We start from the raw sequence: 144179 nt of genomic DNA, 5'->3' as shown, positions 1-144179 counted from the left end.
ATTTTGGGTGGATTTCTCGGTATGTAGGGAATAGAGCGCTTGATTAAAATAGCATTTGTTAAAATAGCGTTTTCAAAAGCGCGTTTTTCAAAACAGCATTTTGTTGAAACGGCGCTTTGTTAAAACAGCGGTTGTTGAAATAGTATTTCTCATTACAGCGGTTTGTCGAAGGATCGTTTTGTTAAGTCGGAGTTTCTTGGTTAAGAGTTTCTCAGAAGATCGGTTTGCTTCTTCCATAAACAGCGTTTCTAAAGTTAGCGTTTCCCAAGTTAGCGATTTTGAAACAGCGGTTTTGGTCAAGACGGCGGTTTCTTAAAATATATATGAATTGACGATGGAAAATGTATAACATACATATGAACTTCCGGGGTTATAGGTTAGGTTAGGTAAGGTTAGGTTAGTTTGCAATACTAACTATCGGCAAAAACCATTAGGTAATGAAATTTTGCCGAAATTCCAGAAAAATATGTATTACAATAGGCCTATATTATTAGTGCTATAGAAAGCAGCGCCGTTTTGGGAAACGCTGTTTCGACAAAATACGGTTTTGAGAACCGCCGCTGTGACCAAGTGCCGTTTGAACAATTTGTTGTTTTGGGAAACGCTGTATAAAGAAACGCTGTTATGATAAAGCGCTATTTTGACAAAACGCTGATTCGAAAAACGCTGTTTTGGAAAATGCTGATTAAACAAATGCTGTTTAGGAAAACGCTGTGGTCCCTACAAATCGGATTTCTCGATACCTTAAAGGATAACCAATTTCAAACTGGCATATACGAATTTCCATAGTGAAAAGCTTTAAAATGAATAATCATTTGATTACCTTTTGTCCGTGAGTTCAAGTAATGGCAGGTCATCAGCGCCATCTCGCGTATGTTTCAAATACTCGTCGAACGCTGAAAACAATGATACTATTTGCGTTAAAGTCAGACCAAACCCAAAAGAGTTGTAGGAAAATATATATGAAAAAGTTGATCTTTTGACTTCTGTAAGTATAGGTTAAGGCGAGGAATAATAGCCGCAAATTTCAGTATATAGTTGGCATTATGCATACGCCATTCCTAAACCAAATATTTCAACTGTCAAACAACCCTCGTAATATTGTTATCTAGCAAGAATATAAGTTATCACTAGTTTCCACCAGATGTCTCGCTTTAGAATTAAAATTGTAATCTTTAATCAGTGATTTGTATATATTGCATTAAAGTGTTGTCCACAAAGATACCAGCCTATTCAATATAAATAAAATGAAAAATTTGAAAATTATGATGAACGATAACAAGCTAACATAGAAGTGCCTGCCTTATGGTGAACTGTTATTGCTAAAGATATGTACAAATAATGAGATGGAAGTCATAGGTTTGAATATACAGTTATAACAAAGTAAATTTATTATTATTCGTTTATGAAATTCAAAAAATTTATTCAAATTGGGAGGATGTTGTCAGAAATAATGGTCGATTACGAAAACTTTCATTGCCACAATGTTAAACCTAATTAAAATCTTTGTGTATTTAATTATATTAGATAAAAATTAATATACTACTAGCGGGTGTCTTTCTATTCAAGGTATTTAAGTATTGACAGGAATTCATACCTCTACTTGGAATGCTTATCGCGGCAGATTTTCATCTCGATGTGGCTGACGGTTGTTTGGACGTCATTATGTTAATTTAACAAACCACTACGTGAGAGGGGAGCGCGTCAGAATGATCTTGCCATACGCGATACGGTATTGAATAATGCATTTTTAAAAATAATAACAATTTATTAATCACTAGTTTCAAATGATTTACAGAAAAACCAAACCATAAATTCAAACGACTTACAGTAAATCTCATAAAATTTACACTCCTAAATACCATCTAAGAATTAAATATTAGATTGACTAAAATGAAACACTCGTTGAAACTCTTTTCAAAAGTACTCATTGAATTTGAGCATTTAACGAAGGCGACACTTGGTAAAGAATAACGGTGGAACTAAAAGTGAGGGTCAAAATGGAAATGGCCGAACGAATGTCCACCACCGTTAAGTCCCACGAGTTCATTTTAGTCCTCGCTTTGCTGAAAAACGTGTTGTATTTGTGTAATAACTTCAAGCACGGGAAATTGGTTCCCTTCTTACTAATCATTGTAGAGAGACAATCACGAATGTCGTGTTGTATGTTGGCCGACCTTTGAGAGGCACTAGCGAAGAACCAGAACAGGATGGAACAGAAAATCATGTGGACCACGTATGGCGCACCGTAGAACGACAACTGCTTCTGCGACGCGAAGAAAAGCGCGGGAACGGTAATGCCGCTGCTGAAGGTCACTCGGAACAGAAAGACGTGCAGCGAGAAGTGCTTGTTGAAGATTTTGAATTTACGCACGCAACGTATTAGGGGTAGTTTCAACGACGATGAAATTGTTCTTAACTTCACCGTTTGACGCGAGGACACTCGAACAGTGGTGCATTTCAGTTCGTTGAGACACTTCATGGTTGTGTTGTACTGATGTAAAAACCAATTGAAATTTACGAAGAAAGCCAATGTCGATGATGGTACGCAAGTTATCAAAGTGAGATGACACACCTTCATGAAGTTGACGACTTGCTTTTGCTCGCTCGTCAAATTAACCCTACTTGGTCCATACACCGTTGAATCTGTCTTCATTAGCCTCTGATAGACCACTAACGCCGTCGCGATGAAGAAGAAGGTCAAACTAAATACACAGACCCAAATATTCAGTCCAACATTTTCCCGTTTTGGCCTTACTCGTGGTAGAAATGGTTGATTTCGGGAGTTGGTTTTTCTCATCCTAAACGACAAACAGCAGGTCAGCAACAAAAGAACAGAGAAAAACGCGAAGAAACAACGGTTCAGAAAGTAATGAAAAGTAGACTTGTAATTAATGGCTGTTATTAACAAAATTATCTGAATTGCTAAATTCAAGATAGTACAAACGATTGAGTAATATTCCAGCACTCTAATGACGATGCGATACCGAAAGGCCATTACGGGCAGTTCAAATAACGATCTTCCATTGCCAGGTAGTTAAAGGGCGAGTTATCGACCAATTCGAGTTTGCCCGATCAATGTGTGTATCCGCTCTTCAATCAAAAAGGTGTTTCCTCGACACAGATACAAACAAAGACCTGCTATCTCGGATACGTACACATTCCCGATATTTTAAGGCGGAAAAATCATGTCATGGCGGATCAATAAAGTTTTAATCGAGCGAGCCGTAAATGGAGATCAGGAAACCGAAACATCATGTTATCGGGCTTGAAACGTCACTTTTCAGGGTTTTTTTATTTAGATTAAATGTTTGCAGTTTTTCAAGTGAGATATGGATAAACGACAAATTGTGGAAATTAAAGGGGTACAGAATCGTTTGAATATTGAGAGTGGAGCTACCGAATCACGAGTTTGAGAAGCGGGAAAGGTACATGTATGTTTCAGTCACGTTACGGAAGGGGAGTAGCTGTCTGAAATCCGTCCCAAAGTTATCAAAGATTTCTGTGGGCCTTTAATATCTATTTTAAAATGTGTATGCGTGCTTTGATATGGTTCATGTTTATTCTTATGTTTTCTGTGTGAAATATCTTTTAAATAATTTTAAGATGCTTATGACTTAGGTAAAATATAAATTAAATTCAAATTTGTAATTAAATTTTGCCAGATTTTCCAATAAAATAAGCAGAAATACCAAATGTGCACGCACGAAAAAGTATAATACTCGTAGACATGGTTCATTTTCTATGTTATGTTTTTAAATAAAGTTAAATATGTCTTATCGTTCTTCTATGAACGTTACTAAACTTATTTATACATTTAACCAGAAGCATATGATATGTAACTTCGATAAGGTATTGGTATTTTGCCTGAAACATGTATATTCATAAGCTCACGCTGATTTTACAATATACATGGAATCATCACAATCTACCACTTTAATGAGACTATCAAAATTTGCTTTTCATATAACTAAATTTTACGTCGTTAAACGAAGTAATTTAGGCGGTAAATTTTTGCCGTGATGCGGTTTAAAATCCGCGATTTGTCGGAAATCGAAGAATGTATTGTGATACTTCTATCTGAAGATATATATATCATATAATTCTAGTATTAAGGATAGGAAAGCATTATGCAGGCCTATCAGCTTTCGTTTCACTCGTTTATTAATTTAAAATAATTCAATAAAAAGTGCTTAAAATATTTTAAAATTAGGAAGGAAGCTCGAAACAAATGAGGCTCTTACAAGAAAATGAAGAATTGGTATTAGACAAGCGGTTTGCAAACGTGGTAATGCTGGCGGGCTTTGATGCATTCGATAGGCAAGTGCTACAAAATAGGTGTCCGCAGTCGATGGCTTTAGTCAATGTCCTCGGTATCTTCTGATAGCTGTCCAAACCAACTGGGCAAACAACCCACACCGGGCATTTGTCCATCATTGACGAGCTATACTGCTTGGGTCCGTCAGAAGGCGAAAGACTCGCCAAAAAATGGGACAAAGGCGTCGACATCAGTAGTAGACACTTTTTGTTTCTGGGAAATTCGTTGCTTTGCCCACTGACAAGGAGACGACCCGAGGTGATAATCACTGATTTGTTCAAACTCGGGTATAGTGTACACCTCCATGTACTTTAAAAAACCTGCAAGGGAAAAGTTGCGACGGGCTTTCGTTTAGCCATGGCAACCGAAAACGTTTTTGACAATATCATTTCGGATTTTTCCATTGAAAATAACGTAGGAATCTGAAGGATTTTAAGGGTCCCCCCTGTGAAACCTTTTAAAAAATGAAAAATTTCGAAAATTTCAAAACCGTTAAAAATACATTTAAATTGTGTGAGTGACCTGACGCTGAAGAAAACCTTTGGATGCTCCTAAAATCTTCTATCATGGAATCATCGATTCTGTAATTGGGACCGAACTGTAAAGACGTAAGGATGTAATGATAGTCTAAATATTTGAAAACTTACTCGTTATAATCCAAAATCGATTGTCAATTTCGATCCTGTAGAATTAGCGAAGATTTAAATTAAGTTACACGAAGAAAGCAAAATTTACTTATAAAACACGAGATTGCTGCCCACTTCACATGTCGATTTATTTGTATAGAATACTAAAAATATCTTTACCTAATCTTTAACGCGCTTTCTTTCTCTCATCTCAAAGATGGGCCGCATTATGTAATTTTAATGGTACTTCTTTATAGCAAATTGTGAGACTCATTACCTCATTTGCAGAACGAACAAAACTATATTCTAGTTATATACCGAAATCATAATGCGATAGGTTATCCGTTTTTGGTGCGATTTTAAAACAATTTCGTGTTTAGGTACAGCTGGGCACAGGAAGTGGCTAGACAAAACGATGGTTACATAGAAGTATCAAATATGTTTCGGAGATGGAACCCTCAATGCACTACACTCACTTTTTCTCTAAAGACTTACAACGTGGTGTTTGACCGCCTGCTAAATGTAATAACTCTTGAATACCACGTTAATTAGTGTGGTTTATTCAGTAGTGACTAGAGCCAAGGAATTCTTGACACAACCTACTAACGAACAAAGTGCTATGTCGGTCATTTTGTTTTATCACGCTAGACGTGGCTAGCTGAGTACCTTAACCACTCAATCGGAACGCCTTAAAAATTCCGCTTAGTTATCGATACTTAAGCACGCTGATATTTAGAAAAATGGTCATTTCCCTTTAAAAATTCCTTTAATGATACAAAGCAATTGATTAAAATTATAATTTCATGTGTAAAATTATATCTTAAGTTCGTTGTTCAAGGGAGGTGAGACCTGGTAGAGAATGACTGCCATGCTAAGAATAAAAGACAGCTGTAGGACAGTCGAACGGCTATCCACCTCTGTAATATCCCAGGAATTCATTTTCACTTTCAAATTGGATAAACAACTGTTGTACTTGTACAGTGTCTTAGAAACGCTCGGATCACAGCTCTGTCTGCCCATGATTTCACCAATAGAATCGAAGATACTTTTTTGAACACAATAACCGTTCTGCGACGTTTTGGAGAAGACCACCAAAAGGGTACCACTGTAGACCATGTGGACGACGAAAGGTATTCCGTAGAATGTCATTTCTTTCTGAGACGCGACGTAGAGAGCTGGAGCGCCCACTCCGATGCCAAATGAAAGTTGGAACAGGAAAACGTGCAACGAATACCGTTTGTTCATCTCGCAAAAATTCCGTATACAACGCAAAAGTGGCCGTTTTAACATTACTGTTGTTGCGACAGAACTAATGTAGATACGAGACGATAACAGATCCACAGTGCTTTTCAAATCCATCAAACGAATTACATTTTCGTTATAAATGTTCAGATACCAAAGAAAATTGGACAAGAAAGTCAGAGACGATACAGAGAAGAAAAAAACCATTGAAAAATGGCACTTTCTCATCACCCTGACAATTTTCTGCTGTTCTGAAGACAGATTTTTCACTTCATCTCCAAACACAGTGTAGTCCGTCGCTGCGATTCTTCTGTATGTTAAAACCGCCGCCATTAAGTAGAAAATAACACTCAATACGGATAAAACAATATTTTTACGGAATGTAATCAGCTTCGGGTGTGCTCGATCGCTAAGTCTTGTCTGTCGTCTGCTCCAGTACGACCTACCGCACGTTAACAGAATAGTCAGCGAGTACGTCGTGAAGAAAATACGGTTTACGAGATAATTCAAAGTAGATTTGTGTATTATTGATAATGATACCGATAACACTTGGATAGTTATGTTCGAGATCAAACAAACTAATCCAAACATTTCTAGTAACAAAATTAAAATTTTAAGTTTACGAGCCATGCTTAGAAAGGTTACTGAAATTTTGTTTGAGGCAACTATCGTAGCAAATGTATATCTGTCAAAAATTGCTCATTTAAACAAAACAATGTTTTTATTTGACACTGACTCACTTTTAGGGACTAGGGTTATTGAATAATCGATCTACATTATCAAATGTATTATATTTTTGCATTATCTAAACTCGAATCAAAGGCCTATTTTTCACTATGAACTATCACCACAAATAACATAATATCAATAAATATGACTATTATCAAACATTATTACCGATCTGATTTTCAGAGTGATCAAAGGTTAGTTCAACACAGAGACCCCTAGTGTCTAAATACACACCCTAAATATATACTCTAGGGTAAGGAAATTAGTATTAAAACCTGTCACTTATGTTACTACGAGTTTAATAATTTACTTCAAAGTTTTACTTTCTTCAAAGCATTTTGGCAACCAGGTTTATAAGAAACTTTACGATATTGATTCCCCTAATTTAGTGTCAGATTTCGACTTACCTCTTCGATATAATTATTTTTTTACTAGTGTAGTTCTCTATTACATTTTAAAATTTAAATTTGTAGTTTTAGCACATTATTTGCAATATGGTCTAATTTGACATTATTAGTAACTTTTACTATTTTCTAGTATTTTTAATTGGCTTGGGAAATTGATGACTTTTTGTTAACAGTTACCTTAATATTGACATTAATACACATTACCAATAGTTTTTAAAGACTTAATTCACGATAAAAGTAGACCAGATGGGGGTCATAGCTCGTAGCCATAAGGCAGCTCGCAAAGGCCAAAAATGGAAGACACTAGTCTCGATCTATGGCGATGATGACGTTAAGAGAATATACCCTCGGTAAAAGTATAATTTGTCCTTCCCAGAAGCAACACAAATTTAAATTAAATAAAGGCACGGTTTTCGGTTTTATTAAAATAAAATAAATTTGGGGAAAAAGTCAAAATACTTAGAATTAACAAATTCTAATTTATTAATGGATTTTCAATTTATTAAAAAAAAAGTTCTTGGAGGCTACCTTAGCGACCAGCTAAGAAGTTGCTCAATAAAGATTTTACATCAAGGGCCAAAGCTTAAGCACTAGCTCTTTTCATATCGAACTACAAGAATGCGATTGCATAATTCATAATTGTTTTCTTTTTAAATTAAAAAAGAACGAAGATAAAATATTGCAAGAATTTTTTTCATTCTATGAAGGTTGATTGCGACAAATGAAAGTTTATGCGACTTTAAATCCCTTAATTCCCCAACCACAGATAGGAAATTATTTTGCGGACTGGGCCACTATCTAAGTGTACAATTTCGGTAATACAAAAAAGGATTTGAGAAAGACTATTGTCATCGATGTTCGTTGATATATTCAAATGTACAGTTCTTTGATATAAAACAGAACGAATCACAGAAAAGGAGACAGCGCGTTACTTAATCTATCTTAAGCCAATTTAAACCAGGGATTTCGGATGAACAATGTCTATTCAGATAAAAAGGTTTTTAACTGTCCTCTGAATACGAACGGATTTTGTTTGGCATTTTATGTTTGACCTTAAACGAAACTGCAACATGTTATCCTTCAATAGCGCTTTATTAATATTAAAACGTCTGGTTTTAACAGCCACAATAGGGTCTTCTATTCCTATTCTTGTCTTTTATAATACCGAGGTAAGGCTTTATTTTCACAACGGTTTGTTTTGGACAGGTTTTCGATTCAATCAAGGATTACATTAGGGACGAATCTAGACTAATAACGAAAAACATGTTAATCTCAATTAAAGTATATTCTGAACTGTCCACGGATATTTTTAAATTGATAAAACTTTGATTTTTGTTGAAGGAACTTATCATTGTAAGCAGTGCTCAAAATGGAGTTATTAGCAAACCGGAATGTATTTCCATTTAAAGCTTCCGATTATTCTGAAAAACGGGAGCTGTGCAATAAAAAATAATCCTTACGAACCTGAACGATATGAGGAAACTTTTACGAAACGGAACGGCGTTCAGGTGCGTTCCGGTCCATTTCGAGCACTGATTGTAAGAAACCCTAATCAAGACGCATATGTCGATAATCCACTTTTATTTCCAAAATTTAAACGTTAGCTTGCAAACCAAATAATTTATAATCGATATAATCATGAATGTATTCATTTCAACCATGAATATCGAACTGCATTAGGTAGTCTGGCGTCAGTCGCCAGGATGGGAGGAGCTTAGTTATTATGACGTTGGGAACGTCAAAAACTGTATCGAAGGGCAACGATTTGAAACTTGACTAGCTTTCAGTGCCAAGGCTTAGCGATAAATTTAGTTTAAAAAAATCTTAATAAACATCTTTCTGATTGTACGAAAATAGGTAAGAATATTAATAATAAATTCCTTTAATTATGATTATCAAGAAATTTTGTTAAAGTACAGGTATTGTTCTAAGAATCAAGAGTCATTTTCTTCGCCGGTTAAGTCGCGCAATACCGGAAACGTTTTGTGGATTGAGTCAACGACAATCGCCTGACTCCTGATTGGCTCCAGTGATTACGTAAGACGCAATATGCACCGCCCATTTTAGCCCCAGATGGTAGAAAGGGTAATGATATAGTTTGATATTCGTGGTTGAAATGAATACATTCATGATATAATTAGATAAGACACGGTTTAAAATGTATTCTTTAATTGTTCAATTTAAGAAGTACAATAAACTAAACCCAATGGTTTCCAAAATATCATTACTTACGAAATTTAATTGCATATTAAATTTTGAAACCAATGGTGTTGTGTTAATTCTAGATCTAAATTTTTGCCCTTTGTACACATTCACAACGAGTACAGACGGAAAGAGTTGGTTGATGTTGAAAATGAAGTTCCAACAAAAATAGACTTTTGGCTTAAGCGTTTACCTATTTGCTTGAGATTGACAGACGCTGTAAATTTATGGGGACATGGTGATTATCTTCCAGGGGACGAAGAGTTTGTACATTCTCTTTTTGTTGGTAACACTATGGACGACCGAAGTCATCCCAATGGCAGTGACCTCTCTGCTTCCCGTGGTGATCCTTCCCCTCTTCAATATCATGGGCACGGCTGAAGTGTGTTCTTACTACTTGAACGTAAGTCGCTTAAAGTACATTTGTACGATCACGATTTATATATTCTCGATGGGTCGGACATTTGCGAAGCTGATGTTTTTGTGAAGTGCTGATCTTGATTTTGAGATTTTGGGCATCAAAAGGGGTTTGAAGAAACCTAAGTGGCAGAACGTACTCGCATCGCACCGTGGCAGTGAACTAGATCACGCCATTTTCACCCCCCCCCCTCGCCAGTGTCATTGCGCAGTTTGAACAGATTATGTCAGTTTGTTGGCCTTGAAATATTCATGATATGATTACCATGATGCAATTTTGAGTGTGGTTCAATCAGTTCAATGTAGCCTCGAGTACATACCTCAATAATTACACCTCAAACAGTTTTGACCCCGTCATTGTGATATAGAATCATTAACTTTATGATTATATTGCTTAAGCCTGTTTAATATTGTTTAGCCTAAGTCTAAAAAATACTAAAAAATGCTATAACTAATTAGGGATGATTATATTGATCGTATATTTTATGTTGTTTAACCTCATGAATACTAAAGCATTCAATGAAATATAAATACGCTAAAGGATTAGCCAACAACTATCTAAATGATAAACCTACTTTAAGCTCGGTATTATCTATTTAGAGGCCTTTTTCAAGTGCAGCATTAAATATCAGTTTGTATAGATAGCCTCGAATTACGGCACCGAAGATCACTCTGTATAGAGCCGTGAACTAGTTTAAGAAATACATTAAACAGTTCAAGGTGAAGCAATATATTATTCCGGTTTGCAGCAGAGAGCAAAGCCAATTTTTCTAGTAAAACGTATAATAATAATAATATAATAATAACCGTTAACAATAACTATAACGTATTTACATCGCTAAGTTGACAATGCTAGGCCATGATTTTCCACTTTTCTGTATTATAAAACTTGGATGCCTCGGGTGAACCATTTTTTAATAAATATCTTTTTAAACTAACGTTTTTCACAACACTTCTAACAGGGTAAATAGGGTATACTTATAACATTGCTTAAATAAACCCCCTCTTACGTTGCGTTACGTAACGTAAGGAAGACACTAATTCGCGACCGAAAGTTATCGCTACGCCCTCTTTTGGTAGCCGTCGAAAACTGTACAGGTAGCGTATTAGCAGTAGCGTAAGGACATTTTATAGTACGAAATTAAGCGTATTAGAGGGTTTTGATGGATGAAACAGAAGCTCTAAAAGGTTCTTATTTGCATTTCATTATAATTTTACACAGTTTTGCGTTTACATTTTGGTAACAGAGCAATTACGTTGCCCAAATTTAGGCATTTTTAATTAATTAGACAATAGCAGAAACTAGACTTGTAGAGGTTAACGTTAATAGTAAGTGTAGGGAGCTGTTGGCTCACGTGGCATGAGGGGTTTGCCACCACCCTCCTTCGCATGGTAACCCGGCCACCTGTTTAAAGGCATTAAAAGTAGCTAGATGACTTGGGCCTAAGGTGGTGCCTTGGATATTAGCCTAGCTGATTATTATTACTATAGATCATAGGTGATATCTCGTAGCGTGGCACCAAAGCGCCACCTAGATTCGGTTTCGTCGTGAATAGTAAACACAATGATAACTTTAAAGACCCATTTATCATTCATTGGTAGGAAATAGGAATGTTGTTGTTTTCCGGTTGGATAATGGCAGCCGCATTTCAGCAGAGTGGTTTGAGTCAAAGAATAGCCAACGCAGTCATACGATTCTCCGGGTGCAGTCCCTTCAGGTAAAGAACGTTTATAAATAATACAGTGCCATGTTAATTTGTCAAAATATTTTCAACTTCGCAGGTTGATATTTAGTTACACTACAACAACTGCTCTTATGACGATGTGGTTTTCGAATGTGGTCATCACGACAATGATGGTCACGATAGCAAAAGCCCAACTGGTCGAGTTGAAGAGAAACGCTTCGTCCCACGATCTTATTAACAGTGAAATATCAACGATATCTGGAAGTTCATCTAGTCTTAAAGATAAGAAGTAAGATTTATCTCGTACTAACGAAATTTAATTTTTTAGTCGGTACAAAGAAATGTTTTATTTGAACATTTGAGGCTTCAAAGTTAGATTCGTAAAAATGTTTAAAGCACTATAAAGTTGGTTAATGCTATACGAGTTGGTCTCCGGTTTAGAGGGAAAACGTTTGGGGTGAGATGAAACGTATTCTGGACGTCATAAGCTGCCAAGGGAAAAGATAATATCTACGTAGTTCCGTCAGACGTACATGAAAAGAGGGGAGAAAGAAAACGTTATATCTTGTGAAGTAGAACGCATATATGGGCAATTCTGGTTTTTGAAATAAGCCCAGGAAGAGGTGTGGTACCGCGAATGGCCCGTTTTGGGAACATTTTCTTTTTCATAAACTATTTTCCTGGCGGAACATTTTAATATCTGCAGAAACACAAACGAATTTCAAATTTAATTGTATTTATTTCATGAACGATTTTGTTGACAAATGAAAACAACGAAATTTACTAATGAAATATCACTTTGAAGGAAAACTGATGATGAAGAAGTGCCTCCAAAGAACTTGAATCTTTTGTACAAAGCAATGCTTCTGGGAATAGCGTACGGCGGAAACATAGGAGGAACCACAACGCCAATAGGAACCATTGCCAATATTATTTTGGTTCAAAAGGTTCAAGAGTAAGTAATAACAATCAGCTAGGCTTATACCTAAGGCATCACCATAGGCACCAGTCAGCCATTGAGCCAGCCTACTTTTTGAACTAATTCATCTTCCTTCATTTTCGTTTGAAACCTGTACTAACTTAATTACTCGAATAGCAGTTTATTAGTGAGGTAGTGCGAAAATCACTAAACACTGACTCAACGTTTCATAATTTAACAATGCCAACCTAAAACAGGAAGTGTTATAGTTGGCAACACTAGATTATTATTTAAAATTTGTCAGATTGGTAGAGTTACAGTTGGAAATTATGTTATACCGGTAAACGCAACTACCTGGTTTGGCAATTTTGCAGTTAAAATAGTGTCTTTCAGAGCTCGAGGATTATCGGTAATTTATTAGCTATCACAAAATATTTCTCTTAAGTGAACAGTAACTTGGTAACAGATCATTCAGTCGCCTTGTTTGGGTAAAAGAACAAGAAAGGTATCCGTGTCAGACCTAAATTTACAACACCACTTGGACGCGCTCTTCCATTTTACATAGTACATCTAATAATAATCAACTACGCTAAAACTCAAGGCACCACCTTAGGCCCAAGTCATCTAGCGACGTTTTAATGCCTTTAAATCTGGTGGTTGGGTTACAATGCGTAGGAGGGTGGTGGCAACCCTTTAATTCCACACGAGTCACCAGCTCTAAGTCTCTAACTACTACGTTTAACCTCAACACTTTGACGATTATCTGGCTACGATACTGTTACGATTCCAGAGGTACAATTTCAAATTAAGTACCTATGTTTGGCACTAAAGATAGAAATTTTTGTTATTAAATAAATGATATAAATGTAATATTTACCTTGTAACGCTGTCCCCCACCATTTTTTGAGTCGATTGCTTCTCGGGGGTACTATTGATACAAATACACCACTCCATTTTTTACATGATTCTCAAATATTTTTAGTATACCATTGATTAACAATGACTTACCGTAGGATGTATCCGGAATTAGCAGAGACTCTTTCGTTTCCGAATTTTACACTTTACGGTTTGGCGTGCGTCATTCTTGATCTCATCGTGGCCGTATTAATCCTTTGGTTCGTTTTCATTAAAATAAGGTAAGCGAAAACACCAGTACTTACAAAATTAAGGTGAAATTATTATAGTCGACTTTTGACAGCACTCTGAAATACTAAGAATGTATTTAGATGAACTGAGAATAGGCGGTTAGCTACCTGATCGCGGCTCTCCGTGACCTTGTAGGCGGAGAATATCTGCCACTTGAATCATGAAAACAGAGCCTATAGTTGTGTTTTCAAATTATTTGTTAACTTTAATACATTCTTGGAAATAGTAAAATAAAATAAAAATCAAAATTAGGGAATTAGTTCAAAAGTTCTGCCCGAATTTCAGGTAGCTCCTGGGTCCTGCCCTTCCATATCTCCTGATAGCAGATCCAACGAATGATAATTTGCCATTTTCAAGCCCTATATTCGAAATTCAAAAGATTCCTTTATGAAAATTTAATGGAAACATCAAAAAGCTTTAAGAACACTTACAAGTGCTAAATTAAGTTCTCGACGAATCGTCTGTTAAGAACTGTGGAAACCTGTACGTTCCCTTTCTTATCTTCGCATTGTTTAACATTTTATTATTTGAAAATCATTTGAACAAACAATAAAATACTTAAGTTACGCAAAAATGTAGAAATGTCCATAGTGAAAAGGGGCAAAAAAAGCTAAACCCTAACAAATTTACAGTAATGTTAAAACTTACGAAATAATGATCGAACCAATAGGTCTTCGACAATAAAATTAAACGCGAAACTCGGACCAAATAGATCTTCGAGTCAAAAACCTATTTAAATGGAATTAAAATAGCCCGAATTTCCAGCGTAAGACCGTAAAACACTTACTCGAGAACAGGTCGCTGGTCCTGAACACTAATCGTAGATTAAGTCTATCGATATCTTCTTATGCGTGTTAAAAATCTGTTTTCAATCCTCTTAGGTCGGGAAAATTCTCTCATTTGTTGAAATCCACTAACCCTCTCTCTAACAAATCCAGTTCGGTCAGGTAAGATGTATAACTAGGATATTTCTGTAAGCGTTTCGAATTGTGATGCATAATAGATTGGTCCTTCGGACAACTACAACAAACAGGGCTATTCTGAGAAGAAATGATAAAATATCTCAAGAATATATCTAATTTTATCGTTGCCCTTTTTGATTTTACTTGTCTCATTTTCCTGAATTTCTATTTGTTCTAGTTACAAAGAATGGTGCACCGCCTTAGTCGGATTATTGGTAGTCCTTCTGTTCCTTTTCAAATCGTCTTCGTTCGTGAAAGGATGGGCAGACGCCTTAGGAAATAAAGTGTTAGTACTATGTCATTATATTTCTATCTTCTCTATTTTCCAACTTAAAGGGACTTTCAAGGGAGGTGTGAGGGATCAGAAGTCGATTTGAAAAAACTTTACTGAACGTCATCAGAGTGTAACTTTGTAAAGGCATTATACATGTAAGTCGCTAGATGACTTGGGCCTAAGGTGGTGCCTTTGGTATTAGCCTAGCTGATTATTATTATTAATTATTGCGACAAACGGTGACCGAATGACGTATTTCAAATGGACTTCTACCTCCACAGCTTTCCCTTGAAAGTCCTTTAAAATCCTTTCGCATTAAATTGAAGTATTTTGAGGAGAAATGATAATCCTTCAAATACCAAATCTAAAGAACGATTTACTTATGCCTACTTCCTGTGGTTTTCCAGATGCAAGCCCTCATCAAAATTTCATTTTTGTTCTCTGTTCCATGGTTTAATTTCCCTTTCATTATCTGTTAAACAGGGTTATAACGGAAGCAACTCCAATCGTTCTGGGTGTGTTGTTACTTTTCATTTTACCGGCGAACCCGAGGAAACCGATCGGTAAAAGGCTGTACACGTGGAATGACATGGAAGGGCAAGTTCCATTCGGAATAATACTGGTCATCAGCGGGATCTTAACGTTATCCGGATTAATGGACGTAAGGATCAATTCAAATCAATAATTCAGTAGTGTCCCTAAATAACCCGCGTAGCTTGCACGCTTATGATTAACAATGCACAGATCATTAAAAATCCATTTCAAAACATATCCGTATACACAAAATGAAGAGAAACCTTTAATTTAAAAAAAACAGGGTGTTTTCTACGATGAGTTAAAAGAGCGCCAGAGAGCTTCAAAGTGTGGCCTACTAGCCCCTGGAAGTACGCTGCAACAAGCACAAAACCAAGCAGCAGGAACTTTAAATACTGTTTAAGTTTATTTTTTTACGCTGGTTACCTCGATTTCTTTACTAAAGTCCTTTTTTACCTATCACACGAACCCAAACCTTAATGGTCGAATTTCCCTGCTGCTTGGTTTTAACTCATCGTAGGAAAATGGGGAAAAAAAACCGGCATACTTCTCAACTCACCTCTACAACTCCTTAAAAGTTTTGCATAACCTTTTGAAAGACCAGGGCTGTATATTTATTTTAAAAATAGTTTCATAACCTACCAGAGCATTTGTGACCACCTTTGTAGGTTTTGTGGGAAGCAGCATGCTATTACTACATATCGATTTAAAAATTTTCAAACACAAATGGCACAAACTGATACAATTTTTCAGTTGGGTTTAGTTCCAAACCGTTGGAATATTCGGGATCAAACAAAGAGTGCTCTTAGGGTTCGTACAAAATTGACGGAATTAATTTCCCGGACCAATTTTTCAAATTTTCCTTGACCATTTTTGTAGAACAAATGAATGGTTTGAAGTAAAATCTTGCAAAATATTTAATATTATTTTTAATAGATCTTTAAAAAATTTACTGGCCTTAATTTTTTTGGGTCTTTTTCAAATTGTGTGACTTTTCCCTGACTTTTTGGAACCATATTCAAATTACCTGACTTTTCAGGTTTTCCAGGTCGTGTACAAAGCCTGGATCTAAAATTTAAAGCTTTAGCACTTAAATAGAATCGCATCAAAATCCGTATTTTTATATTACAGAAAACTGGATTAACAGTATTCATGGAGCACGTGTTCGAAAGTACGAAAACATTGGAACCTGGTATTATTCTAGTAATACTGTGCATAGCGTGTACATTCGTCACAGAAGTAGCTAGTAATCTTCTCATTGCACTTATTTTCTTGCCAATGATCGGAAGACTAGTAAGTTTTGAGCTATATCAGAAGTATATAAAATAACATCTCAGAGAGTTAGTACTGCTGATATCATTTATTATCATAAAACATGTACCTTCGCACGCTCGTGGTGGTTTTCCAAAATACGTCATATAATTGTTTTCTAAACTTGTTCCGTCGGTAAAATATGGCTGATGAATAGAAAAATATTTATATGCGGTGTAATCAATAATGTATTTATTTATACTTAGGGAACATGAACATGACTATGTTGAGACGATCTGCGGGCATCATTTACCTCTGGCACGAGAGAAGGAAAAACAAAGTTTTTGGGAACCAACCAGATATCGGGGATGATTTGATTTTCCAAGAGGGAAGGAGCCCAATTTTCGAGCATTTGGGGGATTGAGAGCCACGCTAAGAATCGTCTCAACACAGTCCTTTTCCCTAAGTAGAAATAATTACATTATTGGGATAATATTTACATTGAACATTGTTTGTTTGTTGGAAAGTTTGCACCCATAAAGAACAGCCTCGAGCATGTTTCAATTGTACGTCTCTCATAAGATAAATATTATATACTTGTGGATATATTTAAATCGAATATAAAGATTACCAAGATCCTATGTATTTGTACGTTTAGGCGGAGTCTGCCATGGTGAATCCACTGTATCTGATGGTACCGTCCGCCTTCGTGTGCTCGTACGCCTTTATGCTACCGATGGCCACTGTACCAAACACAATTGTCGCTCAAGAAGGTCACATATCTTTATTCGAAATGGTAATATTCGTCATTTTAATTGGTTCTGGAAATCACCATTTAGGCGATCTGGAAATTAACCATAGCAATCTATTTCCAGTAAAGTTTAAGTATTAACTTATCCCAAGGAACGTAGCCAGGATTTTGGTTTGGGGGCACATAATTGAAACAAAAATGTACATTAACCCATACATTTCAGGTTAAGCCACTGTTATATGTTAGGCATTATTGGTAACACTTTCTGTCATGAGTAGACTATTTTGGGAACACTTGAGATGAGCGTTTAGAGTGAAAATGAGTGGGATATTTTCAAATAATCGAAAGGATTACAAAAATAGTAGAGCTGCCTCTGTTTTTCGCTATTTATGAAGGAGATGAACGAGATTTCAAATATTATAACTATAGGTTTAATGAGCAAAAGAGAGATGAGCGCTTAGTAGTAGATTGAGCCAGAGAAGGGCGGTGCTGTCATTGAACGATCATAAGCCTTAAACGGGGTTTTCTGGGATATTTTCAGAATCTTATTTTATTTTGGTAATTCTACAATTTATTTTGTTGCTGAAATTGGTCATTTTTCGGTACTTTTAAAGAACGGTAATAGATGTCTCTATAAAATAAATTGAACAAAAAACAGATATACAAAATGTTTCTTTTACGTCACAAGACAGAGCTTTATTAGCACAATCGTAGCACGCGTGCTAGAAAATCCGAAATTCCTCGCGACTCCATCAGCTGTAATCAGATTTTCAAATATAAGTGAAAGTGATGAGCTTATCAGTTGAATGGGTAAGAGAGAGTAAAATTATCTGAACCGCTCTCAAGAAGAGCGTGAAAGACAAAGATGTCAGGTTAACATGAGTTGTAGTTGGATTGTGAGTTATTTTGAAAAACAAGTATAAATTCGACCCCCGAAACTCGATCACCATTATATACTTTTTAAATTTTAGGTAACCTAAATTTAATGCCAATGAGAAAGCAATAGGCTTCGAGCTTAGAAAAGATAGCGCCATCTACTTTAATACCTGTCAACTTAATGTGTGAAGAAATAGCCGACGACTTTTGAATTTGAATGTTCTTTAACTGAAACGTTCAGCTTTTGTATCGATATAATTTTGAATGAGCAGACAGCTTTCACACATTCGGTTTAAAACTCAGTCGGTAGGCGCCGATACTTCTGACCAAAGTTTAAACTACGCACGAAGCCTATATACCTTGATATTTCTTTGATAATGTATAAGGGAAATTTAATGATCAGCCATTATCCCCAGCGTTATGAATGTATTAATTTCAAGCATTAATGTCTAACTACATTAATCGCTGGGATTATAACATATTAGTCACGCGTCGTCACCCGAAAATTGTTACGAGTTATTTTAAATATTGGCCAATTTTCATTGCCAAGGCTTAGAGCAAAATTTAATTTGTAAACATTTAAACTGCATATTTGCCATGTAACGAAAATAGAACAAAAATACTTTATTTGTGAATATCCACTGTTTTTGTTGTATTACATGTATTTTTCTGACTTTCTGAGGATTGCCAATAATTTTCGTGCCGGTTCAAACGCACATTTCCGAAAACAAATTTGTATCGGATCAACGAAAAACTCAGATCTATTGATTGGCTAAAGTTATTATGTAAAACGAAAAGGGGCACCGCGTATCCTAGCCCCAGATGGTAGAAAGGGTAATGATGTAGTTCGATGCTAACGTTTGTTACATAACTTGAGCGTTATTACAAAAAATCTGGCTTGTCATAAAACTACATAACCTTGAAAAATTTTAAAGGGTACATGAACGTCGGAAAAATCTGGGTGAAAATTGAGTACCTCCTCCTTTTCCGTACCCCCTGAGACAGATCCGAGTGGTAAGACAGTCTCAGATAATCTGTACACCGAGTTCGTGCATTTAGCACTGTAAAAGGTACATATTTTCCAGAGTTCGCGAGTTCCATTTAGCACTGTCAAAGGTACGGCAGTGTACACCGAGTTCGGTGAGTTTCTTACCCCTCGGACAGATCTAGCCAACCATATTAAGGAATTTTTTCAGTCCTATTTCCGGACATAGCGCGGGAAAGTAGTAAAATTCAAAGTTCGGTGTGGCCGTTTAAATGATGCAGCTATAACAATTAATACCACAAGTGTATAATATAAATACATAAGTGTGACACTTCCTATTCTTCAAAAGTTTTACTGGGAGCTATTCACAAGACAGACTGCATTACCGGCTTCTCGCCGTTTTGCGTCCGCTTGCTAACGCATCACACGTATAGCCTTGACAGCGCCTCGCCAGCGTGAGATTTTCTTCTTGTGATTACGCCAGCTCTCAGTAAAATATTCCCCAAAGTGACAAACTTATGGAACAATATTATATCGATGGTTTCAAATTCATACCTGATTTTTGAAATATTCGTATAAATAACGAAATCTTTAAAGTAGACAATTGATACTATCAAAAGTGACATAATTACCAAAAGTGTGACAATCCCTGTACTTTCGTATGCTAAACGTTTAATGAATGCTCGACTCGAGATCGACCACATAAAAGACTATTTATTATCGCCTTTCTGGGAAAATTTTAGTCTATGGTATCCACAGAACGACGAAAAAAAATACACTAACTTTGACCAGTGCTACTTACAACGTTAGTTCCTACATTCCTCACTAGGAGGCGTTAATTGTTGGTTTTAACTTCCTTCCCTCCCCAAGGCATACTTTCCCTTCTCCCCTCCCAACTTGTATTTCGCTAGAAATAGGTCCAATTGTCACACTTTTGGTAATTATGTCACTTTTGATACTATTAACTTTTAATTTCTCACTATTAAATTTTTATGTCCTACGGGGTTTATCTAAAGTTGACCATAAATGCATTTTTAACAAGTGCGAAGCAAATACCCGTTTTGGTATAGGTGGACAGAAATTGAGTAATAATATTATTTAATTTTAATAGATGGTACCAGGATTTTTCTTGAACGTCGTTTGTCTTTCTATCCAGTTGGGAATGGCAAACACGCTAGGAGTTGTAATGTTCAAGTTTGATGAGTTACCCAAGTTTATGTTATCGGCGAATATAACCAATTCCACAACATGAGATCTGCTAGTGTTTTTTTTTTAGATATAACAGAATATGAACTATAAGGTGCCGCTGTACATGATACAATTATATATACAATTGTATGCTGAATGCTATTAAATCATTCTGTAACAACTTTTCAAGATAAATGTTACTGTCAAAAATAAAGTTTTTAAACACGTCCAATAGTCCTTTAAATAAAAGATCATACATAGCCGATTATAGAGTTTCTGCTGCTGCGACTGGACATATAACTGGTTTGTCTATGATTTCTCTTTATACTGCCAAAGCTGAGAATTTTCAACGCATAGATCTGGCAGAATTTTTCAACAGGGGGGGGGGGGGGGGGAGACAGTCAGAGAGGGGTTTATTTAACCGCCTATATCTCATCCTGCTACGATGTGTAACAGAAATACCATTAGGAAATACACTCCCCGCATGATTTTCTACTATGATCAAGAGTGTCGTGCCACGAAGAAGTATTGACGGAAGCTTTACCTTTCCTGCTAGTGCTATACTCCCTGTATGTCTGGTCTTCCAGAAGTAAATATTATCACTTAAAGTCTATAAATATCATTCCATTAGCTTGTCAATAAATCGAAAAAATTACCGATAGCTAGTTACGTGTGTCTTGATTTTTGGTTTTCGAGTCGAGTCTCATGTGTCCAATATACGAGCAAAGATGGTCGGACATTAGCCTCTGGGGTTAACGGATTTTGGATATTTAAAGGGGCTCCAAAGTTCGGTGGCAAAATGTGTGTAAAGTCAGTAAAGTGCGAAATTTACGGTTGACTCTGCCCGCCTCTGCCAAGGCCGAGTGAGGGGTTGGGCATGGGTTGGGGGAATGAAAAGCATGCTCAATTTTATTTTTTTTTGCCACCGAACTTCGGAGCCCCTTTAACAAAATCCGGGATTTTCTCTATAAAGGAAGGAAATTCTTGGATTTTAGATTTGTGGACTTTGACCCTAATGTTCTACGGGATTTTAGCCAATGTCCGATCCCTCGGCATACACACACGTATTGTAGTATTTAAGCTTTGTTTTGAAAACTTTCCGATTGTTATTAGGTTTAGTTAAAAAGGGTTTTTTCGAGGTGTCTGACATTCAAACAAATCCAGTGCCCTCTAGCGAAAAAGGATTTTTGAAATATGGAAATCAACTTGAAAATCAGTTCCAAAATCTCGAAATCCGCCTAAACCAACAGAAATCAACGCGAAAATCAGTTTCTGATTTCTGAAATCACCTAGAGTTTCAAAGTCAGTTTCTGATTTCTGAAATCACCTTGAGTTTCAAAGTCAGTTTCTAATTTCTGAAATCACCTAGTTTCAAAATCAGTTTCTGATTTCTGAAATCACCTAGAGTTTCAAAATCAGTTTCTGATTTCTGAAATCACCTTGAGTTTCAAAGTCAGTTTCTGATTTCTGAAATCATCACCTAGATGATCAGTTTCAAAATCAGTTTCTGATTTCTGAAATCACCTAGAGTTTCAAAATCAGTTTCTGATTTCTGAAATCACCTAGAGTTTAAAAATCAGTTTCTGATTTCTGAAATCACCTTGAGTTTCAAAATCAGTTTCTGATTTCTGAAATCACCTAGAGTTTCAAAGTCAGTTTCTGATTTCTGAAATTACCTAGAGTTTCAAAGTCAGTTTCTAATTTCTGAAATCACCTAGAGTTTCAAAATCAGTTTCTGATTTCTGAAATCACCTTGAGTTTCAAAGTCAGTTTCTAATTTCTAAAATCACCTAGTTTCAAAATGAGTTTCTGATTTCTGAAATCACCTAGAGTTTCAAAATCAGTTTCTGATTTCTGAAATCACCTAGAGTTTCAAAATCAGTTTCTGATTTCTGAAATCACCTTGAGTTTCAAAATCAGTTTCTGATTTCTGAAATCATCACCAAGATGATCAGTTTCAAAACCAGTTTCTTATTTCTGAAATCACCTATAGTTTCAAAATCAGTTTCTGATTTCTGAAATCACCTAGAGTTTCAAAGTCAGTTTCTGATTTCTGAAATTACCTAGAGTTTCAAAGTCAGTTTCTAATTTCTGAAATCACCTAGTTTCAAAATCAGTTTCTGATTTCTGAAATCACCTTGAGTTTCAAAGTCAGTTTCTAATTTTCAAAATCACCTAGTTTCAAAATCAGTTTCTGATTTCTGAAATCACCTAGTTTCAAAATCAGTTTCTGATTTCTGAAATCACCTCGAGTTTCAAAGTCAGTTTCTAATTTCTGAAATCACCTAGTTTCAAAATCAGTTTCTGATTTCTGAAATCACCTAGAGTTTCAAAATCAGTTTCTGATTTCTGAAATCACCTTGAGTTTCAAAGTCAGTTTCTAATTTCTAAAATCACCTAGTTTCAAAATCAGTTTCTGATTTCTGAAATCAACTAGAGTTTCAAAATCAGTTTCTGATTTCTGAAATCACCTAGAGTTTCAAAATCAGTTTCTGATTTCTGAAATCATCACCTAGATGATCAGTTTCAAAATCAGTTTCTTATTTCTGAAATCACCTAGTTTCAAAATCAGTTTCTGATTTCTGAAATCATCACCTAGATGATCAGTTTCAAAATCAGTTTCTTATTTCTGAAATCACCTAGAGTTTCAAAGTCAGTTTCTAATTTCTAAAATCACCTAGTTTCAAAATGAGTTTCTGATTTCTGAAATCACCTAGAGTTTCAAAATCAGTTTCTGATTTCTGAAATCACCTAGAGTTTCAAAATCAGTTTCTGATTTCTGAAATCACCTTGAGTTTCAAAATCAGTTTCTGATTTCTGAAATCACCTAGAGTTTCAAAATCAGTTTCTGATTTCTGAAATCACCTAGAGTTTAAAAATCAGTTTCTGATTTCTGAAATCACCTTGAGTTTCAAAATCAGTTTCTGATTTCTGAAATCACCTAGAGTTTCAAAGTCAGTTTCTGATTTCTGAAATTACCTAGAGTTTCAAAGTCAGTTTCTAATTTCTGAAATCACCTAGAGTTTCAAAATCAGTTTCTGATTTCTGAAATCACCTTGAGTTTCAAAGTCAGTTTCTAATTTCTAAAATCACCTAGTTTCAAAATGAGTTTCTGATTTCTGAAATCACCTAGAGTTTCAAAATCAGTTTCTGATTTCTGAAATCACCTAGAGTTTCAAAATCAGTTCCTGATTTCTGAAATGACCTAGTTTCAAAATCAGTTTCTGATTTCTGAAATCATCACCTAGATGATCAGTTTCAAAACCAGTTTCTTATTTCTGAAATCACCTATAGTTTCAAAATCAGTTTCTGATTTCTGAAATCACCTAGAGTTTCAAAGTCAGTTTCTGATTTCTGAAATTACCTAGAGTTTCAAAGTCAGTTTCTAATTTCTGAAATCACCTAGTTTCAAAATCAGTTTCTGATTTCTGAAATCACCTTGAGTTTCAAAGACAGTTTCTAATTTTCAAAATCACCTAGTTTCAAAATCAGTTTCTGATTTCTGAAATCACCTAGTTTCAAAATCAGTTTCTGATTTCTGAAATCACCTCGAGTTTCAAAGTCAGTTTCTAATTTCTGAAATCACCTAGTTTCAAAATCAGTTTCTGATTTCTGAAATCACCTAGAGTTTCAAAATCAGTTTCTGATTTCTGAAATCACCTTGAGTTTCAAAGTCAGTTTCTAATTTCTAAAATCACCTAGTTTCAAAATCAGTTTCTGATTTCTGAAATCAACTAGAGTTTCAAAATCAGTTTCTGATTTCTGAAATCACCTAGAGTTTCAAAATCAGTTTCTGATTTCTGAAATCATCACCTAGATGATCAGTTTCAAAATCAGTTTCTTATTTCTGAAATCACCTAGAGTTTCAAAATCAGTTTCTGATTTCTGAAATCATCACCTAGATGATCAGTTTCAAAATCAGTTTCTTATTTCTGAAATCACCTAGAGTTTCAAAATCAGTTTCTGATTTCTGAAATTACCTAGAGTTTCAAAATCAGTTTCTGATTTCTGAAATCACCTAGAGTTTCAAAATCAGTTTCTGATTTCTGAAATCACCCAGAGTTTAAAAATCAGTTTCTGATTTCTGAAATCACCCAGAGTTTCAAAATCAGTTTGATTTCTGAAATCACCCAGAGTTTCAAAATCAGTTTCTGATTTCTGAAATCACCTAGAGTTTCAAAATCAGTTTGATTTCTGAAATCACCTAGAGTTTCAAAATAAGTTTCTGATTTTTGAAATCACCTAGAGTTTCAAAATCAGTTTCTGATTTCTGAAATGACCTAGTTTCAAAATCAGTTTCTGATTTCTGAAATCATCACCTAGATGATCAGTTTTGTGAAGGTTTATCTCCTTATTAATCTACATTCCATGATTAGCCCAAATAAAACTTGTGATAGCGAATGCTTTTCATTTCTTATCTATTGATGTGTCATTGATATTTCTCACCTTGAAGGTCGAAATTGAAGGGTCCGCAAGGGCCCAAACGATATAGCGACCGAAAGAGATTGTTAACCGTTGCATCAACGTATCGTTTATAAAAGTCACCTCATTGGATTCTGAGAAGTTAAGGGCACATATTGATGGGCCCCCGAAGGTAGTAGGGTATTATGTTCCTTTGACATACAAGGCGCAATTTTCTCATAAGGCGCTTTTAAAGGGGCTCCAAAGTTCGGTGGAAAAATGTGTGTAAAGTCAGTAAAGTGCGAAATTTACGGTTGACTCTGCCGGCCTTTGCCAAGGCCGAGTGAGGGGTTGGGGGGAATGAAAATCATGCTCAATTTTCTTTTTTTTTTGCCACCGAACTTTGGAGCATGGACTAATTAATAATAATAATTCGCCAGAGCCCGAGCACCCAAATGGGTTTCGCGATTGATAAAAAATTTCATGTACTAGGGTTTAAGGGTACCATGGAATTATTTTAAAAAAGTCACGTTGAGCTAGCGCCATCTCTTATGCTGTCACAACTTACTATTACTAATAATACTACATTTTTGGTCAGAACAAAAATCCCACTCCAAATATATTTTGATGTGGAACCAAAATCGTATCTTTATACTTCAATCAGAGATACTGGCAATATAGAGATATGAAACTCCGCCTGAAAAGCGACCCCGGAATTTTAAAAAAAATCCTGAGCGGAGCGATGCCTAACGGCCGGAAGAAAGCGCTTTTTTCGAAATCCCAAAACGTGGATTTCAGACGCAAAAATATATCTACGCGTTTCGTATCATAAATTATTATCTTGAGTGTTTGTAGCAATAAAGAAATATACCTGGAAGTAATTGTTCTGCAAAATTATGTAATAGTTCTAAAGAAAAGCCAAGGATCACCTTGTTTAAGTTGGTTTCCAAAAGAGAAAGAACGGTGGGAAAATTAATTACTAGCTTTTGTTAGGCCTATCTTTAATACGTGGTTTTTCTGGTAAATGGCTGATTGATATCAGAAGAAGCGATCAGCATCTTTCACGTGTTGATTACTTGAAATAAATAATAATTTTTTGTTCAACTTTCCATTCGTAGCAGATTGGAAAAACATAATTTAAACCACAAGTATATGACAAAGCCCAGAAGCGTATAGATTACTTTATGAACTTTACTAAAATAAATCGTTAAATATAATTAAATAAAAACTTACTTTGTATCTTATCTTAATAAATTATATTTAAAATACTCTAAGCAACCGTATTTCTTTATTAAAGCTGCACATCTGATTCATTGGATTTCATTCAAAACCTAAACCAACTAGTCGACGAATAAACCCGTTAAGAAACAGCTTTCTTCCGGCCGATAGAAGGCGCCGGCGTCAACGAATAACATAAGCCTATCATAACCAAAGGTCTAGGCCAAATTTTTGACGATCACATACCCGTTATTAAGAGGTAGGTATTCAAAATCTGCACCTAATTGTGGTTATGTTCTTAACAAGGCATTTCTGAAATAAACGTTATTAAACCTAAACCACGCGAGAGAAATCTCCGCCGCTAGCCCTTAGCACGGGCTTATTCACAATTTTATCGCTGTTAAAATTAAAATTAACACTTATCTTTGCAAAATTATTCATCCGAACCTAAAACTGGCAATTTAAAATAAGAGTTTCTGAAGGTATTTATTTTTCAAATGTGAGGTTTAGACGCGTTTTGTGTGGAATTTATCAACACGAGCGTGGCTGCTCTACCAAGTAAGATAGTATTTTAGATGTAGAAATCTTGAAAAGAAGATGTCGCTACTCCCCTATCGTCGTACTTTAATTTTCTTCTCGCATTGATAATGCTGTAAACATGGGGCTCTATACTAAACATGATTATGATAATAATAATAATCAGCTAGACTAATACAAAAGGCACCACCTTAGGCCCAAGTCATCGAGCGGATTTAATGCTTCTTCAAACATTGTTCCCAGAAATTGGCCAGTAGGGTCTTTGTCAAAATAGACGCTTTGAGTACTCGAAAAATTATTTATAGAGTGAAATTTTCTCATGTCATACCGAAAACGGATAAGCGTCTCTAGCGAGGAAAAACTATACAAAAATACTAGATTGACCATAGCAAACCAAAAGAAGTGCTTCAATACAGAATCCACAGGTCTAAAGTTCAGATTTAGAAATTAATTTTGTAAAAATTAATGTGTTATAAATGCACATAAACATACTCATAACACATCACCATAAGTTTGTTCTAAAAAAAATTCCCAAGCACCGATCAGCATAAGTTTGTTATCAAAATTAAATTAAAATACCCAAGCACATTGGGGTAGTATCACATGTAAAGATCTGACTTTTGTTTTATATATTTATAAAAAATTTAATGTTAATTTAAAACTTATTATTGAAATGATGGTGATTTAATATAAATATATACATTTTTCAATTACAATTTATCTTCATGTATTTTATTAGATAATTTTAATACCTTGTAAATTTTCTTTTAAATTCTTTAAAACCTTCGTTTGTCGTAAATGTTCATTTTTAAATGCTTCCTTATTAGCTTTCTTTTCTAGTCTTCGTTCCTAAAGTGAATAAATGATAAGTATAAAATTCCAGATTGAGCCTTAATTATAATACCAGAAACTTACTTTCCGGAGCTCTTTAACTGCACACTTTCTCTCTTTCTTTTGTTCTGTGCTTTCACATTTATCTCTTACCGATAGAGCGGTACTTCGTTTGCTAAAAACACTTCGCACATCATCAGGGCATGGAAATTCATCCAGTTCTTTAGAGAGGATCTTTAATGTCTGTTTCGTGAGCTCTTTTTTACCACCATTTAGAACATTTTCTGGGATTCCAGTTCGATGGTTAATTTTTAAAGGTTTTGGCTATTAAAAATTAATTACATTCAAAAAGATAAATTACAATATGCAAAACATGTAAAAAAATCTTACTGCGCTTTCCTCTTTTATTAATTTTGGTCTGTTGTAAAGATTTGAATATGTAGCTAAAAGGGAAAGAAATTATTCATAAATTTTATATATTTATTTAATCCTAATGTTTTATCCTGTTTATTAAAAATTATGTTTTCTGAAATTACAAATAATCCAAATTAAAAATACTTTATGTTGAATAAATGTAATGTAGTTACTAAACAACAAAAAATTATAAATAACTGAAAAACGTTTTTTATTTTAAATTTCTATGGAACATTCCTCGTACAGGCATAGATAAATAAATTTATTTCTCGATGGTACAGGGGGACTTTTAATAGTGTAAAATCGAATGACCTTGAACCATGTTGGCAGAATTGGTTCCAATTAGAAAGTTGTTGCTCGCCATGATATTCATTCAAATAACTTTGATTCAACCAAATTTGATCAATCACAAGCTGAAAAATTGGGGGTTAATGAATTCAGTGATTGATGATAAAATTATCTGATTAGTTTTAATGTGACGAAATCAAATAAATACTGAATAGTTTACAATGGTTCAATTTTTCTACCGTCTGCTATGGTACATGTTTGAGCTCGTTTAACGACGGAGTTTATAGTGTTTTTTCAACATTTTAAAAGAAATGTCACCGAGGGTATTAATTATTCTTTCTCGGAAAACTTCAATTACTCACCCGATTGGTCAAATCAAAGTTATTTGAACTTATAATATGGCTAGCAACAACTTTTTAATTGGAACCAAATCCGTAAACTCAACTGTTCTCGGTATAATTTTAGAATGACCCTGAAGACATGGTTCAAGGTCATTCAATGTTACAGAAGTAAACGTCCCGTGAGGAATGTTCCATAGAAATTTTAAATAAAAAAGTTTATGTTATTTATCATTTTTTGTGGACATATCGAAAGGAATAATCGATTTCTAAAACCATAAAGGTAACAGTTGTAATGTTCAAAATTAACCACTATTAGTACATGTCATCAAAAACATTTCTTACACAATATAGATTCACAGTCCCATTTATTTTCATCATTCCTCCCAGGTTTTTCTGTTACTTCCATTTCCATTAAATCATCACCTTCATTCCCTAGGGGATATTTTTCGGAAACAAAGTCTCTATCATCTAACACCTCACCCAAGGTTCTCCTGGAAAAAACAAATTCGCCAAGAAAGCTATAATATAATTTCGTGCCCGTATTCCATTTAAGCAGGTAGCAGAAAATATAGAATTGGTAATAAATAGTGTTGTTAATTTTCCGGAAAAATAAAATGTGAAAAAATTTCCAGAAAAGTTTCCGGGAAATTTTCCGAATTGCGGAAAATTTTCCGCAAATCGGAAAAATTAAAAATTCAAACATATATTACTTTTTAAGGGTTTTTAATGTTTTTAACTTTTTATCGATTTAAAATGTCTAATATCAGTAAAGATACTACAAAACAAATAGTGTTACATTGTTAATCAGTTTAAGCTAGTCTAGAGGTTTAGTTTTACTTTCAGATTCGAAAAATGAAGCGAAAATGCCACTTTATCTAAATTTTCAAACAATATATTAGACTAATCTAGGAATGAAAACTTTTTTTATTTTATTCGGGAAAAATTTCCGAGCGGGATATTTTCCGCGGAAAATTTTCCAACTTACAACACTAGTAATAAACCTTAAATTTGAATAATATATTACTTCTGGCTTTACACAACTTCGATAAGAAAGTGCCACACTTATTTATTACTTCTGGCCGAACATGGCTTCGATCAGCAACGGTAATACTTAGTGTAGGGAGCTGTTGGCACGCGTGGCATGAAGAGCTTGCCACCACCCTCCTACGCATTATAACCCGGCCACCTGAATTAATGGCTTTAAAAGTCGCCCCTTACAAAAATTTCACACAACCAATTGACAATATTTTGTCAACTATAGAGAAACTTCGACTTTTTGGGGCAACTAATAGGCAACCAAACACAACTTTATTTGTTGAGACTTTCTAGTACTTATAAAGAAAATTAATGGTTTAAAGGTTGCTATAATGTTTGTCAAAAATCACCTCAACTGTTGTCTCCTAAAGATTGCCTTAAAGTTGCTGTTAAAACATTGCAGGCTGAATATTCAGCAAAAAATATAGTAAATGATAAAAAGGTATAGGATATGCAAAAGGACTACTCAGGGTGACACAAGACGAGTTTCAAAAATTGCCACAGAATTATCAAAACGTTGCCAAAGACTATTAATATAAGAAATCAGTGGCTTCGCGCGCAATAGATGGCGTTTGAATTTCGTCAGTTTCCCGCGCGAATTGAAGACATAGAGAAAGCTACAACGCGTCATCCACTACCTGATTTTCTGGGTGAATTTTCCAAACACCGGTGGGGCTCTTTCACTTATATCATGGAGAACGATGCCATTTTGGACGATTTGAAAAGGAAATACGAAAGTAATTATCATAAATTACATAATTTACTTATTTTTCTCGAATCAAACATGTAATTTTCGCATGTGATTAGTTTTAGAAAGCAATAATGAACGGTTAGAGATGGAAAACAAACTTCTCCGAGAAGCTTTATTTGGAACCACAGAGGCAAAGTAAGTAATATCAGATATTTATATTACCAATAATGTATTTATTTATTTATACTCAGGGAGAATGAACATGTCGAGACTATCGACGGACACGTTGAGCCCCTAACCCCGTCACGCTAAGGGGGGGGGGGAGGAGGCGTTCTTATTTTTTGCGTCCTCGCAGCGGCAGCGTTAATCGCGTCGAAAAACGTAATTTATAAGAACCAATGAGATTGCAGTATTATTTGATTTTATTAAAGTGGAGGAGCATACCGGGGGGCCCAACGGGTGGAATTGGAGAAACGCTAAAAATAATCTCGACATATTCATTCTCCCTGAGTATAAATAAATACATTCTTGATATTACATCTCATACGAGAAAAGTACTTAACTTTAGTTGGCACGAGGTAGTTTGAGGAGTTGTTTACAGGGCCGCGCCTGGGCAATATAGGCATTTGCTAGAGATGAGTCGGGCCGACTATTTTTAAAGATCGACCCGACCCGATTAAAAATTACAAATTTTAAACCCGACCCGACCCGCAAATTTGTTTTATTTTGCCACCTGAATTAAAGGCTTCAAAAGTCGCTTGATGACTTAGGCCTAAGGTGGTGCCTTGGGTATTAGCCTAGCTGATTATTATTATTATTATTATTAAACCCGGCCCGCAAAAGTTTTTTTTTATTTTGAATATTTAAAAGTTTTAGAATACTATTGTGGCTGTGCCGTCTTGTTCCTAATAATTTTTAATTAAACAGTAGCCAAAAAAATCTCGATTTCGAAGAAGATAACGCTCAAAAAGAAGCAGAGACCAAGAAAAGGAAGGCCGAAGTTGAGAAAAAGCGAAAAATTAAAAAAAAAATGTTAAAAAACAAGCTGTTTGCTAGATAAATGATACAAAATGTAAATAAATTTTTGGAATCAAATTAATATTTCATGGTTTATTCGCAACATTAGGTTGCATAGGGTGTAGTTGGAAAAGAGTAATATGTAGGCACGTGCCCACTTGTGCCTATTGCTGGCGGCGCCACCGGTAGCCAGCCATAAATAGAAGTCGACAATGATTTTGAATAATATATCGTACGAGCAGTGGCGTAAATAGGGCCCCCGCACCCCCGCAGCGCGGGGGGCCCCGGAGTTCCAACGGCCTCTTTTTAGTTCGTTTTATAACCTTGCTTTTATTCATAAGAGGGCCCCAAAAAACGTTTCGCGAGGGGGCCCCGAGGTCCTTAGTTACGCCAATGCGTAAGAGATCGTACATAAGAGAAAGATGTACGACGGTAAGAGTTGTTATAAGTAGCGCTTTCTTAACGCCGTAAGTACATAAAACGAAGTAATAATTTTGAAAAAAATTATCGTATGAGATCGTGCGTAGGAGAACGTTGTACGGCGGTAAGAGTTATAAGTGGCACTTTCTTAACGCCAAAAGTACATAAAATGAAGTAAATGACACAGCTGGTGTGAGACTATTATTCGGGACTGCCAGGCCCACTTGTTATTATTCATTGTCAATTTTATTGGCCGGTGTACAAATGTATCGAACTTGATTAACATTAAAAGAAAAACAAGGTGAAATAATATCGTTAAAATCCAAGGCTATAAATTCTCTCTCTTCTTTAAATAGATGTATGTGAGCTACGGTTAAATTATTTATTTTTAAATTTGAAACATTTAGTTTCCTTACTATGGCTGCATATTTTCCTATGCAGTTGCAATTTTCAATTCCACAGTAGCAAGGCTTATGTTTCAAAAACCAGTGAATATCTCCAAAACAAATAATTCCATCCCGCTTGTAGGTTATACAGGAAGATTGACGTTTTCCTTGCCGCGAGTAAGATTTTGAAACGTACAACAATTGTTTTACCTTTAATCTATGAAAAAACCATATATTGTTGCCTAATTCGCCATGCAGTTGCAATAATGGCAATCTTAAAACTAACGGGACGTTTTCAAATTTTTTTATTTTTCCCACCACTAAATGACCGTCACTAGTGGTTTCGGAAACTTTAAAACGTTTTCCGACCGTGGACAACTTGGAGCAAAAATCAAACGCTTTAGATGTATCATCTAATTTGTAAATTAGTTTCGGTAAGTTCAAGATGGTTGAGGTGGTGTTAATGATCTGCAGTTGGGGATATTGGGTACCATGTACCATTTTCAGTAGTGATCCATTCAAATTTTCGAACGGGAAACAAGAAGTTGCCCATAACGGGCCAAGTTGGTTAACGCATTTTGCAGCATGGACATGCGCGTGAAGGTTGGCAGTCATGTGTCTCTTTCCATATAAATTTTCAAATCGCGACACATATTCCCAAAGCATTTCTTCCGCCGTTTTAACGTCTGCTGTGGTTATGAATTCTTTGTTTAACAAATATATACCCGATACCAAAAGGACATGGTGGCGCATAAATTGAGCATCTAAAAGGCCGGTTAAAATTGGGATTGAGTAATACAATAGCCAATATTTGTATTCTGAAGCTTTCCAATATTTTAAGTCTTTCAAAGGTCGCGGTATTCTTTGGACAAAGTATGGAACACTAAGATTTGAAATTCTTTGATTAACAAGGTCAACTGATTTTGACAACGAAAAATTGTAATTGCTGAATTGGCTGTCGAACCATAATGAACACAGTTTTCGGGCTAGTCCTAGATAAGTCGCATGCATCACGTCAAAAGATGTAGAATTTATAACATCTTTTACCAAGGATGTTAAAATAGTTGGCCCTTTAATGCCAAATAAGCAATTCCCGGTGTTGAGAGCTGCTTGGCCCAGTTCAATTAATTCTGCGTTCGTCCTTAAAGGACCGTCACCATTTCTTTCTTGGAATGGGTACACTCGCGGTCCTTGACCATTAGGCCCACGGTAAATTTCACCTTTTTGTTTACATATTGGGCATCCAAATTCTCCGTTGAATTGCTTCATATTTAAGCAAAGGCACTTCGCAGGCATGTCACACGTACCGCAAAGAAGGGTCGCTTTCATTAAAACTGTCTCTTGACTGCCATAAAACTTGAAATTAAAGCCATCTGACAAGTCACTCAAACTGTCGTATAAAGTTCGTTTAAAAAATTGGTTCATGGCTGGCTTTGCCTTTCCAAACCACAATCCGGCCAAAAGTACATTTTCCTTTTTAACTCGTTCAACATAGGGCAGCTCATTAATTAGTAAATATAGGGGCCAAATGCTCGACGATGAACTTTCGAATAAAGGTACACCGTCAGTGTTCCACATCAGAGAGATTGAATTTGGGTTTTTACTGTCCATATATTCATTTTTGTAAATATTTCCATCGTAAATATCCGATAAAACCTCTACAGTTTCAACTCGATTAAATCGGCTTAAAAGCAAATCTTTAAAACCTTTCCTTGAAAATAAACTTTTCAGTTGTTCTTTTATGTCCAACGAAATAAAATAGTTTGAGTCTTTCTCGGTAAACTCCTTACCACAGTTGGTACAACTTCGTTCGTTTTCGTCCATTGAACCGAAACAAGCTGCGCAGTACCTGTGGTATGTCCGTTTAATGTTATTTCTAAATATTTTTCTAAACAAATATAGTGACTTTGGCAAAACATTTCCGTATGGTAAATGAAGGTTTATCAACTGCAGAAGTGCATTTATAGCTTCACTAGTTAAACAATAGCGTAATGAAAAACATAAAATAGCTAACGCGCTTTCAAGGATTTTGATGGGAGCATTTAAATACAACGGTTTATCAGGGTCATCAGGAAAAACATTCTCATCATCATTGGGATCGCCATTCTCGTCATCATTGGGATCGCCATTCTCGTCATCATTGGGATCGCCATTCTCGTCATCATTGGGATCGCCATTCTCGTCATCATTGGGATCGCCATTCTCGTCATCATTGGGATCGCCATTCTCGTCATCATTGGGATCGCCATTCTCGTCATCATTGGGATCGCCATTCTCGTCATCATTGGGATCGCCATTCTCGTCATCATTGGCATCGGCAATATAATTTTCACCATGATCATCATCACTATAAGCGTTGGACTGATGGTCGTCATCAGATTCTGGAAATTTGTTAGTAAAATTTTAAAACAAATGTAAAATAACATTTAAGGATTTTTTTATTATCCCATCATAAGTAACATAATAACTATAAGTAAGACACTTCCTATTTCCTCAACGATAAATATTTTGATAATAGTCTGTCTCGGCAATGACCTTTTGAATCATTATATCCTAAGGACTGAAAACCAGTGGCGGCTAGGCGGCGCTTAAAGGGATACTGAAATCGGAAAATACAGTACCTTCAAGCTATTCAGCTTCCAAAACTACATCTTTTTCCAATTTACAGTCATTAGAAAAGATGTAAACTCAAATTTAAAAAAAAGCAGACGCCGCCAAACGCGAAATCGCCGAGTGTTTTTGAGAATCCTGCAAAAGGCCCCACGCCCAATGATAGGCGACCTTTTTGAAATTTAATTTAAAATTCAAATTAAAGTCGCCTCTCATCGGCGATTTCGCGTTTGGCGGCGTCTGCTTTTTTGGGCATAGTTTTTTTTTTTTAAATTTGAGTTTACATCTTTTCTAATGACTGTAAATTGGAAAAAGCTGTAGTTTTGGAAGCTGAGTAGCTTGAAGGTACTGTATTTTCCGATTTCAGTATCCCTTTAAAAGAGTTTTTCCAAAAAAAGTTCGTCAAAGACTAAACTTTCGAGGTTTGCCCCTTTTTTCCGGAAAATTTTCCGTATTTTTCCGAAAAATATTAAAAACGTTTTCATTCCATGATTTGTCTAGTATATTGTTTGCAAATTTAAATAAAGTGGCATTTTCACCTCATTTTTTCTAATCTAAAAGCAAAACTAAACCTATAGACTAGTTTAAACTGGTTGAAATGTAACACTATTAATGTTTTGTAGTATGTTTACTGATATTAGTCATTTTAAATCGATAAAAAGTTTAAAACATTAAAAACCCTTGAAAAGTAATTTATGTTTAAATTTTTTATTTTTCCGATTTGCTGGAAATTTTTCCGCATTTTATTTTTCCGGAAAATTAACAACCCTAGTTTACAATGTATTCTGATCCCACTCGCGGAAAGTGGTCAGTCCTTAAGATGCAATGATGCATATGGCCATTGCCGAGACAGACTATCATTAAAAAATGTATCGTTGAAGAAGTAAATGAACCGCAGTTATCAGAAATCTATGCCCAAAAAAAAGCAGACGACGCCAAACGCGAAATTGCCTTGTGTTTTTGAGAATCCCACTATAAGTCTCGACTTTAATTTGTTTTTTAAAATTGAATTTCAAAAAAGTCGCCCCTCATTGGGCTTCGAAACTTAAAGCGGGATTCTCAAAAACACACGGCGATTTCGCGTTTGGCGGCGTCTGCTTTTTTTGGGCATAGATCTCATTTTTTAAAAATTTGAGTTTACATTTTTTAATGACTGTAAATTGGAAAAAGATGTAGTTTTGGAAGCTGAATAGCTTGAAGGTTTTGTATTTTCCTATTTCACTATCCCTTTAAGCTTCGTCTCCACCAATTTTTTTTTACGCGCGACAAAAACTAACATTTTGGCGCGCGCCAGTGGAAACAGTTATAGCGTCTCTCGTACGAGAGAGAATATCATCACGCCAGAAAAGAGACGTGGAAAGCCGTAGCAAATTTCCCGGGCCGGTAGAGTTTTCGGGGCCCAGCTTTAAATCGTTTTTTAAACTCTTATCGCGAAACAAAGATATTTCCAGAAATAAATATATCTTGGGACCTAAAAATATAATTTTCCTGGGGCCCGGGCATGCTCTTTATTGCTATTCGATAACTTGGGTATAGTAGACCATGTAAATTATGGTTGTTTGAAATCGCGAAAAAGTAGAAAGGTCCATCACACAAGGGTGAAAAATATAAAAAAAAAACCCTAACAAAAATTAACACAGTTAAAAACAACGCGCAACTCGCACCGATAGGTCTTCGAGATCAAAATAAAGACGCGAAACTCGGACCGCATAGGTTGTTAGAGATGTAGACTCTGAAAGACTATCGGTGCGAGTTTCGCGTCTTTATTTTGATCTCGAAGACCTATGCGTTCCGAGTTTCACGTCTTTATTTTGATCTTGAAGACCTATCGGTCCAAGTTGCGCGTTGTTTTTAACTGTTTTAATTTTTGTTAGGGTTTTTTATATTTTTCACCCTTGTGTGATGGACCTTTCTACTTTTTCGCGATTTCAAACAGTCTTTGAACGCACTTTACCAATGTAAATTATGGAACGACTTTATCATAAAAATACATACCATAATCCTGATTCCTATCGCCTTGGCTTTGATTTGAAGTTTCACTTCTTTCTTCACTAATAACTTCGCTACTTGATTCTTCAAATCCTCTATCAGTATCACTGTCAGTGATTTCATTGCCACTGGAATTCGACATTGCGTTGAGGTTTCGACAATCCGATACATTTCCATCACTACTTAAACCTTCACTGGAATCAGACAATTCTGATCCTGAATGTTTTCGTTTCCGATTAAATGACATCTTGATTTTGCGTGGTTAACTTAAAACCCTTTTCAAATTTCCCGGCTACTTTTAATCGGGGAGAGAATATATAGCCTATCAAGTTTTTTTTATAATTTTGTCTTAAACATCTTGTTTTTACCCCCGCTCTCGTAAAAACGTTGTCACGCGCCTGCGCTCTATACGTTACTACGCTTAGGCTAGGCGTGCACCAACTCTCCGTATTGTATCCGTCCTGCCTTCTACAAGCCATTGCCTCCGTAAGAAGGAAGGCAGGATGTAGACGTTACGGAAACCAGAGGCCGCCTAGCGTGGATGTCAGACGCGAAAGCTGCGCAAGTTCACCCACGGCCAACTTTGATTTCTCGCGCATCTCTCGCGCTACAGCGGCCATCTCATTCGTTGACGTTCCTGTGTTAACCTATGAGCAAAAGATGTGTATGACGTCAGCGCCCATAGCGGATTATTATTTTTAGTATAGTTTTTACATTGGGGACAATATAACCACCGAGCGTGGCGCTGAACTCCTACACATTATAGTACAGTTTATATGGGGAAAATCCTTGCTCGCGGAATTTCGACGAATGTGTTGGCCGTAGTAGCGCGAAAAGCGCGTGATCAAAGTTGGCCGTGGTTCACCAAAAGGTCGGACCTATCAGAGCGAGGTACGCGGCCGTTCGACAATTCTCATTTCCCGCCGTCTTTTTAACATCGTGCTTTTGAAATGTCGGACGAGTTAGTTAGAGATTTACTAACATCTCACTGCGAGGACAAAATAAAAGAAACAAAGAAACTGTCAAACATGAAAAAATCCAAAAAAATGGCTTTAGTTTATTGGATAAAAGAAAACAAAGTCAGTATAGTAAATGAAAAACAATTTGTAAATTGTGAAGACATGGTTGAAAAACGGAAAGCGCTAGTTAAATGGAAGAATAAAAGTTTTGAAACCGAGGTTATTCATGTTCACAAAGGTAAGATTTTGGCTAGTCCCCATTTCTCTAATATCTTTCTTCAAAAAAAGGCTTTTAGTTCGAATGGTACATTTTTATTGAAATAATATACCTTTTTCAAATGCGCGAAACAAGAGTTAGCACTTAGATACAATAAGCCTTGGTTTTCACTAGCGCGCGCGAAACGACGCGTTTTTCCACTTTGGCCCATACAAACGCGCGTTAAGAAAAAATACTTCGACGCTTTCTAGTGTAAACTACGTTTAAAGGGAAGTTTTGTTTAAATTATTTGCGAAACTTTGAAAACGCTTTCCTCCCCATTCTCATGGGTTGTTTTCCTTTACATAATTAATCCTAAAATGTTGCATTCTATAGATAAAACATTTTTGGAAAGGAAACAGAAAACTATTATTGAAAATTTGAGTAAAGAAACAAAAAAAGTTGTGGAAGGGGTAGACACAGAAGTAAAACCAACTGAAGAATTAAGACCACAAAAAAGTGAAGGAAAAAGTGTTAAAGCAAAGAAGAAACAACTAAAAAATGATTTGATTAAATCAAAAAGGATATATGAGTTAGAGCTATCAGGGTTAAAATCTCTAACTACAAAAGCAACAAATATAACCCATCCCTCCTCCTCAGTTATGATTCCCTGTAAGGAACCGCCGCCCATACCAAACTATCGTGAACCGCTGCCCGTAATGAACAATCCAGATCCGCTGCCCATAGTGAACAATCCAGATCCGTCGCACAAAACGAACTATCCGGATCCGTCGCCCAGAATGAACTATCCGGATCCGTCGCCCAGAATGAACTATCCGGATCCGTCGCCCAGAATGAACTATCCGGATCCGTCGCCCAGAATGAACTATCCGGATCCGTCGCCCAAAACGAACTATCCGGATCCATTGCCCAGAACGAACTATCCGGATCCGTCGCCCAGAACGAACTTTCCGGATCCGTCGCCCAGAATGAACTTTCCGGATCCGTCGCCCAGAACGAACTATCCGGATCCGTCGCCCAGAACGAACTTTCCGGATCCGTCGCCCAGAATGAACTTTCCGGATCCGTCGCCCAGAATGAACTTTCCGGATCCGTCGCCCAGAATGAACTTTCCGGATCCGTCGCCCAGAATGAACTTTCCGGATCCGTCGCCCAGAATGAACTTTCCGGATCCGTCGCCCAGAACGAACTATCCGGATCCGTCGCCGAGAATGAACTTTCCGGATCCGCCGCCGAGAACGAACTATCCGGATCCGTCGCCCAGAACGAACTATCCGGATCCGTCGCACATAATGAACTATCCGGATACGTCGCCCATAATTAACTATCCGGATACGTCGCCCAAAGTTAACCATCCGGAATCAACATTAAGAGTGAACTATCAGGAACTCTCCCCTAGGATTCCCTATCAAGAAGCGTCGCAAACAATGACGTATCCGGAAGCTACAACAGGGGTTTTTCATCTTGACGCTACAAGTATACCATCTCAGAGGTCACTATCAGGAGTTATAAGAGAGGGAATAGAAGCTGGTGATTTGGATAGTTACGGTATGTTTTATTCAATAGGTGTTATTCCTATTCTTCCCTATAAGCAGTTGTTAAAGATATAAGCTTTCACAAGTGCTGCTTGAAGAAAGTAGGAATAACACAAATTAATAAATTAGTTCTGTTTAAATTTAAACCAACGGAAATATCTCTTAGATTTCCTGGATGGTTCCAACAATTTGCCAAGTACTTCCAACAACAACATTGGTACTTTTAATAGCATATAAAATTACGTTTAAAATAAATAAAAAATTATATTTAATTTTAAAGAGCAACTTAAGAAAGTAATTTTCCAACAAAGTCAAGAGATTGAAAAACTAAAAAACCAGGAAAAGGCATGCCACAGATGTTCCTTTTTGGCAGAGAAAGGCTCGTAGATTGACTCTTTGTAAATTACTATTAACAAGAAACTATAGATAAACCGCAAACAATGGGCCTCTCTTCTTTGAAAGGGAAAGTACAAATAGATTCTAGCTGCCTTAAATAGTGTATCATTAGTTTCTTGTTATTAACAAATGAAAGACGCTCGTAATTATTTTTTTTTTGGTATAGTTCCTCAAGAAGAAATGAAAAAAATTATATGTTTTCTGCAAACACTTGTCACATTAGCGCCAGTAAGAACATTTTCAGTAAGTAATTAGAATTGAGGCAGATATGTTATTCCTATTTTGTCCAAAAATATGTAACCACAATCCTTATTTCCATGTACCATATAATGGTGCAAAGTTTAATTTCTACAATTAATTTTTATAGGGACCAATAGAAGTACCAATGCAAACCGAAAGCAAGCTTGTAAGTCTGATTGTTTTTGAAATGATATTTTGTCATTTAGTCATTTACATTATCAATACAGGTAGAATTAGTTGAGGGGTGTGGTTACTATGTTAAACCCCAAGATCTGGCCAAAATTAAACTGCAAGCCTCAAAAAGTGCATCAGCCGCAATTGGTGCGATTTTAAGATCGAAGTACACCACCGGGGAATTGGCGAAACTTAGTGCTAAAGGAAAAGGGGCAAAAAAAGGGATAGAGCCGGTTGTTTGGGATGCAATCACTGGTGTGTATGGTTTTTATGATGGTTTTAAAATATTAAACTAATTATTTTTAAAGAAAAATTTGCGAATTCCTTAAATTGATCTTATCTTTTGTAAACATTTTAATATATTATTAATATAAATTTGATATGAGATATATTGCATTTTAAAACTATAATTTTCCAGAACATGTTTATTTAGGTTTTTTTTTCTGAAGGACTTATTAGTGTAGACTAATTATATCGCTCAGTCCTGTTGGCTGGTCATGTCCAAACCCAGTTTTAATTTAATTACATGTAAAATGTAATGGAAAATATATATCTACTCCTGAAATTTAATATTTTAAGATCCTTATTTAAATAAGGGATTAATTTATTTTAAAGATCAAAATTAAGTTTGCTGTTACTATACATTTATATCTTTTAGCATTCATTGGAAAGTATTTCAAGACTTCTAAATTTAAGGAGAACTATTTAGTGAAAAAGATTAACAACAAAGTGACTGTGGCCGTGAGGCAAATGAGGAAGATAAAAGCCAAGGAAAAGTGTGGTGGTGAAATGAACCCATTGCAAGGAGAAAAAACTAGTGACAGTGACATGTCCGAATATTCTAGTCTCTTGTAAAGTTTGTTTAATTTTAATTAAAGTTAATTTTGGTTGTATATCATTTTTTAATTATTTTACTACAATTACTACTAATTAGTGGTTCAATACGCACAATGGTTGAGCAACGTTTTGACAATATACGCACAACGGTTGGGCAACTTTTTGACATTCATAAGCAATTTCCCATTGATTTTAACGCTATTTTCAAGCTACTTTTGGAAACAATTTTTACACAACTTAAAATCAGGCAACCGTTGGGCCTCAGTTGCGCAACCGTTGGGTCTCGGTTGCGCAACCGTTGCGCAACTGTGGAGCAATATTTCGGTAACTTTTTAACAACCTTTGAAGGCAATTTTTGGAAGATTTAATGCAACAACTTTTTAACGATTATTAGGCTAACGTTTTTCGGTAAGGGGCTTGATGACTTAGGCCTAAGGTGGTGCACTATTGGATCTTGGGGTCACTTTTCGTACTACTGAGCATAAACAAAAGTGTAATGACAAACGTCCAAAGAACACAAAATTTACCAATAGTTCTGTGATGTAGTGTTATAATGGCAAGCAAATAATTTTATTCTATTAATTTATCACAGCACAAAGTTAAACACATTTTGTTTCCCTTATTTTTTCCTCTATGAACTGCCCCAAATGAGTTTTAGTTCCAAAATAAGTACGTATTTAAGCAAATAATAATAATAATAATAATATACTGAAATTTATGATAAAATAAAATAAAAATTTCTTTGTATTTAAAAATAATATATGGTTTTAACATCTGTCTATATATTATTTATCTACATTCTTAAACGTACATAGTTGTGTTACAGGGTAAAACATTTAACCTATTTTAAGGACATTGCTGACAATTAAAACCCTGTACTTTAACAATTGAACTAATTTGAAATGACGTTTGTGCACATGAGATTACCAGTACGTGTCTTGGGAAAACAGAGTTTTGATGTACAATTTTAACTGCCAATTATAATAAATAATTATTCCTTACTTTGTTGACCAATTTCTTTGGTGATCCTCCAGCAGCTGTTTCATTACATCACTTTCAGGATCTAAAAATCCTGTTATTTCCTCCCCATCTAATGCCCCAATTTCCTCTTCATCATATTGCTCATATATCTTTTCAAATCTATCATCAAGTGTTTGTAATATTTCACTTCGTGGCATGACAGATGAAGACATAGAATAGTTCGTAAATCGAGATTTTTCCCCAACACTTCCAGTATCACTGGAAAGAAAAAAATAATTTTATAGCGTTTTCCATTGGATTGCTCGAGATAAGCTCCGAATCTGTCTCTGACATCATAGATCTCTCCCCGGTTATATGGAACATTCCATAAACATATTCCTAAGCTTTTTTGTTATTAGTCTTCTAGTAATTTGAGTTTTCGCGTCTTAGTCTGCATTTTGCATTCTAAAAGGAAAACTCAAAAATTTTCTCCAATCTCAATCACAATCCGTTGATCTGTCAAAATCGGCAGATTGGTTTCGGGCGATCTCCGAGCACCCAAGAGCAGGAAATGGAACACCAAAATGTTGATCAGAGCGATCTAGAGCAGTCAAATGGAAAACGTTATGACTAAGCTAAGCATATTAAAATTGGGGTGAAATATCAATCAACATTTCCACTTATTTCCCTCAAATTCCTCCAAAAAATGAATGCCTGAAAATGTTCATCTGGAGCTTATGTCTTAATTGGAGACATGAGAAAGACTCTTGGTGGAAAAGATCAAGATTTTGCGCAGATAGGCATGAACCAAAGAAGGCCAATTAAGATAAGCAATTCTTTTGCCTAAGGGTAAAAATCATTTTTGATCTATGAGCCTGAGCACTGTCTAACAAAGGATTGGACATTTTGGTAGAAATTTCTGGCAAAGGGAGTTCTCACTATCTAACACTTAGGAAACTTCACTTAAGCATAGTGATAAAAAATCGACATTAATCAAGCAGCCTCAAGGAAAATGTTTTAACTTCCCTCGATGTATACTTCCATGCCCAGAGACATAATAATGTTAAAAACCTGTTATCTTCTTCATCATTATCATCCGATTCTTCTGATGTGCTATCACCGTCATTAGCCAGCTCCATAAAGTCATCTTCTAATTCATTTTCGGGATTCTCAAAATCAAAATCATCATCCAAAGCAGCAACTACGTCAGGGTCCAAATCTGGTCTTGGTCCTTCAAAAATGATAGAAAAACAGTGGGATAATTAATTTCTAGTTATTCCTCAAATTTAACCAAAATGCGTTGCTGTTTTATTTAAATTTCAATATAATTTTATAATATGATCAATGAAACACACTGACATGTCAAAGAAATGTTTAAGAAAACAGGAAGTTGATTATTTGTTTGAGTCAGTCAAATGCAACTAGACCACAATGAACTATAATAACTACAATTTAGTTAAATCTATGAAGTATTTTGCTGAGTACGCAATTAGTTTCGTCATAAGTGTATAATAATCTTACATAAGTGTGACACTTCATATTCTTCACATGCAAAAGTTTTACTGAGAACTATTCACAAGACAACTGCATTACAGGCTTCGTTGACGTTTTGCGTCCGCTTGCTAACGGGCCACAGTACGTAGCCTTTGAAAGCACCTCGCTAGCGGGAGATTTTCTTCTGGTGATGACACTAGCTCTCAGTAAAATATTCCCCAAAGTGACAAAATAATGGAACAATATTATAGACTTATTTGTTTTGAATCGCAAATCATACCTCATAGTTTCAAAAACTACTTTTAAAATGTTAATATGAGCAGGGTTGTCACAAAATTTTAAGGCCAAAAGTTTTATTTTATACTTTACTTTTTTCAGTTAATAAACTTAAATGGACTTATATTTCAGTAAAAAGGTTATTGCAATGTTGAAAAAATTAACTAAACTTCTAAGGAAATAAATGATAATCATAGAATTTGTCAAAATCTCACCCTTAACAGTTGCAGCTTTATTGAGAAGACCTTCCTTCTCTTCAACGTTAGACTGAAAAATTGATGATGGTAGCTGAAAAACCTAATAAAATCATAAAAAATTAAGTATATGCATAATTTTAATACCTGCAAAACCAATCTAATAACTGCACATACTTGATTCACTTTTTCAATGGATTCTGAAGCCTCACTGGCTGATAGCCTCGTCCTACTGACAATAGGTTCCCACGCTGATACTTGATTAACATCTTTTATATGTTGTAGGTAATCATAATCATCATCAAAATATATTCCATATTTTTGCTCTTCGGATTTCTAAAGCAAAACAGCACGCATTAAGAGACGTGACGAAAATAGAGAAGTAGAATGATTTTCCTGTCCAATGCAAGTGGTTTCCAGTTTTCGATATTAATATAATTTATACTATTTCTACTTACTAACAATACTACATATTTAAAGCAAGTGGGGGATAGTAAGAGGGATCTAGTGTACTAGGTTTGAATGGTTGAGATTTACAAATCTTACGCATGGGGACTAACTAACAGTCATATTTTTAAAGGGGCATGTGGAGCCTTCAAGTCCTTTCTTGAAGTCTAATGGCTGAGGCTTAGTATAAAATTTTAATCGCAAAACCTAATAAGCATTAGGGATGCACCAATAACATCGGCCTATGATAACAAAGTTATCTATCAAAACAGTAGCTCCAAGACTCACTCAGGGGTGAGAGCTGGAGTTTACTCTGAGATTAAGAAGTTTGGCTTCTTTGAGAGCCTCGGCGTTTTTGCTAGTTTTTCGGGCTGAGATTTCAGCCATCTGCTTCTGTGTAGACCAGCTGTTCCCAAAAGGTGTTCCGCGGAACCCTGGGGTTCCGTAAAAGGGTCACAGGGGTTCCGAGAATTTGCAGCGCGGCCATCTTTGTTTGTGTCAAGAGTTTAAGATGAGTAAAAAAAATGAGTTGGGGTTCCGCTAGAATTAGGTGGATAATTTAGGGTTCCATAGCAAATAAAATTGGGAACCGCTGGTGTAGACTTCTGTCTTAAGTAGTAGTATCGGGGCAAGACTGTTCAGATTTTCTCGGACAGCCAGGCTGCCCTTAAGGCTCTTAATCAGTTTAGTATCACTTCTAAGCTCTATCTTTACTGTTTGGATCTCGTTTCAGAACTGGACACCCATAATAGGGTTCAACTATATTGGGTGCCTTGTCATAGAGGTCATCATGGTAATGAGAAGGCCGACACTTTGGCCAAGGAGGGTGCGGAGGCTAGGTTCTTAGGTGCTGAACTTGCTATTCCGATACCCAATGGCCTGGTTCACAGCCATGTGAATGGCGCTATCAGTAGCGGCGCTAAAGATTTTTCACAGGTGGGCTAATTATTTTGTGGCCCCTAAGAATTTTGTGACCCTTAGCGGGAACCTTGGATTGACCATATTTCGCCAAAGTGGTGAAATCGAAAAAACCCAAAATTTTCCAGGAAGCGAGAAGCGCAAGGTCGTTTTATTGCTGCGGCTCTCGTCGCATTTTCTGGACCCCCTACTGACCTTGTATCTGACCTGGAGGGGACACGTGCATGCCTGGGATAGTTCCCTAAATTCCCATATGCCCCTTTCTTTTCAACTTTCAATTTCCGCTACCTTCCTCCCGAATCTTTATGTTTATGGTCTACTACATTTTTGAGTAAACAAATTGATTTTGAAAGATTTTTTCCAGAAAAACGTTTCTTCGCAATAAAACAAATTTCTAGAGATAATGAAAATTCATAAATTAAAATATGTGGCCTCTTAATTATGAATATGTGGCCCTTTTAATATAAATATGTGGCCCCACTCAGAAATGGAGCGGGGCTAAAGTCCACTTCAGCCCACCCTTAGCGCCGCTACTGGGCGCTATGGCTGAGAGACGGGTTAGGCTTTGGCTTGAGACGGATGGTCAAAGGCAGGTCAAGGAGTTTATCCCTGAGCCTTCTAAGAATAGAACTGAGTTGCTCTCACTCTCTAAGAGAAGTATCAGGGTGGTTACGGGCCTACTTTTAGGTCACTGCCAGCTTAATAGACATCTGCATTTGATTGGCATCAGTGTGAGTCCTATGTGCAGGGCATGTCTTGCAGAGGAGGAAACTTCCTATCATGTCCTTTATGTCTGTGATTTTTATGCCGCTCAAAGGTTTGAGCATCTTGGTATGCATAGGCAGGAAATGAGTGCTCTTTCCAGCGTATCCGTGAAGCAAATTTTGCGCTTTGTTTCGGAGATTGGGCTTTTCCATGTTTAAAAGGCTGGGGCTGCACAATGGACCTCTGGTCGAAGTGCTAGGTTGGGCTTGACCCAACCACATGACTCGTAGAACAGTAGTGATATGATAAAATCATTGTAAAAGATGGTTCAGTGCACTGTCATATAATTTTATTATTATTTTTCATTATAAAACGTTTGCAAAAGCATATCCTAATGTTTCTTTTAATTTTACTTGATACTTATTTCCTATCACGAATTGAATATCGTTGTTTTTATTTATTTACACTCTTAAAAAAAGGTATGATCTAGCTTCTGGCATACGTACGTGGCGCTGGCCATCAAATAAAATATTAAAAATAAAAATAATCAAGAATTCTTATTTTGAAAAGTTTTTCCTGAAAATATTTTTAAGCCAATGTTATGATATTAGAAAAATAGGTTGATATATTGGTGCATCCCTAAAAAACATCTTTTTGATTGAACTACAATAAGTTAAAATATGAAAGGTACATTATGTTTATCAACAGATATTGTAGTAGGTTATATATTTTTAAAGAATTATGAGTAATTTTCTGGACCAGTTAAATTGACCAATTGCCTGAGTTTTTCGTTCAGTATTTCTCGATGAGGCAACGTTAGGGGTGATACGTTATGGGGTATTTTTGATGTAATACAGAAAACCATCAACTTGCTTTAAAACTTTTCTTTAACATTATCACCACTTAAGAGTAAATAGAAATCCCAAAAGGTCTTGCAAAATAAATTATCAATCCAGGAATAATAGTTCAAATAGCAAAACTCAGAAAACCTATGGTCAAAAAACGTTTCTGCTTAATTCGAATTTCATTCAATCCAAAATTTAATTTTCACTAAAACTTATGAGAAGTTAAACATTCATCGAGAAACTACCAATTTTATGGTCCATGTGTAAATGACTACTAGCGCGCCACTACTGCGTATTAAATTTGCCTTAAACAAAAAGAACACCCAGTTTTGGGGCCTCATTTACTTTCAGGTGCCTTTTTCATACAGCCGCCTCTTTTAATACTTTAAAAGTAAATTATAACTACAATATAAAGACCAGATGATGCCCCTGAGGAGCCTACACCGTTATGATACACAAGCATTCTACCTGTTTGGTTACAGAAGGAAGAAGAATTCTTTGAGGTGCTGTTTCATCTGCTGCTAAGGGATCTCTTTGACTTCGATGAACCAAATGAAATGTCACTGCATTTTTCTTATCAATAAATTTCTTTTTCTTTGAAGGCTGAAAAAATTTAGACATTAAAAGATAAAATATTGGCTACTGATAACCAAACAATTGCATTTGTGTTTTAAAAAAATTACTTATTTATCAGATGTATGTTGGTATTCAAAATCTCTAAACAAATTTCATAAAATAGAATCATGGTCATATAGAGACGAGCCACTAAAGTCATACCATTATGACTTGACACCTAACCCATGCATTTTTCTAAAGAGAAAAACCTGCCCAAGAAAGACGGTCACAGCCAAAGCGACAGGGCGGTACTACTCTATAGTGATCACGAGTTCTATCTCCGAAAGAGTTGTGCACACAGAAATGGTATAAAAAGGGTTGCCACAATTTACAAATTCTTCAATTCCCTGACTTTTTATGCCCATTTTTTAATTCCCTAACTTTTCCCTGACGTGTGGCAATCCTGTATAATCAGTTCCAAGTTATTTACAACTTATTTTATTATTTTCTCATGCATGAAACAACAGTACCAAAAATATTCACAGACTTGCACTGATTAAATTTAATACTATATTAATTTAAAATTTTAAATGAAAGTAATTTAATAGTACTAGTTAATTGAAATATGGTAAAACCACTTAGTAAGGTTGTAATCAATAACACTCAAAAAAATAATTGTTGAGGCTTTTGTATTTCAAGCATTGACATCACAATGAAGTAACTGCCTTTAAGAGAAGGTTTCTTCTTGGCTCAATTGACTTCAGTCATTTGACAGCTGAGAGAAGATGCCAAGTGGTATAATTTAAAAGCAAGGTCGGAGATAGTAAAAAGTGAACGAGGTAAAATTTTTAAACCTTTTTTAATGAAAAAAATGGGAAAAATTCCCACCCCACATTACCCAAACAGTCCAACATACCAATTTCATTTATAAACAATTGGTGGATCCTAAAATTCTTTCTAGGGTATAAACGCAGGTAAAGAAGCCTGCTATACCTCATGATGTAAAGGTAGTGTTGCCCTCAAAAACCTAATTTCGAAATTGGTCAATTAAATATTTTCTCTGAGTTTATTAAAATCCTAGCAATGATAAATAACCACAAAATGTAGAATTGGGTATACTGTCAGCCAACATTACACAAACCTTTTAAATAAAATGCCAATTTGTGTTGGCCACCAACCATTTTTGAACCAATAACAGACCAGCCCATACTACTGGAGAACCTCCTTACTTAGTTTATTTTCATAATCAACTCAATATAATTTTTTCAAATTTTTCTTCATATTATCTTACAATTTCTACATTTCTTACACAAATAGTTGAAAGGATAAAGTTTAGGTTGCACCAGCCGTGTAAATCAAGGACCACAAACACAGCACCCCACGCACGGAGAACCACAACCTGTCAAAAGTTGTGCATTTTCAGGTGTAGAGTTATCATAAGTTCGACACTAACACCTGCTGCCGTCTGAAGGGGAAAATTTTGAAATTATCTTCCCCTTTTCCGTAAAACGATCAGGGTAAAAGCTAAGTCATTGAAAGATGTAAATAACACTGCATTAGCATGTTTAAAGGGTAGCTGCGTTCTCCTTGTGTGGGGTGGTGTTTTGGTTGCTCCTAGCTGTCAGCCACCAATCCAAGTTTTAGTTTCAACAAGTCCTAATTAGGGGAAAGCACCACAGTCTAGGTTAAATTGGGCAGGCTCAGGAGAGGTGCACATGTTTCTGCCTTTACAAAGCTAATGGAAAGTGCCACTTGATAACTTCAAAAGAGACGAACACCATCAATTAGGGCTTTAAGAGTTACAGGTCCAGGAACTACATTTGATTAACATGTGAGCATCTCTGAACCCAGTAAACTAATTACTATAATACTAATTTTTAGGACCCTTCCTTAACCACACAGTGATAATCTATAAATTGCTTACCATTTTATGGTTTTAATGATTTAGACTCAAGTTTCTTTATTGTCACTAAAGTAAATAAAATTTAATTAATAAGCAAGCACGTGCCAAGGCAGAGGGGCCAAAGTCCCAAATTACGCTAGAAAAATGCAGACGATACACTTTCTTTTTTACTTAAAAAATAAAAAGACAAAATGGTGTGCCCTTTCGTATCAAAACGACAAAATGTGGCACAACAAGCCTTAGGTACCTTCGAGCTAGGAGGATGGTCATTCATATTCCTAGCTTCGAGAACATCATTCTCAGGCCCCATTTTGTTGGGCTAGGCTAGCTGAAAAAAAAACCGGAAGCCACGATTATTTCCTTAGGTACTACCATGTGGAGGTAGCCAACATTTTAAAACAACGTGAGACACAAAAGAAATAGAACTAGGACTGACATTTTTATTATACCGAAACGTGTGTATTGATCAAAATATAACCGAATGTCATTCCCAAGCCCAATATACCGAAGCTTAAGGAATTTGCTCTAGCTGCTAATCAAATTCTTGGTCCCCGATAGAGTATTTTCTTTGTAGTTGAAAATCCCGGAAAATCCTGACATGATGATTTTTAAAACCAATCTGCTAAAAGCTTATAGCATATAGTCTGACTTTGAATTGTTACTTTTCTGCCTAGATTATTTTTTGTTTTTAAGTAATTCTAGCCTTTTTAATAGTGTTCACTAATACAGAAACATTTCTAGGCCTTGGTGTCTAAGGTCTAACGCTTGCACCATATTGTAACTCCTTAAAAAATTGATATTGCTTATAGTACACAAAGGTGTCGAAAATAATTTTTTATCGGGAAACCATTAAAAAATTGTAAGTTTGAAAACAATTTTTCCATAGGTATTTATTTGCTAAAACATTATTATTATCTTTTATTTATCATAAATATAACTGTGACCAAGAAGTAGAGTTGTTCTCGCGCACCCATATCATAAAGCTATAATTTCCAATCCTTCATGAAATGGTGCTAGATTTTCCTTTTTATGATCTGGCAACTCTGGTTCCCTTATTGCTTTTAGCCTTTTAGGCCAGTTAGCTTTTACCACGTTGCCTGTTCTGGTAAATTCCAACGGAACTAGTTTTGCAAGGCTTTATTTCTTAAGCAAATTTAAAGAAAATGGTAAGAATAATTAATTTGTATTTCTATATCTTAAAAGGTTTCATTATATTTCAGTTATTGATTAGCATTTCTTCGATTTCGTAAGAAATCACGTCTAGTTTCGCCGAGGCTTAAGGTTCCCATTGAGTTGGTGTTCATGTAATTTTAGGCCTTGTTTAATCACATGGTGTGTTATTTGCCGCTTTAGGGGACATATGTAACATCAGTGGTTTTATTACCCCATTACAGTATTTTTCTAATGGTATAAGAAATTTGGCCTTTTAAAAATGTTTGGGTCAGGTCCAGGTCCAGGGCCAGTGATAAAGGCTGCTGTTAGTGATATGATCCATGCTGTGAATGGTTTAAAGTTACATACTGGCCGCATGTAAATGTAAGCGCAGGTTTTAAAGTATAACACTCTTCGGGCGTGTATTCCCCTAGCCCTTTCCACAATATTAACTATAGGCGGCTGTGGTAATTGTGAAGAACAAGCCCCCCTCTTTTTTATGTTTTTTAAATGAAAGCCCAGTTTGTAAGAAGTACGATGGTATTTTTTTTGGTACCGCAAATGATTATTAGTTAAGTGAACGAATTTTGAAAATTGCCAATTTCAATGCATTTTAGTAACTAGTGAAATCAAAAACTAAATATTGGTGCCTAATGGAGCTGCACATTCGTTTTGCTCAAGCGCTGGGGGTGCTCAGTGGCACCCCAACCCCTATCTTGCTATCACGATGGTCCGTCTATAACGCAACCTAGAGGACAGTACCTAGCCTTAACGAACCAAGTATTGTCCAACTTAACCTATTGTAGCCCAAAAATGGCCCGACCACGTGACACCCAGCGAACCACTTTTCCTCTACTATCGTCAGCGCACAGCGCTACAACTATACATTCTCAAATTCCCAATAACTTGAATAATGTGGTGTTGGAACAACTGAATAAATCTAGAAACCCAATTTTGGGAATCTGCTCAATGAAGATAGGGTTTAAAGAATGTGGTGCAAATTTCAATTAACCTAACAAATAAGAACATTACAAAATTTTTAGATTTTCCTTTAAAATACATGATAACGCGTTTGTCTGTCCTGAAATTAAGGCAGGGTTCGTACACGACCTGGAAAACCCAGGGAATTTGAAAATGTTTCCAAAAGGTCAGGGAAAAGTCAGGGAATTTGAAAAGGATTCCCAATGGTCAGGGAATAGCCAGGGAAATTTAAAATGACCCCCAAAACAAACCCGGCAAATAAATTTTGGAAAAATGTATTAAAAATACACAATTGACATTTTTCAAGATTTTACCTCAAAACATAAATTTATTCCACAAAAATGGTCAGGGAAATTTGGCAATTTAGTCGGGGAAAACCTGGAAATGTCAGGGAATTTAATTGCGGAAATTTTGTACGAACCCTGTAAGGCTTCTGTTATCATTAAGTTATTATTTTACAAGATCGTTTGTTGTTTTGCCACATGGTCTGTGACCTGAAATTATGTCATGGCAGGCAAATTGATGACAATATCGATTTTTTCAGACTTCGAAACGTAGAAATAATGGACGCAGTAAACATGGTCGTGGACATGTTAAGCCAGTGAGATGCACCAACTGTGCTCGTTGTGTGCCTAAAGACAAAGCAATTAAAAAGTTTGTTATTCGTAACATTGTTGAAGCCGCAGCAGTGAGAGACATCACAGATGCCAGTGTATATGAATGTAAGTTATTATTTTTGGTGAAGAGCTATTTGCTTTTTACAGTAGTCAGGTTTACCAATCATACCTGTAGTTCTTATGAGAACTGTTCAAAATCTTGACAGACAAGAGTGGGTTAGGTTACAATATTCCATCTAATATCCAGGCAAAATATCTGGGTAGCATAAAATTGATTTATAGTTCTCACAATACTGTTGCATTTCAAATAGCAATTTAATCTTTGTACCTAAAACCGGCCCGGGCATTTTAGAAACGTCGGCCCCTACTTCCCACAAAAACACTACATTGTCATGCTGGCTAGATGGCCTCACGGCCCTTTGACCACACCGGCCCATCGGGCATTTGCCCGATCTGCCCTATGGCCAGTCCGGGCCTGGTTCTTTTATTTAATCATTTTTTTATTTTCCAACATTTTAAATTGCCTCTTGCAAAATAATTATGTAAACTAACATTTAAAATAATCAATTAAATTATTAATTGTAATTAGCAGTTGTAGGAAAACAAAAGCCCATTGCAACTTTTCCGTTTGAAAATTTTCATACTACCATAAGGTCTACTTAACCCTCGAGTTTCAACAAAATCAGTGATAACCACCTTGGGTTAGTCTCCTTGTTAGAATTATTGTTGCTACAGAAAGTACTTAGCAATGAGAATTTATAACAAACTAAACTAGTATTATACATTTTTCCAAATACTATAAAGTGGCAGAGGTGACTTAAAATTCAATTGATTTACATTATCAAATCATTGCCCTTCCCTTCCCTTCATTATCTCGCAATAAAGAATTAATAAATCAAAAGGTTAAAGCTTAACTTTTGGGTGTTATACCACTGCTAATAGTTAATTTTATTTTCCTTTTAATTTTCAGCATATGCATTGCCTAAACTTTATGCGAAACTGCATTATTGTGTATCTTGCGCTATCCACTCAAAGATTGTAAGGAATAGGTCTAAAGAGGCGAGGAAAGATAGAACTCCACCACCAAGGTTTCAAAGGCCTATGAATGTTGGACCTAAAACAAACTAAAGTGAGTTGTAGATAGTATTTCCCTTAAAGCTCAGTGGTATGATGTGTAAAAATATAATTTTGGTCTAAGTTAATAGTTAAATATTGCCAGCTAAATCCATAACAATTTAAATGGGAAAAATTAGCCTTAAAGGGACTCCCAAGTTCGGTAGCAAAAAAAATTGGGCAAAATTGGCCTTTCTATAAATTCATCTACGCTTGCCGAACGTGTTTTTACGTAGCTCTTACGTCATGATGTCATCGCGGTTTTCACACGCACGTGAAAATCCGAGGTTTCTCGCGCCTTAAGCGCGCGCTCTTAATATTACCGAAGTTAAAGCAGTGGAGTAGTAGCTAAGTTAAAACAAGAGGGCCACGTTAATTTATAGAAACATCTATTGAACAGTTTTTGAACTACAGCGGCGTCATGTAATTTTGTTTTTTTTTGGCGGAGAATGTAGCACTTGACGCGTAGATTACCAAACTATTTATTTTTTTTGCCCCCAAATGATTTATTTAATTGAATTAATTTTAAAAAAGTAATTTTAGGGGATTACAGTTTTTTTGTTTTTTTTTGGTGGAGAATGTAGAGAATGACGCGTAGATTACGAAGTTATTTTTTTCCGGCCGCAAATGATAATTTTTTTAATTAACTTAATTTAAAAAAAGTCATTTCAGGGGATTAGTAACGTTTTTCTAAAAATAGTTCCGTCAACGCAACTTTTCTGACGCGCCCCAGCCCCATTCCGAGCATTGACGGTGGCCGGGGCCTTCTATAATCGTACCTAGTGGCATCATAATTAGTGAAATCGTATCAACTTAAATAGTAATTCCCCGTATTGGCGCCTGACGCACTTTCGAGATTCGCCGTATTGGCGTCTGACTGCGCCGCGCACTCACTTCGCTCAAGCGCTGGAGGACAGTACCAAGCCTTACGCATCAAGTATATTTTTCACCGAAGGGAGGGGCCTATGGTCTCCAAGGAAACTGGGAGGGCGATCCAAAATTCAAACCATTTCGCGCGTAGCTACTAAATAGGTAGCCATTTTGTTGGTAATCTCGTCAAAGCTACAAAACGTATTAGATTTTTGCTTTAAAATTTTAAATGGGCCCTAAACAAAGCCAGATAAGATTCTAAGGCCGGGTTATTTAAATAAAATATCAAATTACGACAGAAATATCTACGAAAAGAAGTTAACAAAGCTTATCAAAGTTAGGCCTTTGCGGTCATACCTTCACTATCGAATAAAATAAACAATTTTCGTTCTCCGTTGGTAATTGAACTACTCGAACAATTTTTAACCAGGCAGATAACCATTTTTAACGTGAAAATAATTAAGATCCGCAAACAGACGATTGAAACTGTTAACCCTCCCGTTTTACTAAGAAATCTACACCTTCAAAATGGCGGCAAAGAACCGTTCATTCTTGCTCAAATTAAATATTTATTCTTGGTTCTTATATCTATACGTGGAACTGCGTCATTGATGACGTAGGGATGCAAACTATAAGCGTTTGTGGCCCAAAAATACAAATAACCTAGAAAATAACAAAAACTGTAATGGATTTTATAAAGTACGGGAATATTACGTGGAAATTATTAGGACACCGAAACTGTGGTGTCGGCGAACACACGACGGAAATAAGTACAACGAAACACGTTAAAATTCCCAAAAATGTGAAATTTTTAAAATTACATTAAAAAAATAATCATTCGAGGCCAAAATAAAAAAATACACGCGGCATCTACGTGACAAGGTCTATCATTCGCAACCAAAATTAATGTAAAATTCAATGAAAACGAGAAATTTTTAAAATTCCAAAAATTAAATGTTTTGTTTCAAAAATAAAAAATTACCCTCGGCATCTACGTGCTAGGTCTATCAGGCGCAACCAAAATTAATATAAAATTTAATGAGGCCGCTGTAGTTCACTTAACCCGAAAATTGAGCATGCTTTTCCTTCCCCCCAACCCCTTCATTCCGCCTAGGCAAGTTGGCAGAGTCAACCGTAAATTTCGCACTTTACACACATTTTGCCACCGAACGTTGGAGCCCCTTTAAAATTATGCTTAATGGATAAATTTACAATTATATTTGCTCAGATGCCATTGGTCTTTAAGTTTTCATTTCTGTGTGTGGTACTTTTTAGATTCTAATAATGTTTTCTTTCAGGTTTAGGATAACATTATTGTATCAATAAAAAAATTCAAAAGATTTGGTTTTTTATTTGTAAAACATCGAAAACTAAATTGATCATCTAGGAATTATTTTTCCAACTTATTACTTTTAAGGCTTATCTTGGTTTATAGCCACAGACTTAAAATATTAATTTGAAACCTACACTGTATTACTACAATATTACCACAGCTTGGGTATGTTCAGTTGCTGTAAAATGTAAGAAAACTATGCAAAAAAAACTGATAGCAATTTTTCCAATGAGCATTGTAACGTTGGTACCAGTTATATGGAATTTTTTTTTAAATAAAGCTAATACCCAAGGCACCACCTTCGACCACATAAGCAATGTTGCTTGTGCGTGATCAAGTAACAGGTGGCGTAGGAGGGTGGTGGCAAGCCCTTCATGCCATGCGAGCCAACAGCTCCCTACACTATTACCGTTAACCTCAGCAAGTTTTTATGAGAAGGGGAAACCGAAGATCTCGGTGGAAACCTCTTTAACCAGTGGGGAGAGAACTTACAAACTCTACGCAGAAGGAGTGGTTCCGGATTTTCACCCAGTGCCACTAGCTGGGATCGAACCCGGCTCCTCTTGCTGCGAGGCTAAAGTGCTAACCACTCAGCCATAATTATTCAATATTCTCCATGTGCTTCGTGACAGTGTGCTTGTGAAAAACAACAATGGGCATTGTGATAACAAATAGAAACTCGTATGGACACTTCGAATTTTCTGATGCGCATCCATGGCTTTTATTAGAGCAACTGTTCGTCCCTTATGTGTTTGGCTATCATGCAGACTATTTTCTAAAATTGAAAGACCGCTTTTGCACAATTACAAGCATTTATAAACACTCCAGCTGTTTCATGACAACCTGAGCATCTTCTCATCATAATGAACCATCAAAATCAACATTTCTTATGCTTTTAAAGGGAATATAACCTTTGGTATTTCTGTCACCCTCCAATGGTGCCAATATTGTCCGCTGCCACTCATGGCTTTTCACATCTGCGGCACTGATAATTGCTGAAAGCACGCGTTGGAGGTTCTTTTCCCTTTAAAGGGAATAGAACCTGCAAAACAATCTTTAAGGAAAAAACCTGCAATTTTTCAAATTAGCATGTACAGTGGGGCCAAACATTTCTAAATACCTGAAGTTATATTCCCTTTAATAGGGTTCTACAAAGATTATGCATCTAACCCTGAACCTACACTAATTTTGCATATGAAATTAGAATTCGAATAACCAATTTAAACTTTTAGATTAAATAGTTCAAATTAACTATAAGAAGAAATTTTCAGGATTGGCACGTTGTTCTATCTGGAAAACCAAAACTTTTTTGCATTTTTTTTTCACCTGGTTATTATTGGGTTAAAAATGGGTGGAAAATTAATTTTGCCGCGGCTTTTCCACTATTAATTTATGGAGTAAAATTTTTGGTAATCACTCAAATCTAGGGGTTTAATCTGTCAAAAGCTGAGGGATCACCCCCTCTTCCTCCTAAAATGGTAAAACAAACTTTTAAGTTTCATCTCAGGCCGTCTCTTGATATTGGCTGCTCTCTGGACTGCTCACGTCAAAATCAAAGGAGTTAGTGCCCTTGAATGGATTCTTGGAATGTTTATCAAAAAAGAAGGTAACCCAGTGGAGCAAAGATTTTTCACACTTTTTGGCTGTTTCTGGGCATCCCTCATTTTCACCTTGTAAGCTGTGGGAAGGGGACATGGGTGTTATGCAATTGCAGATCCTCTAGCAATTAAGGGCCAAAACCTTCTTTCTTATGCTTAAATGATTTCCCCGCTGTTTTCCTCTTCAAGCCTTTGATTGTTAGCATAAATAAGTTAAGAGCGATACACTTTTCAAATATAACATAACTTGCGTCTTCCACAAGTTTCATGCTATAGTATCTTATAGTTTTTAAATCTAAAATGAAACGGCATCAGTCGAAGATTAGGTCACATATTGAATGATTTTTATAGAGTTGAAATTGATGGAAAATTTAAAGAAAAGTGTAAATAACGCGGGAATATTCAAAGGAATAAAGTGGGAAGGATGAAAAACAACGTGTCAAAGCTCTGGTCAGAATCTAACATCCCAAATTCCTAATTTATATTCTAATTACGGCATGCTACCCTTGAATAAGATGCCAGTTTAACCATGTGTCCCAGGAAAAAATGCTTTTTGCTAACCCTGGAAAAATTCCATTGTCAGCTAGAAACCTTTTGGAAGGATTTAAATTTCTCATGATGCCATGACACCCTGAAATTCTACAACTGAGCCTTCCTATTACTGAACTGATAAAAGTAATTATACCTGATTAACATTTCCTTTTCCAATTGAGTGTTCAAATGCATTTTTGTGTAACACTTACTTCTCTCAAGTGTTTCAAGATTGCTCAAAACATGTTTTGACAGATTCAGGTTGTTCTTTGAGCAAGTTTTGTGCAGGTTAGCATGTGCGTCGAACAATGATGTTTGAAGGAAGATCTCAAGGGGTTAAATTCAAAATAGTGAAAAGTTTTAAGTTAGTGGCCACCTATTAAGTTTTTTTGTGATTTGTTGATGAATAATAATTAGCTACGCTAAATAATTATAACTTATTACGTGATGGTGCCATTTTGTCTCATGGCTAACTTTTTAGAAAGGACCAAAATGAAGTTTTGTATAGTTCAAATGAAGATATAATCTTTCTTTCACATTGGGCTGTATTTGGAAAAATTGCCTGTTTCCCGAAATATTTTTAGATTTTGATATGAGCCTTGAAGTAGTGAACACATTTCTTAAAAAAATTGAAATCAGCTCTATCATGTGAAAAAAAAATCTACTTAAAAATAGTACTTGGCGTAGCTTGCCTTGGTCAGAGGCAAAATTAAGGCTTTCAGTAAAAAATCAGTAAATGGTGCTGTGATAGTTATTATTCCTCCATTGCCATCTGGGCTACTATATTCTTAACTCCTTCAACTTGTCCGTAAGCAAACAGCTGAATTAACTGGCCCGCAGTGGCATTTAGGGTTAAGAGCTACTATATAACGAAACAAAAACCTTGTACTAAATTGCAGAGCAACTTGTGTCCCATCTTTGCCTAGAGTACCAAGCCATTCTCTGTTGGTGGGATTTATCAAACTAAAATTCATATTGGATGAAAGTGCATGTGTTTTTCTCCTGGTGGCATCATTTAACTTTGACAATATCTCTTAAGTATCTGTTTACAATTTAAAATAATAGCGTTTATTAGTTCAAACATTTTAAATATGGAACACTTCAGATGCTAATAAATCTTCCAGGCTTCTAAAATAACAGGGCAAATATGGAAAAAATTTATTTAATATCAAATATTTCCTTTTCAATCTCTAGGAAATGGTTATTATGTCTATTACAATAGTTTAAATTTATATTTTCTTACCAATTATACTAAAACGCAATGCATTACATTGTAAACATCTATCAGAGTTCAAATTACTAAAAATTAGCTCACAATTTTTTGAATGGAATCCTTTTGTTATCCAATTGAACTCTCCATATATTCCAAATTCAGTAATATGAAGTTCAATATTTCCCTGACACAACTTCCAAGAATTCACTAAAGACAATAAGTCCAATATGTTCCATACATACTCTACAGAATTCCATTCAATTTCTTCAAAAATATCATGATCTGGTGGGACTATTTTCTGACAAACATATAGTTTAACATTAAACTTTTGATTGATTCTTATACTCAATGAAACATTTCCATTTTGTTCCATTTTTGAAAATGTTATACTATCAGCAGCGTTCATTATTGACCAAGATGAAAATCTCTGCTTATCAAGCAGTTGATATTCTAATACTTGATTTTGCAACATTTCTAAACTTGGTCCCTCTGGTTCTTCGTCCTTTATATCATCAAGTGAAACACTATGTGTTGATTCAGGTGAAGAAGGTTCTGTTTTAATTTTAAAAACTTCATTCGAAAATACTTCACTTTCATTATCACTCTCCGATATAGGCTCTAATTTAACATTTTCTAACTCAATATTTTCAGAGCAAACTTTGTCTTCCTCATTACAAAGATTACTCGTCTCCAACAAATAGTTACTTGTACTGGAAAACTAAAATATACCATGTTGAAAAACCACAATTTAAATCTCAATGCACAAGTTCACTTACACTTGAAGTTGTATTTGACTGATCAAGGTCTAACTGGAATGGATCTTCAGTAGATTCTACTGCCCCTTGAGCATTTAATATTTCATCCCCGCTGTTTTCTCTAGCTAATGTTGAATTGACACTACTGGTTATCTATAGTATAAATGTAAAATTTTTAAGTGTTTACTAAAATAGAATTAAGAATAGATATTTCGTATAAAAGTCTCAGATTACAACTTACTACAAAACTTTACTCATCAACAAGCAAAATTTGGTCAGTAATATTGTTTTTCTTGTAGTAAAATAATGATAAGGTAATAAACTCGAAAATTAAAAACATTAGGTATTATTATTATTTTCAAAAATTAACACTTCCATAATTCAAAGCACAAAGTACTCCAAAAGATACGACAATAATAAGTATTTCTCCCATAATTTGCTTTTGGCATTTTTCATTCATATTGGCCTCGGTAAAATAAAAGGGAACTTGTTGTGAAATATCATTTAAACCTCTACAGACGTAAATCTGAGACTTTTGTAAGACATTTTTTTTAAATATACATGTATAAAATTTATTACAACAACAAAACTGGTCAATCCTGAGTCATCTAAAAATTTTGATTCTTTCAAAGTTACATCTTGAAATGATGGATGTTCAATACTAACTCCATTTTCTGTAAATGGAAATTTAAAGTCGTTTCAAATTTATATATTAATTAAAAAAAATTTATGGATCATTTTTAAATATTTTTCCAGTGTTTTTGCTATTAGCTAAGGGCATCTATTTGTAACTGAAGTCTACCACTAGGCCCTCTTTCATTGTCTGTAGAAAAAGTGTTCAATAAGTAGACAATATTAGCCATCAAAGAGTGGCGTCTTAGTAAACAAAGACTTTCGTGCAATAGCACTATCTATATTTTACTCACAATTTTTCAATTTGTTTCACTGGTCATCACATTATTAAAAATTGGTATTATTATTTTATGAAAAGTACAGAAAACATCGTTTTTTGGAGAACTTATAAGACCAAGCATTGCATAAAAGTTGTTGACATTAAAAGCTTGTAAATTACTTATTTTTAACATTGTTTCTGCAGAACGCAATATCTGATGTTATGTTTAAAGTAAACCTCAATTGCTGTTATTATCAAAGTCTAGCAGAGCTGGGCTGCCAAGAAAAATAAGTTTCCCCTTACCAAAAAATAAGCTGGTTTAAATAGCTCTTTATATGTACTAGGTTAGTACCTAGTTTTAACCTTGGATATGTCTCAAGTACCATAATAATACTATGTAAATACTACCTTTCATAACCAGCTTCATACCATATTGACAAAATAGTTTGGTTTAAAACTAGGTCAATACCTATTTGATAACCTTTACATTACAAGGTCGCTACCCAGTTAAACTAGGTCAATACTAGTCTTAAACCAGGTTGATACCAAATTTATACTAGGCTTATACTCATCATTAATTAGTTTGATACCCAGTTTATTCCAGGCCTATACCCAGTTCATTCCAGGCCTATACCCTACCTAAACCAGGTTGATACGCAGTTTATTCCAGGCCTATACCCTACCAAAACCAGGTTGATACCCAGTTCATTCCAGGCCTATTCCCTACCTAAACCAGGTTGATACCCAGTTCATTCCAGGCCTATACTATACCTAAACCAGGTTGATAACCATGTAATATACCAGGTTGATACCAATTTCATACTAGGCCTGTTACAATGTTTGTCATCAAATGGACCTATCCATACAACATCAACTTAGAGCAATGCTTGAAAGACCAAACTTTTATAATATGCTGCAGAATCGATTTCGGGAGGATGACAATGGAAATATTTCTGCTATTTACAATGGTTCTTTATATCAAAAGTATTACGTAAATAATGGAATACTCTCAAACCCAAACAATATCTCCTTTACTTGGAATACAGACGGGGTTCAATTGTTCAACTCTTCAAAGAAAACTATGTGGCCAATATACCTTGCTATCAATGAACTCCCCTATAAGGAGAGAATTAGGCAAGAAAATGTTATTGTTGCAGGTGTATGGATTGGGGTTACAAAACCAGTTATTAACAGTTTTTTTAAACCAATGCACCATTCTTTCAAGAAGCTTTCTGATGGTTTTGAAGTCAGATCACCAGATCAAAATGAACCATTCATAATGCAAGGTTTTGTGCTATGTGGAACTTGTGACTTGCCAGCAAAAGCTATGGCATTAAATATGGTTCAATATAATGGAGCATTTGGTTGCTCTACATGTACACAAGAAGGTGAAACATATTTCATCACAGAAACCTCCCATGTGCACATTTATCCATATCAACATGCTACAAATCTAAGGACTCATGACGATACTGTAGCTTTGGGTATAGAAACAAACGTTTTGGGAAGGTCTCTATTAGGGGTTAAAGGTCCCACAATTTTAAACAAAATGGTTCCCGATATTATTAAATCAACATCAGTAGATGCCATGCACGCTGTATTTTTAGGTGTTACCAAGAAAGTTCTTTTACTATTGCTAGACAGTCAGTATTCTGCACAACCATACTCTTTACATAATATAAGGCCATTAATTGACGAAAGATTGCTTTGCATTCATCCACCTTCATTTGTTCAACGTCTTCCTCGGTCCACCCAAGATATTCCATACTGGAAAGCTTCCGAATTTATGTTATTTTTGTTATACTATTCTGTGCCTGTCTTGCACGATGTATGGCCACCAGTTTATTTTAATCATCATTTACTTCTAGTGTTTTCAATGTATATTTTATGGAAGTCCGGAGCCTCAATCGATGAATTGCAAATAGCCAAATCACTACTGATAGAATATGTTTCAGACTTTGAACAGCTATATGGTAGACGACATATGTCAGCCAACATTCATGGGCTGCTTCATTTGTCCGAAACATATTCTACCTTAGGTCCACTTTTAGAAACTTCATGTTTCCAATTTGAGAATTTAAATGGAAAATTAAGCAAAATGTTTCATGGAACGCAGTCTATCCACAAGCAGATTGCATCTTCTGTATCTGCTTTTGTCAGCATACCAATTTGGTATGAAACATTAACTATTGGCTCAGATTCCCAGTATTTTTGCAAAAAGATGTTAGCAAAAGGAAAAAGACACAAATTATCTGATCAAATTAAAGAATGTGTTTCAGTTGTAGGTGTAGCTAAAATTGTTAATGATATACCATTTTATGTTCGCCAAGCACTACTTGCTCATTTGGATCAAATAAATATTTTTCAGGTTTTCAAACGACTAAAAATTAACAATGTGGTGCTTGAAAGCGAACAATATGTAAGATCCAAAAAACGCAACACAATGTACGTAAAGTGTAGTAGTCCAAATGAAATTGTGTTTGGTAAAATTAAATATTTTGTAAAACACATTCCCAAGTGTACATGTCGTGCAAATTGCATATGTGTTATTGCATATTATGCAATAATCCAACTACTAAAAATGTCAACACCTTTCCAAAATGGTCCAAATAGGGAAAGATATTTTGTAAATCACATAAGAAAGATTGATAGCGAATTGACAATACAAGCAATCAATATTGCTGGTAATTGGAATTTTTTACCATGTTTTTTTATAATTCCTGAAAAAGAGGGAACAATGTTTTTGGTTGAGCCTGCCAATTTAATTGAAGCAAATTAATTGTATTTAGTTATCCACCAATAAAATATGAACTTCCTTTAAATCAAATGCATATAATTATAATTATTAAAATTTTAATAAATTAAAATTTTATTTTTCATATTCCCAAATTGTATTTATGTTAAGAAACTAATTTTCTATAAAAATGCAATTAATACGTACACTTTGAATAAAATTCATTAAATTAAGCTAGAGCAATATTAATTAATATGGCTCTAGATTAATTTAATTTATTTTAATCCATCAATCAAGTGTATATGTATAAATTAATTATGTCATGCTTTTTTTATTAGAAAATTAGTTATTTTTTAACATTATACGATTTGGGAATATTTATTATTAAATAACATTTTAAATTTAGTTAATTATATACGCATTTTTTAAAATAAAATTTTAATTTGCAATATGCTTATACCTTCTTGCAATCAGCATGCATAAAATATTTTTAAATTACCAGGTGCAAATACTACGTAAAAACTAGTTTCATACAGTAATTTTCTGACCTAAAATCATTAACCAATTGAAAAACGTTATTACCATGTCGAAATCTATCAACTTGATGGGATGGTTTTTAAACCAGGTTAAAACCATTAATGTTCCACCTAATAAATTTAAAGATTTATCTGGCTAGGTAAGGATGATTTTAGTTCTAGGTATAAGCCAGGTTGATTTTGTGGAAAAATCAAAATTCAGCTTCATACCATTTCAATACCAATTAACAAATAGTTCAAAAAGTATGAAGTTAGGTTGTGCCAGGTGAATACTATATAATAACCTTCTTATTTAAGGAAAACCAGGTTAAAACCTTAATAAAACCAACTTATTTTTTGGTAAGGGTCAGGCCCTAAGAAAGCCGCTACTACTGCAGATAGCAATACTTTTTTGGAAAGAACCCCGGGAGAAGAATTCCTTGTTTGTTTGAACCTGGGCGCCGGTAATTTGTACCTGCTTCCCCTCTCTCGTCAGGCCTGGGTACATGTTTGTTTTAAATCCGTGTAATGTTGATTTCTAGAGTAGCATATAATAGCGTTTTTCACTGGGGACCATCGTATTCTAATGGGTCAAAAAGAGCAACTCCATTGACCTTGTTGCCCCCTCGTGGAGTGCTCCGAGCTGCCCCAGCTTGATGGACAAAGGCACCAAAAAAGTGTCCTTTATAGGGGCTTTATAAATGGCCGCTAATGAAATGCAAGCTGCGTATCTAAAGCGTTGTAACCATACGGTATTGTAAAGCGTACTGCTAATTAAATGAGCTTCGTATCTAAAATGCGCCCAAAAGTGTGCTTCTTAAAATTTTTGTATTTCATTCACTCTGAGCAAGTGATGATGTAAGAAGGAATGATCTAGCTTCTGAAGTCTGGCATACATGGCGCGGCCAATCAAATATATTATCAATAGATAGTTAATTGAGGATTTTCTTATAATGTTTTTCGGAATTTTTTATTTGCCAATACCAATATTAGAAAAATAGGCTGATAGATCGGTGCATCCCAAGGGTGGCATTTCTCTTCCAAAAAATAAAAAAAAAAAACTCAAACATATCCTGCTTTTCTTTTTATTTAATTAGTAATAAAAGATATTTCATCAAATGGCATGTTGCATATGTTTTTCGGGCTTTTACATCTAGAAATTGCTTTTAATTTCCATAATGACATTTCACCTTTATACTAACATTCTGGGTGTGCATGGAACTGGTAAATTTGCAACATTTAATAGGCTTTAAGTCTAGGCAAATTTTTCCTCATTATTCCAATTTGGTCTTTTGCATCTTTATTCTTTATTAAAGTACACCTTTCTGTAGGTTTAATCTTAAAAAATATTTCATCAACTGCTGTCAGAAGTAAATGAACCGAAGTTATCGGATTGCTATACTCCCCATGTTGGAGGCGTTTTCCTTATGAAGTTACATTTTGACCTCAAATTTGAAATTTTGCGCACTCCTAAGTGGAAAAAAAACTCAAGTTTTTATTAAACCATTTTTTATACATAGAGATAGCTATACCCACAATTCCCAAGTGCAATTTATCGCATCAAAAGACCGGGATGGAAATTAGCTTTTATTTGACTCGATTTTCTCATCATTTTCATAAGCAAAACGCCCTCCGATTCTGAGTGCTATTTCGATAACTTCGGATCATTTACTTCTGCTGCTGCTCCATGACTTTAACATTATTAATACCCCATGGAGATAGTGTACAGCTGATAAATTCTTGGTTTCATTTAAGAGGACTTCACTGATATCATTTTTGTGATTGAAATATGGGTATAGCAAAACTTTATTACTGGTTATTAAAGATTTAACTGGTTGTAGCTGGATAAATTGGTTTCTTTATTTTATACTAATATATAATAAAGTATTAGATATTAATGCCTAATATTTAATCATTTGAATTTTGGAAATAAGGCTTGAAAAATACCAAAATTTTATTGGTCATATTTGTTTTCAAGAGGTATGGAAGGGGAGGAGTTAGCTGAAATTTGGGCCCAATTTTTAAAATTTTTCAGAGGTCCTTTAAAAGGTTCCAACATTTTGCACTCGAAAGAATTTTATAAATATGCATTGTACTGTCCCAAAAACGTGAAATTTTGTGATCCATCAAAAATGTATTATTTTATATTATAGGATAAATAAGCAAAATTTATTTATGATCACCGGACCCATGGTGTTATTATAGTATGCTCAGATTTGGCAATTTTTATCCCCCCCCCCCCCATTGAAATACATTTTAGGATTTGATTTAAATCAGCCAACCCTCGTTAAAATACAGGGTTCATACAAAATTTCTGGAATGAAATTCCCTGACATTTCCAGGTTTTCCCTGACCAAATTGCCAATTTTTCCCTCACCATTTTTTTAGAATGGTTCGAGGAAAAGGTCTTGAAAATTGTTTTACAGTTCTATTAAAATTCCCTTACTTTTTAGGACCATTTTAAAATTCCTTGACTTTTCCATGACATTTTGGAATCATTTCCAAATTCCCTGACCTTTTGGAAACATTTTAAAATTCCTTGACTTTCCCAGGTTGTGTACGAACCCTGGAATGGCATCCCTTATAAGGAGTAAGCTGTTGAATTTTTAATATTATGAGGAACATTCTTATAGCATGTCAATTACAACCTACCGAGGGTTTCGAGACAGAATCTAATCCCTTTCAAAATGACTAATGTTCACCAAATTAATACCCCTTTCCATTTAGATTGCGTTATTTTCCAATTAAATCTATTCTGCCACATATTTGGATTCATATCAAGCATCTGCAAAGGCAATAGCAATCTATGGCTTAGGTGCACTTCCTATTTCTTGCTTACAAATTTTAAATGTTATTACCTTTTTTCCTCTTTTGGAAATCAAAAAAATATATTATATTACTATGTTAAAAAACTTTCAAAAAATGCCTCAAAAGTCTGGGTACCTGTAGATAATTCACAGCTTGAAATGTTTAAGTTAAACTAGTGCCAGAATCATCTGACATGATATTACTACTCAACTACGCTTTTCTATATTGAGAAAAAATTCACCTCTGTATAATTTCCATATGACGCCATGGCAAATTCTACGGAGCTGTACTATTCTATAGACACTGTCTTCAGAGTCATGATGGCTAATAACATCTACCACGTTTTAAATTGATGCCGAAAGAGGGCATAGTGATTTATTTCCATCACGAATAAATACCAGATATTTCTTTGCTAGCAATATCTTCCAGTTTTAAACTGGGTACAGCGTTGAATTTTAGTCTTCTCATTAGAACTTTCACATCTCCTAAAAATGATTTAAATAAATTTAGTATGTGACTTTAAGGGAAGCACTCAAACTCACCATTAGCTCTTCTGTAAAAGTCCTTTTCACTGAAATGATCACTGCAAACTCTAGACCACTTTGATGGCCTTTTACTAGAATTTGGCCAAACCACTGACAGCCAACGTTTTAAATAACATTCATTTAACGGAAACTTATGAAAAGATATTCCTTTTTCTTTGGAGTTAATTGAGCTATTTTTACAATGAAATAAGGCGCAGTAACGACCACCTCCAGATTTTGGCATATTTCAAAAGCAACTAGTCTTGTTACAAAAAAAAAAAGGCTTATGTTCATTGCAGAGTATTGTGACGGAAAATCAGTCTTAAGGATAGGCATGGGATAAGCAAGGGATAAGCAACTCTACGCGAATTGACGGGTTTAAAATATCGTCTGCGTTGCTAGCGCTATCTGCCACCGTGAGCATGGTTCTTAAGTTCTTTATTAGCTCAACAAAAGGTCAGAGACCCATCACGTCAAGACAGTGAGAAATGAGATATGTACAGTCAATAAGCAAAAACAATATACATACAACGAAAAAGGGTAATACAATTGTAAAATAAAATAGCTTGAGAGATTATGAACACTTAGTCATAGAGTTCGAGATAGTTCGCCAACTCCTTCCGGAATAGAGTTTGCACGGGAATGCCCTTAAGATGGTCTGGCAAGAAATTCCGGTCCCGAATGGACGAGGGAAGGAATGAGTGCTTGCGGCACGCAATACGGAATCCCGGAGGCACCACAGACACCGTGCGGAGACCGCGGGGTTTACGAAACCACTGAGAGGCCACCGCGGAAAGAGGCGCAAGGGCACCTCCGTGGCGGTGAACGACAGAGTTTACCAGAACTAGGCGGCTAAAACGGCGGCGCGAAGTTAGTTAGAACGTTTGTCATACAAGTGTCCCACGAAAAGCCAACGCTCGCCGCGAAACGAAGAGCACGACGCTGGATAGACTCAATAGAATGGATCCCGCTTGCCGAGTTGGGGGCCCAGACCGCCGAGCAGTACTCCAGGATAGGAAGGACATAAGTTTTTATACCCAGGGTCTTAGTGGCAAAAGAGCAATGGGCCAGATGGCGCTTAACGAATTAAAAAGATGTGTATTATTTAGAAATTAAATTTCGCGCTAAGCCTTGGCACTGAAAGCTAGTAAAGTACTAAACTTGGATCTTAGTGCGAAATTTAAAGTGGCGTCACGTGACCAACGTCATAATAATAATAATAAGAAAGCATATGTAATTACTCATAAGTATGCCACTGTACCTTTATTCCATTCAAAAATCTTCACTAACGGTTTTTTTCATGAAACAAACCGTAGTCTAGATTATCTTTGGTTTCATCACGAACCAGTAAAAAGGTGTACTACGTTAGATTTTAACCATTTTATTAATCCTAGTAATTTTGGGAGTCACACTATTGGCTACTAACATATTTATTTAAGCCAATGGAAAACCTCTAAATTGAGAAGGAAAAGGTTGGGGGTAATGACCCATATGGTTCGGGTCATAGAGCCTTTCTTCATCTGAGATACTTTTCCTAAAACGTGTATTTTGTTTTTGCAACTCGTTTTTAACCAAGTTCAAAAGAAAATCAAATTGTTTTGGGGTAATACGACAATATTCAATATATAAAGGGTCTTCATACAACCCACCGTGTCTGTCTGTGTGTCTGTCCTGCGAACGCGTTCGCATTTTCCGTGCAAAGGTTAATCATTGCGTACGCAGTTTCTCGAAATCTCTGCGTTCGCAGTTTCTACGACTGTCGAAGGGTTGGCAGAACCACCGAACGACGGTGAGCGTTAACGGATTAATTTGCGGTTGGGTTGGGTTTGGATGGTATTTTTTCGTCGCGAGAGTTTTAACTCAGTTTGATTGGATATTTCGTTATTGTAATGTTTATGTGTACGGTGTGATCGTTTAGTTTGTGTTATGACGGTTGTGGGTGTTTAGTTTGTTGTGTTTGTGTTTTGACGGTTGTGGGTGTTGAGTCTGTTGTGTTTGTGTTTGTTGAGTCTGTGGTGTTTGTATGGGCATTTTCTCTTCAACTTCCTCTTATTGATTTTTGGGACGGACCGAGTGCCGAGTGTTATGCAACCTCTCAACGTCCAATGGCAGGGTTTCCACCAATTGTTCACGGTATTCGTCTTAGTATCAATTTGCGATTTATTGGCGCAGGCCGGGAAACGAACCCGGGTTTGCTGCGGGCAAGAGATTTACTCTAACCACTCAGCCACCAACGCTTGTTAAACTACGGTGGTTTTTCTAAAAACCAGCTTTGGCGAATGTCCTTTACAAAGTTATAACGTTAGGTACTATAATTTATTCTACATAAAATTAAATATTTATAAATTATAATAATCTTATATTTAGATTATTGCCTAACCATTCTTGAGTTTGATTTTTTTGTATACTGCCAGGTGGATTTGATTTGAATCGACGATTTTTTTCCATCGCAATAGATACAATTACAGTATCCGCGTCAGACGGCGCGCGAATAACTTTAAAATTAGCATTTCGTAGTGTAATTGCGAGCTCATTTATAAATGACTGTTTGTTTTGTGTATTTGTCAAATAATCGTTTTGAGGAACGGTGCACGATAAACTAGGCTGAACAATTACGTCGGGAGCTGGCCTTGTTTGACGCCTGTGCTCTTCACTTTTAGTGCTGAGTTTTTTCGTTTTGTATCCGTCAAATCATAAGCCTATCATATAGTCCGTGAGCCAGGTGCCCAAAATCGACCATTCGACAATAAATCTTCCGACCAAAGGAAAATATAATTTATGTGTACAGTAGTGTATCAGGAGTCAGGAACCGTTTGCCGGCACCCTCTTGCGCCCAGCTGATAAAAATGGCGCCCCATTAAAGATGGGGTCAGAAACATATCTTCAACATATTTCTAAAGGTTGCCATAACGTTTTCTCGGATCCCCGACTTACAGCCCAAAATTAAAAATACAGATTATTATGAATACAGAGATGATGCGAAATAATAATTCTTTGCCTAACAAGGTGTAAATTAATTATTGACTTTAATTATGTCCGCTCAGTATGTCGCCATTGTCGCTATAGCTTAGCAGTGATTGTTTTAGTACGTAGAGGCGAAGGATTCGGCAGATTTGAAAAATAATATTTAATTTACCGGTGACCGTTTAAAACAAACTTTTGTTCAAATATTGTAATATTTTATAATATTCCTTAAGTCAACTAAGCTATCTTCTGACTGGCAATTTAGAAAATGCAATTAAATGATACTTTTAATGCTGTTGCAAGGTGCAGATAAATTTAATTAAATTTAAGGCGGTTTCCAGGTGCAGGTAAATTTAATTAAATTAAATGCTGTTGCCAGGTGCAGGTAAATTTAATTAAATTTAATGCTGTTGCCAGGTGCAGGTAAATTTAATTAATTTTAATGCTGTTTGCTAGGTGCAAGTAAATTTAATTAAGTTTAATGATCTTGCTAGTTACAGGTAAAGTTAATTAAATTTAATGCTGTAGCAAGGTGCAGGTAAATTTAATTAAGTTTAATGCTGTTGCTAGGTGCAGGTAAAAATAATTAAATTTAATGCTGTAGCTAGGTGCAGGTAAATTTAATTAAGTTTAATGCTGTTTGCTAGGTGCAGGTAAAGTTAATTTAATTTAATGCAGTTTGCTAGGTGCAGGTAAATTTAATTAAGTTTAATGCTGTTGCTAAGTGCAGGTAAAGTTAATTAAATTTAATGTTGTAGCTAGGTGCAGGTAAATTTTATTAAGTTTAATGCTGTTGCTAGGTGCAGGTAAAGTTAATTAAATTTAATGATGTTGCTAGGTGCAGGTAAATTTAATTAAGTTTAATGCTCTTGCTAGGTGCAGGTAAATTTAATTAAGTTTAATGCTGTTGCTAGGTGCAGGTAAATTTAATTAAATTTAATGCTGTTGCTAGGTGCAGGTAAATTATACTGCCAACCTATAAACAATCTTAATGAGCAAGACTTGTACAAAATGTCTGCGCCCAACTTTTGGAGGGGGGGGGGAATTTATAAATTAAAAAAAACACACACACACACACTTCTGTGTAAATTTAATTTGAAATAAAACTTTGGGAGTGGTACTACATGTTGAAAACATTGTCCAAATTAACTAATTTTTTATTTATTCGGAAACATTTTTAGCTTAAATATAATGAAAAGTAAAAATGCTGAAATAATGTTCATCGCGGCAATTAGATAAAACATGAGGGCATAGCTCTGACCTTCGTCTCGAACGGCACCTGAAAAAAAGGACAAAACTAAATTGACACCAAACTAAAAAACCCAATAACTACGTATCAACAGTGATATAATTACTAAAAGTGTGTTAATGCATGGACGAATTATAATTCGTCCATGGTTAATGGAAGCGCTATTGAAAAGAATGTTACTCGCGAAGTAAAAGTTGTAAAGAGTAGAGCAACGTTGCCAGTTCCTGAAACTAAAACTATCGTAACAGAGCTATAAAATTATCGATTTCAAAAATACATTATCGTACGCCTGAAAACTGGCGGTAGATTGGAATTTTCTGTGAAATACTGACGTTAAACTTGTTAAATAATCCTTTGTAATAACTTACGTTTAAGATTCTCATTTTTTCAGCCAAATTTAAAATTATATTACATTATCGTACGCGCAAGCTGAATTATCGAAAAATGCGTACTATATAGTATGTCATTGAAAATATCGTACGTCCCAAAAATTATTGACGTGTACGATAATTATCGTACGTCTGGCAACGCTGGAGTAAAGGGAGGGAATGAAGTTCAAGACTCTACAAGTCAGTTCTAAATCTTAAAGTCTGCTTAAAGGGATCCCTCACTCACAACAGGGGAAGGCATAGGGGTCACAAAACAAATGGTTTTGAAGCACACTGCAAGTCTTGATTTTATTTTACCCCTATGCCTCCCCCTGTTGTGAGTGAGGGATCAATTTAACCCTTACGGGATTAGCAAAGGCGATGCACAGGGCTTTATCTTCATAAATCTTAAGTTTTAAATACTATAAATAATTAATGGAAAAACATTATCTAAAATATTTATCATTTTTATACCATAACGTTATTTACCATTGTATACCCCATTATTTACCACTATACAGGGTGTTTTTAGTTGCTTGAAAAAGTAATTTTTTTCAAAAAGTATGTTTTCTAGAAATTTGGAATTTTGTACTGTACATTATACGTGCCGGGGGACACTTTCTACCAAAATTGCATCTAAATCGAAAAATATTTTCACGTTTTTTGAAAATTTAAATTTTAACCGTTAGGTGCTATAAGAAAATTGACAATGATAAAATTTTAGAGAGTCACCAAAAACGTACAAACAGCGTTGGCGCTAAAAAAATAGAAGTCTGTTTCACTGAAAAAATACGACTTGAAAATGTGACAAGTTGGGCAAGCTAAAATAACGTTTTTTGTATTCCATTGGGAGAGTAGTGTAACTTTATGATAGTCAGAAATTTGTTAATCTGGTGTTTAATGCAATAAACACCGCTGAAAAATCGAGGAGACAATGGCGAAGAAGGTATTACACGATTTAATTTCGTCGGATGAAAAATGCGATTTTTTTTAAAAAACAAAGAGACATTTTATTTATCTACTTACAAACAAAATTTATAAGTACGTTACGAAAATAAAACCTTCGAATGCGATGCAGGCTTGGGCACGAACAATCATATTGTTGAAGGCGGCTTGAATCATTTCCGGGGTTACTTCCCGGCAAGCGCTTACAATACGTTGACGCAGCTCTTCAAGGGTCTTAACCGGAGTGGCGTACACCTTGTCCTTGACGAAGCCCCAAAGAAAGAAATCCAACGGAGTCAGATCGGGCGACCTTGCTGGCCAGTGTACGGGACCGTTTCTCCCTATCCATCGTTGTGTAAATTAGTTGTTAAGGTAATCGCTCTGTGGTAATGAGGCGGTGCACCGTCTTTGCTAAAACCACAGTATTGCTCGTTGCGCCAACGGCAGTTCGTCAAGTTGTTATTCTAGCTCATTTCTCAAGAAATCTAAATAACTCTGGCCATTTAGATTTTGCGGTAAGAATACTGGACCAATTAACCGGTTTCCAACAAGACCAATCCAAACATTCAAGCGCCCAAATTGAAATTGGTGACGGTGTTCATATCCCCAGTGTGGATTTGTGTCTTTCCAAACATGATTATTTTGGTGATTGTAAGGGCCGTCTCTTGCAAACGAGGATTCATCTGAGAATAGCATGTTGCGAAGGAATTGTGGGTCGTCGTGCACGGAATTTAGCAGCCAGTTGCAAAAATCCAGCCGTTGTTGAGCGTCTCCATCTCGTTAACCGTGGTGAAGCGTTGCTCTGTAAGGATGGTACTTATGCCTATTTAAAATTTCCCAAGTGCTTACTGTTAGCCAAATCCTTACTCACCGCGGTACAACTACTACGTGGGTATACGGCAAAATACTCTAAAACGGTGTTTTCAAAGTCCAAATCCCGCTGACCAGGCCCACGAAATCGAGGTTGTACGTTACCATACTGGTGAAAGTCATTTACAGCTCGCCTTACAGTAGCTATGGATGGTCTTCTATCTGGATGTCGTTGCTCAAAGATCTCACTCACTCGTCGTAGATTTCTTCTACCTTCCGCGTAGTAAATGACCACTAGTTCCGTACGATCAGCATGATTGTTAAGATTGATTACGACAACAATGTTACACAGTTAGTATTACAGTTATTTAAATACTAAATAAATTTAAGGTTGTTACTGACCTTTAAACCTGTGGTCTATTTATCTTCTCGCCTATCAGGGTGAAAATAGGTTTCGAATACGACTAGATGCAAACACAGGCCTATTAGATTAAAAAACTAATAGGAAAAGTCAATAGCTAAATGAGCCAGATTGTGGTTTCAAAAAGAGTGCCACGCCTCATGACCCCCGAAATGTGAAATACTGTATTTCAAAACGATGCATAGGGTGAAAATGTTCGGCACATTGGCCAGCAAGGTAGCCAGATCTTACGTAATTTAAATAGCCATTAATAATTTAATTAATTTAATTTCTTCGCCATTGTCTCCTCGATTTTTCATCGGTGTTTATTGCATTAAACACCAGATTAACAAATTTCTGACTTTCATAAAGTTGCACTACTCCACCAAGGGAATTCAAAAAAAGTTATTTTAGCTTGCCCAACTTGTCACTTTTTCAAGTCGTATTTTTTCAGTGAAAAAGACCTCAATTTTTTTCGCGCCAACGCTATTTTCACGTTTTCGGTGACGCTCTACAATTTTCTCATTTACAATTTTCTTATAGCACCTAGCGGTTAAAATTTAAATTATCAAAAAACGTGAAAATATTTTTCGATTTAGATGCAATTTAGGTAGAAAGTGTCCCCCGGCACGTATAATGTACAGAAAAAAATCACTTTTTCGATAAAAAAAACTCCTTTATATCATAACGTTATATACAATAACGTTATTTATCATTTTATACGACATTATTTACCATTATATACCACTTTATTTACCATCACCCTCCTACGCATCGTAACCTGGCCACCTGAATTAATGGCTTTAAAAGTCGCTTGATGACTTAGGCCTAAGGTGGTGCTTTGGTTATTAGCCTAGCTGATTATTATTGTGATGTACCATATTATTTACCAATTTGTATCATATTATTTACCAATTTGTACCATATTATTTACCAATTTGTACCATATTATTTACCAATTTGTACCATATTATTTACCATTATGTACCATATTATTTACCGTTATGTACCATATTATTTACCGTTATGTACCATATTATTTACCGTTATGTACCATATTATTAACTATGTGATAAATACCACTTCGGAACCCTGCCTTTACGATATTATTCGATCAAAAATGTTAAAAAAAATCGTACCAATTAGCCTTGACAGTCCAAGAAACATGATTCCAGATGCACATTGTGCAAGGCCAGTTACGGTTGTAGTTAAATTGGATCCATATGCCGTTAGCATAGGATTGCTCACTACTACCGCGGCTCCCATACTCAGGCCTAAAACGAAGGATGCCGTCACGAATGATAATTTCGACAACAAAGTCAGAACGTAACACGTCAAGGAGATTATGACGCTAATGAATGCCAAACACAAGTACTTATCCACAAGATTTCTGTCCAGGAATATCGGCACCAAAATTTTCGCGGTAATGGCGCCTAGCGAGATGACACCGACTAGACTATTACACCAATAAGTGTCCAAATCATTGTCTCGGCCATAGTCTATTATAACTGTTCTGACAGCCCAGTTGTTAAAGTATATATTGCAACAAACAAGAAGAATTAAGTAAAACCTTATTTGCCTAAAAAGACTTAAATTCATCGTTAGAAATGATTCTTTCATTGGCTTTACATTGCTATCCTCGAGGACTCGTAGTTCTCGACTTTGACTGGAATCTTTCGGCGATATTATTCTTCTTTCGTGAATCAAAAGAGAGAAAGCGAATGATTGGGCGGTAACGGAGGACAAAATCAGAAAACAGCCTCGGAATCCGTATTTTTCGTAGCTGTAAGCCACTAAGTAAGGATAGATCATTCCACTTATATCAGCTCCCAGGGTGAAAAGGCTGAGTGCTTTGGATTTGTGAATGACGAATAGTGAACTTATTGCTTGAAACAACACGGGGAAAACGAGGCACATTCCTCCTCCTATTAGAAATGAAAAACCAATAAGTGTACGTAATAAACGCAATACGTTTGAAGAAGAATTAGGGAGAAAAAGAGGGGAAGAAAACCAATGGGAAAAGAAACATCAAATGCATGCAAAGCAACCCGTACCCAACGACCAAAAAACCACCCGCTCGAAAGAGACGGAAATCAAGCAATGTCGAACGTATATAGGCGGGAACAACACCAAGTCAGAATGACAGCACTAGCTAAAACTATATTTTCATTTAAACCCGCCGGAAACCTAGTGCCGAGATTGTCGTAGTGCCGAGATTGTAGATCAATCTGTTTTCTTCTGTTCGGTGGCCTAGTTTACATTGGAAAGTTGGTGGTTTTCTTGACGCGGATTGATATGGTGAAAGTTACTGAAATTTTTAGTTGGAGTCTTTAAAGATCCTCCGAGATTTTGCTATCGTTGCTATAAAACATATGCTCTATCCTCGTTTCTAGCTCCTTGTCGGATCCAGATGCTCACGCCACCTACGAGGGTACCAAGAAATGTGATCGCTCACGGTGCAGCACTTGCACAGTTGTGTCCGGTGACCTTTTGGTGCGTGATACGAAGCGGGATTTTCAAATTAAATCGTCGTTCAGCTGTACAACTTCCAATATCGTCTAAGCTCTTAGTTGTAAAGTCTGCTCTATGCTCTACATTGGTGAGACTCCGAGGCGGCTCACCAACAGATTCACGGAGCCTCTTTGAATGATATAAGAAAAACTCCAACTAAAATCACGTAACCCATCATTTCACTCACGTTCACCACATCCATGACGTCTCCATCCGCGTCATGAAGACCACCTACTTTGCAATGAAAGGCTGCCGAATTCCCACTCCAACGGTGGTTTCGGTCATTTATCTAGAATATATAGATCGTAAGGGAAACATCTGTGAACGTTACTTTTTCTACCACCAGGTGGGGTACAGACTCCATCCGCATAGCTCTGAATCGTTACAGAAAGGATCAATAAAATTATCAAATTTAAGAACCGGAACCGAGATAGTCTGAAAACATGGCACCGTTGCATCCCTAATATCTATATATCTATATATATCTATATATATATATATATATAGATATATATATATAGATCTACATATATATCTATATCTATATTTCTATATATCTATATATCTATATCTATATTTCTATATATCTATATTTCTATATATCTATATATCTATATCTATATTTCTATATATCTATATATCTATATATATATATATATATATATATATATATATATATATATATATATAGAAAGGGGCGCAAAATCTTACGCGGCGTGGGGGCGCTACTAACCCAAGCTCCGCCACTGATTCCGGTTCACCCCTTATTTCCACCCCTCAGATATAGGGAGGCCGTTTTTTTAGAGAGGTGAAAGCGTTTGTACGCTCTAGCATAGAGGAGTCCTGTCCTGGATGAAATCTTTTATTGGCCCATGATTAGGTGCAAGTTTCTGAAATTCCAGCTGTAACTCTTCTAATAATAGCTTGATTTGCTTAATAGTTTATAACATGCATACTATTTGATGAAAATTATTTACCTCTGATGGCAAGACTGATACACAACCAAATGCGTATCCTATTGGGACTGTCCATTTGAATGTAAGGCATAAAAGTTCCAATTAATGATAAACAAGCCGCCAGAAGTAACGTTTTTCTGGTTTTAAGCTTAAAATGAACAGCTCCAGCATAAAAGGCTATAAATGTCAATGAAAAACAATAACAGTTAATATTCCCTTTTCATACAATTTCATTATTTTAATTAATTTAAATAATATTAAACATAAGAAAAATTGGCCAATTTTGGTGCCAAACTATCAAATTCTATTAATTTTATGTCAAAGTTGTGACAGACTATTTAAAACTAATCTCAAAGCGCCATTTGTCTAATCAACTAAATTAGTCTAGGTATTATATTTGTTTGGTATACATGTTGCATAAATATGCAAAATACTCATTCGTGAGTCATAAGTCAGCTTCTGTGCAACCTCCATAGAAAAAAAATTAACTAAAACCTTGTTTCCCAAAACAACAGATAATATACGTGAGTGTTCAAAAACTGGAAATCACAATTATTAAATGAGAGAGAAAATCATAAATTCGGTCCGCTTAAAGGTAACGGTCAAGCTTTAAGCAGTTAGATAGCCCTATAGCCCATTAAAAACTAAAATTTATGGCGAGAACCGCATCAAAAAATATTGAGTGGTTAATTTTTAATAAAATAAAGAAAGTTCGGGAAATTGAAAAGCGCGCGTCCGCCGCGACACCTGGTGAGAAGTCGGCGAGACGGAAAAACAACGTAAAAGCGCAAGCTGCTGAAGACGCAAAAAATAGATTTTACATGCGCGGCGCGTTCCAGTCATAAGATACCTAAGCCTAAATTACACGATTTTAAAAGTAAAGATAGTTGGCAAATCGTTCATACCGGGTTAGAGGCGCTGGCGGCAGCCCCTAAGATGGCGGCGAAAATTCAAACCCAAACTCCTGGCGTTATTGTTCTTTTCAACTTTTTGGGCCAAAAGCTATTTTTTCAAGACAAAAAAAGGTACGTGTCAGTATATTGAACGTCTTGTTAATCTTTTGATACGAAAATAAGGCGATATTTGGAAAAGCTTGGCCGTTCCCCTTTAATAAGAGAGAAAATGAGAAAAAAATATATTTTCCTTTCGCTTAAAGCTGGACATACTACCAAGCTCAAACGTTTGTTTAAGCTAATCCCGAAATTGGGGTCATCAATCTGGGCAAAAGGTATATCACTTGGGCGTTATTCGCTCTCACAATTGCGAATGGCCCTTTTTACAACCGAGGGGTCGTAATGGGGGATAAACGCTCACGCATGCGCAAATAGCTGTTGGGGGCCAAGTTATCAGACGATGGTTTCTTATTGTGCGCGAATTTAATGCGGTTGGATAACGCTGCGTGACATTTAAGTTTAATTGTGTTTATTTATGTTATATCAAAATAGTTTTTACTTAAATAAATGTAAATATATCGTTATCCTCTTATTTTGAACTGTAAAAGGAAATTAACAGAAGTTCCCAGAAGAAGTTTTCATAACTAAGCCTTAGAGATATACCATCTTGCTGCGTAGTGGGTTGCAAAAGTCACTCTACCTATGGTGATAGTAATATTAAATTTCATCGAATTCCTGTAAAACGGCGTATATTGTGGCAAAAACTAATTAATCGTATAGAGTGGAAAGCTGCACGGGATGGTAAAGTTTGCAGCAGGCATTTTGTTAGTGGGTATCCAGGGTGGGAACCATTGGATGTTGACTGGGTGCCAACACTTTTTATGTAACCTATTATAAATAAAGTTAGCCATAAAAATGCTGTATCTATAAACAGTGTAGAGAACGATTCTTTTGAAAAAATTAACCCATCTGACGACAACTTGAGCAGCATTGTCTTAGAGCGCTCACGAGAAAGTAGATATGAAAATCGGATTAAAAAGAAGGTACGCTTTTATATCTCTAAATTATTGACTCGAACTAATTATTAATGTAATATTTTATAGAGCAAATTTGAAAAAGAGTTATTTGATAGAAATTGGGAAAATTTATCTCTTCAATCATCACTTTTAGTTCATGACTATTTAGGAGACAACCAGTCTGAACCTGTATTTGTTTAAAATATTAAAAATCCTTTCGAAGTAATTTTTTAGTTGTTTCCGTTAAATATCAATAATCTAACTACTTTATTTTTGTTAGGCTTTGGCACACAAACTGATCCTCTTGTGGAAGAAAATGTTAAACTGAAGCAAGAAATACAGGAGTTGAATAATATCAATCGCAAAAAAGTTGGTCTGTTGAAAAAATACAAAATGATGATAATGTTACGAAATTATACACGGGAATGCCTACATTTACTGTATTTCTTTGGTTTTTTAAGTAAGTTAATGTGCGAGTATCACTTTTTGGCTACCGAGTCGAGTTAGAGTTTCAAATTTAAGCGGATCTCCCTTCGTTCGCGATAAACTCGCTCGCCGCGTTTTAAGCGGATCTCCCTTCGTTCGCTATAAACTTGCTCGCCGCGTTTTAAGCGGATCTCCCTTCGTTCGCGATACACTCACCGCGTTTTAAGTGGATCTCCCTTCGTTCGCGATACACTCGCCACGTTTTGAGCGGATCTCCCTTCGTTCGCGATAAACTTGCTCGCCGCGTTTTAAGCGGATCTCCCTTCGTTCGTGATAAAACTAGCTCGCCCCGTTTTAAGCGGATCTCCCTTCGTTCGCGATACACCCACCGCGTTTTGAGCGGATCTCCCTTCGTTCGCGATAAACTTGCTCGCCGCGTTTTAAGCGGATCTCCCTTCGTTCGCGATAAACTCGCTCGCCGCGATTTGAGCGGATCTCCCTTCGTTCGCGATAAACTTGCTCGCCGCGTTTTGAGCGGATCTCCCTTCGTTCGCGATAAACTTGCTCGCCGCGTTTTGAGCGGATCTCCCTTCGTTCGCGATAAACTCGGCTGTTAGTGAACGTGGCGCTTCTTCGCTTAGATATAGAGTAAAATACGAACGAACGGAATACCTCGTGGCTTAGAGAGAGCTCGCTCGCCGTAGTGAGAGCGAATAACGCAAATACATACATCACATCTTGTTGAAGAAAATACAGCAAGAAATACAGGAGTTGAATAATATCAATCGCAAAAACGTTGGTCTGTTGAAAAAATACAGAATGATGATAATGTTACGAAATTCTACACGGGAATGCCTACATTTGCTGTATTTCTATGGTTTTTAAATTAATTTGTATAAAAACCACGTTTTTCGAGTTACCTGGTTTTGGAAATAAGGTAACGAACAAGTTTTTCGAGTTACCTGGTGTAGGAAATAAGGTAGCGAAACGCGAACGAGTTAGATGGCACCTGTATCAATTGGCACGAAATTCAAATATTACAATAGTGCGTAAGCGTCTGGTGGGGTACATTTAAATTGAAAATTGACCAAAAACACTTAAGTGGGCTAATATTGCAAATTCGCTACCAAAGAATAAGGTTTATTTAAATGAGCAGTTAACTGGTTATGGGAAAAAAATTCTGTACGAAGCCAAGGGTTTCGCGAGTAAGAGAGGTTACAAATATGTCTGGGTGGCATCAGGCCAAGTTTTTATTCGGAAAGAAGAGGGTTAAAAGCGTTGAAGATAAAAAAAACTTGTTGGATATTGAAAAGATTAGCGGAAGGGATTAATGAATTTTTTATTGAGGACAGTGTATTTTTTTCCAATACTCAAAATAAAAAGGAATATTTTTGCAAGACCTTAAAAGAGTGTTACGATTTATTTAATATTAACGGATTTAAAATAATGCATCTTAATATAAGTAGTATTAATAAACATTTTGATGAGCTCCTTGTCTTACTTGATGACTTAAAAATAGCATTTGACGTAATTGTTCTCTCCGAATGTTGGTTAACTGAAATAGACTTGAAATTATTCCATTTTGATAAATATAACATATTTTCCACCCTAAATTATAGTAATCGTTCGGACGGCCTTGTAGTTTATGTTAAAAAAGATTATGAAGTTCAGCATTCGGAGGTTAAATTGGGTGAGAGTAATTGTTTGAAGGTAAAATTAATGAACGCGGTTAATTTGTCAATTTGTAATATATTAGCCATCTATCGGTCACCTAACTCGGAAGTAAGATCTTTTGTTTCTGATTTAGAAATTGAACTAATGTCGTATAATGATATGTGTAAAAATTACGTCATTGTCGGTGACGTAAATATTGATATAGCTCACAAAATTAATACACCAAAAAATTTCGAGTACCTTGATATTTTATCAAATTATGGTTTTACATCGTATGTTAATAAATCTACAAGAGTAACTAATAAAACATATTCTTGTATTGACCATATTTTTGTAAAACTAGGTAAACAACACTCGACTGAAAATATGTTTTCAAGCATTCTTGAAACGTATATTTCGGACCATTATATAGTTTTACTAAATCTAAATGTAAATAGTGAACAACCTGTGAAATTAACCAATAACCTGATCGAAATTAGCGAGGTAAATTATGCTAAATTACAAATGTTATAAAATTTTGAAAAATGGTATACGGTTTTAAAATGTACAAATGTTGATAAGGCTATGATAGAATTTGTTAATACTTTAAATTTTTATATTCATTTGTCAAAATCTAAAAAAGAAAATGTAAATGTATCTGGAAAAAACAAACCAATCAAACCATGGATTTCGAAAAACCTAATAAATTGTATAAAAAAACGAGATCGGTTGCATAAGCGTTTAAATAGCGAACCTTTTAACTTAGATCTAAAAAATGAATATCGGAATTATAGAAATAAATTAACAACTATTATACGGCAAGCTAAAAATATGTACTATCGATTAAAAATTGAACGAATAATAATTCGAGAAAAGTCTGTAAGTAATTAATGAAATTATTAATAAAAAACAGGGAAGTAGTGTAAATGATAATATAAAACTTAAAACTGATGGCGGTGTCATATAGACTCCGCTGTTCAGGGCCGGCGTGATGCGGGTGCAAAGGGTGCGGTCGCACCCGGCCCCGCACTTGCTAGAATTTAAGGGGCCCCGCAAATTTCCTTTTATATTAGAAAATAAATGATTTTGACAACCATTTTTTTTCATATTCAAATAAATTGTGGGATCATTTCGTTATTTTAATAAACATCTAAAATTTCTAAGAAACCATTAAACGAAGCGGGTGACTATTTTTGTAATAAACCGGCCCCGCAGCGTAGTGGGCCAGCGGGGCCCCGCTGGTTTCTCGGTATTTCACACTTTCAAGCATTTAACGGGATATTCCTGGAAAATACAGTTATAGATAAGGTAACAAAAATGCAGGTGTCCAATGTTCATTTCCAATATGACAATATCCAATATATGGGAAGAAAGTATACGAGTGGCGCAGAAAAGAAAGCATGAAGAAATTGCCGATAAAGAGAAGGATGCGCCTTCAAAATTTTTCGAAAAAAGGAATTGTACTGTCACACTTATAAGCAACGAAAACTGTAGGGTTCACGAAGAATTAAGAGAGAACTTCGTTCAGTCATCGGGCGTCGAAGAAGATAACATTGTGTGCGCGATTAAATCATCGTTCGAAAGCGTAACTTTGTCACCAATCAATAATAATAATAATCAGCTAGGCTAATACCCAAGTCACTATCTTAGGCCTAAGTCATCAAGCGACTTTTAAAGCCATTTATCCAGGTGGCCGAGTTACAATGCGTAGGAGGGTGGTGGCCAGGTTAGAGCTGTTAGATTTCAAATTCCGGCCTTTTTAAAAGCCCTAAGCATTATGTCTTGATTTCATCGTTAGTTTGATTATTTGGTACGAAATGTTGACCAAAGTTAATATAGTCAGCAAAACCAAAAAGTGACAATGGACGTAGCGACTAAACATTTTAGCAGAAATTGTATTTATTTTTCAAAATTATCGTTGAATTTGTAATTCAACCATTTTTAGGGAAGTTAGGACACGAAACATTTTTAGTTATGAAGGTCCCGATGAAACAGTTTACAATGGTGAGGTTCAATTTAAAACGAATTATTTTTTAAAATTAGTTGATAACGCGTTATCCGCCATGGAAAGTAGATTTAAATTGTACAGAGAGCACAAAGATGTATTTGGCTTCTTATATGGTGGGGGTGCAATAAAAAACATTTCGGAAGATCTACAAAATTATTGTAAAAATCTCGAAACGACGTTAATTGACGATGTAGACGGAGAAGAATTATTTGAAGAGATTCAGTTGTTTAAAGATGTTATTCCTGTAACAGTCTTGACAGCTATTGATACTTTAAATTATATAACTAAAAATAACAGGGTTGTACCCTAATATCATATGTAACATAATCACTCATAAGTATGCCATAAAAGCATTTTCGTTAATGAAACCTTGCTCACGGGATATGACTAAATTACGTCACTTACAACTCCGTGACGAAATATGCGTCATCAACTTTACAGATGGGAATCGGAAATTAGTGAGAATGCCTCGCGCGTTTCTGGCTTTGCCCATGTCAAGTTTAGCTCGTGCCTCGCGATCACATGATTTCATTTCCATGGTAACCTTTTCAATAGCGCAAGGATTATAAGCATTTTTGCGCTTTTGGGTCCGCTCATTGTATGTTCCGCTTGAAACAAGGTCTCATTGAAATTTTTTCAATGGAAATGTTATACAGAGGCATACTTGTTGACCACTCCAGTTTCAGTAGCCTCAGCAGAAAGATCTTTTTCAAAATTGAAATTAATTAAAAACTATCTAAGATCAACTATAAGCCAAGAGAGACTGTCATCACAAGCCTTATTTTCAATCGAAAATAAAGTTGCGAAATCATTAGAGTTTGATGGCGTAATAAAAGATTTTTCTTCCAAAAGATCTAGATCAATTTTAAAGGATAAAGGTAACAAGTAACTGTTACAACTGTAAATTAACTATAAAAAATAAAATTAATGTCTTCCAATGTTAGAAACTTAAAATAGTGCAATATTTGATCAATAAAACGACGGGGGGGGGGTAAAACGGGGGTGTGTAAAAGGAGGGTAAAGCTATAGGGGTTATGAAATCCGAAAGTCGAGAGCCCCGCAAGTATATTTCGAACCCGGCCCCGCAAAACACCAAGCCGCCCCTGCCGCTGTTGAACCAGATACCGTTGCCACTAAATTTAATGAGTATTTCTCAACAGTGGGTTTAAAAATGGCTGAAAACATTAAGCAGTCAAATACTCGGAATATTAGTAATGTAACATTAAGAAATTTAGATACAAATATAAAATCTATGTTTTTAAACCCAGTTACAGAATTCGAAATTTTTAATCATATTTCTGAGTTAAAAGATTCTGCCGTATCTGATAAGTTTTCGACAAAATGTTTACAAATAATAGTTATATATATGTGTTCCTTTAGCACACGTAATAAATTTAAGCTTTGAATGTGGTGAATTTCCTAGTGTACTAAAAACAGCAGTAATAATTCCAATATATAAAGCTGGCGATAAAACTTTATTATAAAATTATAGGCCTATTTCACTACTCAGTAATTTCTCAAAAATATTTGAAAAGTGTATGAAGATTCGTTTATGCAAATTTGTTTTTGATAATAATATTATCTCCAAGAATCAGTATGGATTTCAAGCTGGAAAAAGCACGAATGATGCCATTTATAACTTTACTAAATACGTAATTGAAAAGCTTGACCAAAGTGAAAAAGTAATATCAGTTTACTTGGATCATGGGCCAAATAATGATATATGATTTATCATTATTTGGCCCATGCTTGGATCTTGCAAAAGCATTTGACACGATAAGTCACGAATTATTATTTAAAAAAATGTAATTTATAGGAATCCGTGGAATGGTTGTGAACTGGTTTGTTTCTTACATGAATAACCGTTTTTCGAGTATTAAAATTGGAAAACATACTAGTTCTAAAGAGCCTTTGCTTTGTGGCGTTCCCAAAGGGACGATACTTGGTCCCATATTATTTTTAATATATATTAATGATTTTTGTAAAAGTGAGATGGCAGATGCTTTGTTTTCCTTTGTGGATGATACAGTACTAGTTTTTATTGGAAAGACCTGGGATAATGTAGTACTCAAGGCAAATATTGGTATTTATAATGTTAATCAATGGTTGATAAAAAATCTTCTAAGCCTAAATGTGGATAAAACCAAATACATAGCTTTTTCCGAAAGCGATAATTCTAGTTCTGGTGTGTTTTTACATTGTAAATTTGATTGTTGTAAAAATATAATAGGTAGTTGTAACTGTAAAGAAATATAAAAAGTTAATTCTTGGAAATATCTTGGAATTTACGTTGACTACAAACTGAACTGGAATATTCATATAAATTATTTAATAGGGTCATTGAGATGTTGTCTGTTTAAATTGTTGAGTAATACGATGTTGAAAACGGTATATTATGCGCTGGTTCAGTCGCTACTGTCCTATGGTATTTTAGGATGGGGAAACGCCACAAATACAGTTTTAAATCCACTAAATCGATTACAAAATAGAATAATTAAAACATGCACTTTTAAACCGATACGGTACCCAACTGTACAATTATACTCTGAGTTTCAAGTATTAAACGTAAGACAAATATATACAGTAAATGTGTTAACAAATATCTATAAATATAAGTCGATACCAAACTTAATTTATAAACACGTGCATGACACAAGATCCTTAGATACTTTTACATTTAAAATACCTAATTTTAATAAATCTAAAAGTCAAAAGCACGCGATGTACTATGGCCCATTAATATTTAACCAACTGAGTCTCGATTTGCAAAATGAGGTAGACTTTAAAAAATATAAAACCAAAATTAAAAAATGGACCGCTGATAATTATGATACCATCAGTAACATGTTCTAACTTAATATAAAAACCTAACATTCTGTTATTAAAATTAAATTGTCTTTTATTTTTAACCTGTACGGTGATTTAGTTGATTACTTTAATTATATATTAATTGTGCCCCCTACATACAAGCTTTGCTTTTGTAGAAGGGCAAGTGTACGTAAATATGAAGTATGTCTGTTTATGACCATGTAAAAATTCTAATGTACACAATAAAGAATAATGATAATAATATCAAAAATTACGAAAATCCCGTCGAGGCTATAATAGTGCCTACAGATTGAGATATCAGTCGCCTTTGTACCACTAACGTACCGCGAGCAATCGTGTGTACGGCGGCTGGTCATAAACATTATTTAGTGGCACAATTATTCTTAACTACTGGGCATAACAAATATTTAGGGTCACACTTATTTATTACTCGCCTGGTCGTACGTTATTCTTATTTCAGGCAGGCTTTCAATGGAATGCGAATATAGCTTCAGCGCGTAAAGAATTCAGGTATGACGCGAAATGGCTAATTAACTCACTTAAAATTAACTTTTTTCAACGCGACTGCAACCTAAGCTGGAATGAGCCTATAAGTAACAAAACTAGTGGTTTTTGATCAAATCGTACTTACCTTCTTCCTGTCGTACGGCGTGCGTAAAAAGGGCGTAAAGCGTGCGTAAAACGTTGAGTGTCACACTGATTGTTACTTCTGGGCATACGCTGAAAGCTCGGCGCGAACGACCTTGAAAATTGCGAGAGGGAAACTGGCGTTTAGAACTCAATAGACACGCGGATTTACAAAGTCGGAAGTTGCGGGGATTCGTATACGCTGTCTAAAAAACATCAATTAGAATTAAAATTAAGCAACGTAATTGCAAATCTAGGTTATATGGAAACCACAGCTATTGAAAAATGTAACTCATGAAAATCGGACTTAAATTAAGGAACGTAATGTATACTTTTAGGTGAAATTATAAAACCGTGAAAATTGGGGTCCCGTAAATTAACCCGAAAACTATACTTAAATTTAATATTTACTGATATAACCGAAGTTGTAGTTCAAATGAATCCTAACCTAACCAATAATATTTGTTTTAACGTTATCGGACTTAATTTTAAATAAAATATTTACCACACAAAGCGAAACCACCAAAAATAGTAAATTGGGCATTTGCCCAACTTCTTGGGCTCCGATCCCAAAACTACGAAAATCCCGCCTACCGATTGAGATATCAATCGCCTTTGTACCACTAACGTACCGCGAGCAATCGTGTGTACGGCAGCGGCAGTGGCAGTGGCAGCGGCAGCGGCGGCGGCGGCGGTGGCTACACAGTAGGTGATCGTAATACACACAAATCCCTAAGGATTGTGTGTAAAAACGAACGAACGGAATGACTCGTGGCTTAGAGAGAGCTCGCTCGCCGTAGTGAGAGCGAATAAATATTTTCAAATACTCGCCTAAAAATAAAGCGAGTTTTCGCGACTCTGAACGATCATATTGAACATTAAAATTTGATTTTGCTCAGATCGGATAATTATATTCGTAGTAGTTTATTCTATTACTTCGATCAATCAAAAAGCAAATTCAGAACTTTCGTTTCCATAGTCTTAAACGTTGATGACGCGTATTTCGTCGCGCGTTTACATAATTTATGGATCTATTTGAATAAAACGGTAATGTGTTTTTGTACTTAACTGAACTAAGGCAGGGGTGTGAAAATACATACATCACATATGAGAAAGCGGCATCAAAATATTAGTGAAATAAGTTATACATACATCACAGATGAGACAGTGGCATATAATATCAGTGACATAAATTACACATACATCACAGATGAGAGAGTGGCATAAATCAACATACATCGTAGATGAGACAGTGGAATAAAATATAAGTGGCATAAATCAACATACATCATAGATGAGACAGTGGAATAAAATATAAGTGGCATAAATCAACATACATCATAAATGAGACAGTGGAATAAAATATAAGTGGCATAAATCAACATACATCATAGATAAGACAGTGGAATAAAATATAAGTGGCATAAATCAACATACATCATAGATGAGACAGTGGAATAAAATATAAGTGGCATAAATCAACAAACATCATAGATGAGACAGTGGAATAAAATATAAGTGGCATAAATCAACATACATCATAGGTGAGACAGTGGAATAAAATATAAGTGGTATAAATCAACATACATCATAGATGAGACAGTATCATAAAATATAAGTGGCATAAGTCAGCATACATCACAGATGAGACAGTGGAATAAAATATAAGTGGCATAAATCAACATACATCATAGATGAAACAGTGGAATAAAATATAAGTGGCATAAATCAACATACATCATAGATGAGACAGTGGAATAAAATATAAGTGGTTTAAATTAATACATCATAGATGAGACAGTGGAATAAAATCTCAGTGGCATAAATTATACATACATCACAGATGAGACAGTGGCATAATATAAAAATGATAAAATATACATACACAACAGATGAGACAGTGCTGTCATGATATTTCCTGGCAAAGAGGCCTCTTCTCTCGAAAAGGAATATGTATCACGAATTAACACGAAGATCGAAGCACTGCTGGCTAAAAATCCCCATGTCACAATGACGTAACATAGTGCACACATACACACGAGCCACGACGTCAAAGAATCTGGACCAGAACGGTGTGAAAAAAGACGCATTTTTTAAATTAACTGGATGTTCAACTGCCGAATAAAATTCAGTTGATTTTTAAAGAAGATCTGAACTCTGCAATCCTAAAAAATTACAGCCATCGGGATAAGATAAACTTTTTGGTTTATATACAGATTTATCTGTTTCCAATCATGGCTTGGTTAGTTCCACTATCGTATTCGAATTTGTGACAGCGTTGACTACGTTATTATAAAGGCCAATGCACGCCTCTTGACACAAGGATACATTTTCACGACGAAACTACTTGGGTTTAGCTTCGGATTTACGACAGGCTGCTCTTGGATCTGAATCTAATAAAATGTTTGGCATGAGTTTGATACGAACTTATTCAAATTGATATTCTTTACTCGTAGTCCGTGGTACTATAATCCGCTAATTAGAGTTAGGGCTTGTAAAAAAAAGTATTTTCGTAAAAGGACTTTCATACCCATAAATTGAATTAAAAGTAACACCATGACGTAAGTACCCCAACCACCATCATTTCTGATAACATCCGCTTCTACATTAAAAAGATCATAGAAACAATGTTTTAAAAGATTTTACAACTAAGATTTATAACGATGGACTGAAAAAGGCTAACGTTTCTAGGTAGATTCACATTATTGTATCACATGAGCTTGAGTGCCAAGTCCGTAAGTTGTGGGGTAATTTTTGATCTGTGGGTGCTTTTATTTTATAATTGCAATTTAAAAACCGGAAGAGGACCAGATAACGAAGTTACTCGGATTTTTATTATTGTTAAATGCCGAAAGCTTAAGCTGTCTCAGGTAACATTGAAAAGTATAAATAATAAAATATGCATCTTCACCTTTCTTTTTCATAAATCCGGGAAATTAAATTTCCCATGAGAAGCTAGAATATCGTAAACTTCATCCCAAATATGTTATAATTCAACATATTTTTTATGTAATAGTTCTGTATTTTAATTTTATAATTATTTAATTTGTTTATTCAACGTTTTAATCTGTACCATAAGCCTATCAACCCTAAGTTTGAAACGCGCATAGCGCCCTTTGTACCACCACTGGACGGGCGAAAAAGAAGATATCAGGCGATAGTATCGGCACCTGGTAGAGATAAATTGAAGCTTCTTCCTTCCCCCTTTCTCTCTCTACGCACCTCTCTCGTACTAAAGCAGCAGGCATCATGCATTGCGAGACGCGTTACGTTTCTCTTTTCCGCCACCGGGCGGATTTAGCGCTGTACTTTCGACAGTCGTTAGCTTTAACCAACACTGCCTTTCGATTCAAACTTAGGGTTGATAGGCCTATGTCTGTACTCATGTCCTTTTCGGCACTTTTTACCTCTACGAGGGGACTATGTCCCTTAGGAGGGGTTTTACAATCATCGTGTCTGTGTGTCTGTGTGTCTATATTCTCCGAACGCGTTACCGGGGCAAAGTCGAAAAACCGTTTTTGCAGAACTTTAAAGGTTGGCAAAACCACCGTCGGACGGTTAGCGTTAACGGTTGGTGCGGTTTGGTGCGGTTGTTATTTTCGTTAACGCTCACCGTCGTGACGGTTTCAACTTAATTCATTGGAAATGTTATTTGTGTAATGTTAATGTGTTATGGGGGAATGTTGAGTTATGGTGGTTGTGGGTGATGTTTTTGATGTGTATGCGTTTTGTATGTATGGGTGTTTGCTTTCCAATTTCTTCATACTGACTTTTGGGACGGACCGAGTGCTGAGGGTTACGATAAACGTCTCAACGTTCAAATGGCAGGGTTTCCAGCAATTGTTTACGGTATTCGTCTTAGTATCAATTTGCGACCACATCGGGCGGGATTCGAACCCGAGCCCTCCTGCATGACAGGCGAGTGTTCTACCACAGAACCACCGATACGTGTTACGGTTCAAAGAAAATTATAAGCTCAGCTTAAGCGGAATCGTTTATTACAAATTAACAGAGCATTAAATTTCAGTTTTTATAATACAACGAAATTTCGTGTTCCATTTAAATTATTGCATCGAATGTAACGTCTTCTCTGTTGATTAAAAAGAATGCGCCACCTAGGATTCGAACCCGAGCCCTTCTATATGACAGGAGAACGTTCTACCACAGAACCACCATTGCATGTAACGATTCTTAGAAAATTATAAACTCAGCTTAGTAGAAGAGTATATTAATGGTTTTTAAAGTCTACATGGTTTACGTATGAAATTTTAAAGGTCAAATCTTGTTTGTTGTGTTTTTTAACTGATCGAGATTACGTTCTTTTTTGTCTAATCTTTGGTATTGTTGGTTTTTTCTGTCATATATTTGTATCTACTATTTTTTAAGTTTATTTCCTTTTTTCCGCAAAATTGTCCAATCTTAGAGGAACCTTTAAGAGCGTAAGTCATGCCCAAAAGCTTAACCGGTTTCATTATAATAACGTGAAAAATCGTATTTGTGAATGGTAAGGTGTTGCGCTTCTTGATATTATATTTTCTATTGCTTGATTTCTAAGTATTTGAACTAATTTATTGCTTGACTGCGTTATAATATTTTTCTCTGAATTATTTTGATTCTGAAGTCGGATTGCTTGACTGCGTTATAATATTTTTCTATGAGTTTGGTTTCTGAAGTCTGATTGATTGGGTTGTTATTGTGTATTTTTCTATTCGTTATTTTTATTTTTTGATACTCTAATATTTTAAACTAGATATAGTATAACGTTACTTTGCGTATTTCGAATGTGCGTGACGTGGAGGGTATTTTCACGTTTTATTAGGATCAGTTTTTTTAATTTTAAATATCTTTCGTTTTATTTTTTTTATTTCGTTTTTTCAGTCGTATATTTTTATCGAGTTGTGCGCTTACACTTATGTTTGTCTGGTTTTTAACTGGGTCGTCATTACTTCGTAATTTATTTTAAACGTTTTCTCGACCGATTAAGCTGTTTAATTTGAAATAAAATGAGCGTTAAAGATGCGGCAAGTATTTCGTAAGCGAGAAAAATACAAATACCCTCTGTAGATATTTCTTTCATTAAAATTGGCTTCGTATTATATTTAACTGATAAACTTGTACCGTAAATAGGGTTAAATTCAATTGTGCATTGTTTTAGTACGTCTAACTCGCTGTTGTAACTACTTAATTTATAATATTCTGAATAAATTATACTCGTCTCAATTATTTTAATTATAATTAAAATTTTATACCGGGCGGGATTGAACCGCGATTACGTTTTTAGTAAATAACTCGGAATTGCGGAGATATATCTTTAAAAGTCATCTCGAAAAATTAATACCGCTAGGGACAATTCTTCCGAGGAGAGGTATATTTTGGCTTGCCAACTTGTTTGTTTATTATTCCCCTTTTGGCGATTTATTTTGTGTTGTAATGTTAGTATGTGTTATAGACGTTGAAAATTGTTAAAATATTTCTTTATGGATAAATTTAAGAATCAGAGTATTTTTTATTTGAAAAAGGAAACGTTGTTTAGTTTAAAAAATTATTTATAATAGTACCACGAGATAAAATATAGATTTGGGAAGATCTTATTGTATGTTGGTCTAGAACTAATATTCATTTATGCACAGTGGCGGCGCCAGTATTTTTTGGTAAGGTAGGCTCTCTATTTTTATTTTTGGGGCCCCTTAGAAGGATTTGGGGGTCCTTTTTTATTTCCTTAAGCTAGATAAATATAGTGTTTCATCAGCAAAATTTTAATTTATATGCTTCCTGTAATAAATTTCAGTAGATGTGTAGGAGTTAAAAATATCTTAAATTAGCATATTTTTTGGGCCGATGTCATTTATAAGAGCTCCCAAGCTCAGCAGTCTACCAGGACAGTGGGCCTATTTTCCCATTTTGTGTTCGGATCAAATTACCCTAGCCACGTACAATTGCCGATGATTAAAGAATAAATAGAACCAAAGAACATCGTTTAGTATTTGGTTTTTACCAACTGTAATTTAATTTAAAATAAATTTAACCACTATTGCACAGTAAAAACATATTTATTTAATAGCTACTACAAATGTTTCGTCTCCCTTACCGGAGCCGTCGTCAGGTAGATACAAAATGAACAAAAAGGAGAGAAAAATGTGACGTAGGGGACGAGAAACAATGTTTTTTAGGTCCATAGTTTTTTAAATTAAATGAACAATTTCACATAGGGATTTCGATTGACTCTCTAATATTTAGTTTAATTGGGTTGTTTTCGTTGGTAATTAATTTAGCTTCGTTTCTGTCAATTTGATGTCCACGCCCCCTGCCTACATGTTCGACTATAGCTTTGGGGCGTTTTAGTCGTATGTCAGCGTCGTGCTCTTTGAGTCTGGCTTGTAAACACCGTTTGGTTTGTCCCGCATAGCTCATATTGCAAGAGCAATTCAGTAGATAAATACCACTTTGCTCCAACTTCGTAATTTTATCCTTACGGGGGGGGGGGGAAATTTGGAAAACATTTTGTTGACTGGTTGGAAGACCGGTTTAACATTCCTTTTTCTACAAGTGTGTCCTATTTTTTCTGTTAAGCCAGTGTATGGTAGGACTATAATTTTATCTTTTTTATCGAATGGTTTTAATTTAGTATTGTTGAGTGTTTGTGTTTTATTTTGTACATATTTTACAATTTTATTTATGAACTGTAGGGTGAAACCTCTTACAATGGCTATTGTTCTTATAAAGTTCATTTCGTCCTCGTAACTTATTTTCGAGCTACACAGATTAAGCGCTCTTTCCGTGTATGTGAGAAAAGCGGACTTTTTCTGGCCATTATGGTGTGCCGGCTTAAAATGGGGCTGGGCTACTATTGAAAACGGTTTTCTATATACCATGGTTGTAACGGACGTTGTTTCAGTTTTTTGGATTAGAATGACCAAGAAGGGTAATTTACCCTCCATCTCAATTTCAACGGTGAATTGTATATGAGTTCTAATGTTGTTTAAATAATCTAAAAATTTGTCTAGATTTGGCCTACCATGTTGCCATTACGATAGGATATCATCGACGTATCTTAACCAAAACGTGATCTCAAATGGGAATTTCTTATTGCGTTGGTTTCAAAGTCATTCATATATAGGGGGGAGCTGAAACAGCTGTATAGTAGCTATTAAATAAATATGTTTTTACTGTGCAATAGTGGTTAAATTTATTTTAAATTAGTTTATGTACAGGAAGTCCGTCCACAAATAATTAACTGTAATTTATAGAATAGAAATTTACTATTTTTTATAGGATAGTTTAGTACTGTTCAAAAATGTTTATCTGCAACAGGATTGAATTTACTTTGACTGATTATAGGTGTTTTCCCCAAGATCTTCGGTTTTCCATTTCCATAAAAACTTGTAAAGGCCAACGGTAATAGTGAGTGTAGGCCCTGTAGGGGGCTGCTGGCTCGCGTGGCATGAAGGGCTTGCCACCAACCTCCTACGCTAAGGCTTTAAAAGTCGCATGATGGCTTAGGCCTGTGGTGGTGCCTTGGGTATTAGCCTAGCTGATATTGTTAAGTTAACGACACCTCTTTTTAGGTTAAGGTACTAACAACGACTTAAACCCGGTTTAGACCACACTCGTTAACCCCGTTTTAGTAACTAGGCAAGACATAAGGCCCTGTCTCTAGTTCGTTTATTCGAGTCCGAGTTGACACGGGAAAACCTTCTCCCCTAAATCGATCTGGGCATCGCTTTATATTCGAATATTGAGGCTACGCCCCCCTGAGAACGGAAACTAAACCGGGTGAAGGTCGGGATTACCGTTTATTTAAAACATATATTTTTTAACATTTATTTACATATCATATATCGTAACAATATACAATAGCCGCTACCGCTTCAATTTCCCAAAATTACGGACCATAGTCTTCGCCTACAGGCAGGGCCGTGCTTAGAGGTCTCGCGGCCCCGGGCGAAATGCATGGGCGAAACTGACGAGGAGTGTACCCGAGGTGTAAATCACCGATTTTGATGAAACTTGGGGGGTATGTAGACCTTAGGGTAACTTGAATTTTCACCAAGGGAAATGTTACGCTGGGCTTCCGTTTTGCTATGGCAACCGAAAATGTTTTTGACAACTGCAAATGAAAAACTCTACATTTAAAAAAGCATGGGATTTTCTCGGTTTCACAGGAATATTTGCAAATAATACGTAAATAGGGTATTGTCAAATAATTTTTTTTGAAATCGACAAAAATTGCCTAAATTGACCAAAATTGGGTAAAAAGAGCAAAATTGGGTAAAATGACCTAAAATGTTTAAAATTGGATAAAATCGGGTTTAACCAACTAATATCGTCTAAAATGGGGTAAAATGATAAAATTGGGGTAAAATGATAAAATTGGGGTAAATTGATAAAATTTGGGTAAAATAATCAAAATTCGTCCAAATGACAATAATCGAGTAAAATTGTGTTAAAACAACTAATATCGACTACAATTGGATAAAATGAAAAAAGTTTGGGTAAATAAACTAAATTTGGGTATAATAACCTAAAATGTTTAAAATTGGATTAAATCAAGTTAAACAACTAATATTGTCTAAAATGGGGTAAAATTATAAAATTTTGGGAGTAATTTGAGAAAAATGAGTAAAACAGCCAAAAATTAATAAAAGTGAATAAAATTTTGGGGGTAATTTGAGAAAATTGAGTAAAACAGCCAAAAATTAATAAAATTGTGTTAATCCAACTACTATCGGATAAAATTGGGTAAAATGAAAAAAATTGAGTAAAACTATAAAATTTGGGTAAAATAATCAGACCTCGCCCAAATGACAAAAATTGGGTAGAATTGTGTTAAAACTACTGATAACGGCTACATTTGGGTAAAACAGCCAAAATTTGACGTTGAATTATGTTTTTTCATAATTGGGGTATTTTGGATGTGAACGAAAGGGAGGTTTATAACGAAATTTTTTTTAAGTTATAGTAGTTTTCGTTATTAATTAGTGTTTACGAAATTACAACGAAATCGATAACCTTTTAGCTTCTAATTAACCTTATTTTGTAGGTTTTCTTCAGTTTATCTACTTTTGGTCCTACATAACTTTTTGGTAGTTTGACAGATTTATTGTAGCCGATTTCAATTGATTTAAGACGATTCCAGTCGAAACTTATTTCATTTAAGTAAATACTGCTCTTTTTATCCAATTTCGTTCATTTCAATTCTAGTCAAATTCATTTATTTAACCCCAATTCCGGTTCTTTAACCAAATTTCATTCATTTTATTCAATTTTAATCATTTTTAGCTACGTGTTTGGCTGTTTTACCCAAATTGTATCATTTTACCCAAATATAGCCCATATTAGTAGTTTTAACACAATTCTACCCAATTTTTGTCATTTGGGCGAATTCTGATTATTTTACCCAAATTTTATCATTTTACCCAATTTTATCCGATAGTAGTTGGATTAACACAATTTTATTCAATTTTATTAATTTTTGGCTGTTTTACTCAATTTTCTCAAATTACCCCCAAAATTTTATAATTTTACCCCATTTTAGACTACATTAGTTGTTTAACACGATTTTAATCCAATTTTAAACATTTTAGGTCATTATACCCAGATTTAGTGTTTTTACCCAAAAATGTATCATTTTACCCAATTGTAGCCGATATTAGTTGTTTTAACACAACTTTACTCGATTTTTGTCATTTGGACGAATTTTGAGTATTTTACCCAAATTTTATCATTTTACCCCATTTGAGACGATATTAGTTGGTTAAACCCGATTTTATCCAATTTTATAAATTTTAGGTCATTTTACCCAATTTTGGTCAATTTAGCCATTTTTTGTAGATTTAAAAAAAAAATTATTTGACCATACCCTATTTAGGTTAAATTTGCAAATATTCCTTTATTTATCAAATTCATTGAACGTTTCTCAATTTTACCCAAATTTGGATTAAGTTTACCCAAAATTGATGAATTTCACGCAAAATTGTTTAAATTTAGCATTTTAGTTGAAATTTAATTTTTTAATTTTTTTTTAGTTTTCAAAACTTTTCACATGGTACCCCCTGTGAAACCGAGAAATTCCCATGCTTTTTTAAATGTAGAGTTTTTCATTTGAAGTTGTCAAAAACATTTTCGGTTGCCATAGCAAAACGGAAGCCCAGCGTAACATTTCCCTTGGTGAAAATTCATGTTGCCCCAAGGTCTACATACTCCCAGAGTTTCATCAAAATCGGTGATTTACACCTCGGGTACACTCCTCGTGAGTGTAGCGGCCCTCTGGTATATACATCCCCATGGGAAAATTTTAGCGGACCTGGGCGACCGCCCGGGTCGCCGCCCCCTAAGCACGGCCCTGCCTACATAGACCGAGAGCTGGGATAAAAGAGGCGTGGTTTATCTTTGGTAAGTCACCAGGCTTTCATATTATCTGTTTAAGTTAATTCATTCTTTAGGAATTTCTTCAAAGACAATCCGAACTTTTATCGACACTGTCGGTCCTAGATCCTACTGTGACTTGTATATTATCGTTCATTTTCGTAGTTTATAAAAATCAGATTCGTGATTATTTTTGCTACTCGTCATGCTTAGCGTTAATATTTTGCTTATGATATCAATCGTGGTTAAAATTTAACGCAAAAATATGGTTTTAATGAACACTTTACAAAGGATTATTACACATGGCGCCCTTACTTTTGGGCGATGAAACTAGTGATATTACAAAAAGCAAATAAGACACTGAAACGGCGAAGACACTGCCGATGAAGTTATTATCAATTGTGACGCAATGAAAAAAGGTGAATTGCAACCGACCCGTGCTGATTTTACTCAACAGGTAGTTCTCTGTCGATTGGGCTTTGTTGGACATCATGGACGAGTCTTCTCTTCTAATTAAGCGTTTATGGCAAGCCGCCAACAAGTCTGAGTTCATTTCATTCATACGAGACATAATGAGAAAATGAAATGCGGTAATTAATAAGTAAGTCATTGTTTCCAAAATTTGGTAAAATTTAAATATATTAGAATTGGGAGTAGTGTCCTCGAATAATAAGGTGATTGCCAAACAAAATAATTTAAACCAGTTGGACAACGATACGAACAAGAGCCATCTGAACGACTCATCAATCTCGCGCGTTACTTTTAAGAGATCCGAATGTCTCGACGCGATTTCGTCAATATTTGTCTGTGAAAACAACACTGCGGAGGTCAACGACTTAATTTCGATAATCATTTTCTGAACCACGCACGTATGGAAGGCTTGAAAAACGGTAATTATCATAAATAGTAGTTCGAAAATGTAATAGTCGAAGATCAGTATCGCGTAACCGAAAGCGGTGTGTTTGATTGCAAATTCCCAGTTGTATAAATTCCATTTTACGTACATTTTAAGCGCTTCCTTATCAAAATTGAAAACAATAATGGGTATCATTGCCAAAAGTATCAAAATCATTAATGAAAATGTCGTTATGAGTTGGCAAAAAATGAAATTCGATGAATCCAGTTTTGTATCATTTTTGGTCGATCGTGAAATGTCTTTGAGACAAATCAAAGCTCTGACAATCATATTAGGTGGTCGAAAAACGGAGATATTGACCAAGTGGGCGATGGCGATCATATCGGTAAGGAATTTCAATTGACAAATGAAATTCATGCTACTTGATATATTTTGATTGACATTGTTGCCCACCGAATGGATGAAATACACCGTTACGATCAATGTTATCGGCAAAGATTTAGGCTGGAAGTTTTTATAGCGACTTAATCTCGTTTCAACGATCGAAGGATGTTCTGTAGGTATTCCATACAACGAAATACATTTTATAAAACACGTAATTAGTGAATCCAAGTTTACATATCTGAGGATAAATTTCATAGTACTGAGATAAATACTAATTCCTCGAACACTGGTTAAGATTTAAAATTTAATTAGATTTTTTTGTTTTTCATAAAAGAACAGGGTCGTTTTGGACTTTGGATCATGAAAACACTGAAATTACCTTAGCAAAATAACCCCTTTTGGCGCTAAGAATGATTGATTAAGGCGTTAGCCGGAGACCAGAGCATGCGCTGTTCGTTGTTTTGAAATCTACGTTATCACCTGTCAATAACACTACAATGAAATCATTTGGAAAATGTAGCTGAGAATAATATTTACGTTATGAACAAATACATCAAGCAAAGCAAGGCGTTTCCTATTTAGTAATCAATCATTTTCTACGACACGTCATTTATAAAAGTTTTCTGATATTAGTTATTGTTAAATACCTCTTTTTTGAATGTTATAAATGGTTCAAAGAAATAGTTAACAGCCAAAGTAGATACTTTAACTTCTGTCGTGGTAGAGTTATATCCTTTAAAATGGTATGAATAGCCATGTTCATATTATCGCTTAAAACCAGATGTCATTGCGAGTTTTTCTCAATTTCATTGGTCAAAACTTGCATTCAAACTGACTTAAACTTGGTTTAAAGCTCTAGTGTGACCGTGACAAATAATTTTTGGAGCCTTGGAGTACAGTTGTCAATAAAGCAATGAGTTGTCTGTTAGTTTTACCACATTTCACTTATTCGATGGTTAGTAATTGGTCTAGAACCTTCTATGTAAGACGATACCTTGAACGTTCTATGACAAAATTTCCTACTTAATCATTCTTTATTTGGATCATTAGCTGTTCCATAAATCGTTAACTGGTAATTTGGTAAAATGATTTACACGAAATATGCTAACCATCTTTTAATTTTCATCCAATTTTATCAAATCACAACTGAAATAAAACAAAAGTGTTCTGTTTAATTTGAGTTAAAATTACTTTTCTCTTGGCGACCTGTTTTTTTATTCACGGTATTGTAATGCCACGGTTAACAATTCACAAAACTGTATTTCCTATATATATCATATACGGTTAGTGATCCCCACATTAATTTTCTTGAGCTCAGCTGAAAAGCCTTAAAGTAATAAATATAATTACTTAAATGGAAGTAATTAATCGAATGAAATACAGAGAACAATTACTTCTTTACGTTGTTAGACTTCCCCTTATGCTTTATGGAAGATTTTTTCTAAGGACAAACCACATTCTAAAACCCAACCCTTTTAGATCACAGTTAATACGTGAATATGAGTAATAATTTTATTAGCTATTGAGAGAATGCCATAATGCAATTTAATTTCAAATATCCATTTCACACTCAGGCAAATAGGCACTCCAGTATAGATTGTGAAAGGTGATTTCTTCAATTTATATTTATATATATTCAATAATTTGTATATCAAATAAAATTTAAAAATCGAGGGCTGACGCTTGTGTTTTGTAATGCAGCATGGTTTGTATCCACGATAATAAAATACTATTGCTGAAGCCCGCGGTATCAAAATACATATTACTGAGGCCCGCGATAGTAAAATACGCATTACCAAATACCGTGATACTAAAATACTATTACCAAACCGCCAAAATTAATTAATTATTTATACTGAAGATCTTTATAGTTAAATCGAAGTACTGAAGCCCCAGATAATTAAGTCCTGTTACAGAAGCGTGCAATAAACAACTATAATTTGCAAAGCCCGAGATCTTACAAGATAATGGTGAGGCAAGTATAAAATTTGAACAGCTAATATAGCAAAGAAATGCTGGTACAAAAGTCGGTTTTGGCTCCCTATCCGAATATTTTAGGAGCCGGTTCTGCTGAGCACTTGTTTTTCAAGTCCCAAAACTTAAGTTTTGAAGTCCCAATTTCGGCGCTAGGGGACACAGCTTCAGAGTGAGGCACCCGGAAATAAATATGTAATTTTTAGTTTCATCTAACCATTATTTAATTTTATCGAAAAAATGTATTGCGCGTCATAACGACGTCTGGTCTGTCGTCTTCCGTCCTCCCTCTCCTGACGAAGGGAAAGTGAGTCTCCACTGACTGTCAAAATCGACGTATTCTAACTTTTATTCTCCAAGGTAACAATAGGTGTTAAAGTGTAGCAAGTTTCTTAACTTTTCATTTTTATAATTTTAAAGTGAGTACAACCCAAGCAAGGAAGGTCCGCTACGACTGCGGCGCTGATTTACAACTTAATCTTCTACGCTCGTGTCTCTCATTCGCGGGGAAAGATATAGTTTTACCCCCCAATTCCAAAAAAGGTTATACTCTCTTAAAGTTTGTAAATAAGTTATTTTCGGCACTAGTATCCTGCTAAGCTACATCTTTCAAGTAGGAAGATTGCCAATAAAGGAAGATAAAAACTTATCTCTAAAGAAGTGTAGTTTATCTTTAACATCGACCAATCAAATACTACTTATTACATTACAGGTTAATTCTGGTATCTAGTCGCGTGACGCTGGAATAGGAACTCATTTAGAAATATCTAAAACAAAAATGTCTATAATGACAATTCCAGGAGGGGGGGGAATATTAAATCACAGTAAAATCGGGAAAAACCCGTGAAACTACATAACTGCAGCGAACGAGTATTGTTTACGCACTGTGCAACAGTTTATTCGTAGCATATTGGTAGAAACAAGGTCAGTGCAGTATACCAACGCCACCCTCGTGGTTTTTACACACAATTATAAGGATTTGTGTCTCACGTACAGTGTCGCCGATGCCGATGCCGCCGTGTCGCACATATCTCTTCAACGGTTAGGGCTAGAAGAGTTAATGATATCTCGTTCGAATGTACATACATCGCCATTGATAGCCTTTCATAAAGTTTTCAAATCGGAGCCCTAGAAGTTGGGCATTTGCCCAATTTACTATTTTCGGTGGTTTCGCTTTATGTGGTAGATATTTTATTTAAAATTAAGTCCGATAACGTTAGGCTTTCAACGTATGACCAGAAGTGACAATTAAGTTTGACACTGATCAACCTAGTCTTCGGCGTATGAATGGAAGTAATAAGTGTGACACTCAACGGCTGACTAGTAGTAACAAATAAGTGTGATCAGAAGTAAAAAATAAGAGTGACACTGATCGAAGGAACCTTCGATGCTTTCAAAGTATGACTAGAACTAACACATAAGTGTAAATACAATTATGTGTGACCGTGGATATATATTGGTTGTGATACCGGCGTTGCAGGTTGCTGTGAATAGCTCAAACATACTTAACACATTAGAAGGGTTGTGTGTATTCTGATCGTCGTACGTCTTGTTTTTTCTGTATTCATAGTATAGTAAAAATCAGTATAAATGCAATACAGAACAGACAGACTAATCGTTCAAGGTGAATTTGAAACATAATTAAAATAAGTATATGATAGCTGATGAGGGCACAACAAATTTTAACTTTCGTCTCAGACTAAAGATTTGCTAATTATTAATTTGAATGCAAATCAGTAAGAACCAACTTAGAAATTAACACCTCGGGGTGGCGCTAGCAACATCAGTTACATGTTTCTTATATACTATAAGAGGCGAACAGTACTGGCCACGTGGATAAATGACGTGGACTGACGCAAAATGGTAAATGCCCATCAAAAAAGGGGACAATAAAGCTATACCTTAACAAATGTGAAAACATTATAAAATGATACTCGAACCAATAGGTGTTCCTGCTAAAAAGAAATGCGCGACACTTGGACGACATAGACCTTGGAGTCAAAAATAAAAAATAAAATTTTAAATAGCCAGAAATTACAACAGTATTTTTGACACGAATGCCTATGTGGTCCGAGTTTTGCACATTTTTTTGCTCGAAGCCCTATCGGTCATTAACAAAGTTAATGGAACGTGCTTATTCAAACAAAGTCGGAACTCAAGTTTTTCTCTTCTCAAACTGGGTTCAATACGCGCTACAATATGGTCGTAACCGTTACAATTACTTTTAGTCGGTTATGACATTAACATACCATTCACTCTAACAATAGAACTCACGGGGCTAGTGGGTTCAGTGAGACAGTAAAGTTCGCAAGAGACTAATCAGGGTCGAGATATGTATTAATACTTCGCCCATCAGTGGGAAACCAAAGGAAGTATGACCACCTCATGAGACCCTTAAATCCCCTAACTCCCTAAATGCATGGGATAAGTCGACATTTCCGTCTACGCGGCGCTCGCTACCTGATAGCGTAACAACGTATGCCAACATACGCTTGTTTCAATGAATTAGTGAACCTGCCCGTGCCCGCTTTTATTTTGTCCGATAGGGAGTCCACCCGCCCGTTTTTTCAAAACGCAAAGCTTTTTAAATATCCACCTGCGTAAGCAACGGGCCGACCTTATTCGACCCGCGGGCTTTGACGGATTTCGGGCGGCCCGCTCATCTCTACTTCAATTTTACGCCCTGACTTGTTTTTTCCAGAAGCTTCTTTGATCGAATTTGCATTCGCCCAATTCTAAAAATGATAAGCAATGTTTGAAGCTAGTATAAATTAAAAGTTTTGAAAATTATTGGCAGTGACTTAATATCAAATCTTATTTTTGCAGTATAAGCAGGGCACTTATACATTAACCTTTAAATTTTACGCACAAAACGATCACGACAAAAACGAAACCAGTCGGACATCCCAAATGTATTTCAGTAATTCTGAATTTGAACGATGAAGTAGAATACTCTTTGTCTATGTCTATTAACAGAATACTGGTAGGTTTATTCAAAGGGAAACTATAGAGCAGTGGCGTAACTAGTCCAATACAACGTGTTAGGTTAAATATTCTTTTTAAACTTTTCTATAGAGCCAACATGTATTTTTCTTAGGCTTAGGAAGCAATGATTTTACGAAAAGAAAATAAGATACTGAAAGGGCGAAGATACTACCAATGAAGTTATTATCAATTGTCAAGTAGTTCAAAAAGGTAAAATGTAACTGTGCATTGCTAATTTTGCTCAATAAGTAACTCTCTTTGCATAAGACGCTGCTTGACACGTTCCCTCTCCGAATGAATAGCTTGTGACAGGCAGCCAGTATAGGCTCGATTTACAGTCGTTTACGTCGGACAGTACAATGGAAAAGTTGAAAAGCGTGGTCAAAGCCTGATGGACCTTAAAGGCCTCGGAACTATAGGTATCGTCTTTAAAAATTAAAGTCAAAAAAAATTTGAACCACAAAACAAGAAAATGGCTAATAGCAGTGGTACCATCATAATCTGTCATTTGGTTCTTAGTTAATTTGGTTTTAAGGAGTCTATTCACGCGGTTAAAGAAAGCTTTGTGATTGGAAGCGATTTGGTTCGAAAGGTGGTTTTCAAATTTCCTTTTAGCTTTAAGTGAGGCATTGGTAATGGCGTTGCAGGCTTTCTTCTATAAATCGTGGGCAGACTCGGGTTGGGGAGTTGCGTATTGGCGTTCACTGGGGTATGACGGCATTGCTGTTGGCGACGGAAGGGCACATAGAGACTGATACCGTGATATATCAAATTAGTGAAAGCATTCCAACAGGTCTCGACATCATTGTGGTTCAGCTCCTCATTCCAATTGATGGATGAAAGCTAGCTCCCAACATTGTCAATGTCCCCTTTGAAGTCACGATAAATATGAATGGTTTGAAGGGTTGCTTGATTGGGGCCAGGCAATTTACACGTTATTATATTATAGTCACTTTTATCTAATGGTGGATGTTAGAGAACGTCGTAGACCAGGTTGAGATCAACTGTGAAGACCAAATCGAGGATACTAGGTCTCTGGAAAAGATATACTGTTCGGGTAATTTCGTGAACGGATTGGATCTTATTCTGGTTGTTGATTTCCTCAAGAAAGTTTTTGGTGGCACTATCGGCAGAGGATAGGGGAATCCCCAAGGGTGAAGTGACATTGCGGTAGTTAAAGTCTCCGAGAAAAAGTATAGCATAGTTATGAGAAGTACAATACTGGGAGACAGTGCTAATGATGTTGATTACATCGCCATGGTTATCAAAGGAGGGGGAGCGATAAATGAGACCGAGCAGAACGTCAAAAGAGAGTGAGGTGCACTGCACTGTCAGGATATCAAGTCTGGAGAAATCTGAGAGGTTGTTTGAGACTGATGATGGAATGACCTCATCTGGTTGGGAAGACAGGGTGGTTGGAAGAAAGAGTGCTAAACCACTACCTTTGATTAGACCATGGCGGTCACGTCGGACGATGTTGAAATGTAGAAATTTTAGTTCGCTTTCCAGGACCTCGGATTTCAGGGCAGTTTCAGTAAATGCCAGTATGTAAAAGTTGGTGGAGTTAACTACTGCCGTTAATAATCTAATCAGAAATTAGGACATTTATATCTTCGGAATGGTTGGGTGTCGCATTAGTCGAGGGAATGACACTTAATTGGTAAATAGACACAAATGGTTTAGCCAATGGATCAAGTGAACACGCTGGTCCGTGAAAGTAAGGGTCAATAGGAGAGGTATTTGTATTTACACTATTTACAGGTGGTGAAAGAGGTTCATGTAGCGCGAACTATAATCACCCAAGGCACCACCCTAGGCCTAAGTCATCGAGCGACTATTAAAGTCTTTTTAATTCAGGTGGCCGGGTTACAATGCGTAGGAGGGTGGTGGCAAGCCCTGCAAGCCACGCGAGCCAACAGCTCCCTACACTAACTATTACCGTTAACCTCAACAAGTTTTTATGGAAGGGGAAACCGAAGATTTCGGGGGAAAACGCCTTAAACCAGTGGGGAGAGAACTTGAAAACTCAACGCAGAAGGAGTTGTTCCGAGTTTTCACCAAGTGCCACAAGCTGGGATCGAACCCGGCTCCTCTTGCTGCGAGGCGAAAGTGCTAACCACTCCGCCACCTCTTGTAAGCCCTTTTGCTTTGGTAGTTCATAAGAGTTCAATGAAATAAGGTCCATTTTCACAAACATGATAATAAAATAAAATCTTGTATATAGTAAAAATATATATATATAAACAACCATAAGGGAAAAACAGATTCCCAATGAAAAGATATATTAACAAACAGAGAGTCATTCCTGATTCAGAGATCCTTCTCAATACTATCAAGGCGCTTTCAATTCGGTTAGCGCAAACCTATGGGCTAAATGAGGTTGATATTTCCTTCTTGAACCATTTCTGGATAAACAAATTTTCCAATCGCGTGAAGAAAGCACAAATGGATCATTGGTAAGGATTTCTTCGAGAAAAAGCGGGACCTTGTCTAATTGTAATGTGCAGGCCTCCTTAGATCGCTGTATTCGAAGAAAGTTGACCTTAACCTCAACCATGGCCAAAGGGAACAGTGGTAAGGCTATGGAGGAAATGCATTAGGAGCCATCCCTACAAGAATTTTAAACAGTTAGCAAAAACCGTTTCTCAGTTCCCAAGGAACGTTACCTAACATAGAATCACGCTAGTCCTTAAAATTAAGAAGTTGGTTTGAAAGCCAGTTTTGACCAACAAAATTAACAGAAACTCATAATGAAAACTCGTATCAATCTGCATTGTAAACGTGGCTCTAACTACGACCCATGTTACGGCGGGAAATCGAAGTGTAAATTGAATTATCTAAAGGGGGTCGAGTGACAAGCGCCATTAGTAGCCGGGATTAACTATCACAATTAAAACAACGACTGAAAGCAATTTGAACTCGACGAGAAAAATACTAAAACTTTATTTATTTTTAAAGGACTAAAATTTGAGTTTCGAAGGTTCTCCCGCCTGAGTAGAAAATTAAGTGTATTACTACTACGAAGCAAAGACTTGGAAAGAGACGAGCTAGGTGTCTTGTTTAAATATTGGTGTTATGGCTATACTGACAGGTTGTTTTTGAATTTATTTATAGAATTAATGATTCTTGGGTTTTTATCACGTATTCTATAGTTTAGTAAAATTACAAAAGCACCTATCACAGTTTTTGCTAAAAACATATCTACATGTGTTAATTCCCTACAAACGAAGTAAAGACAAGGAATTTTTCACCACGGCAGCGTAAATAAAACGAACATGGTTTTTCCAGTTTGAAGAGACATTGGAAATTATTTTTCATCGTGGGTGTAAATACAGGGGTCATTGTTATCTTTTGCCGTTGGAATTAGTGATATAACCAACAGCAAATAGGACACCGAAAAAGCGAAAATACTACCTATATAGTTACTGTCAATGGTCACGCAATTTAAAAAACTAAAATACACCTTTCCAGTTGTCATCTTGCACAGTAAGTAGCTCTCCTTCGATTGCGCGTCGTTAGACATGTCCACTCGTTTCACGCAACGCTTATGGCAGGCCGATATCAAGTCCAAGTTGCATCCGTCCATTCGAGACAGCACGACGCAATGAAACGCCGAATTGGTCAATTTCAAAAGAGTGCACAAAGCTTGATGAACTTTAAATACGTCTGGGCTGAACGAGTCTTTAAGTATTAAGGTCACGTTTAAACAAAATAATTTGATCCAAATAAAGAGCGATATCACTAAGAGCCATCGAAACATTGTGTCCAATTCTCGAATTACCGATAAAAGTACCGTGTGCAGCGCGCTGATACGGTCAACGTCTTTCTCATATAATTCAATTATTTCGATCAACGATTTAATTTCTCTTCGTATTGTCTCTACGAGGCAAATGTGAAAGGTTTGTAGTAGATAAATGAGGGAGTTTAGAAACTCAGAGAAGTAATATAACACGGCCGAGAAGACGAAACAAATACTGGAATGAATTTGCAAAAATTCCCAATCGTAGAAATTCCAATGAACGTAATTTCTCCACGATTCCTGGTCGTATTTCGAAAACGCTATTGGTATACTTATCCAAAGCGCGAATCTCATCAAGGTGAATATAGTTACTATAAAAGCGATTAAATTAGACCTTTGCGATAATTGAGTATTTGAATTAGGATCACTTATCGATCTAATATCTTTTAAACATTTCAGACTCTTCGTTAACAGATTTTGGCGAAAAAGACGATTATTATCATATCTGTGAAGGATTGCAGTTGGTAAATCAGATTGATACTGCCCTCTCGAGCTACTTGATGATAGGCAATTTTCCCAATCGCGTGAAACAAATACGAGTAAGCGATAGATACTAATACCATTGATTTGATTGAGAAATTACAGCATTTGTATTTAGTCATTTCCGTTGGAATACCATAAATGCGAAAACATTTGATGAGAAGCTTCAACAGTGATTCCATTTCCATCAGTTCAAACGAAGAATTCCTTTTATATAATAATTCACCAGCTTAGAGAGATGTTCAGACCGCCAATACTTGACAGACCTCTATTTTCTTCAAAGTATTGAGAAATTAAATTAAAATACAATCTTCATAACGGGCGTTTTCCGATATCGTTGTGTATAAATGTAAATACCAGTGTCTAACATAATATTATCGATTTTATAATTTTATTACTTTTATTGGATAATATTAAACGATAAAAAATGTTTAACGTTATATTAAAGTCTATTTCGCAAATCCAATTTTAAAGACCACGGGCTTCTAGTTCCCAATTTCAGTCTTCCGACGCAATTTAGGCTCCCAGTACCCTTCCTAGATTTCAATCGGTGCAATGTATGTATTTGTACCCCCAAAATTTCTTTCCCATAAATTTCATAAACCACATTTCGGTAAATTGTAGTTTAATTACTTATAATCATCTTGGATAATACCCAAGGCACCATCTTAGAACCAAGTCATCTATCGACTTATAATGCCTTAAACAGGAGGCCGGGTTTACAATGCGCACGGGGGTGGTAGCAAGCCCTTCATACTCATGCCACGGGAGCCAACAGCTCCCTACACCCACTACTACCATAAACCTATGGAAAGGGGAAACCGAAGAACTCAGGGAACGCCCCTCTTACCAGTTGTGAGAGAACTGGCAAACTCAACGCAGAAGGAATGGTCCCGAGTTTTCACCCAGTGCCACAAGCTGGAATCGCACTCGACTCCTCTTGCTGCGAGGCGAAAGTGCTAACCACTCCGCCACCCCACCATAAACGCAGGGGCAACACGTGAGACATAAAAAATATTATATTGTAGCTTATGAAAATGATTTATTTCGGTGCTAAATTATATTTGTTATTTTTGTTAAACTCTACACTAGCAATGTTCATTTTTAAAACCAAAAACCCAAAATATTTTCTGGAGAAAACGATGGTTTTGTCGGAGCACTGGTTTTAACTTTTGTTCCGCACCAAATATAATAATAATAATCAACTAAACTAACACCCAAGGAGCGACACAGGCGTAATGAGTCAACTAGAGCGGAACCAATTTTATTAGGTAGATCAGGGTTGATAAAACCTATTGCCTGAAGATTCCAATTTATCTGACCAAGGAACAAGGATTTGATAATATAAAATGTTGTTATGTCTGGGATAACTACATTTTTCATCTTTTATCTGAAATCGTAGTCAGCTTTTCAGCATTAGATGTATTGAATACTAGAATACTTCTCATTAAAGAAAACACGCTTAAAGAGTATTAGGTCTGGTAAGAAAAAAATACCATATTTTACGTTGCATTTTAAAAGTTGCAATCGAAGGAAAGGATAAGATACTCGAATCCCCTTAACAAAATAGTTTGTAATTCAAAATCAAATTTTGTAAATCAATGGTTTTTCCAATTAAAAAATTGATGTTTTTTTATCTGAATTAATAAAGACATTTATGTAACATTGGATACTTTAGAAACTTAAGCCTGGAGAGATTTGCTATAGATACGGCAGCTTTTTCGGGTTTACTCACTGTTATTGAATCTTTCGCTAATTTCTTGTTCAACGTAGATTTCACTGCTTCCTTGAATGAGTGTTCCATTTCATGACTATTTACAGAAACCGTTATTTCTTTACAAGTTTTTTTCATCCTTGATACCCCTTTACCACTTTTTTACACTCGGAAAAACCATTGTTTAGCTTTGTGCGCTTTAAACCATTGACTTGTTAATAGTTGATTTTATAAAATGTCTTTACGCTTGACCAACTTGTTGAAATGTTGCCCTGGAATAGTTCAGCCAATGCCTAAGAATGAGTTCATAAACTCTTTAGTGGGAGAGAAAACGGATCCACAACTGAAGCGGGGAGGCAACATTTCAACAAGATGGCCAAGGTTATTTTATAAAAAGAACTATTCCGTTAAAAATGCAAATTTAGAAAGTGTCTCATCTAGAAATATCCTTTCTACAGAAGTGTCTTTTAAATCGCAAATAATAAAATCTCTGAAAGTCGTTTTGCAAATCTTTATTTGTGTTTAAGCATGAATACAATATTCTGGTTGAGCCTAAATTTACTCCAGGGTAAGCTTGTTCACATGAAAATATTTTTTAGCTAACACTGCTAAACTTTGATATTTCAATTCACGGATGTCATAGCCATAATAATTATATACATGTATAAGGGTACGATTTGGTTTTGACGTTTTTGAACTAAACCTTTTTTCACGGTAATGAAATATTTTCTGGTAGCGTAAATTAAGGAAAAGCTTAATTTAAAGAGACTAAAAATCGTGTAAATTAGGTTCAGATTTTAGAAGTCACTTTTGCTCTTATATCATGCGAGACACTTTTAATTACCTCATAATAATTGTTTGAATAATTTTAACAAATTTGGATTTTACTGTTCTTTATTTTTAAATAGCTTTGATAATTTAAATTTAATATTTTTTAACAATGACCTTTTAGTTTTATCATTTTTTGGTATTTCATAGTTTTTTTGTCATTTTCAGTTGATTTTTTTATTTCATTTCACATTAAACAATATTCACTTTAACCTGGTCTTGTTTCATTCATCCTCATCCCGTTTCACTTTAAATTGCTTCAGGGGCGTAGGAACGTTCTAGAAGTTGGAGGGGGCAAAGATAAACGAAAAGGGGTCTGGAGAATGGTTTTTAATTTTAAATGGAGTGTAGCTAATCCGAATGCATGTGTACTTGTTACTACTATGTAAATTGGCGGGAAAAGACTGAAATTTAAACACAGTTGAGGTTCTATAAACTGTATATGCTTTTAAAATGATAATTTGAGCCTTTTGAATATTTCAACTGACCAAAGGTTGGAGGGGGCAATAACATTAGTTGCCCCTCCCAGCAAAATTCTTGGGAGGGGCATTGCCCCCCTGCCCCTCCCGGTTCCTACGCCGCTGAATTGCTTATAGACACGAAATAATCTACCGCTGTCGATATCAGAGGATCAAGCAGTAAGAATTATGAACACGACCAGCCAAATGTGTGTTTTTATAAGGCCGGAAGAGTGCCAAAGCAGTCATGGTTAACCGTGCATTTAAATCAAGCAACCCAAGAGAACACAGATGAAAGAAATTGCTTAGAGATTCGTTCACAAACGCAAAAAGTATTCAAAAGAAGGCCCAAGAAAAACGGTACTGCAGAAAAGCCGGAGATACCCAAGTAAAATGCGCTTCTAAACGGTTTAATCAGGATTTTTGATACGTGCCGCCAGAAGACCGCCGGAATAGGTGAAACTATAAAGTCCAGATGGACTGAAAGGATGGTAGTCACGGTACTTTGTGGAAAGCTGTAGCGCCATCTATCCTAAGAAATACGAATTATTATTAATTTTCTTTTGCTAATGGCTGTTTTAATTTTAATCGGTTCATGTAAATTATCTAATTATTATTATTATTTATACCATCTGGTGATATAAAGGTGGAAGTTAATTAGCTTTCTGCAATATCTAGAAGGAATAAATTATTTATTTACTAGGAACACGAGTTACCGAATCGAAGTTGGCTGTGATTTGGTAGTCACGTGATTTATTTTTCCCATTTCAACAAGTTGGTTAAGACCAAATTTACTTTATAGTTTCGCCTATTACCACCAAATCAATAAACTGAATTTGCAGAAAATATACTAACGTCTGTATTTCATGCTTTTAAAAATTAACATATTGTAATAATAATTAAAAAATATTATATGCTAATTTTGTTCACCAATATCTTATAAACCTCCTCTTTAATCAAAGCTCACAGAACCTAGGAAGCCCTCCCAACAAGGACCATAAAATATATGAGGAATTTATAGGGACCCTACAAAGGGGACAGCGTTTCCAAGAGAAATTTAATTTATAGGGTATACCCATAAAGGGAACGTGGCACAAATTATCTTCTGTCTTGTTTTCCCGCGCTTTGAGACTCTTAATAAGGCCATGCAGACTTTCTTTACTACTTGTAAAATATATTTTATTTCGGGAATGAATAATTAATTTTTAAATGAATGAAAAACGTTTCATAATTAGTTGAAATAAAATTTTGTTTAAGTGTTGATTATTGTTTAAGAAAGTTACGTTCCAAGAATTTTTCCAATAAAAATAATTATTCTTCCTCATTAAGAGTTTTCAATATTAAAACATTAGGTATTTCTTGCTCAATCGTAGTACTGTTCATAATAAAACTTTGTTTTATTTGATTTTCAATAGACCACCCACTTAGCTGACAAGGCCACTGTATATAGCCTGAGAGGAAAACTATAATACTAAACAATAAGTAATATAATAATAAATATATCATTCTATCTTAAACACCTAAGTCTGTCTGACATTTTAAGTACCTAACTTAAAATATAGTACGTTCAGTTTGATATTGCATCAAGTGCTTAAAGATATTAAAATTAAATCCTAAATAGTTTTAAAGTTTATTACGAATTAAACGAGTTTTCTATAATAGTTTTCCAAGAATCATTAATTTTCGTAAGTTCCTGTACGAAGGGGGCATCGGTGGCCAGTACGGCCAATCTCCTTAGTAGCTCGTAAATGTCATCGAAGCGGCGAAATCGGTCGTCCAACAACTTCAAGGCCTGTTCCCACTTCGCCACCCTGGGACCTCCTTCGGGCAAGAAGTACACGAAGGGGATTTTGTACGTGACCAATTTCGGGTCTTCATCAGTTGGATCCTTATCTCGCAGGGACAGTTCAATGTGATCCTTCGCACCGAGAATGATAAAGAAAGCAACAACAACTCCTCCCAAATCCGCGAATGCCAGTGCATGGAAATCAAACATCTAGTAACACAGTAACGAATTTTATTTAAAAGTTAGAATTTCCAATAAATACACACTGTAATAAGTCGAATAATCACAAAAGGCAAATTAAAAATTGAATGGGCCTTTGTAATTTAAAGGAAAAGTATGTTCGATTTCTATCTGATATAACACCATCGCACCATCGCAATTCTTAAGGCTATCTTCAGAAAAGAGCACCCGCTAGCGTAACTACGCTTTCTGAGCCCACCCGCGGAACGGTATTGGTGCGCTTGTTCACCCTGGAAGGTTATAGCGGAATTATTTTTAGGAAATGCTTCTCACCTCACACTAGCGATTTTATCATTTTGGACTGATTTATCTTTGACGATTTTATAAAAACCAAAATTCTACATGCGCTAGGATGGAGTCGTGCCATTCGCGGACGTGTCATTTGCGGCAATTCAAATTTAGTGCCCTTTGCGGACAGATTTACGGTGCTTTAGAGATAAGTGCCATTTCCGGACAAAAATAAATATTAAAATTATAATTAAAGACCGAGATAATATTTATTTATTGTATATAGATACAATCAATACTATTAAATGTCACTTTTTTCAGCTAGTTCTTTGAGACATTTGATAAGTCTGTAGGCGTTGGGATGAGCTTTTGCCACTATTTCGTTCAATTTTTTGTTCCACCCTTGGACGGAATTATTTGTTCTATGAAACAATCCATATTTCAGGTGTTATTGTTGGGTTTTCAAGCCACTGACTCACAAAGTAATTGTAAATCTCAATTAACTTTGAAAGGTGTGGAGTGTCCTCTTGCAGTGTGAGCCATCCATCAATCACTCTTTCTAACGGAATATGAGCTAATGCAGCACACATTCTCACGTGCATTCGGATTTTTTTTTATATATATATATATATACATACATAAACTCGCTCATAGTAAAATAAAAAAGTCGAAACTTTAATAAAAGAGATAACTTGATCGAATTATGAATAAAAAACGTGTTTCAAATAAAATAATTAGATATATTAAGTAAAATGACATCTCTTATATATGACAATTTGTTATTTTTTATTTTTTGTCCGCAAACGGCACGAAAATTGACTTGTCCGCAAATGGCACGAAAACTGACTTATCCGCAAATGGCACGAAAATTGACTTGTCCGCAAATGGCACTAACCCCGCTAGGATACATTAATTTCGGTCTTTAAGACAATGTAACTTACTCGGTTGCGTTTTTCAATTTGAAGGACATTTTGCAACTTTTTCCCAACAAAGAACCATCTGTGTTCCATACTACTATCCGGAGATTTCGTGGCATCGTATGTCTCGGTTAGCCAATAAACGTAATTTTCGTTAAAATATTTGAATTCGTATAATTTCACGCCTCTTTTGCTCATGATTTGAAATCTTCCGGTGTTGGGAGCCTCACCGTCTTTCATGATGACGACCGGAAAATCAATCAAGAATCCAGGGTCGAAAATTATGAAGCCTTGGCGCCTTTGACTTTCTAGCGTAAATTTCATTGCAAGACCACAATGGGCTTTCAAACAATCCGTTTCTTGGGCTAGTTCTTTGTGATATCTAAAACGGGAAGGATCTTATCACTTTGAAAACCACGTGGTAAAACATTTTAAGATAATAAAATTATTTACTTTAAATCAATGTTACTACTGTTTCTATTTGTTAGAGTTACAGTAACATTCATCAAAAAAGTTATCATTTAATGTTTCATGACGAAATTTATTTTGAAATTAGGCTATTTGTAAAGACGAATTTTCAAACTAGATAATTGTTTTGGATCTAGCCCTACTGTATGCGTCTACGCATGCTAAGTTAAAAATTAATCGATAATTTAAGCCCAAGTCACGTAGATCTAAAAACAAGTTGTTTATTACAAATGGCTTTAAAAACTTCCTAATCAAAAATTTACTATTTATTTTTTACCTAGTTGGGATATCATTTGCCAAATATGGGTTACAAGTGCCGAAATGGAGATAGCTCTGCAGATCCGGATATTCGCCTCGAGTGTGTTTGAGGAGTTTCCTTCTAAGATAAAGAGCCTTTCCGATGCAATTCTGGCTGTCTCTTCGAATGGTGGGTTGATGGACAGTCTCGAAGAAATTCATTAAATCCAAGTCTTGCTCTTTGAATTCTTCGTAAAATCGCACGAAAGACGACACAGAGTTGTACGGATCCCTGTTCATGTACGTGACCATAATCCTACTTATTTCACTAATGAACTTTTGGAAATGTGAGCGGAAGGGGAAATGCAGAACCAAGATGAGATCGCTGCTCCACATTTGGTCCGGTCCGAAGGTTACATCGCCCGTCACTTCGCGTTCCATCTTCAACAGCGAGACGTAATGACCCTGGAAAAGAAAAAGAGATATTTTTTCCTTTTTCCCAAAACAAATAAAGGGAATATTGTCTTCAGATTTGGATTTCAAACACGAAAATCTCACTTTTCTGCCACTCGCGGTGCTGACGTATACTATTTGCAACAGTGGTGCCCAATTTTCCTACGTAAAAGATCGCCGTTTTGAAGGTCGACATCACTATTTTAAAGGTTGAAATAGCCCAGTTTTTAGAACTTTTTCGTAAGTCTTTAGTGCATTTTCCAGGTTAACAATTAAAAGGTTGAGATCATCATTTTGAAGATTGAGATCTCCAGTTTCAAAGGTTGAAATCACCAATATCAAGGTCGAAATCGCTAATGGTGTTCCGTGTTGTATACAGGGGGTTTCAAAAGGTAATGCAAAAATTTTAAAGCGTTGAAGGGGGTGAGTTGAGAAATATGGCTGTTTTTCCCCATTTTCCTACGATGAGTTAAAAGCACCAGAGAGCTTCAAAGTATGGTCTACTAGTCCCTGGAATTAGGCTGTAACAAGCACCAGGATGCACCTGCTCAGGTACCTTTCCTGGTAGAGACGTTCAGCAGCCAAAGCATTGTCATCCGCTAGTCCATACACGAAATGAATACCCGCCAGTTCTTCCGAAGTTAACTCCATTGTTGCAGTTTGAAAGTGATGAGAAATCGCGGTCCGTCACCACTTTAAATACTGATTCTGCTTAAGTTTATTTTTTACGCTGGTTACCTCGATTTGTTTACAAAGTCCTTTTTCACCTATCACACGAACCCAAACCTTAATGTTAGCATTTCCCTGCTGTTTGCTTTTGTGCTTGTTGCAGCCTACTTCCAGGGGCTAGTAGGGCAGACTTTGAAGCTCTCTAGCGCTCTTTTAACTAATCGTCGGAAAATGGGGAAAAAACAGGCATACGTCTCAACTCACCCTCCTTAAAATTTTTGCATAAGCCTTTGAAACACCCGATACCATTTGCGGAACTGAAAACTCTGACAACGCTTTTACTTTTCGAAAATATTATCTTGAAAACATCATAAAACAAAACGGGTATCAGCAGGACGTTAGTGGCAAATTAATACATTAAATTAAGGACTGTCAGAAAAATGTAAATGCAATGAATTAGGGTTCAAGGCTTGCACGATTTTTTTTTAATATTTTTCCATACATTTATTCAACCAAATTATACATCTAAAAATATGTAATAAAACTGTACACTTACCAATAAACAAATTTTATCTATAATTCTCGATTTTCTCCTATGTCGCTAGAAACTGCTGGCGTTGATATTGAAAAAGGTTAAAGCCCTATTACAACGTCAGCATTGCTTTTTCTATACCTCAATGTTTGATTGGTCTTTAAATAAGATACCGGGTTGGTTTTGCACTCGTTGTTAGCGCCTCAGTATGTACTTTACCCATAGCTTCTATCCGCTTAGAAATTAAACACCTTGCCCAAATAAATTTAAACGTAATTAAGTGTTAAAGTGGCAAACATATTTATTAATTGTTGCGGAAACCTACATTTCGTTTTGTCCATGTAGGAATAAGCGAAATAAAAGCTGTTCTAAAACGATGAAAAATCCATCGTTGATAAAGATATATAATCCACTGAAGGACTTGATTAGAGACCAAACTCGGTCAAGGACCCCAAAATTTATCGGCGTTCTACTACTTGTTGGATTCGAAATCTGACGTACAGCTCTTTTCAAAGGCGGCCTAATAATTCAAAAGTATTAAACAACAATGTACAATTGAATCTTTAATCCCAAACAGTAAGTAAGATTTGTTCCTGGATTTTGGGTTTTAAAATATTTTCATTAAATATTCAAGCTTAGAACAGTTATTGAAGGTAAGACAAAAAAATGTTTTAACGAAAAGAAAAAATAACATCACAAAAATTGTTGAGTCAAGTTTTAATTAATAGAAAACCTGTTTATTAAGGAACTACTTGAAATCGATTCAAAACGTTTTCTACCACTTACGTGCCAACGTAGCTTAAGTTAATTGAGAACAGAGGACACTGCAGAGGGACTCCATTGAGTGAACTGAATACATTTTTACGAAGAAGTCAATTACATCGCATCATCTTCAATTAATTGTATATCTTAGATAGAGTCTTTGAGTCTATAAGATTATATAATTGATAAAAGTTAGGTAATTATTACACCCACATTTATTTAGAAAGTAAGCACGTAGCCCAAGTCCCGCCGAAAACACTGTGACTCCTACCCTAGCGCCAGGGATGCTTAGCGGATAGCTCTATAATTACAGTACGCAGCCAGAGGCGGATAAAGGGAATGGGAGGTTTCGCAACTGCTTTACCACACTGGAAAACACAAACATCGATGATGAATTAAATATTATTATTATTGTTTTTTAGAATCTCCACACATTCTTAAAGTTTTATGGAAATTAAATTTTATTTTGATTTAGTGATAACTGCACTTCATTCTTAAATATTTTCCGGAAAAATACTATTGGCTACAGATTCCCTTCTAGCAACATGGCAACCACGTGAGTCTTTTTAATGAAAATGGAGATAAAGTTTTTCCGCGTCAGGTTGAAAATGAAACGAAAATATATTTGGCAATGAAATGTTATCTAAGTTAATGATACGATATTTGTATGATGTTGGTAACACTGTTGCGATTAAGAAACCTTTAAATCGGAGAAAAGAAAAAGCCAGTGCAATGGCGGCTCCAGTAACCAACTTACGAGTCTTCATTTTTAAATAAGCTGTGAAAATGTATAAGCTTAATAGAAACTGCGATTTCTTTCTCGTTGAATCAAGAACATTCGGGTTTCAAGTTTTATCATAAGATTGTCTTACTTTAATTACATAATACCGTCAGTATGGCTGGAATTTTAGTAATACTATTGTAAAACGTATCTGAGATCTTGTAGGAGGTACAGGCTGTACACACAAAGATACGTCTACACTCCTATATACAGATTTATTCTATACGTTTTAGGAAGCTGGTTAAACCTCTCTATTACTGCGTATAAGCCATATTTTTAAATCGACCATATTCCTATTTACGCCAAGCGGTGAAAAGGGGGAAGCTCATCGGGGGACAATGGAGTTTTTGTGCGGGCCTAATAGGTTCAATGGGCTCTGACCGATTATTGAGTAGTCTCTGATCGTAGATTGTTAAAATGGCGGCGTAGTTACACTCGGCATTTGTTTTGACAGTTTTTTCGACTGCTTCCATTACGAATGTTTGTCGTACGATAAAGATAAGTTATATATTTTATTCTTTTATACTTGCACTTTATTTGGAAAAAATTATAGAGTAAAATTCGATTTCTATCGTTTTTCCCCCGGGATTTTTCCCCTAAGCCTTTGCTTATAATGCATGAAATAGAATTATTAAAGCCACTATAAAACCCTTTTCGTTTTATTCAAAATCGCACATCAAGTTTTTTTTTAAACTAAGCTGTTTTGGGCTTAAGATCTTTGAAATATTTAAATCTTAAGATATTTTGCTGAATAGTTAAAGTATGCTCTGTAACAAAATTATTAAATTTATTTCAGTTTCTAAGTGATGATGATGTTAGGATGAAATGGGCAAAAGCTGTTAAAAAACAGTCTTATGATATAAAGAACTACGAAATAGTTTGTTTGATACATTTTGAAGAAAACTCGTGTTTGAGATCATTTGGTGTTGGAAAGATACCCATTCTGAAACACTATGCTACGCTACCGATATTTCCCTGGTCAACTGAAAATACTGAAACTGAGCAACATTCAGACCACGCTTATTCTCTGGCAGCCGAACACTACAGCAAAGCTTTGAAAGAACATTCTTATGTTTATACTAGCATGACCGATAAGTATATTTTACAAACAGGCAGTAATGATGATCAGGAAACATTTCTATCAAGGACTTGTAAAATCCCATCCCACAAGCTGAAGAACCAATTATTGATTCCCAATATGCCATTAAGTAGTATTGGATCTGACTATAGTACTATATCACTGGCAACTTAAAGTACCAATTTGTTTTTCAAACTGAGGCAAAAAGGGGAAATTGACTTAAAATAAATTTCTATGCAGCGATAAAACAATTACATTTTATACTGGATTTCCATCCTATGAAAAATTTTGTGCTTTCTACCAATTTTTGTTGCCCGAGGCAGCCTCCGTATCATACATTGGCCAGGAGGGTAAAACTAAAAAAGTGCTTGATGAGAACTCCTATGGAGAAATTTTTCATTCTAATAGTGCACATCTGTAAAGTTATTATTAAAGTAAATATACATTTGGAAAACTAAATATTTTATTTTGCTTCATTTTGTACATAGTATCACAATATTTGAAAATAGAAAAACAATCGAAACTTAAATTCTGATTTCTCAAAAATTTTTAAATATCTCTCTACCACATTAGCTTTTTAATAAAATATGTATTGTGCAAAACACCAGTTGTTGTATGGCTACATTATCACGCTTCTGCTTATTTCATTCTAACATCTTCATCAGTTGGAAACTGAAAGAAATAATGATTTTGTGGACTGTTCCCTGGTGTCGCTATGACATCCTACCACACAGCATACTTTAACCATTCTGCAACATTGCAAAATACCTTAGACTTAAATATTAAAAGATCTTAAGCCAAAAACAGTTAAGTTTAAAAAAATCTAAGTTTGCATTTTTTTATAATAATAGTAGTCCTATTATTAATCCAAGCTTAAATAACCCTATAGTTCATGCAATATTTGCCTAGGCTTAAGGAAAATACCTTTGGGGGAAAACGATAGAAATCGAATTTCACCCTAGAATCTTATTCCAAGTAAAGTGCAAGTATAAAAGAATAAAATAAATAACTTATCTTTATCGTACGACAAAAATTTGTAATGAAAACTGTCAAAACAAACGTCGAGTGTAACTACGCCGCCATTTTAACAATCTACGATCAGAGACTACTCAATAATCGGTCAGAGCCCTCTGAACCTATTAGGCCCGCACAAAAACTCCATTGTCCCCCGATGAGCTTCCCCCTTTTCACCGCTTGGCGTAAATAGGAATATGGTCGATTGATAACGGTATAAAAGCGCCTGACAAATTTAAACTAAACGGCAAAATACGCTGGCTACACCAATGTTTAAAACTGTTAACAAATTAAAATGTATTTTTGTTAGGGATAAAAATTATTTTATCATTGTCAAAAAAAACAATAACTTAATTCAAACGACCAGCAGAAAAAAGCGGCCTCCAAATTCAAGATTTTGAACAGGGCGGTAACTTAAGTATCCCGTTTAATCATAACCATTTTCGGGGTGCTAAATTCTTCCAGTGTGCATGGGGGCGTTTTTAACGCCAATAATTTTTAACATCTTGTTTACATTAAATTTTTTTGTTTGTGTGTTCCTTTAGCAAAACTCTGGGCAGCACATTAGTTGGTTTGCTTAATTTTTTAATGAAGCAAAGTACCCGACTACTCAATACTGTGTTTGGGAATAGTGCAGCCAGACTACGTTTAAGGCTTACTATTTCTTCTTTGTAATTTCAACGATAATACATACTTATTGTCCATGGAAGCATTTCGTCATCTTGTCAGTAGGGGACAACGACCTTTTTCTCCTTGAACTCTGTATAAAATCGACCACTTATTTTAGGATTTTAACGCTAGTAATTATTGTATCTGAGGCCAAGATCGCAAACGCTGTATTTGGAACTCTGTTACTCTCTCGTAATTTAAATTTTTACATCAGAATAAAGAAGTCTTTAAGTGTACTCTGCCTTGTTAATTAAACCAATTATAAACGTTCTCAATCCAGAAAGAAAACAATTAATACAATAAAACTGTGTGTAAAATTAATATGCGATATATTTAAGAGCATATTTATATAATGAAATGAAATGAAAAAGTGGGCAAATGTGCATTAAAACAATACAGGGTTGTATCAGCAAAGTTAACACACAGTTTATACAAAGTACTTGATATTAGAAAAGGTTGAACATTTTTCCAAAACGATATAGTTTTCAAAATTGTACCTGTTGCTTGTGGCAGATGAAACACATTGAAAATGTAAAATTTCAAAGAAATTTATACAACTTTGAGGGTATTATGAGTCTATATAAATGAACAGCTTAATATCCGATTTGCTTAAAATTGCCAATTTGAAATTATAAATATCTATTTCTTTACTAAATTTATTTACAGAGTTCAGTGCTCTGTTAATTGGAACGAATGGTGGAAAGGGTATTTAATCCAATGTCTTTAAGTATATTATTCTAATTAAATCTGATTTTTTTTCGAAAAAGAAATAATATAGTTGGTCTTCAAATTTTTATTGAAATTTTCCGATGTTTAGTACTATTTAAAAGGCTTATTACTTGAAAATAATTAAAATGTTGAAAGGTTTTGAAACACGCGATTTCTAAACGTGAATCGTAAAACGAACGATTTAGCTGAACAATTGCCGACCAGTGGAGCACCTGATAGATTTCACTGCAATTTGTTTTCAAGTTAGATACAACATTTAAGCCATGTTCACACTAGACACTTTGGAAACGTTGTAAAACGGTTTCGAAAAATAAAATTCGGAAATTTTGGTGATGCAGTGGACAACAAAAATTTTCAATTTGATCTTTCGAAACGTTTTTAAAACATTTCCAAAGTGACTAGTGTGAACGCGGCTTTATCTTTGTTTACAGAACTGAAATTTAAAGCGTATTAAAATCGACGCCAAAGTTAAATAAAGTTGGTAGGCAGAAGCCGTTCTCTCACAATACAGTTAATCATTCATACCTCTATAAACATCGAAAGGTAATTTAGGAGACCGTCAATAGCCTATTATAGAGTTAATCTTACGCTTGTGGTCTGGAAAATATACTAGATTTTAAAAATAATTCCCGAAACATATGTTTGAGAAAAATAATTCACAGAAATGTCGCTATTTTGTTTGCGGAACACATTGTGTCGAAGGAATATCTCGTTCAAATACCGTTTAATTTGTCTTTGTTATTGGTAAGTCATTCAAACAACGTATTAAAATGGCACTTCTACTATTTAGAAGCTTGAAATAAAATTCTGGCATGATCATAATCAGGTAGGCTAATACCCAAGGCACAAACAAAATTTGAGGTTAAATAGCACCAGTTTAGGCCCAAGTGATCTAGCGACGTTTTATGCCTTTAATTCCGGTGACCGGTGTACAATGCGTAGGAGGGTGGTAGTAAGCCCTTTATGACACGTGAGCCAACAGTGATGCAAGATTTACAATTTTTTTCATTATAATTAGTTATGCAAGCGAATTGTCTTGTATAACTAATCAACTGAAAATAGTAAACAAGATTTTAAACAATAGAAGAATTTTTGGTTAATATAATATTTATTTTTAATAATAATTTATGTACATATTGAGGTTAATGTTAGGCCTTTATTTGTACCCTTGTGAACTTGTTGAGGTTAATGGTAATAGTGATTGTGCTTGAGAGATCAGTTAGCTCGCGTGGAATGAATGAAGGGTATGTCGCCACACTCCTACACAGAAATCCAAGCCACCTGAATTAATGTTATTAAAAGTCACTAGATGACTGCGGTCTATGGTGGTGTTTGGGTTGATTATAATTATAATTATTTCTCCATTTAAATTATGAATGTTTATAGGAAATGTCTTGGGGCATTTAGTCTGTGGTGCACCCAGGACTTGTTTCTGGGGGGGGGGGGGGTCGATGAGTCTCAAAACAGTTTTAGCTACAGTTTGTAATGATAAGCAAAAAACGTTTTATGAAGGCTTCGGTCATTTTTATTTTCTTCTTCTTCCGGCGGGGGGGGGGGGGGACATTTACTAACCATAAACTTAATTAACTTTTTATTTCCTAATATTTGACCATTACTTACTAATTTTAATTCAGTTTAATGATAAATTTTTGGTTCAGCACCTCCAATAAATGTGTAATTTATTTTTTTAAATTTCCGGATTTCGAGGTGGATCGCAGCAAGATTCCTCAGAATGTTTCACCTAAAATTGTCTTGGCCAACTGATTCGTAGTTTGTCCCTAAGTCTAACGAATTTATTTTCCAAAGAACCATAAAGCCTCTTTCTTATTCAGAATGTATTTCTTTTCAGAAACAATAATTACATAATTCTTTTATGTCTAATTACAGGAAACTTTATATGTATACACTATGAATGTCTAAAGATACATTGGCACCTGACAGCGAAAGCAGCTCGAGAAACAGGCGGGGCTTAAACTGCGTCGACTGGCTGATGTTGCACGTTTCTTCAAATTCACTGGCTTGCTGCCATCACTAACTATTCTAAACAAGGCCTAGTGCCGACTATGAGCCGAGTCTAGCTTAACAAGTCGCGAGCGAAATATCCGGCTGTAAATCAGGCCCGTTGAGAATCATCAATACCAAATTAGTCTTCCTTAAAGGGCAACGCAAGCTCTGTGGCAAAATAAAGAAAAAGTAACGTGCTTCTTAACCCCCTACACCCCCCCCCTCGGTACTGGCGAGACCACGCAGAGTTTACCGTAAATTTCGCACTTTGCATACATATTCACACAAATGCCAGCTCACTTGCGTTGCCCTTTCAAGATTCAAAGTGTATATACAGTTGGATGCTAATACATTTGATCTAGCCGGAAGACTAGAAGACCACTGAACGGAAATGGACACTCACCAAAATTTGACAATAAATTATCCCGCAGAGAACATTAGGGAAACCGTGAACGTAAGAACATATTTCAAGAAATATTCAATAAAATTAAATATTTTTAAGTAACATACATGTACGTCAGTTAATTTTGAAAACTTACGGGTTGGCTTACTCCCTACAATGCAAGGCCAAGGAATTATGTGTGTTTTGAGGTTCAATACCTCGAAAATTTAGAAAAAATACATTACCGAAATGCCAAAACATAATTCGCAATGAGTGTTAATACCCATCTTAATTGATTGCATTCTTTCACCTTTTAGGGCTACATGGTTTACGTTGACCAAGTTCAGGCGAAGAATGTCGATGTCTACCTTGAACCGCAACCATTAATTATGAGAAGTGTTCTCCAAAATCTTCCTAATGTCACGTAATTTTAAAGCCTTTAATATGTACTGATTAAATAACTTTCATACGACCTAAAGATTATTAGTATTCTAAAACAGAAAATTTAGTTAACAATAATAAATAAATAGGCTAAACAGATTTAAAAATTAATGAAAAATAAAAATTCAAAAAGGTAAAAACAAACAATATTTTAAGAACAATTTGTTTAGTTAACTTGACAGTAAAGGTTTTGTGTCATTATACTAGGGCAAGGGTGATGGAGATTTTTACCTTCAAAATATCTAACTATAGTGTTTTCGACATTGAGAAGACCTTTTGAATGGTGATATCGGTGACCTTTTTGATCGCAAATTTTGTCATCCCTGTACTAGGAACATGAAAATGCCTTTGTCTGCTAGTTATTGACCAAAACTTTCTTGACGCTTTAACTGTTGTAATATATTTTTTTAATAAAAGTTCTTGAGTCGTTTCCCAAAAGCCAGTTAATCAATATATGGAAACAGAAACTTAAAATTCATTCTCGGTCAAAAATTAGTGCGGTAGATTCAACTAAATGTTAAATTCTAGTTACTTTCAGACTCCGTGGCCTTCCGGTTCGTTCCTGGGATAATAAAACGGAACGTCTGCTTTCTGGAGTAGGTATCATAAAAGATCTTCATTCCAATCGCAAACTACAAATTGTTTACAGTAATGAAAATAGTAAAAGAAAGGTCCAAATTATTTGTTTATGTTTAACGTAATTGAAGTACGCCTCATAGTTTATTATTAACTAATTTTATCTTTATTCGTAAGCTTATATCGTCGCGGTTAAGTTAAGATTGTTATCCAGGATGTGCAATAAAAAACAATGCAGGGCTATAATATTTAAAAATAATTCTTTGCTAAGAAGGTAAAACTTAGTAAGCATTTTTCTTTGAGTTCCGGCGAATTAGATTTGACTGAAAACCAAATATTTCTCGAGATAATTTAACAATGACCTTGTCCAAAGTCATTGAATATTTTGTTTCGTATAAAGTTAGGATATAAAGGAACTAGTGATGCAACAATGAGACTGCAACGTAACTGTAGTGGGGCTACAAAGTGTCTGGAAAGAAACTGTCATGGGGCTACGAAGTAACCTTTCTGAGACTACAATGTGACTGCAAAGTAACTGTAGGGGTGTACTAAGTAACAGTTGTGGGGCAACAATATGACTTCAAAGTATCTGTAATGGGGGTACCAAGTAACTGTAGTGGGGTAGCAAAATGACTGCCAAGTAACTATAGTGGGGGGTACCAAGTAACTGTAGTGGGGTAGCAAAATGACTGCCAAGTAACTATAGTGGGGGGTACCAAGTAACTGTAGTGCGGCAGCAATGTAACTGCAAATTAACTGTAGGGGGGTACCAAGTAACTGTAGTGGGGCAGCAAAATGACTGTTAAGTAACTATAGTGGGGGGTACCAAGTAACTGTAGTGTGTCAGCAAAATGACTGTTAAGTAACTATAGTGGGGGGTACCAAGTAACTGTAGTGTGGCAGCAATGTAACTGCAAAGTAATTGTAGGGGGGTACCAAGTAACTGTAGTGGGGCAGTAAAATGACTGCAAAGTAACTATAGTGGGGGGTACTAAGTAACTGTAGGGGAGGTACTAAGTAAGTGTAGTGCGGCAGCAATGTAACTGCAAAGTAACTTTAGGGGGGTACCAAGTAATTGTAGAGGGGCTACGAAGTCCAAATGCAGCCTTTATATTTTTTTATGGGTTTCTTCCATAAATATTTGAAGGTATCAAATTTCAATTATTGACTCGAGTAGATTCTGGAGATTCATTTAAACGTTTAAGAATTTAAATGTATTTCAGTTGCTTCAATAAGAACTTACAAAGCTTTAAACTCTCAAGAATAATATAATTAAGAACAAATGCTTATGAAAAATCGTTCCGTAGGTCATAAATTTGTACACGGATGAATCGAACACGTACAAGTTGGAAGAGGAAGTGAAAATTATGCACGTTAGCCCGTCCTACGATTCGATTACTTTCCACGTGTATAGTTGCTTGGACGGAGAAGGAGTCATGGAACAGGTTTTGTTGCCAGACAGAGCATTGGGCCTTATGAATTTGCAACTACTCTCAGTCTCGGTCGTTCTGATGTCAATTATCACAACAATTTCATACAGCAGAATTTTCACAGCCAGTCGGGGATTTAACGTACTTTACGGCATCGCAGACAGTTTATTCTTCTACTTCTCGCATATTCTTCAAAATCGTTTAAGTATTTTTAAAACTTATGATTCGATTTACTTTTAATTGGAAATAGATGATGTATAGTATGTTAATAAGAACATAGGTAACATAAGAAAAACCAGTATGGAAATTAAAGAAAAATATCGCTAAAGCTCATGATTTCAAAGCTATTGCGTAATCACAGATTAGTTCGGCATAGATCCTCCTAGTGTCTAAATATGCAAAAGGTGAATTACCTTGCTACCACGGACTAAAATATACTAATCAGCTCGTTTGCAGGTCCAATTCGGATCTGGGCGAGTTCCATCATAATGGTTATTATGTTACTTATGATAATAATAAGCTATGTTTATCAGCTGTATTTTAATAGTCCGGAGGCCATCTTTAACAGCAATACTGGGGAATTTAAACTGCGTGGTAAAGTTGAGGCTAACTTTGCCACAAGTAACCACACCCACTATTACTTTAAATCCTGTGATGCGAGTGTTTTTGGAAAAGGGAAAATTAAGAATAACTCTCAAACTAAAGTGCACTGAGAAAAAAAAATCTTGTTAAATTTACAGGAATCTCTTGGACTCCGGTGAAGCCAAGAGGGTCCCGTAAATTTTACAAGTTATGATGTTATCTGATAATCCAAATTCGTAGGTGTAAATTTTACTGACAATATATTTGTCAATTTAACAAGACCTGGCTTGAATTTTTAATTATAAATCCTGTTAATATAACAATCTAGATTATGTAAAATATACAGGTTGGCGGTAAAATTTATATATTACCATTTATTAAAATCTCAACTATCTTGAAGTAGTTTTTACAAGAGGATCAATAATACTAATGTGAACAGAAACTAATTTTTACGGTTCCCCATGTAAAATGTACATTAGTTATTATGGTTAAATTTACACGGTTAAATTATATTAATGACATTTACGCTTTATAAAATAGGTCTTGCGAAACTATTTAAATTATCGTTGAAAAAGTCAATTTTACTGACCATATATTTGTCGATTTAACAAGACCTTCTTGTATTTTTAATTATAAATCCTGTTAATATAACAATCTAGATAATGTAAAATATACTGGTATATTTTACCATCTATTCAAGTACTTTTTACGAAAGGATCAGTACAACTAAAATTGAAGTAACATAATTTTACGGTTCCTCGCTTAAAATTTACACCAAAGACTATATAAATTCTTACCTAGACTGGTTTGTTCTATGGGGAATAAGTTCATGGTCTTTTTTCAAGCATCAGCGCCATCTAGACGTGGTGGCGGGTACTTATCATAAAAAAACGGCACAGCCGCACAGCGCGGGTGGTGTGATTCGATCATTTTAACGTGTGGAATTTTTCCGTTGCGCTCCTTTGTGTGTTTAGAATTCAAACTTTTTAAATTTATTTGTATTAAGTTTACGCGTCTTTTAAGTTTTAATGGATCGTGAAGGCTTTGACTCTAGTTTTATTGCGCTTTTGTTAATTGCAGAAATGCTAGAAAAAAAAACGAAAGCTTTTTCGTTTTTTAGGTTCCCCAAAGATGAACAAAAGTAAGCTTGAAAAAAAACCTTTTCACACACGCCAAAAAGTTAAAATAATATAGTTACTTTACAGATGCAAGCTTTGGGTTTCTAATGCTGGTCGAAATGATCTAAGTGAGAAGACTGTGGACATGCTAAATAAGTCTTATACAGTTTGTGCACTACATTTTACATCAAATTGTTTCATGAATGCGACTAAAAATCAGCTAGTTCGGAATGCAATTCCTACATTAAAAACTGATGAATTGGAAGGAGTTTCCAATTCAATTTGTTCTGATGGTGAAATTTAAAATTAATTTATTGTTATTATTAAAGCTACGAAACTTAATAAAAATTTCATTTCACAGCTAGAAAAATTCAACCTACATCAAATGAACAAATCAACTTGGAAAATATCTTATCTTCATCACATGACAATTTGACAGGTATATTTCTTGAAAATTAAGAAAAAAATTGTTCAAAACTAATTAAATTTCTCTTATAACTTTGAACTGACTTAGATAATTCCATAGAAACCTCTAATAGAAGAATTTCCGTTACTTCTATTCCAAATAAAGTTTCATACTTCAAATATCTGACAGGTATTTTTAATACATACAAAAATAACTGAGTATTTAAAACTTAAGTAAATCTGTATCACAAATTAGATATTTTATCTGAAACTTCTGCAGGAGCCATGATTTCCTCAACTCCTTTCATTGATTTAACAGGTATAAGAATAAAAAAAATAAATATACACTGATTATTGACTGGATTTTATATTATACTTTAGGATTAGTGAATCGGATATTTGACAATGGTTCACCAACGTATGAATCATACGATACCCATAGCAATAAGGGTAAAAGGAAGTCAAATACACAAGCATTTTTGCAACCCTGCAGAACCAAACTTGAGGATCCTAATTGTCATGTAGACTCACGTGAATTGTTTGGAAAGCATCTGCAAGATATTGGTGTTACTTCTACTCCAATTGAAGTTTTAAACAAATATCCATCACATTACAGTTCAACAGGTATTTTTCATTGAAACTGCGTAACCAATTCTGTGTTCAGTTCTAACTAAAATTATTATTCTTATTACTATTTAGATAATTCAATGGAAACTTCTAATGGAAGAATTTTAGATAGATCTGTTCCAAGTAAAGTTTCAGACTTGAAAAGTCAAATGCTTACTCCAGATAGGAATTTGACAGGTATTTTTAATAAATATGAAAATAACTTGTGATACATTATTAATTATTACTTTAGTATTAAATACTAATTTGGATACAGTGGCGGCGTAAGGGGGACGAGGTGAGCGGTCTGCCCCGGGTACCATGGTAGCCAGGGGTGCAAATCAGAACGATTAAACTTGAAGAATGTTTCTGAAAACTTCTGTACACTCCTGGGGGGTGTCACATTGCCGCCCCGGGGACCCAGCCTTCTTAAGCCGCCACTGTTTAGATAACTCATTGGAAACTTCCATGACGGGAGATGGAATTTCCTCAACCCAACTTATTGCTTTAAAGGGACTCCAAAGTTCCGTGGCAAAAAAAAATAAAATTGAGCATGCTTTTCATTCCCCCAACCCATGCCCAACCCCTCACTCGGCCTTGGCAGAGGCGGGCAGAGTCAACCGTAAATTTCGCACTTTACTGACTTTACACACATTTTGCCACCAAACTTTGGAGCCCCTTTAACAGCATAAAAAAAAACCCCGATTACTGACTGATTTCTATATTCTACTTTAGATTTCTACCAAACGAAACTCGAGCATACGAATTGTCATGCACGCTCTCGTATAGGGCTTTCTCAACTAAAAGGTAATATCAACTATATATAAAAAATATTCTATTGTTACTAAATTAATTTCGTGAGTTAGAAAACATAAGTGAATGTGATGTCAAATTTCTAAGTCACTTATCCAAAAGTTTGGTGAAGGAATATTTATTGGAAAATGGGCTACCCACAACAGCTAATCTGTTCATGGATGAAGATCAAGTAAAAACTAAAAATATTATAATTCATGATAATTTCAAAACTAATAATTTGTATTTCAATGTTTTAGGACTTCAAGTTTTGGATAAATCTTGGAAATATGGAGTTTCGTCCACCTCCACTTACGACTATTATTGAATATTATTTGAAAAATATTCATAGTCTAACACGACATAAAAAACCTGAGCAAGACAATGATAACTGTAATAATACCAATATTTACATGTAAACTAATTTCTATAACTTCATAATTAAATTATATAATCTAGTCTTGAGAAAACCCAAAAATCCAGTTGGCAGAGGTCATGAAACCCGTAATGTTTCCTTGGAAACTACTAGTAATGTTTCATTTCTTATTGGAAACTTGAATTGTCCTTCAACTCCAATTAATGGAAGTACCAACACTGACACATGTAAGACAATATATTTCATTTTAGTGAAGATTTTTATACTATTAAGATATAATTTGAAATTACAAGTTATTAAAACATCTTTTGCTTAAAATAGGTGTAAGATCTTCAAAAACACCATTAGACACCCCACGAAAAGTTAAATTGAAAAAAAAAACTCCAAGTTAAGTCCACATTACTGTGCAGAAGCCGGAAAAGGATATCAAATTTGAAATCCCAATTACCAAAAACTCAGTCTGCAAAAATGAGAAGAATAATATCAGTAGCACGAGAACTTTTTACAAAAGAGCAGGGGCAATTCTTTGAATCGCAACTAATAAACAATAACCGTGCGAAGAAAGGTCGAAGATATACGGAGGCTGACAAGCAAATGGCTTTATCTATTTTTTTTTTCAAAGCCCAAAGGCTTATCGTCTCCTGGGAAAAGTATTTGCCCTTCCTACTCCAAGAACCTTGAGGAAATGGTTGGAAGAAGTCAAGATAGAACCTGGTTTGAATGATAATATTTTCGAAGCATTGCGAAAGGTAACTGAGAAGATGACAGCAAGAAACAACAAGTTGGCAAGCCAAAATATACCTCTCCTCGGAAGAATTGTCCCTAGTGGTATTAATTTCTCGAGATAACCCTTAAAGATATATCTCCGCAATTTAGAGTTATTTGTTAAAAATATTAACCCATTTCTATCCCGCCCGGTATAAAATTTTTATTATAATTAAAATAATTGAGACGAAACGACCAATTTTAATTTATTCAGAATATCATAAGTTAAGTAGTTACAACAGTAAGTTAGACGTACTATAACAATGCACAATTGAATTAAACCCTTTTACAGAACAAGTTTATCAGTTAAATATAATACGAAGCAAATTTTAATGAAAGAAATATCTACAGAGGCTTTTTGGAATTACTCGCTTACGAAATACTTGCCGCATCTTTAACGCTCATTTTATTTCAACACTCGCCCTTGATGAAGATACCGTAGATATCTGGTAGTGGACGACTCGTTCACTTCCTGTTGACGTTGTGACGCATACCACATGAAAAAGACCAATGCCGTCCAATTTCCAATATCATATAATGACTCGCACACCCAAGAAATCATTGACTGCGTTAGAAATCGTAGATATCCAAATATCCACACCAAATGTATTTACAAGAAGCAAAAACCTTACCATCAACAAAGCACAGAGAGCCACTTGACTAACCGCCAGCTTTTAAAGCAATTAACGTTAAATTATCTCCTTTGAATTAACAGAACTATATATAGGTCGTTAAGAAAGTGGACCACCCACAGGGTCTACCCTTTAACCCTCAAATCTCGGCTGACTGCGCTAAAACAAGATTTCACCTTTAAAAAATACCAGATTAGGCCTTCATAAATTCATTAATAAAAAAAGACTTTATTACCTATTATGCTTACGATGCCTGTCTTAATTTCAGTGAATCTAAGCAGCTATCGGTGGTTCTGTGGTAGAGCGCTCGACTGCCAAGCCGAATGGTCTGGGTTCGAAACCTGGGTGGCGCATTTGTTTTTAATCAATAGAGAAACGCTAAATTAGAATTTCTTCGATGCAATAATTTCAATTTCAATTATATTTCAATTAAACCAAAATTTCGTACTCTATTAAATACGCTTCCGATAAAGCTGAAGGTCTAATTTTCAATAAGGCGTAACAAGTTTCGGTGGTTCTGTGGTAGAACGTCCGCCTGTCAATCAGGAGGTCTCGGGTTCAAATCCCGCCCGATGCGATCGCAAATTGATACTAAGACGAATACCGTGTACAACTGGTGGAAACCCTGCCATTGGACGTTGAGAGGTAGCATTACACTCAGCACTCGGTCCGTCCCAAAGTCATTAAGAAGAAGTTGGAGAGAAAACGCCCATATAAACACAACAGACTCAACATGCACATCCATCAGAACACAAACACAACAAATTCAACACTCACAACCTACGCATAAACATTACAAAAACCGTAATACACCAAACCGTCACGACGGTGAGCGAAAAAACACCATCCAAACCAAACCGCAAATGCATCCGTTAACGCTCACCGTCACACGGTGGTTTTGCCAACCCTTTGAGAAACTGCGTACGCAGTGATTACACTTTGCACCGAAAATGCGAACGCGTTCGCAGTCCTGACAGACAGACAGACACACCCACAGACCCACCCACAGACCCACAGACAGACACGGTCGTTGTATAACCCCTCCTAGGGGACTTTGTCCCCTCGGAGAGGTAAAAATTGCGTATTACTTCTTGACGAAGTTTCTTTAATGGCTGGTCTCTCGTATGATCCTTCGAAAGATCAAATCGACAGGTTCGTTGATAATGGTATTGGTGACAGGGAGAAAGTATTGGCTAATGAGGCTTTAGTTATAATGATTCAAGGAATTTTCAAACCCTGGAAACAAGTCTTGAGTTTTTCTTTCGCCCGAGGAACAACAAACTCGGGCCAAATGGAAAAATTTGTCAAGGTATCCATAAGCAGACTACAGGAAATTGGCCTAAATATTCGTGCTGTCATAGCTGATCAAGGTCCAACGAATAGAAGTCTATTCAATAGACTGAAGATTAATAAAAAACAGCCATATTTTACTCATGGTAATAAGAAGGTGTATGGCATATTTGATCCACCCCATCTCCTCAAAAGTCTAAGGAACAACTTCCGCACCTACATAATGGAAATAGATGGGAAACCAGTTAGGTTCCATTATGTAGATAAATTTTATCAATATGATAAAACTAGGCCACTGCGCTTGGCCCCAAAACTTAAAAGGCGGCACATTCATCCAACCTCATTTTCAAAAATGAGAGTAAAAGATGCTGCGCAGATCTTTTCTCACACAGTGTCAACAGGAATGGCAACGTGCATTGCATTTGGTACTGCAATTTAAAGTTGTGTAAAGTTTCACATCATGTATAACTTCTTGTTCTCTTATTATAGGAAAACTGGAGCCAGAAGCTACGTTCACCGCAGACTTTATCTCTAAAGTTGATAGTTTGTTCGATGCCCTAAATTCTTCTAAATATGATGCCACCAAAGCTCTTAGAAGAATGATGACAAAAAACTCTGCACACCACAAAACTTTAGATGATTCGGTTGATATGTTAAAATCTCTAAAGTTTATATTGCCAAAACAAAATATCAGAATTCATTGCGTAGATGGTTTTCTGCTGACCATAGCATCAGTCAAAGGCTTGTGGAAAGATTTACATGATGAAGGAGCCAACTTTATTTTCACAAGACGGTTAAATCAAGATCCACTTGAAAATTTCTTCTGTACAGTTCGCCAAAAAGGAGGAAATAGACATAATCCCAATGCTATGCAGTTCAGAGATGCCTTTAAACAATTGCTAACGCAATCATTCCTTCTTAGCAGTGAGGGTCAAAACTGCGAATCAGATTTCAGCGAAATATTATTGAGCCTGAAATAACTCAACAACAAATCTGCAGTTGATGGGTGTGAAACCTTAAATGATTTGGAGGACTCGGGCCTCTCAACAGCAAATCCAAAGTTGGAGAAGAAAAAAAGGGTTTCAGGAATGAAAGATATTGATGGGAAGGCTGTGGCCGAAGCTTTTGGCAATACGGTTGATATGAATGCTCTGTCATATATAACTGGGAGTGTAATTCGGAAAGTTCGCGATTGCCATAATTGTGAAAGTGAAAAAACCATTTGCCGGTTTTTCACTGAAGCAGAATTTCTTGAAGACCAAAATCAGACCTTCACGCATTTAAAGGCCTATTCATATGTAAAGGGAGATTTCGGTGGCTTAATTTCGCCATCAGATATGGTTACTGCTTTCATGTTACAAATTGAAAAAATATTCATTAAGAACTTCAATGAAAACATGCATGAAGAAAACATTTAAAAAAAAAAATAACAGCCACTGAAAACATTTCTGCTGAAAATATTTGTCCCGGTTTTAAAAAAAAATAATCCAAGTATACTTAAAAATGCGAATATATTACGCAGTTATATTTATTAACTGGGATATTGCGGAAGAAAGGTTGAAAAATAAACTTAAGAAAAGAAAGGGGAAGAATTGTGATAAGAAATTATTAAAAGTATCCCATCTAGGCTGCTAACTCTGAGACTACATTTTATCAAAATCTTTGAACCTATCCACGAAATATTGGAGTAGAACAAGATCTAAATCACCACACGTCAATGCTACCTCAGGTACCTTGTATTTTTCTTTAATTTGCCACATTTAACTAACAATTTATAATAACCTTTTAGCAACCTGATTATGGAATATCACCGAACCCCTAATTTTCACTCGCATCGACTCCTCCATTGGGTTACCAGTCTCATGTCAGTCCTCCTTCAGTGTTACATATGCAGGCTCATTCTCTAGGCAATCTCTTTGCTGCGAATTCCTCAGTTAATCCTTTACATGTACCTTCACCTTCATTTTTACCAACTCCATCACCATCATCTTTCATGACAGCCCAAGTGGCGATTCAATCCCCGGTCGCATCCACTTTTATGGGTTTGCAACCTCACACCGAAGCTAGTTCTCCATTCGTAATACCCACTGGAGGGTCAACTGCAAATCTTTCAATGTCTTCTCCAGCCCCTGTTAACGGGCTTCTGGTAACCGAGATTAATTACAATTTTGAGTAATTTTTATATTTTTAATTCAACCATTATCTTAAAAGGTATGATGAGTATGTTTCCTCCATCAAGAGTGTTACTTCAACGAACCTGGGTGGCTGCTACGCCAACAGTACTTTCTGGCAAAGCATTTGATATTTTATGCAGTCCTGGTTCAGCAGTTTTAATGGCACCAGGAGAGATCATTCCGCTTCATTATTCTCCTTTGGAACGTTTCTTGCGTTGTGTATTTTTAAGACTATCATTGTGTCGAACTATTCAGTCTAATGATACGGTAATTCGTAGTAATCACCTCAATTATAAACCGATATGATATTAGTTACTGATATGGTGTTTGTTATGCTTAATGTGAGCGTACCTAAGTTACCAATTTTACCAAATTAAGATTTTTTTGGCCAATTATTAGAAAAATATGGAACAGGGTTACTTATGCAATGTAATCATGAATTTTTGGAAGAAGGTGCAGCCACTAAAGCTAATGTACTCTGAAACCTAAGGGGTGAAAAAGGGTATACTCCCAAGCTCAAATTGATGAATACACAAACAACGTTACTGTCAAGAAAATCCATTTAACATCTCAAAAGTGCGTTGAGGGAAGCAGCTGTTCAACAAACTAAAAGAAATTTCAAATTCAGAAAAACCAAACGCACTTCTTTTGGAATCGAGAAACAGGTGATCTTTAGAACTCGCTACAGTGAAGAACAATGTTATGACCAATCGCATAAATTGGTTGGTGCAGTGCTATTTCTTACATTTTATGGTAGTTTGTATCAAGTGGCTGTGCGTATCACACAATATTAAAGAAAGATTCTCAGTCTCTATTCATGATGAATCAAGATATATGGTTGTAAGCAAAGACAAATACCTGACAGCTTTAGCATTACAAATAATCAACATGTTAACGAGAAGCCACTTTGCCTACAAATTGAACATACATTATTTATCCCAATTGAAAAGAAGTTATGTTAGATTATAAATCACCATAAAAACCCCTTGGTTTAGTAAAGGGTTATAGAATTCCCAAAGGGATAATTTGTACATTCATCAAGCGTTAAAGATAACTAAAGATACTTTACATTATATCATAAGTCTTAACGTTAACTAGACCTGACAAATACCTACTATTAATAAATGTTCTAAACAAATTAGAACAATTGGTATCTTTTTTGCTTTAACTTTTAGCTAACAATTAAATTTATTTTCAACTGAGCAAAGACTATAAGCTATAACCTTGGAACTAACTAAGCGAGTGACATGTATTTGTAATAAGTTTCAAAATTTATATAATTAATAAATTTTAAGTTGTCTTACTTATTGAAATGAATTTTTAACTATATTTTACTATAAAACTAAGTTATATTGCTTAAAAATCAGTTAAAATGCATTTCCAGCTATATATAAGAAATGCATATACTCCCTATATCTATGTTTTCAGCTCAGAAAATTCAAATTTTACCGCACTTTTTCAGTTCCCAATGTAAGAGATAGATGGCACAAAAGGATTTGTTTTAGTTCCCGCCACGAGACCTACGTGGCGCGACAGGTAAAGTAATAAACCCCTTTGGAACACTAAGACGCCAGTCTATGTAGCGATAGCTTATATAGTTTTTGATTTACACCGATAAATTATGTTAATAACATTTGGGCTTCATTAGTCGGGGTACCCGGTATTTCCCGGGGTAATAAGCCTATTACGGGTAAGAGCAGGTTTTCAAAGGGAAATATGTGTATTACCGAAATGGGCATATATGTCCCAGAAAATGCCATGTTAATATAATTAAAATTCCATACACGATAATAGAACGCTGTGATGACTCTCTCTACGCATGGCAGCGTACCCTATATAACCAACTGATTAATGACAATTTTAACCAATTACACGTTGCTTACATAATAATATGTCTTTTATTATACGGCTTAGTGTCTATAGAAGAAGGCTTTTAAAACATTGCTATAATTTAAACGTTTTTCGTGTGTAGGGCCAAAGAATGAAGAAACTCGGTCTTTTGGCTAAGACCAAAGTGTAGTATCTTTTATATACAGGGTGTCCACTGAAAAACGATCCAGGGCGAATATCTCAGAAACTGTTTTCTCTAGGAATTTAAAATTTGAGTGTTAATTAGCACGTGCAGGGGGCCAAAGAAGAATGATAACCGCGATGACCTTGAACCCTGTCTTCACGGTCATTCAAAAACTATCTCGAGAACCGTAAGTGTTAGAAGGTTGGTTCCAATTAGAAAAGTGTTCCCCGTCACGTTTTATGCCTACATAGCGTGAACATGACCAATAGTAAGTCGAGAAAATGTTTACCAAAATCACAAAGGTTGCAAAAAGGAAAATTGCAAGACAGCGCTAATAACTCCAAAACAAGTCGTGCTACATTATCGAAATTTGCTAGACCATCGCATCATGGTAGGATATTTTAATATTTGGAAAATTGTATAAATTCAAGGTCATACTAAAATTATCTCGAGAACCATTAGGTTTAGATCAAAAATTCCAATTATAAATTATTGTTTAAAGTTATTAATACATAAAATGTGACGAAGAACAACTTTCTAATTGGAATTTTTGATCTAAACCTTATGGTTCTCGAGATAATTTTAGTATGACCTTGAAGACATGGTTCAAGGTCATAAAATTTTCCAAATATTAAAATCTCCTACCATGATGCGATTGTCTAGCAAATTTCGATAATGTAGCACGACTTATTTTGGAGTTATTAGCTCTGTCTTGAAATTTTCCTTTTTACGACTTTTGTGATTTTGGTAAAACATTTCTCGACTTAGTATTGGTTGAATCCGATCAGTTTCACGCTATGTAGGCATAAAACGTGACGGGGAACACTTTTCTAATTGAAACCAACTTTCTAACACTTACGGTTCTCGAGATAGGTTTTGGATGACCTTGAAGACATGGTTCAAGGTCATCGATGTTATCATTCTTCTTTAGCCCCCTGCACGAGCTACGTAACATAAAAAATTTTAATTCCTAGAGAAAACGGTTTTTGAGATATTCGCCCTGGATCGTTTTTTAGTGGACTCCCTGTATAATGCTAGTCCAGTTACATAAACCAGAATTAATCGTTGAAAAAAGAGTAATAATCTGTAATAATATGCATTACAGAACTTATGTATTGATAATAAAAATTTAAGTTGTAAAATTTAGTCTTTTGCTGTGTTAACTTACTAACCATACTGATGTAAACATTACTAGTAATTAATTGTAAAAAAACGAATGCTCATTTTTTATTTACAAATAGTAAAAGTTAAAAACCAATTACAACAGCTTGTTTTAAAAAGTAAGGGATGGACTTGTAAAAACCACAATAATGTAGAGTAAAATATATGTATAATATCAAAGGATATGTAGCCTATATTTGACATTATTGATTACGGTTTAAACTATTTTTTTCCTCAGTGCATATTATTTTGTCGATTTAACAAGAACTTGCTTGTACTTTTAAATATAAACCATGTTTATATTATGGAAAATGTACAGGTTACCGGTAAAATTTATCAAATACCATTTATTAAAATTTTAAATTATCTTGAAGTAATTTTTACAAGAGGATCAGTAAAACTAATGTTGAAAGAAAATAATTTTTACGTTTCCTCGCGTAAAATTTACACTGAAATTTTATATTATAATTAGAATTAAGATAAAATATACCTTAATATAACCATTTAAATTTATTTAGTTTATTTGCTGGAAATCGGTTTAAATAAATAATATTGTGCAATAATATAAACAAGCCAATGTGTTTTTATTAAAATAATAATATATTCTTATTATCACTATTTTAATAATAATATGAATATTAAGAAATACGTTATAACATGAAACTACACGCAATTTAAGGTCTACAGACCGTGGCGTAACGAAACCCCCCCCAAGATATCAAGATATTAATTTTTAATTCTGTGTATTATTATGTCTATTTTCATTCTAAACATATGATTTACTTCCTGTTTATTTTGATGATTTTTGGTCTAAAACTTGCGGATTCATTGTAATGTGAATTCCTCCCTGTTACAAAAGAGATTTATTTCTTGCAAAGAGTTCATAAATATTCATTCATTCATTCATTCAGGGCCCTTTTTTTTGTTACGAAGCATTTGCACCGCCTTCCCCTCGAGCCTATTCAAAGCGTTTTCAATCGTTTTGATTTGCACGCCCCCCCCCTTGACCTTCTTCGGTGGGCCCTTAAAACGAAAGGGCCTCATATTTGTCATGGGTCCCCGGGTGGTCGCGGGCTCTGCGGGTCCTTAGTTACACCACTGTCTACAGACTTAATGTAAAATGAGCTTTACCGTGTAAAAATGTACAAATATTTTTTGGTTTGTTTTTTAAAAAGTAATATACCCATTTTACTAGTATTCAGTTAGTATAAAATACGTACTATGAGGTAATATTTAATGTGAATATACTTTAATATCTAAATAATGCTAGCCCAGTTACAAAAACAAGAATTAGTCGTTGAAAAAAACAGTAATAATCTGTAATAATGTATTACAGATCTTATATAAAATCAAAATGAAAGTTGTAAGATTTAGTCTTTGGTTGTGTTAATTTACTAACCATGCCCATGTAAAAATTACTAGTAAATACATGAAAAAATACGAATGCTCATTTCTTATTTACAGTTAGTAAAAGTTAAAAACCAATTACACCTGCTTGTTTTAAGAAGTAAGGGATGGACTTGTAAAAACCACAGTAATGTGGAGTAAACTTTATAATACGAAAGGATTTGTATATTTTACATTATTGATTACTGTTGAAACTACTTTTTTTTTCTCAGTGTGGGAGACATTGTGAAATTAACGCGGAAGGAGTGAGTTCCCCGGGTTTTTAACTAGTCTCGTGGGATCAAACCTTTTGGTACGAAGCAAATGCTAATCTCTACGCCACACCGTTTTGATATCAGTGTACCCTAACTAATTAATAAATACTAAAATTCATAGAAGTAATAACTTAAAAGATGAAGATTTTTTTGGGTAGGGTTTAGTAAAGGCGGGGTTTCTTTATTGTTGTAATAATACTGAAATTGTTTTTAAATACTGTAATTTACTAATAGTAATATTAACAGTTAGTAATTTGTAATTTTATGTAAAAGTCAATACAATAGAGATATATTTCAATTTCTCGAAAGTGGTTTCATTCTATGGATTTTTCCAGAAACCTTACACATTCATAAATGTTATTAAAATTCTAAACGGCATTGTAAAGATACACTGATTAAAAATACGGATTTTAAGATAATATGATAAATTAAACTTTAATTTCACATTTAATCTGCAATTTTTAACGGTTTCTTCGCTAATTAACTACATATCTTTTGAGCTACCATGCAAATAAATTTGCTTTTAAATATAAATTAATTTCAAACTGATGGACATTTCTGCTGGTAAATCTCTTCTATTGCAAAAATAGTCTCAGCTGGAAAATCAGCGTCGGACTGACCACGTGAAATGTGGACCAAATCTCACTTGATCTCGCGCACAAATGGTACTCTACAGCAGCGGTTCCCAATTTATTTTTGCTATGGAACCCTAAATTATGCAGCTAATACTGGCGGAACCCCAACTAATTTTTTTAATTATCTTAGAAGAGTGTTGCCACGACCAAAGATGACCGGAATTCTCGGAACCCCTGTGACCCTTCCACGGAACCCCAGGGTTCCGCGGAACACCTTTCGGGAACCGCTGCTCTACAGGGTCGGTGCCTGCAATAGGCTGGGCTAAGCTGCTGCTTACTTAAGTTACAGAGGGGTCCTACAATTTTTGAAGTAGGGGCACCAACAGTCCTAATTTAAAATTAAGGCCTTATGAGGAAACTTAACTCCTTATATATCATTTATTAAAATTAATTGTTTAGATTGAAGAATATTCTTTAGTTAGCTTCTATCATTTTTTGAGTAAACTAGATTAATTTATACTTAGTGTCTATGAACGTATTTCGTCCATAACAGTTCGCCTACCAAAAAAAAAATAGCCTGGTGCCGCCAGTGCTTCTCTGCAACGTGGTACTCGGCCAACACGACTAAAACCGCTTAACGTTTTTCTTTTATCTTTTAACAGCAATCAAGAATATCAGTAGTCGAATTTCATTGAGAGTAGTTCTGTCTGTGTGGCTTCTTGGAGCCGCTTTTACGCTGAACAAAGCTTACCTGGCTAATTTCAAGGGTGAATTGTCCATAGTTCAAATTAACTACATAGACACTCTTCCGGAACTATTTTCCAGAAAAAACATAAAACACATTTACAGAACAAGAACCGTGACGGACTATTTTTCGAACGAAGTAAGTTAGAATTATATAATTCACTATCTAAAGGGCAACTAAGAGGACCATTAATTGCAATTGCTGGGGTTACTTCAGCTTTCTGTATGATGAATGTTTTAAAAATGTATCAATAAACTAAGCGTAAAAGTAAAACAAACAAACTATTTAAAATTTATTAGGATAAATGGTTTGCTCCTGCTAATAGGCCTTCTAGGGAAAAACAGAAAGGATCAGTAGCTTTTTAATTTGACTCGTTGACATTAACTCCCATCGACAGAGAAATGGTATATATTAAGAAAATGAGAACGCTTTCTTCTCGAAATGAAAAGGGACTCGCGAAAATATTGCTTCGAGGGGACCGAGCACGTTGAAAAACGTAAACAAATTCCTCGGAGAGCCATCTCGATACCTTGTTTTGTCGAAATTGGCAGATTGGTTGCGGGCGATCTCATAGCGCTCAAGAGTAATAAATGAAACAACTTTTTTTGATCGGAGTAGATACGAGCACGCAAATGGAACATGAAGAGTTGATCGGAGTGATCTCGAGCCCCCGAGAGAAATAAATGAAACTACTTTTTTTGATCGGAGTAGATACGAGCACGCAAATGGAACATGAAGAGTTGATCGGAGTGATCTCGAGCCCCCGAGAGAAATAAATGAAACCACTTTTTTTGATCGGAGTAGATACGAGCACGCAAATGGAACATGAAAAGTTGATCGGAGTGATCTCGAGCCCCCGAGAGAAATAAATGAAACCACTTTTTTTGATCGGAGTAGATACGAGCACGCAAATGGAACATGAAGAGTTGATCGGAGTGATCTCGAGCCCCCGAGAGAAATAAATGAAACTACTTTTTTTGATCGGAGTAGATACGAGCACGGAAATGGAACATGAAGAGTTGATCGGAGTGATCTCGAGCCCCAGAGAGAAATAAATGAAACAACTTTTTTTGATCGGAGCAGATACGAGCACGCAAATGGAACATGAAGAGTTGATCGGAGTGATCTCGAGCCCCCGAGAGAAATAAATGAAACCACTTTTTTTGATCGGAGTAGATACGAGCACGCAAATGGAACGTGAAGAGTTGATCGGAGTGATCTCGAGCCCCCGAGAGAAATAAATGAAACCACTTTTTTTGATCGGAGTAGATACGAGCACGCAAATGGAACATGAAGAGTTGATCGGAGTGATCTCGAGCCCCCGAGAGAAATAAATGAAACCACTTTTTTGATCGGAGTAGATACGAGCACGCAAATGGAACACGAAGAGTTGATCGGAGTGATCTCGAGCCCCCGAGAGAAATAAATGAAACCACTTTTTTTGATCGGAGTAGATACGAGCACGCAAATGGAACATGAAGAGTTGATCGGAGTGATCTCGAGCCCCCGAGAGAAATAAATGAAACCACTTTTTTTGATCGGAGTAGATACGAGCACGCAAATGGAACACGAAGAGTTGATCGGAGTGATCTCGAGCCCCCGAGAGAAATAAATGAAACCACTTTTTTTGATCGGAGTAGATACGAGCACGCAAATGGAACATGAAGAGTTGATCGGAGTGATCTCGAGCCCCCGAGAGAAATAAATGAAACCACTTTTTTTGATCGGAGTAGATACGAGCACGCAAATGGAACATGAAAAGTTGATCGGAGTGATCTCGAGCCCCCGAGAGAAATAAATGAAACCACTTTTTTTGATCGGAGTAGATACGAGCACGCAAATGGAACATGAAGAGTTGATCGGAGTGATCTCGAGCCCCCGAGAGAAATAAATGAAACTACTTTTTTTGATCGGAGTAGATACGAGCACGGAAATGGAACATGAAGAGTTGATCGGAGTGATCTCGAGCCCCCGAGAGAAATAAATGAAACCACTTTTTTTGATCGGAGTAGATACGAGCACGCAAATGGAACATGAAAAGTTGATCGGAGTGATCTCGAGCCCCCGAGAGAAATAAATGAAACCACTTTTTTTGATCGGAGTAGATACGAGCACGCAAATGGAACATGAAGAGTTGATCGGAGTGATCTCGAGCCCCCGAGAGAAATAAATGAAACCACTTTTTTTGATCGGAGTAGATACGAGCACGCAAATGGAACATGAAGAGTTGATCGGAGTGATCTCGAGCCCCCGAGATAAATAAATGAAACCACTTTTTTTGATCGGAGTAGATACGAGCACGCAAATGGAACATGAAAAGTTGATCGGAGTGAACTCGAGCCCCCATGAGCAATAAATGAAACCACATTTTTTTGATCGGAGTAGATACGAGCACGGAAATGGAACATGAAGAGTTGATCGGAGTGATCTCGAGCCCCCGAGAGAAATAAATGAAACCACTTTTTTTGATCGGAGTAGATACGAGCACGCAAATGGAACATGAAAAGTTGATCGGAGTGATCTCGAGCCCCCGAGAGAAATAAATGAAACAACTTTTTTTGATCGGAGTAGATACGAGCACGCAAATGGAACATGAAGAGTTGATCGGAGTGATCTCGAGCCCCCGAGAGAAATAAATGAAACCACTTTTTCTGATCGGAGTAGATACGAGCACGCAAATGGAACATGAAGAGTTGATCGGAGTGATCTCGAGCCCCCGAGAGAAATAAATGAAACCACTTTTTTTGATCGGAGTAGATACGAGCACGCAAATGGAACATGAAAAGTTGATCGGAGTGATCTCGAGCCCCCGAGAGAAATAAATGAAACCACTTTTTTTGATCGGAGTAGATACGAGCACGCAAATGGAACATGAAGAGTTGATCGGAGTGATCTCGAGCCCCCGAGAGAAATAAATGAAACCACTTTTTTTGATCGGAGTAGATACGAGCACGCAAATGGAACATGAAGAGTTGATCGGAGTGATCTCGAGCCCCCGAGAGAAATAAATGAAACCACTTTTTTTGATCGGAGTAGATACGAGCACGCAAATGGAACATGAAAAGTTGATCCTAGTGAACTCGAGCCCCCATGAGCAATAAATGAAACCACATTTTTTTGATCGGAGTAGATACGAGCACGGAAATGGAACATGAAGAGTTGATCGGAGTGATCTCGAGCCCCCGAGATAAATAAATGAAACCACTTTTTTTGATCGGAGTAGATACGAGCACGCAAATGGAACATGAAAATTTGATCGGAGTGAACTCGAGCCCCCATGAGCAATAAATGAAACCACATTTTTTTGATCGGAGTAGATACGAGCACGGAAATGGAACATGAAGAGTTGATCGGAGTGAACTCGAGCCCCCATAAGCAATAAATGAAACCACATTTTTTTGATCGGAG

The 144179-nt window shown here is 35.5% G+C and overlaps 6 protein-coding genes across 6 annotated transcripts; 2 read left to right on the top strand and 4 right to left on the bottom strand.

Moving 5' to 3' along the window:
* The first annotated feature begins 8367 nt into the window (after positions 1–8367).
* LOC149955531 (Na(+)/citrate cotransporter-like) lies at positions 8368–20744 on the top strand. The gene is made up of 12 exons (XM_090164542.1): positions 8368–8491; positions 9778–9927; positions 11544–11659; positions 11724–11915; positions 12432–12581; positions 13559–13681; positions 14573–14638; positions 14832–14939; positions 15411–15588; positions 16593–16754; positions 17371–17508; positions 20436–20744. The coding sequence occupies exons 1-12, from the start codon at positions 8393–8395 to the stop codon at positions 20574–20576; spliced, it is 1623 nt and encodes a 540-aa protein (XP_090020668.1). The 5' UTR covers positions 8368–8392; the 3' UTR covers positions 20577–20744.
* A 6586-nt stretch (positions 20745–27330) lies between these two features.
* LTV1 (LTV1 ribosome biogenesis factor) lies at positions 27331–49449 on the bottom strand. Its single transcript, XM_090165313.1, has 10 exons — positions 49367–49449; positions 47356–47490; positions 44150–44308; positions 43994–44075; positions 43080–43239; positions 42051–42287; positions 28885–29033; positions 27890–27942; positions 27584–27823; positions 27331–27517 (listed from the first exon to the last, which is right to left on the bottom strand). The coding sequence occupies exons 1-10, from the start codon at positions 49367–49369 to the stop codon at positions 27404–27406; spliced, it is 1332 nt and encodes a 443-aa protein (XP_090021439.1). The 5' UTR covers positions 49370–49449; the 3' UTR covers positions 27331–27403.
* A 902-nt stretch (positions 49450–50351) lies between these two features.
* On the top strand, positions 50352–55418 carry RpS26 (ribosomal protein S26). Its single transcript, XM_090164541.1, has 4 exons — positions 50352–50511; positions 52023–52200; positions 53066–53224; positions 55377–55418. Exons 1-3 carry the CDS (start codon positions 50509–50511, stop codon positions 53221–53223), a joined length of 339 nt encoding a protein of 112 aa, XP_090020667.1. The 5' UTR covers positions 50352–50508; the 3' UTR covers position 53224; positions 55377–55418.
* Positions 55419–56914: 1496 nt separating this feature from the next.
* On the bottom strand, positions 56915–67253 carry LOC149955528 (uncharacterized). The gene is made up of 6 exons (XM_090166673.1): positions 67000–67253; positions 66856–66942; positions 60088–60182; positions 59530–59661; positions 58996–59471; positions 56915–57089 (listed from the first exon to the last, which is right to left on the bottom strand). Exons 1-6 carry the CDS (start codon positions 67223–67225, stop codon positions 56915–56917), a joined length of 1191 nt encoding a protein of 396 aa, XP_090022799.1. The 5' UTR covers positions 67226–67253.
* A 3849-nt stretch (positions 67254–71102) lies between these two features.
* Positions 71103–76630, bottom strand: LOC149955527 (uncharacterized). Its single transcript, XM_090166672.1, has 3 exons — positions 76560–76630; positions 74857–75642; positions 71103–71224 (listed from the first exon to the last, which is right to left on the bottom strand). Exons 2-3 carry the CDS (start codon positions 75632–75634, stop codon positions 71103–71105), a joined length of 900 nt encoding a protein of 299 aa, XP_090022798.1. The 5' UTR covers positions 75635–75642; positions 76560–76630.
* Positions 76631–112090: 35460 nt separating this feature from the next.
* Positions 112091–114642, bottom strand: LOC149955526 (uncharacterized). Its single transcript, XM_090164539.1, has 3 exons — positions 114396–114642; positions 113675–114032; positions 112091–112475 (listed from the first exon to the last, which is right to left on the bottom strand). Exons 1-3 carry the CDS (start codon positions 114575–114577, stop codon positions 112113–112115), a joined length of 903 nt encoding a protein of 300 aa, XP_090020665.1. The 5' UTR covers positions 114578–114642; the 3' UTR covers positions 112091–112112.
* Between the last annotated feature and the right edge of the window lie 29537 nt (positions 114643–144179).

Source organism: Leiobunum rupestre, chromosome 2, assembly GCF_980474605.1.
Source record: "Leiobunum rupestre chromosome 2, qqLeiRupe1.1.hap1, whole genome shotgun sequence".
Lineage (NCBI taxonomy): Eukaryota > Metazoa > Arthropoda > Arachnida > Opiliones > Sclerosomatidae > Leiobunum > Leiobunum rupestre.
This window is presented reverse-complemented; position numbering and strand designations above follow the sequence as displayed.

What these genes read in the sequence shown, in the direction of transcription:
- LOC149955531 (XM_090164542.1), top strand. Translation starts at nt 8,393, where the DNA reads ATGTTATCCTTCAATAGCGCTTTATTAATATTAAAACGTCTGGTTTTA. An exon ending in TTCGTTTTCATTAAAATAAG is followed by an intron (nt 13,682 to 14,572) that starts GTAAGCGAAAAC and finishes CAATCCTCTTAG; the next exon opens with GTCGGGAAAATTCTCTCATT. An exon ending in ACATATCTTTATTCGAAATG is followed by an intron (nt 17,509 to 20,435) that starts GTAATATTCGTC and finishes TAATTTTAATAG; the next exon opens with ATGGTACCAGGATTTTTCTT.
- LTV1 (XM_090165313.1), bottom strand. An exon ending in TTCCTTCTGTAACCAAACAG is followed by an intron (nt 44,309 to 47,355) that starts GTAGAATGCTTG and finishes GTTTTGCTTTAG; the next exon opens with AAATCCGAAGAGCAAAAATA. An exon ending in TAATAAAAGAGGAAAGCGCA is followed by an intron (nt 27,824 to 27,889) that starts GTAAGATTTTTT and finishes AATTTTTAATAG; the next exon opens with CCAAAACCTTTAAAAATTAA.
- RpS26 (XM_090164541.1), top strand. An exon ending in AGATGCCAGTGTATATGAAT is followed by an intron (nt 52,201 to 53,065) that starts GTAAGTTATTAT and finishes TTTAATTTTCAG; the next exon opens with CATATGCATTGCCTAAACTT.
- LOC149955528 (XM_090166673.1), bottom strand. Translation starts at nt 67,225, where the DNA reads ATGCCAAAATCTGGAGGTGGTCGTTACTGCGCCTTATTTCATTGTAAA. An exon ending in CTTTTACAGAAGAGCTAATG is followed by an intron (nt 66,943 to 66,999) that starts GTGAGTTTGAGT and finishes AATCATTTTTAG; the next exon opens with GAGATGTGAAAGTTCTAATG. An exon ending in TGCTAGCAAAGAAATATCTG is followed by an intron (nt 60,183 to 66,855) that starts GTATTTATTCGT and finishes TTCCATTTACAG; the next exon opens with AAAATGGAGTTAGTATTGAA.
- LOC149955527 (XM_090166672.1), bottom strand. Translation starts at nt 75,634, where the DNA reads ATGTGCCTCGTTTTCCCCGTGTTGTTTCAAGCAATAAGTTCACTATTC. An exon ending in TGGACTGTCAAGGCTAATTG is followed by an intron (nt 71,225 to 74,856) that starts GTACGATTTTTT and finishes CCTTTTTTTCAG; the next exon opens with GTGCCGTTCGAGACGAAGGT.
- LOC149955526 (XM_090164539.1), bottom strand. Translation starts at nt 114,577, where the DNA reads ATGAATTTCTTCGAGACTGTCCATCAACCCACCATTCGAAGAGACAGC. An exon ending in GCAAATGATATCCCAACTAG is followed by an intron (nt 114,033 to 114,395) that starts GTAAAAAATAAA and finishes TTCCCGTTTTAG; the next exon opens with ATATCACAAAGAACTAGCCC. An exon ending in AAATTGAAAAACGCAACCGA is followed by an intron (nt 112,476 to 113,674) that starts GTAAGTTACATT and finishes CTGTGTTACTAG; the next exon opens with ATGTTTGATTTCCATGCACT.